This window comes from Hyla sarda, assembly GCF_029499605.1.
Source record: "Hyla sarda isolate aHylSar1 chromosome 2 unlocalized genomic scaffold, aHylSar1.hap1 SUPER_2_unloc_13, whole genome shotgun sequence".
NCBI classification, from domain to species: Eukaryota; Metazoa; Chordata; class Amphibia; order Anura; family Hylidae; genus Hyla; species Hyla sarda.
This window is the reverse complement of record NW_026607600.1, coordinates 11,369-155,547: the sequence shown is the minus strand read 5'-3', so window position 1 is coordinate 155,547 and position 144,179 is coordinate 11,369. Positions and strand designations below refer to the sequence as shown.

At 44.2% G+C, this 144,179-nt stretch overlaps 2 protein-coding genes across 3 annotated transcripts; both read left to right on the top strand.

Annotated features, from left to right (window-relative positions):
- The first annotated feature begins 46,235 nt into the window (after nt 1–46,235).
- Nucleotides 46,236–47,177, top strand: LOC130298337 (uncharacterized). Its single transcript, XM_056551266.1, has 2 exons — nt 46,236–46,319; nt 46,406–47,177. Exons 1-2 carry the CDS (start codon nt 46,273–46,275, stop codon nt 46,986–46,988), a joined length of 630 nt encoding a protein of 209 aa, XP_056407241.1. The 5' UTR covers nt 46,236–46,272; the 3' UTR covers nt 46,989–47,177.
- A 20,301-nt stretch (nt 47,178–67,478) lies between these two features.
- LOC130298336 (collagen alpha-2(I) chain-like) lies at nt 67,479–131,977 on the top strand. Of its 2 annotated transcripts, none has more exons than XR_008849761.1 (2): nt 67,479–68,045; nt 106,371–106,884. XR_008849761.1 is itself a non-coding variant. In XM_056551265.1 (2 exons), the coding sequence occupies exons 1-2, from the start codon at nt 126,596–126,598 to the stop codon at nt 131,747–131,749; spliced, it is 1,671 nt and encodes a 556-aa protein (XP_056407240.1). In that variant the 5' UTR covers nt 126,586–126,595; the 3' UTR covers nt 131,750–131,977. The 2 variants fall into 2 exon arrangements, 1 of the variants encoding a protein (XP_056407240.1); XM_056551265.1 differs by lacking the exons at nt 67,479–68,045; nt 106,371–106,884 and adding exons at nt 126,586–127,670; nt 131,154–131,977.
- Nucleotides 131,978–144,179: the final 12,202 nt, after the last annotated feature.

Below are 144,179 nucleotides of genomic sequence, written 5' to 3'. Positions count from 1 at the left end.
CCCCACCACACAAAGCGCAAACCTGCACAGTGCAGGCTGCGCTAAAATGGGTAGGACTACCACACCTGTGGCAGACTTTAGGCTGCCCCTGGTAGAAGACTTGGATTCTGTCACGTCCGAGGAAGGCTGCCGATGGGATGTGGGCAACTGTGCTCCCTGAACGCTTAAGTTTGACGGAAAATGTCCAGGCCCCAGACCAGATCCCGTGCTCATCAAGATTTTTCTTGGGCATGTCTGTCACATCCCCATAACGACCGAGCCAGGTCATGATGTCGTAGCAAGAGAGCGACTCGTTGCAGGGTCAAAACGGTCACTCTATTGGTTTGGTTCTGCCGGGATATCGCTTTTACAGCGAAATCCCGCCAGCCGGGCTCATTCTTCACCATCTCGTAATTCGACCAGAAAAGTTCAAGACCCTCTGGCCGAACAAAGCTGATGTCGAACTCAGAAGAACCATAGGGGTGAATCAGGGCAAAGATGTCACTCGCCCTGAACTCCATCTGAAGGAGGAGCTCAACCACCCTTGCCCGGGGCGGGCACGCATCTTTACCCCTCCAAATCAGATGGGCCACATTCCTACGGTTACTATCCTGCCCGGGTGTCGGGAGGGACCACATCACCTCCCCATTCTGTTCTCGGAAGGCACCCAGACCATGCCTCTCTATCCAAAAAGACAGGTCAACCGAACCCCTCCCTTCTACCTCAATTGACCTATCACCCTTATGCAGAGCCTCCAGGAGGCGCCGCTGCAAGTGACCCCCAGAACCAGATGGAGACGGGGACCCTCTTGATTCCCCGGCAGCGACGCTGGCATAGCTTCTAGCAGTCACCACCAGGGGGGCAGCCGAACCAGCAGTACTCTTTACTGATCCAGTGACATCCCTTTGCCCGCCTCCAGCACTCTTCTCTTGCACACCGCTAGCATCCCTCTCTTGTACACCTCTAGCACCCCTCTCTCACACACCGCTAGCATCCCTCTCTTGCACACCGCTAGCACCCCTCTCTCGCACACCGCTAGCACCCCTCTCTTGCACACCGCTAGCACCCCTCTCTCGCACACCGCTAGCACCCCTCTCTCGCACACCACTAGCACCCCTCTCTTGCACACCGCTAGCACCCCTCTCTTGCACACCGCTAGCACCCCCCTCTTGCACACCGCTAGCACCCCCCTCTTGCACACCGCTAGCACCCCTCTCTTGTACTCCTCTAATGCCCCACTCTTGCACACTGCTAACATTTTCATGCAACATACCATCACCAAAATTTTCACTCTCTTTTGCACTCTTCCCTTTCACACTATTATCCTGGCTAAACTTTCCTGAGCTGGCCGAGTTATTTGCGTATGCCACGGGGGTTTGTGCTGCTGGTCCCGCCCCCGATGACCGCTTTTTCGGTTCTGGCGATGTTACTTCCAGTTCCAGTGATGACACTTCCTTCAACGCCGATGATGTTCCCAGTGAGAACTGCTTCACACTGGGTGGGAGCTGTCCCTCCGGACGCACCCCCACCCCTCCTACAGCAGCCGACGTGCAGGGATTCCCCACAGCGTCAGTGCAACCTTCAGGAGCCACCTCACCCAACCGCCCGGGCTTTTCTACCAATCCAGACGCATGGACACTCCCCCCCCCTCACAGAGGAGTGCCCTGCTACGCCCAGATCGCTCAGGGGACCGCCCCCCGAGCAGACAGCAACATCACCAAGCTCCGGCACTAGGACACGCCCCCTGCCCACCTGGGGTGGTCCTGCAGCATCGGAGTCGCCCACCTTAAGCCTGTCCTGCCCTTCCCTACCGGCAGGACAGGCGGGCTCCTTGGCGTCTGCAGCCATCTTAGAAACCTTATACACCACGTACCCCCCATGCTGGCCCCGCTTTACAGCAAAAGCGGGGTCGGGCAGACTGGGGGGCCCACTAGCCTGAACCACCTTTTCAGATGGCCCAGACTGCTGGAGAGAAGAATAAACAAGTCTGGTGACCTCTCCTTTTTTCCTTTTATTTCTCCTCTTCCTCTTGCCCTTCACCTCAGTATCTGGGCCCAAGTCATTTCCAAATGAGAAGTTCTCAAAATGGGTAGGTGACTCTTGGAGCACAATCGCCTTCAGCAATCCACCACCAATTAACCCATTGCTGCTGCCGCTGTCGTCACTGCTGTCATCTGACGTTACAGGCAGGGCTACCTGAGCAGGATTTATGTATGAACTCTGGGTTGTGTCCTCCTCCATTTCACTCTCCTCTGCACCACCATCTTGCTTCTCTTTAGCACCTTCCTCAGCACTGTCCTCTCTTTCTCCACCACCATCTTCCTCCACACTGTCCTCCTCAGCACTGTTCTCTCTTTCTCCTCCACCATCCACCTCCACACCATCCTCCTCTGCACTGCTTTCGCTGTGACTGACCTCCTCCTCTCTTTCTGGGTTCTGCTGGCCTCTGAACCGACTTTCATTGCAGAGTTTTTCTCTGAAGATACCAGCCCCTTCCATGATCTCCATCCTCACCCTTTCTACCTCCTCAACATCTTTTTTCAGGGTGCGCACTTTAGCCGAATACACTGGCCTTAGATTTTTTGAGGTGTAATCAGCCTGGTAACGGGCAAATTTGAAGTCCTCTCTTAGCCCACAAAGCATTTTGCCAAGACGCTCATACTCCGCCATTTTTGCTTGGAGTCGGGACCCAAAAGTGGCCAAAGACTCCCTGGGACCCAATACCCCCCATTGCTGGGGTTCAGAGGTACCTTGCCTCCCCATGTTTCTCCTCAACTCCTCACCTTCATGCAGGCCTTTACCTGCAGCCTTGCTTGTAGCCTTCCTTGCAGCCTTGCGGCTTCCAGATATGGACGGTGGAGTTGGTTCTGCATTTCTGCGGATCCTGGAGGATCTCCGTACCCCATCCTGGGAGTTGGCCGTTGCAATGTCACCTCCACCTCCCGCCGGCCTGGTACGGGAGGTGGGGACGTTGGGGTTCATGCAGGGAAGCCCTTCCCCGAAGGCTGCCACAAACTTGGGGGGGGGGGAGGGCTGGTGAAAATCCTGCTGCTCTCTGGTTCTCCTGGAGCTGACGATCACACAACCACACCCTGAACAGGAAGTAGTGCAACAGCTGGAGACACCCTATTTGGGAAGCACTGCTGTAGGGTAATTTGGAGGTCGATACAAATCCCTAATTTAGGCCTCAAATGCACATGGTGCTCTTTCACTTTGGAGCCCTCTCATATTTCAAGGCAACAGTTTTGGGTTACAAATTTTTTTTCTCTTCTTTTACCCCTTAAGAAAAGGTAAATTTTGGGTCTACACCAGCATGTTAGTGTAAACAGAGTGTACCATATACATTTGAGGCCTAAATTGGTGATTTGCACAGGGGTGGCTGGTAGTTACAGCAGTTCTGACATAAACATAAAAAACACCCATATGTGACCCCCATTTAGATAACTACACCCCTCACGTAAAGTAACAAGGGGTATAGTGAGCCTTAACATCCCACAGGTGTTTGACAAATTTTTGTTAAAGTTGGAGGTGAAAATAAAATTTTATTTTTTTCCCTAAAATGCTATTGTTACCCCAATTTTATCATTTTCACAAGGGGTAATAGGAGAAAAAGCCCCGCAAAATTTGTAACCCCATCTCTTGTGAGTCAGAAAATACCCCACATGTGGATGTAAAGTGCTCTGTGGGTGAACTACAGGGCTCAGAAGAAAAGGAGCACCATTGGGCTTTTGGAGAGAGAATCTGGCTGAAATTGGAAGCCATGTGTGTTTAGGCCACCATGGTGCCAGAACAGTGAACCCCCCCCCCCCCCCCCCCCACACACACACATGTGACCCCATTTTGGAAACTACACCCCTAATAAGAAGTGCAGTGAGCATTTACATCTCACAGGTGTCTGATAGATTTTTTTGAGCAGTGGTCTGCCAAAAGAAAAATGAAAATTTCATTTGCACAGCCCACTGTTCCAAAGATCTGTCAAATGCCAGTGGGGTTTAACCCCTTAAGGAACCAGCCCATTTTCACCTTAAGGACCCAGCCATTTTTGCACATCTGACCACTGTAACTTTAAGCATTAATAACTCTGGGATGCTTTTACTTTTCATTCTGATTCTGAGATTGTTTTTTCGTGACATATTCTACTTCATGTTAGTGGTAAATTTTTGTTGAGGCTTGCATCATTTCTTGGTGAAAAATTCCCAAATTTGATGAAAAAATGGAACATTTTGCATTTTTGTAACTTTGAAGCTCTCTGCTTGTAACAAAAACAGACATTCCAAATAAATTATATATTGATTCACAGATACAATATGTCTACTTTATATTTTCATCATAAAGTTGACAGGTTTTAACTTTTAGAATATATCAGAGGGCTTCAAAGTTCAGCAACACTTTTCCAAATTTTTCACAACATTTTTTAAATTGGAATTTTTCAGGGATCAGTTCAGTTTTGAAGTGGATTTGAAGGGCCTTCATATTAGAAATACCCCACAAATGACCCCATTATAAAAAACTGCACCCCTCAGAGTATCCAAAATGACATTTGGGTAAGTGTGTTAACCCTTTAGGTGTTTCATAGGAATAGCAGCAAAGTGAAGGAGGAAATTCAAAATCTCCATTTTTTACACTCGCATGTTCTTGTAGACCCAGTTTTTGAATTTTTACAAGGGGTAATAGGAGAAAAAGCCCCCCAAAATTTGTAACCCAATTTCTCTTGAGTAAGGAAATACCTCATATGTGTATGTAAAGTGTTCGGCTGGTGCAGTAGAGGGCTCAGAAGGGAAGGAGCAACAATGGGATTTTGGAGAGTGAATTTTTGCTGAAATGGTTTTTGGGGGGCATGTCACATTTTGGAAGCCCCTATGGTGCCAGAAGAGCAGAAAACCCCCACATGGCATACCATTTTGGAAACTACACCCCTCAAGGCAAGTACCAAGGGGTCCAGTGAGCCTTAACACCCCACAGGTCTTTTACGACTTTTCGTTAAATTCGGATGTGTAAATGAAAAAAAAAAAAAATAATTCACTTCCAGGCAGTGGAAGAGAGGTGGTTGTGGTTGTGATAAATATAAAGCAAATACACTATGTTGAGCTAGCGACTGTTTGTCTGTATACAAGAGTGTGAAGCATACAAGTGAGTGAGTATAAAAGTGAGGGGAGTTAAAATTAAGGGACTTTAAATTCAGGAAGTTTAAATTGAAATATTTGATTTTTTTTTCTTTTCTGTTAATTTTTGCAATCCCCAAATCTAGTATGACCTCCATGTTGGAAAAGGCAGTCCAGTGTGCATCTTGCGCAATGTATGCAATCCTTGAACAACAGTTTGAGGGTGCATATTGTTGTGTGAGATGTGTGCGAGTTGCTCATTTAGAAGCCCAGATCCTGGATCTAGAGGAGCAACTGGCAACACTGAGATGCATTGACAACCCGCAGAGTAGTCTCCTGCTCACTGAGCAGGTACTCTCTGGGGTCGAGGTGGGGATGGATAGTGGGACGGAGGTGCAGGACAGTCAGGCAGTTAGCTGGGTTACAGTTAGAAAACGGAGTAGAGGGAAAAGTGTCAGGGAGGCTAGTCCGCAACTGGCACACCCAAACAAGTTTGCCCAGTTGGCAGATGAGGGGGATGTCATTTCAGAGCTAGCGGTACTGCAGCAGGACTTTGCCTCTGACCGCCAGGGGGGTGTCTGCTCCAGTAAGGAGGGAGGGAGGAGAGCAGGGCAGGTCAGACAGGTACTGGTAGTGGGGGACTCAATTATTAGGGGGACAGATAGGGCGATCTGTCACAAAGACCGGGATAGCCGAACAGTGTGTTGTCTTCCTGGCGCTCGAGTTCGGCACATCGCGGATCGGGTTGACAGGTTGCTGGGTGGGGCTGGAGAAGACCCAGCAGTCATGGTACATATTGGCACCAATGACAAAGTAAGAGGTAGATGGAGTGTCCTTAAAAAGGATTTCAGGGACTTAGGCTGCAAGCTTAAGGCAAGGACCTCCAAGGTAGTATTTTCTGAAATATTACCTGTACCACGAGCCACACCAGAGAGGCAGCGGGAGATTAGGGAGGTAAACAAGTGGCTCAGAAGCTGGTGTAGGAAGAAGGGGTTTGGGTTCATGGAGAACTGGGCAGACTTTGATTTTAAAGGAAACAGATTTCTGACTATAGCTAAAGACCATTATCTGTCCCAAATGGTGCAGTTCCTGACCAGAGGGGGCGCCCTACTAGACTTAATATTTACCAACGTACTGAAACTGACAGAGTAATTAATGTGCAAGTAGATGGACACCGAGGAAATAGTGATCATAATGTAATACATTATAACTTGTTCTTCAATAAGGGAATCTCTCGAGGGGCCACAAAAACAATGAACTTTCGAAAGCAAAGTTCGATCAACTCAGAGAAGCCCATAACAATATAAAATGGGATAATGTCCTCAAAAATAACAATACTGACACTAAATGGGAGACTTTTAAAAATATCTTAAATTTTCACTGTAAGATGTATATACTTTATAGGAATAAAAGGGTCAGAAATAAAAGAAAACCAATATGGATGAATAAAAATGTTAAGGGGGCAATAAATGACTAAAATAAAGCATTTCAGTTACTAAAACAGGACAGCAGTGAAGAAGCATTAAAAAGCTATAGAGAAAAATGTGAAATATGTAAAAAACAGATAAAAGCCGCAAAAATAGAGACAGAAAGACTCATTGCCAAAGAGAGTATAACTAACTCCAAAATGTTCTTTAATTATATAAATAGCAAAAAGGTCAAAAATGAAAGTGTTGGCCTTTTAAAAAAATGATGAGGAAGAAATTATAAACGGGGATCAGGAAAAAGCAAATATACTAAACAAATTCTTCTCCACTGTATTCACTGAGGAAAATGAAATGCCAGGTGAAATACAGTGTGATAAGGTAAACTCCCCAGTACAGGTCATCTGTCTAACCCAGGAAGAAGTACAGTGCCACCTACAAAAAATCAAAATAGACAAATCACCAGGTCCAGATGGCATTCACCCCCATGTTCTAAAGGAATTAAGTAATGTAATAGACAGACCCCTATTTTTAATATTCAGGGACTCTATAGTGACAGGGACTCTTCCCCAGGACTGGCGCATGGCAAATGTGGTGCCAATATTTAAGAACGGGTCAAAAAGTGACCCCGGGAATTATAGACCTGTTAGTTTAACCTCGGTTATATGTAAATTGTTTGAGGGTTTCCTAAGAGATGCTATTTTGGAATATCTTGATAAAAATAAATGTATGACCCTGTATCAACATGGCTTTATGAGGGATTGATCCTGTCAAACTAACCTGATCAGCTTTTATGAGGAGGTGAGCACAAGACTGGACCAGGGGCAATCGCTGGATGTCGTATATCTGGATTTTTCCAAAGCATTTGATACGGTTCCACATAAAAGGTTGGTGCATAAAATGAGAAGGTTTGGGCTGGGGGAGAATGTGCGCAAGTGAATAAGTAACTGGCTCAATGATAGGAAACAGAGGGTGTTTATTAATGGTACTTATTCTGATTGGGTGACTGTTACTAGTGGGGTACCACAGGGGTCCGTCTTGGGTCCTGTCCTATTTAATATATTCATGAATGACCTTGCAGAGGGGTTGAATAGTAAAGTAGCAATCTTTGCAGATGACACCAAACTCTGTAAAGTGGTAAACACTATAGAGGACAGTGCACTGTTACAAATGGATCTGGATAGGTTGGAGGTTTGGGCTGGGAAGTGGCAGATGAGGTTCAACACTGATAAATGTAAGGTAATGCAAAAATCCGAGCTGGGATTATGTATTAAATGGAAGAACACTTAGGACGACTGACATGGAAAAGGACTTAGGAGCCTTAGGTAACAGTAAACTTAGCTGTAGTGACCAGTGTCGGGCAGCTGCTGCCAAGGCTAATAAAATCATGGGGTACATCAATAGGGGCATAGATGCCGACGACAAGGAAATAATGCTACCGCTGTACAAATCACTAGTCAGTCCTCACATAGAGTACTGTGTACAGTACTGAGCACCAGTGTACAAGAAAGATATAGTGGAGCTGGAGAGGGTTCAAATCCCACTAAGGACAACAATAAATAAAGACTTATTATTATTATTATACTAACGTCAGCAGAGAGCACTGTGCTCGTGATGTCATCAGAGAGCATTCCAAAAAGAAAATAATTTCCTCTGTAGTATTCAGCAGCTAATAAGTACAGGAAAGATTACGATTTTTTAATAGAAGTAATTTACAAATCTGTTTAACTTTCCGGAGCCAGTTGATTTAAAAGAAAAAAAAGGTTTTCACCGGAGTACCCCTTTAACCCCTTCATGACCCAGCCCATTTTCACCTTCAGGTCCTGGGCATTTTTTGAAAATCTGACCACTGTCACTTTAAACATTAATAACTCTGGAATGCTTTTACTTATCATTCTGATTCCGAGAACTGCTGTAACAATCAGCCACCCCTGTGCAAATCGCCTCAAATGTACATGGTGCACTCTCCCTTCTGAGCCTTGTTGTGCGCCCCCAGAGCACTTTGCGCCCACATATGGGGTATCTCCATACTCGGGAGAAATTGCATTACAAATTTAGAGGATCTTTTTTCCCCTTTTACCTTAAAATTATTTTTTTACACTAACATGCTGGTGTAGACCCCAACTTCACCTTTTCATAAGGGGTTAAAGAAGAAAAAGCCCCCCAAAATTTGTAAGGCAATTTCTCCCGAGTACGGCAATACCCCATATGTGTCCCAAAACTGTTGCCCTGAAATACGACAGGGCTCCAAAGTGAGAGAGCGCCATGCGCATTTGAGGCCTGAATTAGGGATTTGCATAGGGGTGGACATAGGGGTATTCTATGCCAATGATTCCCAAACAGGGTGCCTCCAGCTGTTGCAAAACTCCCAGCATGCCTGGACAGTCAATGGCTGTCCGGCAATACTGGGAGTTATTATTTTGCAACAGCTGGAGGCTCCGTTTTGGAAACAGTAGCGTACCAGACGTTTTTCATTTTTTGGGGGGAGGGGGGCTGTGTAGGGATAATGTGTATATGTAGTGTTTTTTACTTTTTATTTTAGGTTAGTGTTAGTGTAGTGTAGTGTAGTGTTTTTAGGGTACAGTCACATGGGCAGAGGTTCACAGCAAGTTTGCCGCTGGGAGTTTGAGCTGCAGCGCAAATTTTGTGCCATCTCAAACTTGCAGCACTCACTGTAAACCTCCGCCCATGTGAGTGTACCCTGTACATTCACATTGGGGGGAGGGGGCAAACATCCAGCTGTTGCAAACTCCGAGCATGCCCTTTGGCTGTCCGTGCATGCTGGGAGTTGTAGTTTTGCAACAGCTGGAGGCACACTGGTTTGGAAACACTAAGTTAAGTAATAAACTTTCAAGTGTTTTGCAACCAAACTTAGCGTTTCCAAACCAGTGTGCCTCCAGCTGTTGCAAAACTACAACTCCCAGCATGCATGGTCTGTCAGTGCATGCTGGGAGTTATAGTTTTGCAACAATTGAAACAGCTGGAGGCACTGAGGTAGGAAACGGACAATGTTTCCCAACTAGTGTGCCTCCAGTTGTTGCAAAACTACAACTCCCAGCATGCCCAGACTGCCCAAGCATGCTGGAAGTTGTAGTTCGGCAATATCTGAAGGATCAGATGTTGCCGAACTACAACTTCCAGCATGCTTGGGCAGTCTGGGCATGCTGGGAGTTGTAGTTTTGCAATATCTGGAGGTCCACAGTTTGGAGACCACTGTATAATGGTCTCCAATCTATGCTCTTCCAGATGTTAGAGAACTACAACTCCCAGCATGCCTGGACAGACTGAGCATGCTGGGAGTTGTAGTTTTGCAACATCTGGAACAGCACAGATTGGAGACCATTATACAGTGGTCTCCAAACTGTGGACCTCCAGATGTTACAAAACTACAACTCCCAGCATGCCCAGAAAGCCAAAGGCTGTCTGGGCATGCTGGGAGTTGCCGTTTTGAAACTCCCAGAGGCAGCAGTGAGATCGCTTTACGGCGATCTCACTGCTGCCAATGAAGATGCCGCACTGCTGCCGGAAACTCACCTCCGGGACGCAGCGCCGCCGGGACCGCCTGGAGGACGTCGCTCGCAACGGGACCACTCGGGACACCGCATGGTCGGGTAAGTGATGCCGGGGGATGGGTAAGGGACACTTAGCAGAGCGGTGTGTGTCCCGATCCCCGTGATCGGGACTTACACACCGCGCTGCTAAATATTCTGATAGCGAAACGCTGCTATTAGCTAGTCAGATTTGACCAGCTGATAGCAGCGATCGCTGGGGGGGGGGTGGGGGATGAAACCCCCCGTGGTCGCATGGTAAGATGGCTGGCTATCAGTGATAGCCACCATCTTACCGGGCGCTGCGGGATGCCGCGAGTAGCGGCAAAAATGTTCATGACGTACCTGTATGTCATGGGTCGGGAACACCTTGCCACCCATGACGTACAGGTATGTCATAGGTCGGGAAGGGGTTAATGGTATAGAGAACTGTGTCTAGTGCATTAACTCTGATTTTTTGCCCATTGAAACCAGTAGGCCCATTGTGGTCTATGGGGAAAGCTGCTGAGTTGCCCATAGCAACCAATCAGATCGCTTCTTTCATTTTTGAAAAAGTCTCTGAAAAATGAAGGAAGTAATCTGATTGGTTGCTATGGGCAACTCAGAAACTTTTCCAGGAAAATATGCTGAGTTGCCCATAGCAACCAATCAGATCGCTTCTTTCATTTTTGAAAAAGTCTCTGAAAAATGAAGGAAGTAATCTGATTGGTTGCTATGGGCAACTCAGAAACTTTTCCAGGAAAATATGCTGAGTTGCCCATAGCAACCAATCAGATCGCTTCTTTCATTTTGCAAAGGCATTGTGAAAAATGAAAGAAGCAATCTGATTGGTTGCTATGGGCAACTGCACAACTCTTCCTCTACACTGGTCTTGATGAATCTCCCCCATAGAGGGAGATTTATCAAAACCTGCCCAGAGGAAAAGTTTCTGAGTTGCCCATAGCAACCAATCAGATCGCTTCTTTCATTTTTGAAAAAGCCTCTGAAAAATGAAGGATATTTTTGAGATTTTGGAAGCTGGGATACTCACTACACCCATGCATATCTAGATAATTAAGTATGGGAGGAACTTAAAAAATGTTTAAAATCACATGGAGATTTGACTTTACTTCATTATGGTCGAATAAAGCACTTAAAGAATTCCTTAAAATTAAAGATTCACTCTTTTGGATGAAAAGGGGCTTATTTATGTAAATCAATTATACGCTTTAGGTCAAATAAAGTCGTTTGAAGAGATAGCCCATAAGTGTGTGGGGGGAAGACAATCAGAAACATTGTTTTTTACAAATAAGTAACACAGATCATAAACCAATAAAAGGAGAGATTGGAGATTTCAGGGATTCTATATATAAGAAAAGTTTAATTAGACTATTTCCTTATGCAAAGTTGCTGTCTGGGCATGCTGGGAGTTGTGGTTCTGCAGCGGTTGGGGGTTCACAGCTTGAAGACCACTGCTATAGAGGATGCAAATGTATCTGAGCCCTGGAACTCAAATAATGTGAAATATGAGATGATCAAAATGGAGCCCCTGCACTAATTACTTGGGTTCTGAGGTCTGTAAGGTCCATAGTAAAAACATCAGGTTCTGTCTATAGCAGATACTAAATCATGGCAGCTCAAAGAAACAAGCAGTCATTCTGACATGTCACATGTGATGTCATAGACAGCTGGAGGCCTGACATCCCACTGACAGCCGCCCGAGCCTTCAGTCTGTTCCAGTGCGATTAGTGAGAATAGTGAGATTAGCGTCTTCTTTTTCTACTTGTCTGAAATGGAGCTAAAAGGACTGGGGTTCGTCCCCCTCCTGTTGGCGTTTTGGTGTGCGGCCTGGCTTGCCACCAGCTACATCATGACGGTCGTCCTCGGCCATGCAGCCTCGCCACTGATGAGCATCAGGTAAGATAAACAAGCAAATGATTCTTATTTCATGGGTTGGGAGTGAGGAAATATCCATAATAACATTGGTTTCTTTTCCTTCACAGTGACGTGGGAAATGTCTTTCCCGAAAGCATATTATTCAGAATTGGATTCATAGGGACGTCCATTGGCACTTTGGTACTAACCTTTCTTATTTATAAGTATATGGTTATGCATACTGAAGAGTTCAGGGGTCATCAGGTCCTGATCCAGAGGATCCTGCTGGCCATTGTGTGGGCCTCCTGTTTTTCCACAGCTGTTATGCATGTATTGTCCCCCGAAGAATATCCCAGGATACACTTTGTCAGCACGATAATTTCCATTACATGTGAAGCCTTATACTACCTTGGGCAGTCCATCCAGATGTATAAATTACCAGGAGCAAAAAAAGTCATCCACCATAGTAGATGCACCTGCTGTGGCCTGACTTTTGTCTGTGTAGTTTTCTATTTTGGATATGAAACATTAAAGGAATTATTCCATAATGATGAAGACTGGGACGAGATCCGTGAAATCCCCATCATAATCATCGAGTGGGTGATGCTTCTACTGATCCTGATAAACATCGTGACCTATTATTCCACCATGCAGAGGTTATTGTTGACCGTCTCCAGAAACAGCTGCACACTCTCTCTTAGAGTAAAAATTGATGACTTCGGGGTGTAGACCACCACGGGGGCCATCAAGTGGACTTCTGGGAGAGATACTGCACAGGACACGGAAAACATCTAAAGAAGAATAACTGGGGGACTACATATGGTGCCAGTAATCATGACACAATAATATGAGCTGGTGATATTACCTATACAAAAAAAAATAAAAAAAAATGTAAAAAAAATATTGGTGTGTGAAGTGTAATACCTAGTTAGAAAAACAGAATCAAATTCATCATTATAACCCCCCTCTGCATTACCCTGTTTATTATTTTTCAAGCAAGCACTTTGTTCTAATTCGTCCACTCTCTGGCGTGCTCCTTGTATAAGGGGTTTGGGATACCCTTTTTGTTTAAAACCATCCTCCAGGTTCTCTAGTTGTTGTAGGTATTTTTGGGTGGAAGAACAATTCCTTCGGATTCTTTTCATTTGACCGAATGGAATGTTCTTCTTCCATTATTTAAGATGGCAACTGTTAAAGTCGAGGTATCTGTTTGCATCCACCTCCTTAAAATAGTTGGCAGTATGCGAACAGCCATCCTCAATATAGATATTTAAATCCAGGAACTCACATTTTTTGGGGGGACTGATGCAGCGCTGCCTTTGGATATCTCTGGCTCTGCCATAGCGCTTTTTTTGAGGGGGCGTGCCGGCTGCCCCTTCATCTGGTGGTCAACACTAGTGTTGCTCGCAAATATTCGCAATGCGCGAATTCGCGAATATTCACCAATATAGCACTATATATTCGAAATTATGAATATTGTTTTTTCCCCCACAGTACACATCACAGTGATCATCCCTCTCTGCTTCCAGCTTGCGTGGTGTAAAGAAGGCTCTAATACTGCTGTGTGAGACTGGCGTACAAATTTTCGCATATGGGAAAATTTGCATATGCAAATTTTCGTTTATGCAAATTTTTCACATATGGTAACTTTCGCCCATGCAAATTTTTGTTTATGCGAAAATATATCGCAAATTCGAATATGGCCTATGCCGCTCAACACTAATAATGACCCAACATAAAAATGTACTATATACTTGTCCCCACAAATGAATTTATACTATAAACTGACCCCCATATATATGAATGTATACTATATACTGACCCCCATATATATGAATGTATACTATATACTGACCCCCATATATATGAATGTATACTATATACTGACCCCCATATATATGAATGTATACTATATACTGACCCCCATATATATGAATGTATACTATATACTGACCCCCATATATATGAATGTATACTATATACTGGCCCCCATATATATGAATGTATACTATATACTGACCACATATATATGAATGTATACTATATACTGACCCCCATATATATGAATGTATACTATATACTGCCCCCCATATATGAATGTATACTATATACTGACCCCATATATATATTAATGTATACTATATACTGACCACACATGAATGTATACTATATACTGACCCCCATATATATGAATGTATACTATATACTGACCCCCATATATATTAACGTATACTATATACTGACCACACATGAATGTATACTATATACTGACCCCCATATATATGAATGTATACTATATACTGACCCCCATATATATGAATGTATACTACATACTGACCCCTATATATATGAATGTATACTATATACTGACCCCCATATATATTAACGTATACTATATACTGACCACACATGAATGTATACTATATACTGACCCCCATATATATGAATGTATACTATATACTGACCCCCATATATATGAATGTATACTATATACTGACCCCCATATATATGAATGTATACTATATACTGACCCCATATATATGAATGTATACTATATACTGACCCCCATATATATGAATGTATACTACATACTGACCCCTATATATATGAATGTATACTATATACTGACCCCCATATATATGAATGTATACTATATACTGACCCCCATATATATGAATGTATACTATATACTGACCCCCATATATATGAATGTATACTATATACTGACCACACTTGTGGCACTTGTAGTCCGCTGCAGGCATCCTCCATTGTATGCATTTTTATGCTGGGGATCGCCCCTAGCAACGGACTACAAGGGCAGGATCTGCTCCCCCAGTAAAAATGCACAACCGCATTTGGGGTTGAGCACCTCCAGCCATTTGAGACCACGTTTTTTGTTGTTTGTTTAAATTTTATATTTGGAGGTGTGTAAACTCCAACATTAATGCTCCTTGAATATCTACAAGGCAGCATTAAGGTAGCACCTGTGAGGCCAGGCACCCATATTAGCCAACTCAGGTGGGGCTTGCAGCTTGCCTCCCTCCTCCCATTGCATGTGTGCTCAGTCACACTGGAGGGTATCTGGGAGGAAGTTGTGAGTCAACCGAATGCTGCCGTAATTGCCCACTGGCCCCTGTTTTGCTTATCAAGCACAGGTAGGATTAGCGTTAGGTCTCGCACCAATTTGAGAAACCTTGGCGTTGGTGTGCGGGCTCTGGTGTGTCCTTCATATAAGGATACACTGGCGAATGTCTCAATTTTAACATCAGTGTTGAGGGATAGCCAATGTATTGTTTACATCTACCACAGTAGTGCACCCATATTCCTGTATTGTATCCCATATATCTATGAATGTATGTATATACCAGTGTTTCCCAACCTTTTTCGGGTCGGGGCACACCTTGGGAAAAAAATTTCCACGGGGCACCGCTACCGAGGTTGACGAGCAAGGAAAAAAAAAAGGATAAAACGGTAAAAAACGCAATGCACTATATCTATTTATCAGTGAGTATGTAGTTTAAAGTGCTGCTTTATACAGCAACTCACCAATGACGTCTTCTCTAATTTGCATCGTTGCCTTCTCTTCTCCATCTGGTCTGGGCCATCATCACGATTTCTTCCACCCACAATTCTTCACCGTTAAACCTGCAAAACAAACCTATTAGGCGCCAAACTTTTTTTTCTTTCTTTTTTTTACATGGGTGACAGAGGGGTGTAGAAGAGTGGACATGGGTGACAGATGGGTGGACATGGGTGACAGAGGGGTGTAGAGCGGTGGACATGGGTGACAGAGGGGTGTAGAGGGGTGGACATGGGTGACAGAGGGGTTTAGAGGGGTGTAGAGGAGTGTACAGAGGGGTGTAGAGAGGGGTGTAGAGAAGCGTACATGGGTGACAGTGGTGTAGAGGAGCGTACATGGGTGACAGGGGTGTAGAGGAGCATACATGGGTGACAGGGGTGTAGAGGAGCATACATGGGTGACAGGGGTGTAGAGGAGCATACATGGGTGACAGAGGGGTGTAGAGGAGCATACATGGGTGACAGGGGTGTAGAGGAGCATACATGGGTGACAGGTGTGTAGAGGAGCATACATGGGTGACAGGGGTGTAGAGGAGCATACATGGGTGACAGGGGTGTAGAGGAGCATACATGGGTGACAGGGGTGTAGAGGAGCATACATGGGTGACAGGAGTGTAGAGGAGCATACATGGGTGAAAGGAGTGTAGAGGAGCATACATGGGTGACAGGGGTGTAGAGGAGCATACATGGGTGACAGGGGTGTAGAGGAGCATACATGGGTGACAGGGGTGTAGAGGAGAGTACAGAGGGGTTTAGAGGAGTGTACATGAGTGACAGATGGGTGTACATGGGTGACAGAGGGGTGTAGAGGAGTGTACATGGGTGACAGATGGGTGTACATGGGTGACAGAGGGGTGTAGAGGAGTGTACATGGGTGACAGATGGGTGTACATGGGTGACAGAGGGGTGTAGAGGAGTGTACATGGGTGACAGAGGGGTATAGAGGAGTGTACATGAGTGACAGAGGGGTATAGAGGAGTGTACATTGGTGACAGATGGGTGCACATGGGTGACAGAGGGGTGTAGAGGAGTGTACATGGGTGACAGATGGGTGTACATGGGTGACAGATGGGTGTAGAGGAGTGTACATGGGTGACAGATGGGTGTACATGGGTGACAGAAGGGTGTAGAGGAGTGTACATGGGTGAAAGAGGGGTGTAGAGGAGTGTACATGGGTGACAGATGGGTGTACATGGGTGACAGAGGGGTGTAGAGGAGTGTACATGAGTGACAGAGGGGTATAGAGGAGTGTACATGGGTGACAGAGGGGTGCAGAAGAGTGTACATGGGTGACAGGGGTGTAGAGGAGTGTACATGGGTGACAGGGGTGTAGAGGAGCATACATGGGTGAAAGGGGTGTAGAGGAATGTACAAAGGGGTGTATAGGAGCGTACATGGGTGACAGGGGTGTAGAGGAGTGTACATGGGTGACAGAGGGGTAGAGAGGAGTGTATATGAGTGACAGAGGGGTGTTGAGGAGTGTACATGGGTGATAGATGGGTGTAGAGGAGTGTACATGGGTGACAGAGGGGTGTAGAGGAGTGTACATGGGTGATAGTTGGGTGTAGAGGAGTGTACATGGGTGACAGAGGGGTAGAGAGGAGTGCATATGGGTGACAGAGGGGTGTAGAGGAGTGAACATGGGTGATAGATGGGTGTAGAGGAGTGTACATGGGTGACAGAGGGGTAGAGAGGAGTGTACATGGGTGACAGAGGGGTGTAGAGGAGTGTACATGGGTGACAGAGGGGTGTAGAGGAGTGTACATGGGTGACAGAGGGGTGTAGAGGAGTGTACATGGGTGACAGAGGGGTGTAGAGGAGTGTGCACCCAAAAGCACACGCGTGTGTGTTTATATACCTATATATATATATATATATATATATATATATATATATATAAATGTCGAAAAAAATGCAGCACTACTTTACCACAGTAGGTGGGTGCCAGCTCCTCAGGCTCGATCACAGCCAATTGATAACTTCAAAAATGGTGCGGCACTCCAAATATCCAAAAAATAACTATTTATTCCACATGTCAAACAGTGCGACGTTTCAGCCCCTCTTGCTTGCATGCACACATACATAAACAGACCTACACTCATATAAATATCAATACAAACAAAATGAAAAACTTTATTAAAACTTTTTTGGGGATTGGAAGCTTTTTTTTTAGATTGGAGGCTCCATTATACATACACTGTACAGCAATCATACCTCCATTATACATACACTGTACAGCAATCATACATCCATTATACATACACTGTACAGCAATCATACCTCCATTATACATACACTGTACAGCAATCATACCTCCATTATACATACACTGTACAGCAATCATACCTCCATTATACATACACTGTACAGCAATCATACATTCAGTATACATACACTGTACAGCAATCATACCTCCATTATACATACACTGTACAGCAATCATACATCCATTATACATACACTGTACAGCAATCATACATCCATTATACATACACTGTACAGCAATCATACATTCAGTATACATACACTGTACAGCAATCATACCTCCATTATACATACACTGTACAGCAATCATACATTCAGTATACATACAATGTACAGCAATCATACATCCATTATACATACACTGTACAGCAATTATACATCCATTATACATACACTGTACAGCAAGCATACATTCAGTATACATACACTGTACAGCAATCATACATCCATTATACATACACTGTACAGCAAGCATATCTCCATTATACATACACTGTACAGCAATCATACATTCATTATACATACACTGTACAGCAATCATACCTCCATTATACATACACTGTACAGCAATCATACATTCATTATACATACACTGTACAGCAATCATACATCCATTATACATACACTGTACAGCAATCATACCTCCATTATACATACACTGTACAGCAATCATACATTCATTATACATACACTGTACAGCAATCATACCTCCATTATACATACACTGTACAGCAATCATACCTCCTTTATTCATACACTGTACAGCAATCATACATTCATTATACATACACTGTACAGCAATCATACCTCCATTATACATACACTGTACAGCAATCATACATCCATTATACATACACTGTACAGCAATCATACATCCATTATACATACACTGTACAGCAATCATACCTCCATTATACATACACTGTACAGCAATCATACATTCATTATACATACACTGTACAGCAATCATACATCCATTATACATACACTGTACAGCAAGCATACCTCCATTATACATACACTGTACAGCAATCATACATTCAGTATACATACACTGTACAGCAATCATACATTCATTATACATACACTGTACAGCAATCATACATCCATTATACATACACTGTACAGCAATCATACATTCATTATACATACACTGTACAGCAATCATACATCCATTATACATACACTGTACAGCAAGCATACCTCCATTATACATACACTGTACAGCAATCATACATTCATTACACATACACTGTACAGCAATCATACATTCATTATACATACACTGTACAGCAATCATACCTCCATTATACATACACTGTACAGCAATCATACCTCCTTTATTCATACACTGTACAGCAATCATACATTCATTATACATACACTGTACAGCAATCATACCTCCATTATACATACACTGTACAGCAATCATACATCCATTATACATACACTGTACAGCAATCATACATCCATTATACATACACTGTACAGCAATCATACCTCCATTATACATACACTGTACAGCAATCATACATTCATTATACATACACTGTACAGCAATCATACATCCATTATACATACACTGTACAGCAAGCATACCTCCATTATACATACACTGTACAGCAATCATACATTCAGTATACATACACTGTACAGCAATCATACATTCATTATACATACACTGTACAGCAATCATACATCCATTATACATACACTGTACAGCAATCATACATTCATTATACATACACTGTACAGCAATCATACATCCATTATACATACACTGTACAGCAAGCATACCTCCATTATACATACACTGTACAGCAATCATACATTCATTACACATACACTGTACAGCAATCATACATCCATTATACATACACTGTACAGCAAGCATACATTCATTATACATACACTGTGACTGTACAGCAATCATATATCCATTATACATACACTTGACTGGATGGGATTTTAGATACATCCCTTCCTCTCTAACCCACTCTTAACCACGTAACAACCCCTTCTCCCTTTAGAAAAGACACTGACACCTGCTGTGGGAAAATTGGGCCGTGTGGCCCATTTATTTAACAAACCAATAAATAACATTTGAATATTTACATATAAACATAACCAAACTGGAGGGCACTCCCCTCCCCCAACCGGATTTGTGCAACACGCTTCTTACCCCTGGCCGCAAGCCCCTGGCCGCGAGCCCCTGGCCCAGGGGCACCCCGGTAACCTTCCGCACAATCCCTTGAACTCCTGAGGCCCAGAACCATCTCAAACATTTATCTTTCAAACTACTAACTCCCCCGGGACCCTTTCACATGCCTCCCCCTTATCAGAATCCCACCCACCAAGCGTTTAAAAAAAGGGCGGGCGGGATCTTCTTCTCGCTTCTACACACCGACTGGTGAGTACCCTCCCCCCCTGGGGCACCCCCCTATATACACTCCTCCCCCTCCCCTCCAGATGACCTCTCTTTCACCCCACTCTCGAGCCACCTGCTACTGTCCCTTAAAGGAGCAGCAGCCATTTAACCCTTTAACCCCCATTCTCTTGAAATATACCTCTAACCCCATTAACCCTTACTAACATCTGTGAGGGCCACTAAAACCCCCGTCAAGACGCCACTACGCCAGGGGTTCCCCCGCTCCGTTTGCTCCCATGACTGGATGGGATTTTAGATACATCCCTTCCTCTCTAACCCACTCTTAACCACGTAACAACCCCTTCTCCCAATAGAAAAGACACTGACACCTGCTGTGGGAAAATTGGGCCATGTGGCCCATTTATTTAACAAACCAATAAATAACATTTGAATATTTACATATAAACATAACCAAACTGGAGGGCACTCCCCTCCCCCAACCGGATTTGTGCAACACGCTTCTTACCCCTGGCCGCGAGCCCCTGGACCAGAGGCACCCCGGTAACCTTCCGCACAATCCCTCGAACTCCTGAGGCCCAGAACCACCACCAGGAGGCCCAATTGAACCATCTCAAACATTTATCTTTCAAACTACTAACTCCCCCGGGACCCTTTCACATGCCACAGATGAAAGACAGTGACACCTCACTGACCTTCATCCCGCCACACACGCAACGCCAGCTCAATACCCCCTTGCAAGGCCAACGCCCACAAGTCCATTCCAATGTCATTTAAATGAATACCATCAGGATCCAAGAATTCCCAAGGCTCCCCCTCCAGATCAGTGTGCCTCACCACTATCCCCCCATTCCTACGAACAAAACGACCCACCTCTTTGTTGAGCTTGACCCGAGCCTTATTCAAGCGATCCACCGACCTGGCGTGCCGCCACACCCGCCGAGCCACCATGTCAGACCAAACGAACAACAAACCTGGAAAGGTAGATTTTAGCCTCAGAATGTCAAGCTTAATGTCTCTAATTAACTCCCGTGACGATCGAAGGCCCAAATCATTGCCCCCAGCATGCACCACCAAGATGTCCGGGTGGCGGTCCAAAGAAGCGTTGAACTGTACCTCAGGGAGCACCCCGCACCACAGCATGCCACCAATTCCAATCCACCGCAACACCGCCAGGTCCCTCGAAAAACCCAGCTGCCTCCCGTCCCGTCTCACCGCAGCCCGGATCGCCCCCCTCCGAACATAGGAGTGACCAAAAATCCACACCAAGCACGGATCACGACCTGAAAAACACAAACAAGAAAACATAGCAAGCAAAATAACCCACGTAACATAATCATAACAGATGGGGACGAACATACAGACGAAAACGAGCAGACTCCCATCGCCCAATCCGCCGAATCACTTCCTCACCCATCCCCCACCGGGCCGCCTCAGTGGCGGCCCCTATTCTAAATGAATGAGAACTGTAATCCCCAGGATCTAGCCCCCGTGCCTTCAAACATCTACGGAAAACAGACACAAATTGAAAGCGCGAGAGAGATGACCCATCCCTATGCACTAAAAAAGATCCCATACCATCCGGCCTCACTGACAGAAACGCCCGCACGCATCGCACCGGGCACACCAAGGACCCTGGCAAATCACCTAGAACCACCCAACAACCCCGACCTCTCAGATCAGTTTTGGACCTGCGTAAAAAACAACTCACCCCCTCCGCCTGCAAAATCACATCCCCATACAACAAACCCCCAACCACCGATCTACTCTGAGCCACCAGTTCCGAAATTCGAAAGGCCCCAAAAAAGGCCAACACAAACGCCACCCGAAACAACAGCACCTCGTAAGCATCCGTGCATTCACACTCCACCCGTTCCACCAGGAAACCCAACAAATCAAAAGAAACCGGGCGACGCCTATCCGGCTGCGTACCCCCCCTACGGTATCCCATAAGGGCGCGACGCACTAAAAAATGCTTAGTGGCATCCCCCAGGCCCCGCACCAAAAACCAAAACGCCAGAGCTGACATACGGCGTGACACACCCGAAACAGACACCCCCGACTCAAACTGCATCCCCACAAAATACAGCACCACAGTCACCCAGTCCTCAGTACCAGCACACACACCCACCCTCTCCAGTAACACCTCCCATTCACCCCAAACCTTCGAATACGCAGACCAAGTGCGAGCACTCAGTGACCTCTGAATCAACTGCGCCGCCGCTCCCAAACCACGCTCCACAGCCAATCGGGGCAAGGGATCCCGCACCGCTCCGCCTCCGGTGCCAGCACGCGAAACCTGTCCCACTGTGAACGAGAAAGAGAATCAGCGACAGAGTTGACAACACCTGGAACATGTACAGCAACAAACTGCGCATTCAACAACAATCCCCGCAGAACCAAATGACGAAGCAAGCGCAAAACCGGCGGAGAACTAGAAGTCTGATTATTAATCGCATGGACCACCCCCATATTGTCACAACGAAAACGGACCCTCCTATCCCTCAGCCGATCCCCCCAAATTTCCGTTGCCACCACAATAGGAAACAGCTCCAACACAACTAGATTAGCCACCAAACCCGCCGCACGCCAAGAATCCGGCCACCCCGCCGCACTCCACTCCCCCTGAAAAAATGCCCCATAACCTACCGAACCCGCTGCATCGGTAAACAATTCCAACTCAGCATCATCAACCACCTCCGCCATCCACATGGACCTGCCGTTGTAAACCGACAAAAAGGAATCCCACACTTCCAAGTCTGTACGCACCTCCCCAGACAACCTAACATAGTGATGCGGAACCGTCACCCCCGCCGTGGCCAAGGACAAACGTCTACAAAAAACCCTACCCATAGGTAAAATCCTACAGGCAAAATTCAATTTCCCCAACAACGACTGGACCTCCTTCAAAGGTGCCCTCTTACAACGCCGACACTGCTGCACACACTGCCTCAAATCCGCCAACTTATCCTCCGGCAAGCGACACTCCATACGATCCGAATCAATCACTATACCCAAAAACTTCACCACCGTGGACGGTCCCTCCGTCTTATCAGGAGCTAACGGGACCCCAAAACGCTGCGCTACCGCCTCCATAGTATGCAACAACACCGAACAAATCCGAGAGCCCCTGGGCCCCAAAAAAAGAAAGTCGTCAAGGTAATGCAGCACAGAGGACCAGCCGGCCTCCTGGCACACCACCCATTCCAAAAAACAACTAAAAGCCTCAAAATACGCACATGAAATCGAACAGCCCATTGGTAAACAACAATCAACATAATACTGACCCTCCCAACAAATTCCTAATAAATGAAAACTACCCGGATGGACCGGCAACAAACGGAACGCCGATTCCACATCCGTCTTGGCCAATAATGCCCCTTGTCCAAACTTCCGAACCCACCGCACCGCTGCATCAAAAGAGGTATATGTCACCGCACACACACCCTCCTCAATCCCATCATTAACCGAAGCCCCAGCCGGGTAAGACAAATGATGTATCAATCTGAACTTGCCCGGCTCCTTTTTAGGAACCAGGCCTAGCGGTGAAACCACCAAATCTGCCAATTGCGGGTCCGGAAAAGGACCCGCCATCCTGCCCAACGCCACCTCACTTTGCAGCTTAGCCGTGACCACCTGAGGATGACCATAAGCCGAAACCAAATTGCGCCCCCCAACCCCCTGCGCAACTGCCGAACTGGGAATCACAAAACCCAAACTAAAACCCTCCTCCAACAAAACCGCCGCCGACCTATTTGGGTACTGTCTTAAAAACGGCCGCATCACGTTCACCCTCACTGGAGTCGCCCCGGGACGCTGAAGCCTCAGCTCCCTTTCCTTTCCCACGCTTAAAACATCGGGAGAAACTGTGAGCCCCCCCCACACCCCGAACATTCATGCTTAAATTTACAATCTGAGAGGAAGCGGCAATGCCCTTCATTATACTGCCAACAGCAGCCCCGACGCGAACCGGCCGACTGTCCGGCCGCTGAGAAACCGCCGGCCGCCCCCTGAAAGGGCTGAGACCCCCCACGAGGAGCGGCCATAAGTCGCATCCATAAACTTATGTCCTTATGATCCCACCTCAAGGAAGCCCGGACCGCCTTGCGCTGACGAAAATGCTCGTCATAACGCAGCCACGCCACTCCCCCATACACCCGGTATGCCTCACCAATAGAATCAAAATAACAAAAAAGCGCCGAACAATGTTCTGGTGCCTTCTCCCCAATAACACTCGCCAGGATAGAAAAGGCCTGCATCCAATTAGTAAACGTGCGAGGTATCAGCCGATACCGCCGTTTCTCCTCCTCCTCCTTCTTACTCTCCTCCGGCTTCTTCCTATCTAAATTAAATTTTTCCAACGGAAGCAAGGAGAAGATCTCGACATATTCGTCCTTCCAGATCTTCTCCTTCACTTCCGGTTTCAAGTGAGCCCCCAGGGGCCCCTCAAAACAGACATACACTTCCCCTTTCGCGGAGTCCGCCATACGGACATCCTCCGCCGCTGCCTTAGCGACCGCTGCAGCTCCCGCAGCACCTCCACCCACGGCCGATGCCACCACCGACCCGCCCCCCGCCGGCGCCTCAACCTGTACTCCCGCCGCCGGAGCAACCCACACAGGAACTGGGGACGCCCCCACAGCCGTACCCCCAGGACGCCCAGACAAAACACTCATTAACTGTGAAAGCAAAACCCGCAACCCCCCATCCCCCGTCACATTCAAAGGAACAGGCCCCAACCCCAAATCCCCAGAGGACTCACCAGGCTGACCCGAAGCCGATGCCCCAGCAGCCGCAGGCCTGGGCGTCCGCTCCCTGGAACCGCCGGCCGCACTCCTGTCATCCAGCGCTGTTGAAGGTCCCGCCAAATCCGCTCCAGGCTCCCGCTGACGAATGACCGCCTCACTGGCCGCCCTCCTTTCCGGATTCGCCAGCTCCTCTTCAGCATCTGCAGCACAATCAGAAAGGGAAGAATCAGAAGGAGAATATTCCCCAACTGCAGTTCCAGACCTGCCATGCCGACTCCTACCACCAGGTGGCGCCCTCTCACTGTAGCACTCTGGATCCTGCCGACCTCCAGCCAGCCCATCTTCCCTCACAGGCAGAGAGACGCTGACAGAAGATCTCCGAGCTCTGGCCTCCCCTGCACTCCCGGAGCTCTGCTGCTGTGCTGTACGCTGCTGGGCTGCACTCAGAGAAGGTGAGCCAGCCGTGTCCCTGCTGCCTCCGGGCCTCCTCTCCTCTGCAGACCTGGCCCCAGAACGCTGCCTAGAGCCCGACCCTGCACTGGACAGGGCCGGCCCTGCCTCCCCTCCTCCACTCTGCCGGGCCTCACGTCGGGCAGATGAAGAGACCGCAGCCGCCATCACAGGGGGACCGGCAGCTCCGGCCGTCCCCCGTTCACTCCTGGTGCCCTTCCTCAACGATCTCCGGCCTGACACCCCCACCTCAGGGACGGCCGCACCACCACCCGGGCCGCACAGTGGGGAAGGAGCGGAGGGACCAGCAGCTGCCCCCCCTCCTGCATCCTCTGCCCTACGCCCTGACACTGTCCCCCGGGAAGCGGCACTGGAAGTGCCCCCACACACTGTACCTGCCATCTCCAGGGAAGACCGCACAGGGCTCAGGCACCGCCGCCTGCTACGGGGAGTGGGCTCAGGACTCAGACGCTCTGGAGCCCTGGATCTACGGGACCCGCGCCGCAAGCCAGGGAGGGGGCCAGCCTGCACCCCACTCCCGATCCCCAGGACCCCCCGCAACTGTTCCTGCACCCAAGCATTCCCATGAGACGCTGCAGCAGCCCGGAGGTGGGTGAAAAGATCATCCAGGGACGACATGGCACCTTCTTCTCGCTTCTACACGCCGACTGGTGAGTACCCTCCCCCCCTGGGGCACCCCCCTATATACACTCCTCCCCCTCCCCTCCAGATGACCTCTCTTTCACCCCACTCTCGAGCCACGTGCTACTGTCCCTTAAAGGAGCAGCAGCCATTTAACCCTTTAACCCCCATTCTCTTGAAATATACCTCTAACCCCATTAACCCTTACTAACATCTGGGAGGGCCACTAAAACCCCCGTCAAGACGCCACTACGCCAGGGGTTCCCCCGCTCCGTTTGCTCCCAGTACAGCAATCATACCTCCATTATACATACACTGTACAGCAATCATATATTCATTATACATACACTGTACAGCAATCATACCTCCATTATACATACACTGTACAGCAATCATACCTCCATTATACATACACTGTACAGAAATCATACATTCATTATACATACACTGTACAGCAATCATACCTACATAATACATACACTGTACAGCAATCATACATCCATTATACATACACTGTACAGCAATCATACATCCATTATACATACACTGTACAGCAATCATACATTCATTATACATACACTGAACAGCAATCATACATCCATTATAAATACACTGTACAGCAAGCATACCTCCATTATACATACACTGTACAGCAATCATACATTCAGTATACATACACTGTACAGCAATCATACATCCATTATACATACACTGTACAGCAAGCATACCTCCATTATACATACACTGTACAGCAATCATACCTCCATTATACATACACTGTACAGAAATCATACATCCATTATACATACACTGTACAGCAAGCATACCTCCATTATACATACACTGTACAGCAAGCATACCTCCATTATACATACACTGTACAGCAATCATACATCCATTATACATACACTGTACAGCAAGCATACCTCCATTATACATACACTGTACAGCAATCATACATCCATTATACATACACTGTACAGCAATCATATATTCATTATACATACACTGTACAGCAATCATACCTCCATTATACATACACTGTACAGCAATCATACATCCATTATACATACACTGTACAGCAATCATACATCCATTATACATACACTGTACAGCAATCATACATCCATTATACATACACTGTACAGCAAGCATACCTCCATTATACATACAATGTAAAGCAATCATACATTCATTATACATACACTGTACAGCAATCATACATCCATTATACATACACTGTACAGCAATCATACATCCATTATACATACACTGTACAGCAATCATACATCCATTATACATACACTGTACAGCAAGCATACCTCCATTATACATACACTGTACAGCAATCATACATTCATTATACATGCACTGTACAGCAATCATACATCCATTATACATACACTGTACAGCAATCATACATTCATTATACATATACTGTACAGCAATCATACATCCATTATACATACACTGTACAGCAATCATACCTCCATTATACATACACTGTACAGCAATCATACATTCATTAGACATACACTGTACAGCAATCATACCTCCATTATACATACACTGTACAGCAATCATACCTCCTTTATTCATACACTGTACAGCAATCATACATTCATTATACATACACTGTACAGCAATCATACCTCCATTATACATACACTGTACAGCAATCATACATCCATTGTACATACACTGTACAGCAATCATACATCCATTATACATACACTGTACAGCAAGCATACCTCCATTATACATACACTGTACAGCAATCATACATCCATTATACATACACTGTACAGCAAGCATACCTCCATTATACATACACTGTACAGCAATCATACATTCATTATACATACACTGTACAGCAATCATACATCCATTATACATACACTGTACAGCAATCATACATCCATTATACATACACTGTACAGCAATCATACATCCATTATACATACACTGTACAGCAAGCATACCTCCATTATACATACACTGTACAGCAATCATACCTCCATTATACATACACTGTACAGAAATCATACATCCATTATACATACACTGTACAGCAAGCATACCTCCATTATACATACACTGTACAGCAAGCATACCTCCATTATACATACACTGTACAGCAATCATACATCCATTATACATACACTGTACAGCAAGCATACCTCCATTATACATACACTGTACAGCAATCATACATCCATTATACATACACTGTACAGCAATCATATATTCATTATACATACACTGTACAGCAATCATACCTCCATTATACATACACTGTACAGCAATCATACATTCATTATACATACACTGTACAGCAATCATACATCCATTATACATACACTGTACAGCAATCATACATCCATTATACATACACTGTACAGCAATCATACATCCATTATACATACACTGTACAGCAAGCATACCTCCATTATACATACACTGTAAAGCAATCATACATTCATTATACATACACTGTACAGCAATCATACATCCATTATACATACACTGTACAGCAATCATACATCCATTATACATACACTGTACAGCAATCATACATCCATTATACATACACTGTACAGCAAGCATACCTCCATTATACATACACTGTACAGCAATCATACATTCATTATACATGCACTGTACAGCAATCATACATCCATTATACATACACTGTACAGCAATCATACATTCATTATACATATACTGTACAGCAATCATACATCCATTATACATACACTGTACAGCAATCATACCTCCATTATACATACACTGTACAGCAATCATACATTCATTATACATACACTGTACAGCAATCATACCTCCATTATACATACACTGTACAGCAATCATACCTCCTTTATTCATACACTGTACAGCAATCATACATTCATTATACATACACTGTACAGCAATCATACCTCCATTATACATACACTGTACAGCAATCATACATCCATTGTACATACACTGTACAGCAATCATACATCCATTATACATACACTGTACAGCAAGCATACCTCCATTATACATACACTGTACAGCAATCATACATCCATTATACATACACTGTACAGCAAGCATACATCCATTATACATACACTGTACAGCAATCATACATTCATTATACATACACTGTACAGCAATCATACATCCATTATACATACACTGTACAGCAATCATACATCCATTATACATACACTGTACAGCAATCATACATCCATTATACATACACTGTACAGCAAGCATACCTCCATTATACATACACTGTACAGCAATCATACATTCATTATACATACACTGTACAGCAATAATACATCCATTATACATACACTGTACAGCAATCATACATTCATTATACATACACTGTACAGCAATCATACATCCATTATACATACACTGTACAGCAATCATACATCCATTATACATACACTGTACAGCAATCATACATCCATTATACATACACTGTACAGCAATCATACATCCATTATACATACACTGTACAACAATCATACCTCCATTATACATACACTGTACAGCAAGCATACCTCCATTATACATACACTGTACAGCAATCATACATCCATTATACATACACTGTACAGCAATGATACATCCATTATACATACACTGTACAGCAATCATACATCCATTATACATACACTGTACAGCAATCATACATCCATTATACATACACTGTACAGCAAGCATACATTCATTATACATACACAGTGACTGTACAGCAATCATACATCCATTATACATACACTGTACAGCAATCATACATTCATTATACATACACTGTACAGCAATCATACATCCATTATACATACACTGTGTCTGTACAGCAATCATACATCCATTATACATACACTGTACAGCAATCATACATTCATTATACATACACTGTACAGCAATCATACATCCATTATACATACACTGTACAGCAATCATACATCCATTATACATACACTGTGACTGTACAGCAATCATACATCCATTATACATACACTGTACAGCAATCATACATCCATTATACATACACTGACTGTACAGCAATCATACATCCATTATACATACACTGTGACTGTATAGCAATCAAACATCCATTATACATACACTGTACAGCAAGCGTACCTCCATTATACATACACTGTGACTGTACAGCAATCATACATCCATTATACATACACTGTACAGCAAGCATACCTCCATTATACATACCCTGTGACTGTACAGCAATCATACATCCATTATACATACACTGTACAGCAATCATACATCCATTATACATACACTGTACAGCAAGCATACCTCCATTATACATACACTGTACAGCAATCATACCTCCATTATACATACACTGTACAGCAATCATACCTCCATTATACATACACTGTACAGCAATCATACCTCCATTATACATACACTGTACAGCAAGCATACCTCCATTATACATACACTGTACAGCAAGCATACCTCCATTATACATACACTGTGACTGTACAGCAATCATACATCCATTATACATACACTGTACAGCAAGCATACCTCCATTATACATAAACTGTACAGCAATCATACATCCATTATACATACACTGTGACTGTACAGCAATCATACATCCATTATACATACACTGTGACTGAACAGCAAGCATACCTCCATTATACATACACTGACTGTACAGCAATCATACATCCATTATACATACACTATACAGCAAGCATACCTCCATTATACATACACTGTACAGCAAGCATACCTCCATTATACATACACTGTACAGCAAGCATACCTCCATTATACATACACTGTACAGCAATCATACCTCCATTATACATACACTGTGACTGTACAGCAAGCATACCTCCAATCCATTAATAATGGATTGGATGTATGATTGTTGTACAGTCACAGACACAGTGTATGTATAATGGATGTATGATTGCTGTACAGTGTATGTATAATGGACAGGGCTATCTTTAATTTTGATTGGACCCTGGGCAAGCAATTTTTTTTGGGGGCCCCCCGCTCCCCCACCCCCATCCCACACACACTCGGGATCAGTACAGGATCAGTAATGTAATGTATGTACACAGTGACCTCACCAGCAGAATAGTGAGTACAGCTCTGGTGCATAATACAGGATATAACTCAGGATCAATACAGGATAAGTAATGTAATGTATGTACACAGTGACCTCACCAGCAGAATAGTGAGTACAGCTCTGGAGAGAAGGTGTGTTCTGCTGAGCTCCAGAGTTTCCCAGAGAAGCAGTGATTTTCTTCCACCCCTCCCCAGGTGTGTGGCAGACACCTGGGTAGGTTTTCCTGCTATGGAGCCCCGGGAAGCTGGGGCTTCATCTTGCACCCCCCCCCGTTCTCGGCTGGCGGGGTGTGCAAAGGAAAATGCAACAGCCAGTAGTCAGGATGGGGTGAGGAGATCCACCAGGGTCCACAGCCATGTGGGGCCCCCTCCCCCGACCTCAGCTGGGAGCTGCAAAGCTTCCAGCAGAAGCTCATCCAGGCAGCGGAGTGGAAAGTCTGCATCTGTTTCCTCAGAACCCCAGCAATGGGGGGTAAAGGGGCCCAGAGAATCCCTGGCCAGCTTTGGGTCCAAAATCCAGGCCAAGATGGCTCAGTATGAACAGCTCGGCAAACAACTAAGAGGCCACAGAGAGGAGCTGAAGTTTGCAAGACTGTTGAGACCCAATTAGCTCCGAGCAGGCTATAACTACCCCTCCCCCTTACTACAATAATTAATTAAATAATAACTGACACAACAACAATTCAACTTTTCCGTGGGTGGGGATCGGCCACAGCTTTATTTATAAAATTACTTATATAAATAACAATTTAACTGTAACAAAGACACCGATTGGCTTCTTGCCAACCCGAGAGGTGCTGCCACACTGTCCTGTGTGGAGGTCTACCCCGGGTTGACCCCGCTTTCACCGTCTTCTTACCGCCAAGCTGTGACTTACAATAAACAGAGATACAAAAAGGGAGGGAGGGAGGGCAAAACTCCGGGTCCTGGGCAGATTGAGGGGGGAAGGGAGGCACCACAGCTATAAATACCCAGGGGAGGGCCCCTGAAAGCCCGGGAAACTATTAGACCCCTGATTGGTGCACTCCTTCCCCCCCACCCATGGGACATACCACTATAGTTAGCAACAGGTTTTTACAGGCGGGGGAGGGGGCTAAAAAACATTGCCTGTATATTTCTTAACCCCTTAACTGCTCACCAGTCAGGGGGCAAGCTAGTTATGCACAGCTTGCCCCTCCAGACTGTTGAGACCCAATTAGCTCCGAGCAGGCTATAACTACCCCTCCCCCTTACTACAATAATTAATTAAATAATAACTGACACAACAACAATTCAACTTTTCCGTGGGTGGGGATCGGCCAAAGCTTTATTTATAAAATTACTTATATAAATAACAATTTAACTGTAACAAAGACACCGATTGGCTTCTTGCCAACCCGAGAGGTGCTGCCACACTGTCCTGTGTGGAGGTCTACCCCGGGTTGACCCCGCTTTCACCGTCTTCTTACCGCCACGGAGGAGACCAGTTAGCCCTACACTGGGCTCCGACCCCCACCCAAGAGATACTGGATAGCCAACACCTGGGGCCAACTCAGCCCCCCGAACACACCCAACACATTTCCTCTCCAGGAAAGTCGCCCAACACATTTCCTCTCCAGGAAATTCGCCCAACACATAACCTCTCCAGGAAATCCGAGGTACCTGCCGCCAGGTCCTATGTTTTTGCATTTTATTTTATTTTTTTTATTTTTTTTGTATTCACTAACTCTTGTGTGAACTCATTTCTCAGACTCGCCCATACACCGAAGAGTGCCGCAGCACTCGCACCACCTTGCGGAAAGCCGCTCGCAAAACAAAAACACATGTGGAAAACATCAAACTGGGCGAAAATAGCAACGCAACATGCAGATCGCCCGCGCCCCACGCGCTGCGCTACCCTCTCCGGAAACTGAGCCCTCTCCGCCGACACCGACACAAAAAGAGAGCGAATCCCAAACTCACAACACGCCCTCCTACAAAGAGAAGCCAAAACCCAAAACAGACAATCGAGGGCGGGGAGCATAAAAGAAAAAGGGGGGGGGGAGGCCCCCACCGCAGTCCAGTCAACAATAGGACGACAACCGGAAAAAACAGTCATTCGTGGACCCTCATGCAGCACAAGCTGTGTGTCCCAGATCGCCTAAGCAATCTCGGACCGACGGACCTGAAAACGCACAAAATAGGCACCCAAAAAACACATCAGACACCCAAGTGTCATGGAAGGAGACGAGGAGAAAGAAAGTGCCCCATCCACCTAGCCCCGAAAAAAGCCAGAGCAAAACCTTGGATCAGAAAAAACGACGCAAAAGCGACAACCAAAAATCCGACCCACAGCCGCCACCAAGCGACCCAAAAACTGATAGGAAAAAACGGTCGCCGACAGCAAGGCCACCCGCTCACGGGCCCAGCCCCTAGGTATACACCAACATCCCACCAACCGCAAAGCAGAAAAGAAAAATCACCCCCCGCCATGCGGCAACCTCACCCCACTGCATCGCAGCACAGTGGGAAAGCACCCTTTTTTTTTTTTGCACTGAGTAGTAGGTGATTCACACGAACAGGTGAAGATACCCAGCGTCACATACTAAAAATGTTAATTGGATACATGCAGAATACAGCCCAAATCTCGAACCTCCTTGGATAGGAGACACAGCAGTTAAATTATTTTATCACAGCCTATCAAAACGAAATAGGAAGTCAAACAGCAGAACCTTGTAGGTACAAAAAACAAAACCCCTATCCACAGACACATTTGGAACCTTCGGGACCCTCCTTGACTGTAGACATCCCGGCCTCCACACCAACCCCAACTACTCGCAAGCGCCTCACCGTGAGTGCGACCAAGTCGCAGGAGCCACTAAAGCGGACCAAGAAATACACCAATCTCCACGATGACCCACAGGCCGAAAATTTAACCACAACTGTATCACTCAGTCCTACCCCGGGACCCGAACCCGAGGTGGTCTCCCATTCCACAGCCACATGAGCAAACCTTCCGACTCCACCCGAGGGAGCAACCTCCGGAACCACTGCCAGAGAACGGGACAAAGCGTCAACACCCAATACCGACCCCAGGGAGTACAGCCGCAAAATAAACCTTATCTCCAAACAGCGAAGCACTAGGTGCAACAAGCCGAGCGCAGGAAGAAAGCCGAAAGAAAGAAATAATAACAGTGACAACGCCCCAAATGTCAGACCGACAAAACGCCCCCGATCACTCAAATCACACCCAAAAAAGAAAAGCATCACCAAATTATAGCGCAATCAAGCACAGGGGCCACGCCAACCCACACAGTACCGTTACAATCCTAGAACATGAACTGCCGAAGCAAGCACCCAAAGTCCCACAACCAACACCAAAGGAAAAAGCGCAAACAAAAAACCCAAGCATGGCAGAAACCCACTGACTACCAAGACACCCAGTAGTAAACCACCCTGCAGCACCACTGAAAAACCAAAACACCACACCAACAACCAACCAAACCAGCCACACCCGGGAACAGAGCGAGCTCCCCATGAGCTGCAACGGGGGACTGAAAGCAGGCCTGTCCACTGCATCACGCCTGAAAAAACCCCAACCAACCGGAACGTCAGCCCTTAGTGCACCAGGGGCACATATGCGGGGGCACAGATACCACACACCCTCGGCGGCCAGAGACAACCTGCAGGAAAAAACTCATGTCATTTCAGAGCTAGCGGTACTGCAGCAGGACTTTGCCTCTGACCGCCAGGGGGGTGTCTGCTCCAGTAAGGAGGGAGGGAGGGGAGCAGGGCAGGTCAGACAGGTACTGGTAGTGGGGGACTCAATTATTAGGGGGACAGATAGGGCGATCTGTCACAAAGACCGGGATAGCCGAACAGTGTGTTGTCTTCCTGGCGCTCGAGTTCGGCACATCGCGGATCGGGTTGACAGGTTGCTGGGTGGGGCTGGAGAAGACCCAGCAGTCATGGTACATATTGGCACCAATGACAAAGTAAGAGGTAGATGGAGTGTCCTTAAAAAGGATTTCAGGGACTTAGGCTGCAAGCTTAAGGCAAGGACCTCCAAGGTAGTATTTTCTGAAATATTACCTGTACCACGAGCCACACCAGAGAGGCAGCGGGAGATTAGGGAGGTAAACAAGTGGCTCAGAAGCTGGTGTAGGAAGGAGGGGTTTGGGTTCATGGAGAACTGGGCAGACTTCGACTTTAAAGGAAACAGATTTCTGACTATAGCTAAAGACCATTATCTGTCCCAAATGGTGCAGGGCCTGACCAGAGGGGGCGCCCTACTAGACTTAATATTTACCAACGTACTGAAACTGGCAGAGTAATTAATGTGCAAGTAGATGGACACCGAGGAAATAGTGATCATAATGTAATACATTATAACTTGTTCTTCAATAAGGGAATCTCTCGAGGGGCCACAAAAACAATGAACTTTCGAAAAGCAAAGTTCGATCAACTCAGAGAAGCCCATAACAATATAAAATGGGATATTGTCCTCAAAAAGAACAATACTGACACTAAATGGGAGACTTTTAAAAATATCTTAACTTTTCACTGTAAGATGTATATACTTTATAGGAATAAAAGGGTCAGAAATAAAAGAAAACCAATATGGATGAATAAAAATGTTAAGGGGGCAATAAATGACTAAAATAAAGCATTTCAGTTACTAAAACAGGACAGCAGTGAAGAAGCATTAAAAAGCTATAGAGAAAAATGTGAAATATGTAAAAAACAGATAAAAGCCGCAAAAATAGAGACAGAAAGACTCATTGCCAAAGAGAGTATAACTAACCCCAAAATGTTCTTTAATTATATAAATAGCAAAAAGGTCAAAAATGAAAGTGTTGGCCCTTTAAAAAATGATGAGGAAGAAATTATAAACGGGGATCAGGAAAAAGCAAATATACTAAAATTCTTCTCCACTGTATTCACTAAGGAAAATGAAATGCCAGGTGAAATACAGTGTGATAAGGTAAACTCCCCAGTACAGGTCACCTGTATAACCCAGGAAGAAGTACAGTGCCACCTACAAAAAATCAAAATAGACAAATCACCAGGTCCAGATGGCATTCACCCCCATGTTCTAAAGGAATTAAGTAATGTAATAGACAGACGCGGAGGTGTTGAGGGGCATGTGTGGAACTCCGCTACTCCTTGCTGGGATTTGAATAGACTGGCCCAGACCCTTTCTTGTGGATGGAGAGTGGAGCTGAGTAAAACGATCAGACTTTACATGTGATGAATATCTAACAGTGCAGAAGCCGGTGAAACCATTGATTAATACCCCGGCAATATTCTGAACAGCAGCAGCCTCTTGCACTGGCCCCATGTGGAATGGACAATATTGGATGCCTGACTCTCTGCCTGGTCACTCCTCCTAGCGATTTGGAGAAACCGGGACTCATGGACTAAATTGAACAACTTGGTCTTAGCAGAATTCCTCTCTCATGAAATTGAACCCCTCCATGGACCCAATAAGATCAGTGACTCTGGGGGGTGATTGCACTGTCTACCAGGGGGAGCGTGAATACGCTAATGATTCCGTAGTTGCATATTAGTATGCTATATTTGGTGGTGGATATTTCTGGATCAGGGTGTGATACCCTAGGTTTTAAGCGCTCCCCAGAGCCATATGGGACTGTGAATTCTTACTTTTGTATGCTGTAAATAACGGGATTTAAATTCTCGAGTGGGAGGGGCCTATGGTGTATAAAGTTGCTAAGTTGGTCCGTGATATCCCCGTAGTGATACATACACCCCACAAATATAAAGTGAAGAGAAATAGTGGGTGAAATGGCCCCTAAGGTGAACCCCAGAAGATCAGGGGGTAGCTCGCCACAAAAAGATAAGGGGGCTATGGGTAAATTGGATAAAATATGGAAGTCTCCAGCTGTGGGTATAAAAACTAGAACCCAGAAGGATCTCTCCCCTAGTAAAACAGGCTCTAGGTACTCGGTCTTGGAGGTGGAAGAAACTGAGGAAGGGCAGTCTGTGCCCCCTATGGGAACACAGATGTTGGAGGAGATCTTGGGAGGGGTGAAAAAACTAATTGTGCAATTGAGGAGATAAATAAACAATTAGGTGTGGTATCTACCGAGGTATCTCTGATAAGACACGATATGACTAAAATGAGAGATAGGATTTCCAGACTGGAGGAAGAAGCCCCTAAAACAGAAAATAGGATTAAGGTTTTGGAGGAGGAGGTTAATGACTTGAAAAAGGAGAGGACATCTGTTAAAGATAAGCTCACAGACCTTGAGGATAGATCCAGACGTTGTAATATAAGGATGGTGGGGTTTCCTGAGGGGGTGGAGGGGGGGGAACTCTGCCATACAGTTTCTTAGTAGGTGGTTGAAGGAGGGGATAGGGGAAGGGCATCTTACCCCAATGTTTGGGATTGAACGAGCTCATCGGTGCCAAGGCGTATTCCCCCTCCGGGGGGTCCCCCTAGGACAATCCTAATTAAGTTATATACCTCCCAGGACAGGGATACTATCCTTAGGAGGGCAAGAGAGATGAGGGACCTACAGTATAATGGACAGAATATTTTTCTATATCCGGATTTCTCTTGGGAGACCCAGAGGAAAAGGGCATCCTTTCGGGAGATAAAAAGGCGGCTAAAGAACGCAGGGGTGCCCTTCTCTCTGCTGTTTCCAACGAGACTCCGGGTTGAGCATAAGGGAAAGGTAACAATATTTGGAACCCCACAAGAAGTCTCAGATTGGATGGATAAATAAGGCATCTAATATAAGGCACTACTGTGGCATTAGGGGTTGGAAGTATTAGTTGAGTAATAATGTTACGTCTCGGGGGGGAGGGGTTGGGGGGTTCTCTGGGGTGTCACTAGGATACGAGTGCATAGTAGAAGTACGGTGCATTATGGGGAGAGGGGGGGGTGCGGGGGGGGGGGGGATAAGGGAAAGGAGGGAGGGATGGCACGAGATGATCAAAAGAGGTTTTTTTTTTTTTTTCTCTCTCTTCTTCTTCTCTCTTTTCTTTTTTCTCTTAGGCAAATATATCTATGCTTAAATTATTAGCCTGGAACATACGAGGTATGTCGGATAGAATTAAAAAGTGTGCAGTCTTCGATTATATTCGGAGGTGCCTTCCTGCGATCATATGTTTAGTTGAGACCCATAGGTCAAGAGATGAGCAGATACTTCCAAGGAAGTGGGCCAAAGAAGAATACCACTCCAGACTCTCTTCCTACTCCATGGGAGTATCAGTATATGTTCACAGGAGGGTACCATTCGAGACTAAGAATGCAAAGGTAGATAAGTATGGTCGATATGTATTTCTTTATGGAATATGGGAAGATAGGGCAGTCATCTTGGCTTTTGTTTATATTCCTCCATCTTTTAGAGTGGATGTTCTGAGGGACCTCGTGAGCTATAGCGAAAGTAAGACACATTCGGCATTATGGATAGTTGGAGATTTGAACAATGTAATAGACCCTAGTATGGACAGATACAAATTAGGTAGGAATGTAGGGGGGAACGAAACAGCATTGGCGAGATACTGTGGAGAGATGAATTGGGTTGATGGGTGGCGGAAACTAAACCCAGGAGTAAGACAGTACTCATGTTTTAGTACCTCATATAACACCGCTTCCCGAATTGACTTATGCCTGTGTGATAAGAATGCAATGACCTGGACCAGCAGGGTGCAGTATAAAGCTAAAACCCTATCGGACCATTGCCCAGTGGTGGTGGAAATTGGAGGTAAGGTAATGGGTGGGAAAAGGTTGGGCTTTCGGCTCAACCCCCACTGGATTGAATTAGTGGGCGACCAGGACTGGTTTAGACAGGAAATAGAGGCATTCTGGGAGATTAATCATAAGTCCGCAAACCCTCAGGTGGTATGGGATACTATGAAGGCATACTTGAGGGGCCTATATATAGGGCGAATCAATAAAAAAAAAAAAAGGAATTCTCACAGGAAGAATCAGTACTGAATAGTAAAGTGGCAACATTAGAAGCAGGGATAGAAGAGGATAGTGGTGGGAACAGCTGTTAGAACTGAAGGCAGCTCAAGAGAAATATAAAGAATATCTACTTAAAAAGGCACAAAATAAACTATTCTTCAGTGGGCAATTTAATTTCTTTGAGAAAGGGAAACCAAATAAGACACTGTCAAGATTACTTAAAAATCAAGGCGACGAATGTGGTATTATGGCTCTGAGGAGGGAGGATGGCAGCATAACCACAGATAGAGAAGAAATAGCCCAAATGGTTGGCTCTTTTTTCTCCATTCTCTATATGGGCAGCGATATTAATAGGGCGGAGGTAGCGGAATTTTTGAGGGGAATTAATATTCCGAGTTTGACAGAGGATGTCAGGGACTCCCTGGATGACCCAATCTCCCTCCAGGAATTGGAGGAGGCATTGGCATCAATCCAAGGGAATACATCCCCTGGGTCTGACGGCATTCCTTTCTAGATATATAGAATATACTCAACCCTGCTGCTTCCAAAACTGCTGGGTATCATTAAAGAATCCTGGAGGGGGGGGGGGGGGGTTCTCCCTAAATCTATGTGTGAGGCTAATATTAGACTCATTAGGAAAAAAGATAAGGATCCCTTGGATTTGGGCTCATATCTCCTTGCTTAATACAGATATAAAGATAATAGCGAAAGCACTGGCAAGGAGATTGGATAAAGTAGTGGAGGTAGTGGTGGGCGGTGACCAGGGAGGGTTTAGGTCAGGAAGAACGGTTCATGACAATATCCACCAGGTGTATGAAGCAATCCAGAGTGGATCCCGTGGCCCCCGCTCCATTCTGTCATTGGATGCTACTAAAGCTTTTGACAGGGTGGAGTGGGAATACCTCTGGGAAGTTTTGAAGAGGGTTAGGGTGGGCCCGAGGTTTTTGAGTTATATTCAGCTACTATACACTAACCCCGAGGCGAGTGTGGTGGTAGATGGAACCCCCTCCTACCCATTCAAACTAAGTAGAGGAACAAGGCAGGGCTGCCCCCTCTCACCCTTTTTATTTTTAATTTATATTGAACCCTTAGCTGCTTGGATAAGAGATAATGATGTTTATGAGGGATTTGGAGTAAATGGAGAGAAGAGTAAGATCTTGTTATTTGTAGATGATATCCTCCTTTTTGTAACTAACCCACAAGAAAAAATACATCGTATCATTAAGATGTTCGAGGCATTTGCCCCTCTATCTGGGTTGGACATAAATTGGAGTAAATCTACTATGCTCCCCCTGGATGAAGATATGGGGGAGACGGTGGGAAGACTATCCGTGTTCAAAAAAAATGAATGTTCCCATTATCTGGGAGTAAAAATAGCAGCCACGAATGATAGGTTTGTGATTAACAATATACTGCCCCTTTTGAATAGTTTAGCGAAGAGAGTAGAAGTATGGATTAAAATGCCCTTCTCTATGTCAGAAAGGATGGCGATAATAAAAATGGTGGTCCTCCCACAGATCCTTTTTTTTCTTGCTGCCTCGCCAGTGTGGATCGGCAAATGCTGGTTCCGGAAGATAGAAGTGATACTGGGTAGATTGTTATGGGGAACAAAAAGGGTTCGTCTGAAGTACAGATATTTTATGGCCCCTGGAGATAGGGGGGGATTGGATATGCCCAATTTCTTTGTTTATTACATGGCCGCGCAGTTGGTACGAATCGTGAATTGGAGAAATTTTAGATATCTGGAGAAGATTGTAGTAGAAAAGGAGAAAGTGAACATATATGAGGTGTTGGAATTAGATGATTATGAGGAGAGTGGGTCAAATAACACGATGTTATTGTATAAATATAGGAAAGTATGGGAAAGATTAAAGGGAGAATTACATGTAGGAAATAGTTTTGGGTTCACACCCCTATGGGGTAACAATAAATTTAAAGAATTGGTGAAGTGTGAGTCAATTTTTTGGGATAGTAAGGGTATAAAACGACTGGAACAATTATTTGATAAAGGACAACTCTTTTCATTTGAGCACATAAAAAGGGGGTATGATATTAGTGATAACGATTGGCTGTACTATTGGCAAGTTAGTCATGCATTCCATAACACGATAGATAAGGAGATATATGTAGCACAGAAACACAATTTCATAGAAGCACTAACTCAAATAGAGCACTTTAAAAAAAAAAAAGGAATATCAATTTTGTATAAGAAATTAAATAAGATTATTGGAGTAAGGGGGATCGACAGAATTAAAGACAAATGGTCCGGAATAGTGGGTACTGTGTCTGAGGAAGATTGGGACATTATGGCCCAAAATATAAGCAAGGTTTCTCGTAATATGGAACATAAAATTACACAATTTAAGATATTACACAAGACCCACTATTCCGCGCTTCATTTACATAGGATAGGGGTGAGAATCACTTCACAGTGTGTTAAATGTGGTTTGGAAGAGGCGGACTATTTACAAAAGTAATGTAATAGACAGACCCCAATTTTTAATATTCAGGGACTCTATAGTGACAGGGACTGTTCCCCAGGACTGGCGCATGGCAAATGTGGTGCCAATATTTAAGAAGGGGTCAAAAGGTGACCCCGGGAATTATAGACCTGTTAGTTTAACCTCGGTAAATTGTTTGAGGGTTTCCTAAGAGATGCTATTTTGGAATATCTTGATAAAAATAAATGTATGACCCTGTATCAGCATGGATTTATGAGGGATTGATCCTGTCAAACTAACCTGATCAGCTTTTATGAGGAGGTGAGCACAAGACTGGACATGGGGCAATCGCTGGATGTCGTATATCTGGATTTTTCCAAAGCATTTGATACGGTTCCACATAAAAGGTTGGTGCATAAAATGAGAAGGTTTGGGCTGGGGGAGAATGTGCGCAAGTGGGTAAGTAACTGGCTCAATGATAGGAAACAGAGGGTGTTTATTAATGGTACTTATTCTGATTGGGTGACTGTTACTAGTGGGGTACCACAGGGGTCTGTCTTGGGTCCTGTCCTATTTAATATATTCATGAATGACCTTGCAGAGGGGTTGAATAGTAAAGTAGCAATCTTTGCAGATGACACCAAACTCTGTAAAGTGGTAAACACTATAGAGGACAGTGCACTGTTACAAATGGATCTGGATAGGTTGGAGGTTTGGGCTGGGAAGTGGCAGATGAGGTTCAACACTGATAACTGTAAGGTAATGCAAAAATCCGAGCTGGGATTATGTATTAAATGGAAGAACACTTAGGACGACTGACATGGAAAAGGACTTAGGAGCCTTAGGTAACAGTAAACTTAGCTGTAGTGACCAGTGTCGGGCAGCTGCTGCCAAGGCTAATAAAATCATGGGGTACATCAATAGGGGCATAGATGCCGACGACAAGGAAATAATTCTACCGCTGTACAAATCACTAGTCAGTCCTCACATAGAGTACTGTGTACAGTACTGAGCACCAGTGTACAAGAAAGATATAGTGGAGCTGGAGAGGGTTCAAATCCCACTAAGGACAACAATAAATAAAGACTTATTATTATTATTATTATAATAACGTCAGCAGAGAGCACTGTGCTCGTGATGTCATCAGAGAGCATTCCAAAAAGAAAATAATTTCCTCTGTAGTATTCAGCAGCTAATAAGTACAGGAAAGATTACGATTTTTTAATAGAAGTAATTTACAAATCTGTTTAACTTTCCGGAGCCAGTTGATTTAAAAGAAAAAAAAGGTTTTCACCGGAGTACCCCTTTAACCCCTTCATGACCCAGCCCATTTTCACCTTCAGGTCCTGGGCATTTTTTGAAAATCTGACCACTGTCACTTTAAACATTAATAACTCTGGAATGCTTTTACTTATCATTCTGATTCCGAGAACTGCTGTAACAATCACCCACCCCTGTGCAAATCGCCTCAAATGTACATGGTGCACTCTCCCTTCTGAGCCTTGTTGTGCGCCCCCAGAGCACTTTGCGCCCACATATGGGGTATCTCCATACTCGGGAGAAATTGCATTACAAATTTAGAGGATCTTTTTTCCCCTTTTACCTCTTGTGAAAATGAAAAGTATAGGGCAACACCAGCATGTCAGAGTAAAAAAATTATTTTTTTACACTAACATGCTGGTGTAGACCCCAACTTCACCTTTTCATAAGGGGTTAAAGAAAAAGCCCCCCAAAATTTGTAAGGCAATTTCTCCCGAGTACGGCAATACCCCATATGTGTCCCAAAACTGTTGCCCTGAAATACGACAGGGCTCCAAAGTGAGAGAGCGCCATGCGCATTTGAGGCCTGAATTAGGGATTTGCATAGGGGTGGACATAGGGGTATTCTATGCCAATGATTCCCAAACAGGGTGCCTCCAGCTGTTGCAAAACTCCCAGCATGCCTGGACAGTCAATGGCTGTCCGGCAATACTGGGAGTTATTATTTTGCAACAGCTGGAGGCTCCGTTTTGGAAACAGTAGCGTACCAGACGTTTTTCATTTTTTTGGGGGAGGGGGGCTGTGTAGGGATAATGTGTATATGTAGTGTTTTTTACTTTTTATTTTAGGTTAGTGTTAGTGTAGTGTAGTGTTTTTAGGGTACAGTCACATGGGCAGAGGTTCACAGCAAGTTTGCCGCTGGGAGTTTGAGCTGCAGCGCAAATTTTGCGCCATCTCAAACTTGCAGCACTCACTGTAAACCTCCGCCCATGTGAGTGTACCCTGTACATTCACATTGGGGGGAGGGGGCAAACATCCAGCTGTTGCAAACTCCGAGTATGCCCTTTGGCTGTCCGTGCATGCTGGGAGTTGTAGTTTTGCAACAGCTGGAGGCACACTGGTTTGGAAACACTAAGTAATAAACTTTCAAGTGTTTTGCAACCAAACTTAGCGTTTCCAAACCAGTGTGCCTCCAGCTGTTGCAAAACTACAACTCCCAGCATGCATGGTCTGTCAGTGCATGCTGGGAGTTATAGTTTTGCAACAATTGAAACAGCTGGAGGCACTGAGGTAGGAAACGGACAATGTTTCCCAACTAGTGTGCCTCCAGTTGTTGCAAAACTACAACTCCCAGCATGCCCAGACTGCCCAAGCATGCTGGAAGTTGTAGTTCGGCAATATCTGAAGGATCAGATGTTGCCGAACTACAACTTCCAGCATGCTTGGGCAGTCTGGGCATGCTGGGAGTTGTAGTTTTGCAATATCTGGAGGTCCACAGTTTGGAGACCACTGTATAATGGTCTCCAATCTATGCTCTTCCAGATGTTAGAGAACTACAACTCCCAGCATGCCTGGACAGACTGAGCATGCTGGGAGTTGTAGTTTTGCAACATCTGGAACAGCACAGATTGGAGACCATTATACAGTGGTCTCCAAACTGTGGACCTCCAGATGTTACAAAACTACAACTCCCAGCATGCCCAGAAAGCCAAAGGCTGTCTGGGCATGCTGGGAGTTGCCGTTTTGAAACTCCCAGAGGCAGCAGTGAGATCGCTTTACGGCGATCTCACTGCTGCCAATGAAGATGCCGCACTGCTGCCGGAAACTCACCTCCGGGACGCAGCGCCGCCGGGACCGCCTGGAGGACGTCGCTCGCAACGGGACCACTCGGGACACCGCATGGTCGGGTAAGTGATGCCGGGGGATGGTTAAGGGACACTTAGCAGAGCGGTGTGTGTCCCGATCCCCGTGATCGGGACTTACACACCGCGCTGCTAAATATTCTGATAGCGAAACGCTGCTATTAGCTAGTCAGAGTTGACCAGCTGATAGCAGCGATCGCTGGGGGGGGGGGTGGGGGATGAAACCCCCCGTGGTCGCATGGTAAGATGGCTGGCTATCAGTGATAGCCACCATCTTACCGGGCGCTGTGGGATGCCGCGAGTAGCGGCAAAAATGTTCATGACGTACCTGTATGTCATGGGTCGGGAACACCTTGCTACCCATGACGTACAGGTATGTCATAGGTCGGGAAGGGGTTAATGGTATAGAGAACTGTGTCTAGTGCATTAACTCTGATTTTTTGCCCATTGAAACCAGTAGGCCCATTGTGGTCTATGGGGAAAGCTGCTGAGTTGCCCATAGCAACCAATCAGATCGCTTCTTTCATTTTTGAAAAAGTCTCTGAAAAATGAAGGAAGTAATCTGATTGGTTGCTATGGGCAACTCAGAAACTTTTCCAGGAAAATATGCTGAGTTGCCCATAGCAACCAATCAGATCGCTTCTTTCATTTTGCAAAGGCATTGTGAAAAATGAAAGAAGCAATCTGATTGGTTGCTATGGGCAACTGCACAACTCTTCCTCTACACTGGTCTTAATGAATCTCCCCCATAGAGGGAGATTTATCAAAACCTGCCCAGAGGAAAAGTTTCTGAGTTGCCCATAGCAACCAATCAGATCACTTCTTTCATTTTTGAAAAAGCCTCTGAAAAATGAAGGATATTTTTGAGATTTTGGAAGCTGGGATACTCACTACACCCATGCATATCTAGATAATTAAGTATGGGGGGAACTTAAATTTATTTTTTAAATCACATGGAGTTTTGACTTTACTTCATTATGGTCGAATAAAGCACTTAAAGAATTCCTTAAAATTAAAGATTCACTCTTTTGGATGAAAAGGGGCTTATTTATGTAAATCAATTATACGCTTTAGGTCAAATAAAGTCGTTTGAAGAGATAGCCCATAAGTGTGTGGGGGGAAGACAATCAGAAACATTGTTTTTTACAAATAAGTAACACAGATCATAAAGCAATAAAAGGAGAGATTGGAGATTTCAGGGATTCTATATATAAGAAAAGTTTAATTAGACTATTTCCTTATGCAAAGTTGCTGTCTGGGCATGCTGGGAGTTGTGGTTCTGCAGCGGTTGGGGGTTCACAGCTTGAAGACCACTGCTATAGAGGGTGCAAATGTATCTGAGCCCTGGAACTCAAATAATGTGAAATATGAGATGATCAAAATGGAGCCCCTGCACTAATTACTTGGGTTCTGAGGTCTGTAAGGTCCATAGTAAAAACATCAGGTTCTGTCTATAGCAGATACTAAATCATGGCAGCTCAAAGAAACAAGCAGTCATTCTGACATGTCACATGTGATGTCATAGACAGCTGGAGGCCTGACATCCCACTGACAGCCGCCCGAGCCTTCAGTCAGTTCCAGTGCGATTAGTGAGAATAGTGAGATTAGCGTCTTCTTTTTCTACTTGTCTGAAATGGAGCTAAAAGGACTGGAGTTCGTCCCCCTCCTGTTGGCGTTTTGGTGTGCAGCCTGGCTTGCCACCAGCTACATCATGACGGTCGTCCTCGGCCATGCAGCCTCGCCACTGATGAGCATCAGGTAAGATAAACAAGCAAATGATTCTTATTTCATGGGTTGGGAGTGAGGAAATATCCATAATAACATTGGTTTCTTTTCCTTCACAGTGACGTGGGAAATGTCTTTCCCGAAAGCATATTATTCAGAATTGGATTCATAGGGACGTCCATTGGCACTTTGGTACTAACCTTTCTTATTTATAAGTATATGGTTATGCATACTGAAGAGTTCAGGGGTCATCAGGTCCTGATCCAGAGGATCCTGCTGGCCATTGTGTGGGCCTCCTGTTTTTCCACAGCTGTTATGCATGTATTGTCCCCCGAAGAATATCCCAGGATACACTTTGTCAGCACGATAATTTCCATTACATGTGAAGCCTTATACTACCTTGGGCAGTCCATCCAGATGTATAAATTTCCTGGAGCAAAAAAAGTCATCCACCATAGTAGATGCACCTGCTGTGGCCTGACTTTTGTCTGTGTAGTTTTCTATTTTGGATATGAAACATTAAAGGAATTATTCCATAATGATGAAGACTGGGACGAGATCCGTGAAATCCCCATCATAATCATCGAGTGGGTGATGCTTCTACTGATCCTGATAAACATCGTGACCTATTATTCCACCATGCAGAGGTTATTGTTGACCGTCTCCAGAAACAGCTGCACACTCTCTCAGAGTAAAAATTGATGACTTCGGGGTGTAGACCACCACGGGGGCCATCAAGTGGACTTCTGGGAGAGATACTGCACAGGACATGGAAAACATCTAAAGAAGAATAACTGGGGGACTACATATGGTGCCAGTAATCATGACACAATAATATGAGCTGGTGATATTACCTATACAAAAAAAAATAAAAAAAAAATTATAAAAAAATATTGGTGTGTGAAGTGTAATACCTAGTTAGAAAAACAGAATCAAATTCATCATTATAACCCCCCTCTGCATTACCCTGTTTATTATTTTTCAAGCAAGCACTTTGTTCTAATTCGTCCACTCTCTGGCGTACTCCTTGTATAAGGGGTTTGGGATACCCTTTTTGTTTAAAACCATCCTCCAGGTTCTCTAGTTGTTGTAGGTATTTTTGTGTGGAAGAACAATTCCTTCGGATTCTTTTCATTTGACCGAATGGAATGTTCTTCTTCCATTATTTAAGATGGCAACTGTTAAAGTCGAGGTATCTGTTTGCATCCACCTCCTTAAAATAGTTGGCAGTATGCGAACAGCCATCCTGAATATAGATATTTAAATCCAGGAACTCACATTTTTTGGGGGACTGATGCAGCGCTGCCTTTGGCAATTTCTGGCTCTGCTATAGCGCTTTTTTTGAGGGGGCGTGTCGGCTGCCCCTTCATCTGGCGGTCAACCTGCGCTATCTGGCCAGCGAGCCAGGGCCCCGTACAGGAGATCACGGGGCCCCCCAGCGGTCGGACCCCCGCAATCTGAAACTTATCCCCTATCCTTGGGACAGGGCCAGACTGGGGATGAAATCCAGCCCTGGAAATTACTGTATACCAGCCCCACAGCATTGTGTCATTGTGCCGGCAAACAGCCACCGAGCACAGGCGTATCACTTTGCGTGGCTATACATATATATATATATATATCACAGAAGGAATACACCAGTACTTTGCCAAATGTTTCAATAAAGTGGTGTCAGCGACCAAGACCTGATCATAGTCCACCACAAATTCAAAAAGTAAAATGGCACAACACTCCCTTATAATCAGGGCTGGTTTTAGGCTTAGCGTGGCCTTAGGCAAAATCAAAAGTGGGGCCCCAAAAGTCATAGTAGTGCACTAACTAGATTTGAACAATTTTGGTCACTTCAAATACTATAAAAAAAATATCTAAAAAGCTATTGAAAAGTCCCATCAAAACAAAAATGGTACCGATAAAAACTACAAATCACAGCGCAAAAAATGACCCTCACATCCCCATATACAGAAAAATAAGAGTTATAGGGATCAAAATAGTACAATTTTATATTTTTGTATAGTTCCCCCCACATTAGGTAAAGAGTATAGCTCACCCACATTAGGTGTGCAGTATAGTTCCCCCACATTAGGTGCAGTATAGTTCCCCCACATTAGGTGCAGTATAGTTCTCCCCACATTAGGTGCAGTATAGTTCCCCCACTTCAGGTGCAGTATAGTTCTCCCCACATTAGGTACAGTATAGTTCCCACACATTAGGTGCAGTATAGTCCCCCACATTAGGTGCAGTATAGTCCCCCACATTAGGTGCAGTATAGTTCTCCCCACATTAGGTGCAGTATAGTCCCCCACATTAGGTGCAGTATAGTCCCCCACATAAGGTGCAGTATAGTTCCCCCACTTCAGGTGCTGTATAGTTCCCCCACTTTAGGTGCAGTATAGTTCTCCCCACATTAGGTACAGTATAGTTCCCCCACATTAGGTGCAGTATAGTCCGCCACATTAGGTGCAGTATAGTTCTCCCCACATTAGGTGCAGTATAGTTCTCCCCACATTAGGTGCAGTATAGCTCTCCACATTAGGTGCAGTACAGTTCCCTCCACATTAGGTGCAGTATAGCTCCCCACATTAGTTTGGCAGTATAGTTCCCCCACATTAGGTGCAGTATAGTTCTCCACATTAGGTGCAGTATAGTTCCCCACATTAAGTGCAGTATAGTTCCCCACATTAGGGGCAGTATAGTTCCCCACATTAGGTGCAGTATAGCTCTTCACATTAGGTGCAGTATAGTTCTCCCCACATTAGGTGCAGTATAGTTCCCCCACTTCACGTGCAGTATAGTTCTCCCCACATTAGATACAGTATAGTTCCCCCACATTAGGTGCAGTATAGTTCTCCCCACATTAGGTGCAGTATAGTTCTCCCCACATTAGGTGCAGTATAGTTCTCCCCACATTAGGTGCAGTATAGTTCTCCCCACATTAGGTGCAGTATAGTTCTCCCCACATTAGGTGCAGTATAGTTCTCCCCACATTAGGTGCAGTATAGTTCTCCCCACATTAGGTGCAGTATAGTTCTCCCCACATTAGGTGCAGTATAGTTCTCCCCACACTAGGTGCAGTATAGCTCTCCCCACACTAGGTGCAGTATAGCTCTCCACATTAGGTGCAGTATAGCTCTCCACATTAGGTGCAGTACAGTTCCCTGCACATTAGGTGCAGTATAGCTCTCCACATTAGGCTGGCATTATAGTTCCCCCACATTAGGTGCAGTATATAATCCCCCCCCCCCCCCTCATTAGGTGCAGTATAGTTCCCGCACATTAGATGCAGTATAGTTCACCACATTAGGTACAGTATAGCTCTCCACATTAGGTGCAGTACAGTTCCCTCCACATTAGGTGCAGTATAGCTCCCCACATTAGGTTGGCAGTATAGTTCCCCCACATTAGGTGCAGTATATAGTCCCCCCTCATTAGGTGCAGTATAGTTCCCCCACATTAGGTGCAGTGTAGTTCCCCCACATTAGGTGCAGTATAGTTCCCCACATTAGGTGCAGTATAGTTCCCCCACATTAGGTGCAGTATAGCTCTTCACATTAGGTGCAGTATAGTTCTCCCCACATTAGGTGCAGTATAGTCCCCCACATTGGGTGCAGTACAGTCCCCCACATTAGGTGCAGTATAGTTCCCCCACATTAGGTTGGCTGTATAGTTCCCCCACTTCAGGTGCAGTATAGTTCTCCCCATATTAGGTACAGTATAGTTCCCCCACATTAGGTGCAGTATAGTTCTCCCCACATTAGGTGCAGTATAGTCCCCCACATTAGGTGCAGTATAGTTCTCCCCACATTAGGTGCAGTATAGTTCTCCCCACATTAGGTGCAGTATAGTTCTCCCCACATTAGGTGCAGTATAGTTCTCCCCACATTAGGTGCAGTATAGTTCTCCACATTAGGTGCAGTATAGTTCTCCACATTAGTTGCAGTATAGCTCTCCACATTAGGTGCAGTACAGTTCCCTCCACATTAGGTGCAGTATAGATCCCCACATTAGCTTGGCAGTATAGTTCCCCCACATTAGGTGCAATATATAGTCCTCCCCCCCCCCTCATTAGGTACAGTATAGCTCCCCACATTAGGTTGACAGTATAGTTCCCCCACATTAGGTGCAGTATATAGTCCCCCCCCCCCTCATTAGGTGCAGTATAGTGCCCCCACATTAGGTGCAGTATAGTTCCCCACATTAGGTACAGTATAGCTCTCCACATTAGGTGCAGTACAGTTCCCTCCACATTAGGTGCAGTATAGCTCCCCACATTAGGTTGGCAGTATAGTTCCCCCACATTAGGTGCAGTATATAATCCCCCCCTCATTAGGTGCAGTATAGTTCCCCCACATTAGGTGCAGTATAGTTCCTCACATTAGGTGCAGTATAGTTCCCCCACATTAGGTGCAGTATAGTTCTCCCCACATTAGGTGCAGTATAGTTCTCCCCACATTAGGTGCAGTATAGTTCCCCCACATTAGGTGCAGTGTAGTCCCACACATTGGTGCAGTATAGTTCTCCCCACATTAGGTGCAGTATAGTTCTCCCCACATTAGGTGCAGTATAGTTCCCCCACATTAGGTGCAGTATAGTTCCCTCCACATTAGGTGCAGTATAGTTCTCCCCACATTAGGTGCAGTATAGTCCCCCACATTAGGTGCAGTATAGTTCCCCACATTAGGTGCAGTATAGATCCCCCACATTAGGTGCAGTATAGTTCTCCCCACATTGGTGCAGTATAGTTCCCCACATTAGGTGCAGTATAGTTCCCTCCACATTAGGTGCAGTATAGTTCCCCCACATTAGGTGCAGTATAGTTCCCTCCACATTAGGTGCAGTATAGTTCCCCCACATTAGGTGCAGTATAGTTCCCCCACATTAGGTGCAGTATAGTTCCCCACATTAGGTGCAGTATAGTTCCCCCACATTAGGTGCAGTATAGTTCTCCCCACATTAGGTGCAGTATAGTTCTCCCCACATTAGGTGCAGTATAGTTCCCCACATTAGGTGCAGTATAGTTCCCCACATTAGGTGCAGTATAGTTCCTCCCACTTTAGGTGCAGTATAGTTCCCTCCACATTAGGTGCAGTATAGTTCTCCCCACATTAGGTGCAGTATAGTTCCCCACATTAGGTGCAGTATAGTTCCCCACATTAGGTGCAGTATAGTTCCCCCGCATTAGGTGCAGTATAGTTCCCCACAGTAGGTGCAGTATAGTTCCCCACATTAGGTGCAGTATAGTCCCACACATTGGTGCAGTATAGTCCCCAGGCCCGTCGCTACCGGACCGGCAAACCAAGCAATTGCTTGGGGCCCCGAGCTGGCTGGGGGGCCCCGAGCAGAGCCGGTGCTTGCCCGTCCTGTAGCGACGGGACACTTCGGGGGGCCCGCACATTTCACCAAAATTACATTTTTGAGGGGCGCGGGCCCCTTAAGAAGCAAAGCAGGGCCGGCACCGGACAGGTCAGGGGATGATTGGAGTAGAGACGTCACGTGCCCCGCGCAGGCACGCACGTCTACGCCAATCACCTGACCTGTCCCTGCTTGCGTCCCCGCGGGAACCTCCAGCATCCTCCGTGCAGTGACAGGAGCAGCAGCAGACTCCCGCCTCTGCAACGATCCCCGGCAGGGTAAGTAAACTGGCGCGGGGGGCCCGGGGGATTGTATGGTTGTCAGGGGACTGCAATGGTGATGAGAGGTGTTTGTGTGTGTGTGTGTGGGGGGGGGGGGGTGTCATGGGGGTCATGGGAGATGCAGGAGGGGTGTTATGGGGATCATGAGAGATGCAGGGGGGGTGTTATGGGGTCATGAGAGATGCAGGAGGGGTGTTATGGGGGTCATGAGAGATGCAGGAGGGGTGTTATGGGGGTCATGAGAGATGCAGTGGAGTGTTATGGGGGTCATGAGAGATGCAGGGGGTGTTATGGGGGTCATGAGAGATGCAGGGGGTGTTATGGGGGTCATGAGAGATGCAGGGGGTGTTATGGGGGTCATGAGAGATGCAGGAGGGGTGTTATGGGGGTCATGAGAGATGCAGGAGGGGTGTTATGGGGATCATGAGAGATGCAGGGGGGGTGTTATGGGGTCATGAGAGATGCAGGAGGGGTGTTATGGGGGTCATGAGAGATGCAGGAGGGGTGTTATGGGGGTCATGAGAGATGCAGGAGGGTGTTATGGGGGTCATGAGAGATGCAGGGGGGTGTTATGGGGGTCATGAGAGATGCAGGGGGGGTGTTATGGGGGTCATGAGAGATGCAGGAGGGGTGTTATGGGGGTCATGAGAGATGCAGGGGGTGTTATGGGGATCATGAGAGATGCAGGGGGTGTTATGGGGTCATGAGAGATGCAGGAGGGGTGTTATGGGGGTCATGAGAGATGCAGGAGGGTGTTATGGGGGTCATGAGAGATGCAGGGGGGTGTTATGGGGGTCATGAGAGATGCAGGGGGGTGTTATGGGGGTCATGAGAGATGCAGGGGGGTGTTATGGGGATCATGAGAGATGCAGGGGGGTGTTATGGGGATCATGAGAGATGCAGGGGGGGTGTTATGGGGGTCATGAGAGATGCAGGAGGGGTGTTATGGGGGTCATGAGAGATGCAGGGGGGTGTTATGGGGATCATGAGAGATGCAGGAGAGGTGTTATGGGGGTCATGAGAGATGCAGGAGAGGTGTTATGGGGGTCATGAGAGATGCAGTGGGGTGTTATGGGGGTCATGAGAGATGCAGGGGGGTGTTATGGGGGTCATGAGAGATGCAGTGGGGTGTTATGGGGGTCATGAGAGATGCAGGCGGGGTGTTATGGGGATCGTGAGAGATGCAAGGGGGTGTTATGGGGATCATGAGAGATGCAGGGGGTGTTATGGGGGTCATGAGAGATGCAGGGGGTGTTATGGGGGTCATGAGAGATGCAGGAGAGGTGTTATGGGGGTCATGAGAGATGCAGTGGGGTGTTATGGGGGTCATGAGAGATGCAGGGGGGTGTTATGGGGATCATGAGAGATGCAGTGGAGTGTTATGGGGGTCATGAGAGATGCAGGGGGTGTTATGGGGGTCATGAGAGATGCAGGGGGTGTTATGGGGGTCATGAGAGATGCAGGGGGTGTTATGGGGGTCATGAGAGATGCAGGAGGGGTGTTATGGGGGTCATGAGAGATGCAGGAGGGGTGTTATGGGGGTCATGAGAGATGCAGGAGGGGTGTTATGGGGGTCATGAGAGATGCAGGAGGGGTGTTATGGGGGTCATGAGAGATGCAGGAGGGTGTTATGGGGGTCATGAGAGATGCAGGGGGGTGTTATGGGGGTCATGAGAGATGCAGGGGGTCATGAGAGATGCAGGGGGTGTTATGGGGGTCATGAGAGATGCAGGGGGTGTTATGGGGATCATGAGAGATGCAGTGGGGGTGTTATGGGGGTCATGAGAGATGCAGGGGGTGTTATGGGGGTCATGAGAGATGCAGGGGGGTGTTATGGGGGTCATGAGAGATGCAGGGGGGTGTTATGGGGATAATGAGAGATGCAGGGGGGTGTTATGGGGATCATGAGAGATGCAGTGGGGTGTTATGGGGGTCATGAGAGATGCAGGGGGTGTTATGGGGGTCATGAGAGATGCAGGGGGTGTTATGGGGGTCATGAGAGATGCAGGGGGTGTTATGGGGGTCATGAGAGATGCAGTGGGGTGTTATGGGGGTCATGAGAGATGAAGGGGGGTGTTATGGGGGGTCATGAGAGATGCAGGAGGGGTGTTATGGGGGTCATGAGAGATGCAGGGGGGTGTTATGGGGGTCATGAGAGGTGCCCCCCCCCCCCTGCACCTCTCCTCATCCCCCCCCCCCCCCCCCCGGTTATAATAGTGATGAGGAGAGGTGGGGGGGGGGGGGGAGTTATAGTAATAATGAGGAGAGGTATATGTATATATGATGTGTATGCATGTGTGGCAGTATTGTATTCAGTGGATGCAGTGTGGAGCAGCATTATATTCAGGGTACAGTGTGTGGCAGCATTATATTCAGGGGTACAGTGTGTGGCAGTATTATATTCAGGGGTACAGTGTGTGGAAGCATTATATTCAGGGTACAGTGTGTGGCAGTATTATTTTCAAGGTACAGTGTGTGGCAGTATTATTTTCAGGGTACAGTGTGTGGCAGTATTATTTTCAGGGTACAGTGTGTGGCAGTATTATTTTCAGGGTACAGTGTGTGGAAGCATTATATTCAGTGGATACAGTGTGGAGCAGCATTATATTCAGGGTACAGTGTGTGGCAGCATTATATTCAGGGTACAGTGTGTGGCAGAATTATAGTCAGGGTACAGTGTGTGGCAGCATTATAGTCAGGGTACAGTGTGTGGCAGCATTATAGTCAGGGTACAGTGTGTGGCAGCATTATATTCAGGGTACAGTGTGTGGCAGTATTATATTCAAGGTACAGTGTGAGGCAGCATTATCTTCAGGGTACAGTGTGGGGCAGTGTTATAGTCAGGGTACAGTGTGTGGCAGAATTATAGTCAGGGTACAGTGTGTGGCAGCATAATATTCAGGGTACAGTGTGTGGCAGTATAATATTCAGGGTACAGTGTGAGGCAGCATTATATTCAGGGTACAGTGTGTGGCAGCATTATATTCAGGGTACAGTGTGTGGCAGTATTATATTCAGGGGGTACAATGTGTGGCAGGATTATATTCAGGGTACAGTGTGGGGCAGTATTATATTCAGGGGTACAGTGTGTGGAAGCATTATATTCAGGGTACAGTGTGGCAGTATTATATTCAGGGAACAGTGTGTGGCAGAATTATAGTCAGGGTACAGTGTGTGGCAGCATTATAGTCAGGGTACAGTGTGTGGCAGCATTATATTCAGGGTACAGTGTGTGGCAGTATTATATTCAAGGTACAGTGTGGCAGCATTATATTCAGGGTACAGTGTGTGGCAGTATTATATTCAAGGTACAGTGTGAGGCAGCATTATATTCAGGGTACAGTGTGTGGCAGTATTATATTCAAGGTACAGTGTGAGGCAGCATTATCTTCAGGGTACAGTGTGGGGCAGTATATTATTTAGAGTACACTTTCTGGCAAGGTTATAATGATTACTGTCTTCATGCAGAGGATGAGGATCTGCTGACAGTGAGGAGCCAATGATGCCTGGATGTCAGACTCTGCAGAGAAGATGGAGCTGGAGGAAGACCTGGTCTCTGGACCAGATGAAGAAGAAAAGATAACAGAGAAGATATCACTCAAGTCAGAAGAAGTCACTCAGGTCACTATCATTGTGTATTCTCCTGACTGTCCCATCAGAGCTGTAGTCACTTGTAAGTTCTGCAGTGATGATGGGTAAAACTGTGTCCAATCTGTGGCTCTTCAGCTGTTACAAAACTACAACTCCCATTGCCAGAGGCTCTCCAGAATGATGGGAGTTTTAGCTTTCCAACAGCTGGAGAACCATTTTAACCGAGGTGATCGGTGGGGGTCTCAGCAGTCAAACCCCCACCAAAAAAATGGCCCGGGGGGGGGTCTGGACAGCGGGTATGGGTAGGGAACACTGCTGCACCTAATGTGGGGGAAACACTGCCTACCTAATGTGGGGGGAAGACTGCCTACCTAATGTGGGGGATCTCTGCTGCACCTAATGTAGGGGGAACACTGCTGCACCTAATGTGCGTCGTATTGACGTTCGCTCACGTTGCGCTCCCAGAATTCAAGGGTCGGCGTTACTATGGAGGGGGGGCCTCCATGTCCATTTTGCTTGGGGCCCCCAAATTACTTCAAACGGCCCTGATAGTCCCCCACATTAGGTGCAGTATAGTTCCCCACATTAGGTGCAGTATAGTCCCACACATTGGTGCAGTATAGTCCCCCACATTAGGAGCAGTATAGCTCTCCACATTAGGTGCAGTATAGCTCTCCACATTAGGTGCAGTATAGCTCTCCACATTAGGTGCAGTATAGTTCTCCACATTAGGTGCAGTATAGTTCTCCACATTAGGTGCAGTATAGTTCCCCCACATTAGGTTGGCAGTATAGTTCCCCCACATTAGGTTGGCAGTATAGTTCCCCCACATTAGGTTGGCAGTAGTTCCCCCACATTAGGTTGTCAGTATAGTTCCCCACATTAGGTGCAGTATAATTCCCCACATTAGGTGCAGTATACAGTAGTTCCCCCACATGAGGTGCAGTATAATTCCCCACATTAGGTGCAGTATACAGTAGTTCCCCCACATTAGGTGCAGTATACAGTAGTTCCCCCACATTAGTTGCAGTATACAGTAGTTCCCCCGCATTAGGTGCAGTATAATTCCCCCCCATTAGGTGCAGTATAATTCCCCCCATTAGGTGCAGTATACAGTAGTTCCCCACATTAGGTGCAGTATACAGTAGTTCTCCCACATTAGGTGCAGTATACAGTAGTTCCCCCACATTAGGTGCAGTGTAGTTCCCCCACATTAGGTGCAGTATAGTTCCCCATATTAGGTGCAGTATAGTTCCCCCACATTAGGTGCAGTATAGCTCCCCCACATTAGGTGCAGTATAGTTCCCCCACATTAGGTGCAGTATAGTTCCCCCACATTAGGTGCAGTGTAGTTCCCCCACATTAGGTGCAGTGTAGTTCCCTCACATTAGGTGCAGTATAGTTCCCCCACATTAGGTGCAGTATAGCTCTCCACATTAGGTGCAGTATAGTTCTCCACATTAGGTGCAGTATAGTTCTCCACATTAGGTGCAGTATAGTTCTCCACATTAGGTTGGCAGTATAGTTCCCCCACATTAGGTTGGCAGTATAGTTCCCCCACATTAGGTTGGCAGTATAGTTCCCCACATTAGGTGCAAAATAGTTCCCCACATTAGGTGCAGTATAGTCCCTCCACATTAGGTGCAGTATACAGTAGTTCCCCACATTAGGTGCAGTATACAGTAGTTCCCCACATTAGGTGCAGTATACAGTAGTCCCCCCACATTAGGTGCAGTATACAGTAATCCCCCCACATTAGGTGCAGTATACAGTAATCCCCCCACATTAGGTGCAGTATACAGTAGTCCCCCCACATTAGGTGCAGTATACAGTAGTCCCCCCACATTAGGTGCAGTATTCAGTAGTTCCCCACATTAGGTGCAGTATACAGTAGTTCCCCACATTAGGTGCAGTATACAGTAGTCCCCCCACATTAGGTGCAGTATACAGTAATCCCCCCCACATTAGGTGCAGTATACAGTAATCCCCCCACATTAGGTGCAGTATACAGTAATCCCCCCACATTAGGTGCAGTATACAGTAGTCCCCCCACATTAGGTGCAGTATACAGTAGTCCCCCCACATTAGGAGCAGTATACAGTAGTTCCCCACATTAGGTGCAGTATACAGAAGTTCCCCCACATTAGGTGCAGTATACAGTAGTTCCCCCACATTAGGTGCAGTATAATTCCCCACATTAGGTGCAGTATACAGTAGTTCCCCCACATTAGGTGCAGTATACAGTAGTTCCCCCACATTAGGTGCAGTATACAGTAATTCCCCCGCATTAGGTGCAGTATAATTCCCCACCATTAGGTGCAGTATACAGTAGTTCACCACATTAGGTGCAGTATACAGTAGTTCCCCCACATTAGGTGCAGTATACAGTAGTTCCCCCACATTAGGTGCAGTATAGTTCCCCACATTAGGTACAGTATAGTTCCCCCACATTAGGTGCAGTATAGTTCCCCCACATTAGGTGCAGTGTAGTTCCCCCACATTAGGTGCAGTGTAGTTCCCCCACATTAGGTGCAGTGTAGTTCCCCCACATTAGGTGCAGTGTAGTTCCCCCACATTAGGTGCAGTGTAGTTCCCCCACATTAGGTGCAGTATAGTTCCCCCACATTAGGTGCAGTATAGTTCCCCCACATTAGGTGCAGTATAGTTCCCCCACATTAGGTGCAGTATAGTTCCCCCACATTAGGTGCAATATAGTTCCCCCACATTAGGTGCAGTATAGTTCCCCCACATTAGGTGCAGTATAGTTCCCCCACATTAGGTGCAGTATAGTTCCCCCACATTAGGTGCAGTATAGTTCCCTCACATTAGGTGCAGTATAATTCCCCACATTAGGTGCAGTATAGTTCCCCCACATTAGGTTGGCAGTATAGTTCCCCCACATTAGGTTGGCAGTATAGTTCCCCACATTAGGTGCAGTATAGTTCCCCACATTAGGTGCAGTATAGTCTCCCACATTAGGTGCAGTATACAGTAGTCCCTCCACATTAGGTGCAGTATACAGTAGTCCCTCCACATTAGCTGCAGTATACAGTAGTTCCCCACATTAGGTGCAGTATACAGTAGTTTCCCACATTAGGTGCAGTATACAATAGTCCCCCCACATTAGGTGCAGTATACAGTAATCCCCCCACATTAGGTGCAGTATACAGTAGTCCCCCCACATTAGGTGCAGTATACAGTAGTCCCCCCACATTAGGTGCAGTATACAGTAGTCCCCCCACATTAGGTGCAGTATACAGTAGTCCCCCCCACATTAGGTGCAGTATACAGTAGTCCCCCCACATTAGGTGCAGTATACAGTAGTTCCCCACATTAGGTGAAGTACAGTAGTTTCCCCACATTAGGTGCAGTATACAGTAGTTGCCCCACATTAGGTGCAGTATACAGTAGTCCTCCCACATTAGGTGCAGTATACAGTAGTTCCCCACATTAGGTGCAGTATACAGTAGTTCCCCACATTAGGTGAAGTACAGTAGTTTCCCCACATTAGGTGCAGTATACAGTAGTTCCCCCACATTAGGTGCAGTATAGTTCCCCCACATTAGGTGCAGTATACAGTAGTTCCCTCACATTAGGTGCAGTATAATTCCCCACATTAGGTGCAGTATAGTTCCCCCACATTAGGTGCAGTATAATTCCCCACATTAGGTTCAGTATAGTTCCCCCACATTAGGTGCACTATAATTCCACCACATTTGGTGCAGTATAGATCCCCACATTAAGTGACTGCACTTAATGTGGGGGAACTATACTGCACCAAATGTGGTGGAATTATAGTACAACTAATGTTCCCCTACAGACATACAGCCTTCAGCCATATACAATGTATGGCTGGAGGCTGTATGCCTGTTTACTGCCCCACTTGAGTATTCCGACCACCGCTCCTGGATCACGATCTACTGCTATGGCCTATGGGCCATCCCGGTCACGATCTACTGCTATGGCCTATGGGCCATCCCGGGAGCAGCGGTCGGAACACTGAAGATGACCGCAGGTCACTTACCATACCCGCACGTCCTCCTCACAGCTGCGCTCTGCTGTACTGTTGCTATGGGCGCACGCACGTGACTTCAGTGCCGTCACTGCGTGCGCTTCCTCCCAACGGCCCCAGCGTTTTTAAAGTTAACGCGGGGCCGCTATGAAGTAAACGGGGCATCCTTGTGGCCTGAAAAGATTTTTCGGGACACAGGGATGTCCCGAATGTGACGGGGCCCCCCTGCGGGCACGGGGCCCGGAGCTGATCACTGTTTTAAAGTGGCCCCCCTGCTAATCTTTAACAAGAAGCCAACGCTGCGGCCACTTTATAACAGTTGCCCCCCCCCCCCTACTGAGCAGACGGCAGGACCCCTGGGGGATGGGGGCCCTAGGCAATTGCCTGGTTTGCCCCGCCATAACACCGGCCCTGCTTATAATGAAAAATGGCAGCAATGTTTTAAAAAGGCTATATGTGAAAATCCGGTATATTGATAGCAATATTAACAATAATGCCAGTATACAAGGAGGAAAATTATCACCATACATATTACCATGATACTGTTACTGACCAAATCCTGTATGTTGAGAGTAATATTACCAATAATACCAGTATACAAGGAGGAATATTATCCCCATACATATTACCATCATACTGTTACTAGCCAAATCCTGTATACTGAAACCAATATTACCAGTATACAAGGAGGAATATTATGCCCATACATATTACCGTCATACTGTTACTGACCAAATCCTGTGAACTGACATTGAAATTATCAATATCAGTATACAAGGGACAAGTAATATCGCCACATCATGACCAGTATCACCGCAGAATGACTAATATCCCCACACTGCTAATGAAAAAAATCCACTAGGCAAAGACCAAGGTTAACTCCATACAGTGATCATATACAGATAGATACCAACACTACAAAGGTGCCCCCCTTCCCTCTCCCCTTCTTAGCTAAGTAAATGTTCAGCCTTAATATATTAGGTAGGTAGGCAGGCTTCTTCCCACTTCTACCTCCATTCCACATTAGGCTGTATTCACCCCACGATTGTTACATACGGGAACGGATCCGATAGGGATATGTGAAAACCAGGCACTCCCGTATCTCAGCCGGACCCGGCCCCCATCTCATCTCATTTGAATGAGCCGACCGGAGTGAAATAGTGACTCCGGTCGGCTTATTTTTGCCCCATATCCGGTTTTGTGACCAGACTTAAAACCGTGGTATACTACAGTTTTAAGTACGGTCACAAATCTGGATACGGGGCAAAACTGATCCGACTGGAGACATTATCTGACTCCGGTCGGCTCCTTCAAACGAGATGTGGTCCGGGTCCGGCTGAGATACGGGAGCGCCTGGTTTTCACATCTCCCAGCCAGATCCGGTTTGTAACAATTGTGGTGTGAATGCAGCCTTAGCTAGATATATCTCTCTCCACCCAGGGCAGAACTGGGGCTAAAAACCAACCCTGAAAAAATGATCATACCAGCCCCACAGCATTGTGTCATTGTGGCAGCCGCCGGCAGCAGGGAAGGGACAGGGAAGCCTGACATTTGATTTGCCAGGCCTCCATAAGAAAGCTATGTTGTGGCAGAAATGTGGTATTAACGCTTGGGGAAGACAGTATAAAAAAACCCTCTCTTCCTTGCTCTTGCGCTACCGCCAGAATCACGAAATTCAGTTCCCAGTGTCCAGCGCTTCTGGGTTAGGTGACGTTACACAGCTGCTCATTCAGTTATGGGCCGAAGCAATGTCCAGCCTCAGCCTCTGATTGGATGGCTAGTTATATGACGTCACCTGACCCGGAAGTGCCAGATACCAGGAACACAATTCCAGTAGTAGTGCAGAAGCCAGGAATGTAACTGTATAGGGACTAGGGCTACAAACTGTGGACTGCTAGTTGTTCCAAAAATGGTCTGGGCATGCTGGGAGTTGTAGTTTTGCTGGGAGTTTTAGTTAAGCAACAGCTGGAGGTCCACAGTTTGGAGACCATTGGCATAGGGAGAGATGCGTCACCCGCCCCGCTGGGACCAGCCCCAGGGACTCATTTCCGGGGTTTCAGCAGGATTTTCAATCTAAGATGACTCTGAATGACCGAGTGTCTCAGTGTTTTTCCTGGTGTCCTGGGATCGTGATGTCTGCACCAGTTTTATGCTGCCCGATGTTTAGGCAGAATAACTGATAAAACATTCCCCTTAACTGTAGTTATATATAAAACAATATTTATTATTTTTCATTAACTAACAACTTAAATTGCAATAAAAGAAAACCAAAGTGCCCTCTCTTACAAAGTAGTAACAGCAGGTCTTCTCAGTGGCGTCTCTAGGGGGGGGGGCAGAGGGGGCCACGGCCCCCCCTACATCATGATTGGCCCCCCTTGTGCCCCCCCTAGCAGCAGTAGGTCACTAGCAGCTCTCATGGCTATCAGGGGGGTACAGCTAGTTCACCAGTAAGGGGCCCGAGCCCCCGCCTCCCCGGAGCCATCTTTTTTATATAAACCTTCAGCCTGCAGCCCTGTCACCACGCAGGGGCCGCGCTATGCAGACTGGGAAGAGCAGACAGGAAGCTCCTCCCCCTCTCCCCTGTATACTGGACCTTGTGGAGCAGGCCCGCTGTGTGTATACAGGCCCGGACACCACCAGTATGAAGACTTACCTGCCCACTGCTCATGCTGCCCTTTTAAAGTAAGTAACTTGCTTGGGGGAGAGGGAGAAAGTTGTAGTTCGGGAGACAGTGGGAGGTAGTTCAGTGTTTCCCAACCAGGGGGCCTCCAGCTGTTGCAAAACTACAACTCCCAGCATTCCTTTGGCTTTATGAGCATACTGGGAGTTGTAGTTTTGCAACAGCTGGAGGCCCTCAGGTTGGGAAACACTGATCTATTTATCTATCTATCAATCTCCTATCTATCTATCTATCTCCTATCTATCTATCTCCTATCTATCTATCTATCTATCTATCTATCTATCTATCTCCTATCTATCTATCTATCTATCTATCTCATATCTATCTATCTATTTCCTATCTATCTATCTCATATCTATCTCCTATCTATCAATCATCTATCTATCTATCTATCTATCTATCTCATATCCATCCATCCATGCATCTATCTGTCTATCTATATTTCTCATGTCTATCTATCTATCTATCTATCTCATATCTATCTATCTATCTATCTATCTTTCTCATATCTATCTATCTAACTCAGATAGATGAGAGATAGATAGATCAGAAATAGATAGATCAAAGATAGATAGATATGAGAGATAGATAGGTAGATAGATGATATATAGATAGATAGATATGAGATAGATAGATATGAGAGATAGATAGGTAGATAGATGATATATAGATAGATAGATATGAGATAGATATGAGATAGATAGATGATATATAGATAAAGAGATGATATATAGAAAGATACATAAATAAATGGATAGATAGATGATAGATAGACAGATCGATAGATAGATGATAGATACATAGATATGATATAGATAGATGATAGATATGATATAGACAGATAGATAGATGATAGATTAGATAGATAGATAGATAGGAGATAGATGGATATGATATAGATAGATCAGTTTCCCAACCAGGGGGCCTCCAGCTGTTGCAAAACTACAACTCCCAGCATTCTTTTGGCTTTATGAGCATACTGGGAGTTGTAGTTTTGCAACAGCTGGAGGCCCTCAGGTTGGGAAACACTGATCTATTTATCTATCTATCTCCTATCTATCAATCTCCTATCTATCATCTATCTATCTATCTCATATCCATCCATCCATCCATCCATGCATCTATCTGTCTATCTATCTATCTCATATCCATCCATCCATGCATCTATCTGTCTATCTATCTATCTATCTATCTCATATCTATCTATCTATCTCATATCTATCTATCTATCTCATATCTATCTATCTATTTTTCTCATATCTATCTATCTAACTCAGATAGATGAGAGATAGATAGATGAGAAATAGATAGATCAAAGATAGATAGATATGAGAGATAGATAGGTAGATAGAAGATATATAGATAGATAGATAGATATGAGATAGATATGAGATAGGTAGATAGAAGATATATAGATAGATAGATAGATAGATAGATAGATAGATATGAGATAGAGAGATGATATATAGAAAGATACATAAATAGATGGATAGATAGATGATAGATAGATAGATATGATATAGATAGATAGATGATAGATATGATATAGACAGATAGATAGATGATAGATACATAGATATGATATAGATAGATGATAGATATGATATAGACAGATAGATGATAGATAGATAGATAGATAGGAGATAGATGGATATGATATAGATAGATCAGTTTCCCAACCAGGGGGCCTCCAGCTGTTGCAAAACTACAACTCCCAGCATTCCTTTGGCTTTATGAGCATACTGGGAGTTGTAGTTTTGCAACAGCTGGAGGCCCCCCTAGTTGGGAAACACGGATCTATCTATCAATCATCTATCTATTTATCTATATATCCATCTATCTCATATCTATCTATCTCATATCTATCTATCTTTCTCATATCTATCTTTCTCATATCTATCTATCTCATATCTATCTATCTCATATCTATCTATCTATCTATCTCATATCTATCTATCTATCTATCTATCTGTCTATCTCCTATCTATCTCATATCTATCTATCTATCTCCTATCTATCTCATATCTATCTATCTATCTCCTATCTATCTCATATCCATCCATCCATCCATGCATCTATCTGTCTATCTATCTATCTTTCTCATATCTATCTATCTATCTATCTATCTCATATCTATCTATCTATTTTTCTCATATCTATCTATCTAACTCAGATAGATGAGAGATAGATAGATGAGAAATAGATAGATCAAAGATAGATAGATATGAGAGATAGATAGGTAGATAGAAGATAGATAGATAGATAGATAGATATGAGATAGATATGAGATAGGTAGATAGAAGATATATAGATAGATAGATGCTTGAAAAAGGTGGTGGATATCACTGAAACGTTGCATTTATACATGGTTTAATAAACACTGCTGTGTTTTTTACTTGATCCCGTGAGTGCTGCTGGACTTATTGCTGGAATAGATAGATAGATAGATATGAGATAGATAGATGATATATAGATAGATAGATGATATATAGAAAGATACATAAATAGATGGATAGATAGATGATAGATAGATAGATAGATACATAGATATGATATAGATAGATAGATGATAGATATGATATAGATAGATAGATGATAGATATGATATAGACAGATAGATGATAGATATGATATAGACAGATAGATGATAGATTAGATAGGAGATAGATGGATATGATATAGATAGATCAGTTTCCCAACCAGGGGGCCTCCAGCTGTTGCAAAACTACAACTCCCAGCATTCCTTTGGCTTTATGAGCATACTGGGAGTTATAGTTTTGCAACAGCTGGAGGCCCCCCTAGTTGGGAAACACTGATCTATCTATCAATCATCTATCTATTATCTATCTATATATCCATCTATCTCATATCTATCTATATCATATCTATCTATCTCATATCTATCTATCTATCTATCTATCTCCTATCTATCTCATATCTATCTATCTATCTATCTATCTTTCTCATATCTATCTATCTCATATCTATCTATCTATCTATTTATGTATCTATCTCATATCTATTTATCTCTCATATCTATCTCATATCTATCTATCTCATATCTATCTTTCTATTTATCTATCTATCTCATATCTATCTCAGATAGATGAGAGATAGATGAAAGATAGATAGATATGAGAGATAGATAGATAGATGATATATAGATAAATAGATACATAAATATATGGATATATAGATAGATATGAGATAGATAGATAGATATGATATAGATAGATTGATATGATATAGATAGGATATAGAAAGATATATAGATAGATATGAGATAGATAGATGATAGATAGATATGATATAGATAGATAGATGGATATGATATAGATAGATTGAAATGATATAGATAGGATATAGAAAGATAGATAGATAGATAAAGAACAATATGATTCAGCACGCCACAAGTTTGCAGAAAATGGTGGTTTATTCCATCATGTGCATAGACTATGCTGCATCATATTGTTCTTTGTCTGGATTAAGGAACCAGTGGACCCAGGTTCCAAGTATGCGGGCACCCCGAATTCTCTCTAATCTCTGGATTTTGGTTGTGCCGTTTTTATTTGTTTTAGATAGATAGATAGAAAGAGATAGTATCTATCTATCATCTATTTATTTATCTTTCTATCTATCTCATATCTATCTATATATCCATCTATTTATGTATCTATCTATCTATATATCATCTATCTATCTATCTCTCATATCTATCTATCTTTCATCTATCTATCTATCTATCTATCCATCCATCTATCTATCTTTCATCTATCTATCTATCTATCTATCTCTCATCTATCTGAGATAGATAGATAGATAGATAAATAGAAAGATAGATAGATACATAAATAGATAGATGGATATAGATAGATGGATGGATAGATAGATGATTGATAGATAGATAGATCAGTGTTTCCCAACCAGGGGGCCTCCAGCTGTTGCAAAACTACAACTCCCAGTATGCTCATAAAGCCAAAGACATGCTGGGAGTTGTCATTTTGGAATAGCTAGAGGCCCCCTGATTGGGATACACTTATCTATCTATCTATCTATCTATCTCATATCTATCTATATCATATCTATCTATTAATCTATATTATCTAAGTGTTTTATTCCCCCATGTATGTGTGACGTTTCGATAGCATCCCGCCATCTTTATCATACGTACACAGGGGTGTGGAAATATAAAAAAAAAACTACTTGTCCAAGGGACTAAAGCGGAACACAATCTACTTGTCCCTCAAGAAAATCCACTTGTCCTGGTAGATAAAATAATTTTCACCAAAATAGTCTGATCCCCCCACTAGACCACCAGGGATGGATATAAGATCCTTTAGACACTGCTGACAGCGGTGATCTAATGGGTTAATAGGTGATGGCAGTATGTCAGGATATTAGCGGGGGGAGAGCTGTAGATCCTCTTACACCCCAGACAAGACCAGAAAAGTCTACATGTTACTTTTTGATCCTTATAAAAAATGTCTAATATGAAGTGACCAAAAATGAGCAATTCTGGACTATTTTTTTACATTTACACCGTTCCCCGTACGGTTTAATTAACATTATATTTTAATAGTCTGGACATTTCCACATGCAGCGATACCACTTATGTTTATTTTTGTACATTATTTTTATTTAAAGAAAATTGGAAACTTTTATTAGGAAAGGGGCTTATTCACATATATTCGCACTTTTTAAAATATTTTAATCACTTTTTTTTCAGTTTTTATGTTACTGGGGGGGGGGAGGGGGGTTCTGCTTCTCCAGTTTATATGGTGCATTTTGTGTCAGAAAATGCTGGAAGTTGCATTTAGTTACTAGATAACTACAACTCCCAGCATGCCCTGATGTAGCCTATGGTTCTGTGGGTGTTGCAGCAGGTTGCACTGTATAGTAGGACAGTTAAGGTTATTGTGTAACATGCTGGGAGTTGTAGTTTTGGTTTGTGTCAGCTGCAGAGCCATAGTCTGTGTCAAGGAATACTGGGAATTACAGTTAGTAACTACAACACCCAGCATGCCCTGATGCAGCCTATAGCTCTGCAGCTGACCCGAACAAAAACTACAACTCCCAGCATGTTACACTTTATAGTTCTACAGTTTAGGTTATGGTCCAACATGCTGGGAGTTGTAGTTTTGGTTCGGGCGTGTTTGCGTGCATCCGTGGGGCTCTGTATCACTGGGTACACTGGTATATTGGGTATACTGGTATATTGGGAACACTATCACTGGGTACACTGGTATATTGGGTACACTATATCACTGAGTACACTGGTATATTGGGTATACTGGTATATTGGGAACACTATCACTGGGTACACTGGTATATTGGGTACACTGGTACAGGGATGTGGAAATCCTATAGCCCGACGCCCGGGACAAGTAGTTTTGGGCACCGGGCAGGTGAATTGTTTATAGATTTAGCCCTGTATCGGGCAGGGACAGACAGACTTCCCCCTTATTTTTCTTTAATGTCGGTGTGAGGTGCAGGAGCCGATGGAAGTCTCCACCTCACACCAGCGCTCAGAGTATATGGAGGGGGCAGTGGCGGCCTCCAGCTGACTGCAGAGCCCCCTTATCTCCCCTCCCGGAGGATGGACGGAGCTCAGAAGACACAGCAGGGTGAGAGAGAGGATGTAGACAGCTCCGTGCACAGCTCCATCCCCCGCACTCAGCTCTATCCCTCCCCTCCCCCTGCTCTGTCTAGACAGGACCTAATCCACCACGGGGCGGTTGCTTGTTTGCACGGGGTAAACACAGAGCGGGGGAGGGGAGGGGGAGGACGGAAATGTCACCTCACACCGGCCGGGACTACAGCTCTGATGTCCACTCATGGCGGCTCAGGTGAGGAGACCAAGAATGCAGGCGGCGGCAGGAAGGGTGCTTGTATATGTATGGTGTGAGTGTATGTGTGATGTGTATGTGATGTATGATGGGGGAGGATGGTGTATATCAGTGTTTACCAACCAGGGGGCCTCCAGCTGTTGCAAAACTACAACTCCCAGCATGCCCTGGGCATGCTGGGAGTTGTAGTTTTGCAACAGCTGGAGGCACCCTGGTTGGGAAACACTGGTGGATATGTATGGTGTGAGTGTATGTGTGTATGATGTCTATGTGTGATGTGTATGTAATGTATGATGTGTGTATAATGTCTATGTGTGATGTGTATGTAATATATGATGTGTGTATGATGTCTATGTGTGATGTGTATGTAATGTATGATGTGTGTATGATGTCTATGTGTGATGTGTATGTAATGTATACTGTGTGTATAATGTCTATGTGTGATGTGTATGTAATGTATGATGTGTGTATAATGTCTATGTGTGATGTGTATGTAATGTATACTGTGTGTATGATGTCTATGTGTGATGTGTATGTAATGTATAATGTGTGTATGATGTCTATGTGTGATGTGTATGTAATGTATACTGTGTGTATGATGTCTATGTGTGATGTGTATGTAATGTATAATGTGTGTATAATGTCTATGTATGATGTGTATGTAATGTATGATGTGTGTATAATGTCTATGTGTGATGTGTATGTAATGTATACTGTGTGTATGATGTCTATGTGTGATGTGTATGTAATGTATGATGTGTGTATGATGTCTATGTGTGATGTGTATGTAATGTATGATGTGTGTGTATAATGTCTATGTGTGATGTGTATGTAATGTATACTGTGTGTATGATGTCTATGTGTGATGTGTATGTAATGTATGATGTGTGTATGATGTCTATGTGTGATGTGTATGTAATGTATGATGTGTGTATAATGTCTATGTGTGATGTGTATGTAATGTATACTGTGTGTATGATGTCTATGTGTGATGTGTATGTAATGTATAATGTGTGTATGATGTCTATGTGTGATGTGTATGTAATGTATACTGTGTGTATGATGTCTATGTGTGATGTGTATGTAATGTATACTGTGTGTATGATGTCTGTGTGATGTGTATGTAATGTATAATGTGTGTATAATGTCTATGTGTGATGTGTATGTAATGTATACTGTGTGTATGATGTCTATGTGTGATGTGTATGTAATGTATGATGTGTGTATGATGTCTATGTGTGATGTGTATGTAATGTATGATGTGTGTATAATGTCTAAGTGTGATGTGTATGTAATGTATAATGTGTGTATGATGTCTGTGTGATGTGTATGTAATGTATAATGTGTGTATAATGTCTATGTGTGATGTGTATGTAATGTATGATGTGTGTATAATGTCTAAGTGTGATGTGTATGTATGTGATGTATGATGTGGGGGGGCAGTGGCTGGTGTATGTATGATGTGTGTATATGTATGGAGTATATGTATGGTGTGAGTGTATGTGTGTATGTAATGTATGATGCGGGGGGGGTGTATGTATGATATGGGGGCAGTGGCAGGTGTATGTATGATGTGTGTATATGTATGGTGTGAGTGTATGTGATGTATGATGTGGGGGGGCAGTGGCAGGTGTATGTATGATGTGTGTATATGTATGGAGTATATGTATGGTGTGAGTGTGTGTGTATGTAATGTATGATGCGGAGGGGGTGTATGATATGGGGGCAGCGGCAGGTGTATGTATGATGTGTGTATATGTATGGTGTATATGTATGGTGTGAGTGTATGTGATGTATGATGTGGGGGGGCAGTGGCAGGTGCATGTATGATGTGTGTATATGTATGGAGTATATGTATGGTGTGAGTGTATGTGTGTATGTAATGTATGATGCGGAGGGGGTGTATGTATGATATGGGGGCAGCGGCAGGTGTATGTATGATGTGTGTATATGTATGGTGTATATGTATGGTGTGAGTGTATGTGTGTATGTAATGTATGATGTGGGGGGGGTGTATGTATGATATGGGGGCAGTGGCTGGTGTATGTATGATGTGTATGTATGAATGTTTTGTATAGGAGCGGACTGTCACGTCGGGCATTAGGGCAGTTGTACCATCTCATTTTATTTATTTTTAGTGGCCCCCCGCACTAAATTGCACCCCCAGAATCCCCCCTTCATACTCACCCGCCAACCAAGAGCCCCACGGATGCAGACAAACACGCCCGAACCAGAACTACAACTCCCAGCATGTTGGACCATAACCTAAACTGTAGAACTATAAAGTGTAACATGCTGGGAGTTGTAGTTTTTGTTCGGGTCAGCTGCAGAGCTATAGGCTGCATCAGGGCATGCTGGGTGTTGTAGTTACTAACTGTAATTCCCAGTATTCCTTGACACAGACTATGGCTCTGCAGCTGACACAAACCAAAACTACAACTCCCAGCATGTTGGACCATAACCTAAACTGTAGAACTATAAAGTGTAACATGCTGGGAGTTGTAGTTTTTGTTCGGGTCAGCTGCAGAGCTATAGGCTACATCAGGGCATGCTGGGAGTTGTAGTTATCTAATAACTAAATGCAACTTCCAGCATTTTCTGACACAAAATGCACCATATAAAGTGGAGAAGCAGAACCCCCCCCCCCCCCCAGTAACATAAAAACTGAAAAAAAGTGATTAAAATATTTTAAAAAGTGCGAATATATGTGAATAAGCCCCTTTCCTAATAAAAGTTTCCAATTTTCTTTAAATAAAAATAATGTACAAAAATAAACATAAGTGGTATCGCTGCATGTGGAAATGTCCAGACTATTAAAATATAATGTTAATTAAACCGTACGGTGAACGGTGTAAATGTAAAAAAATAGTCCAGAATTGTTCATTTTTGGTCACTTCATATTAGACATTTTTTATAAGGATCAAAAAGTAACATGTAGACTTTTCTGGTCTTGTCTGGGGTGTAAGAGGATCTACAGCTCTCCCCCCGCTAATATCCTGACATACTGCCATCACCTATTAACCCATTAGATCACCGCTGTCAGCAGTGTCTAAAGGATCTTATATCCATCCCTGGTGGTCTAGTGGGGGGGATCAGACTATTTTGGTGAAAATTATTTTATCTACCAGGACAAGTGGATTTTCTTGAGGGACAAGTAGATTGTGTTCCGCTTTAGTCCCTTGGACAAGTAGTTTTTTTTTATATTTCCACACCTCTGTTGGTATATTGGGTACACTGGTATATTGGGTACACTGTATCACTGGGTACACTGGTATATTGGGTACACTGGTATATTGGGTACACTGTATCACTGGGTACACTGGTATATTGGGTACACTGGTATATTGGGAACACTATCACTGGGTACACTGGTATATTGGGTACACTGGTATATTGGGTACACTGTATCACTGGGTACACTGGTATATTGGGTACACTGGTATATTGGGTACACTGGTATATTGGGTACACTGGTATATTGGGTACACTGGTATATTGGGTACACTGTATCACTGGGTACACTGGTATATTGGGAACACTATCACTGGGTACACTGGTATATTGGGAACACTATCACTGGGTACACTGGTATATTGGGTACACTGGTATATTGGGTACACTGGTATATTGGGTACATTGGTATATTGGGTACACTGGTATATTGGGTACACTGGTATATTGGGAACACTATCACTGGGTACACTGGTATATTGGGTACACTGGTATATTGGGTACACTGTATCACTGGGTACACTGGTATATTGGGTACACTGGTATATTGGGTACACTGGTATATTGGGTACACTGGTATATTGGGTACACTGGTATATTGGGTACACTGTATCACTGGGTACACTGGTATATTGGGAACACTATCACTGGGTACACTGGTATATTGGGAACACTATCACTGGGTACACTGGTATATTGGGTACACTGGTATATTGGGTACACTGGTATATTGGGTACATTGGTATATTGGGTACACTGGTATATTGGGTACACTGGTATATTGGGAACACTATCACTGGGTACACTGGTATATTGGGTACACTGGTATATTGGGAACACTATCACTGGGTACACTGGTATATTGGGTACACTGGTATATTGGGAACACTATCACTGGGTACACTGGTATATTGGGTACACTGGTATATTGGGAACACTATCACTGGGTACACTGGTATATTGGGTACACTGGTATATTGGGTATACTGGTACATTGGGAACACTGGTATATTGGGTACACTGGTATATTGGGAACACTATCACTGGGTACACTGGTATATTGGGTACAATGGTATATTGGGTACACTGGGTACACTGGTATACTGGGTACAATGGTATATTGGAAACACAGATATAATATAGATATTAGATACATAGATAGATCAGTGTTTCCCTCCAGCTGTTGCTAAACTATAACTTTCAGCATGCCTGGAAAGCCAAACGCATGCTGGGAGTTATAGTTTTGCAACAGCTGGAGGCACCATGGTCAGCAAACACTGAGATAGATAGCTAGATAGATAGATATGAGAAATTGATAGATATGAGATAGATAGATAGATATGAGATAGATATGAGATAGATAGATATGATATAGATAGATAGATAGATAGGAGATAGATAGATAAAGTGTTGCAAAACTACAACTCCCAGCATGTCTGGGCAGCCAAAGGCATGCTGGGAGTTATAGTTTTGCAACAGCTGGAGGCACCATGGTCAGCAAACACTGAGATATAAGATAGAAATTAGATAGATAGATAGAGAGATAGATAAGAGATAGATATGAGATAGATAGATAGATATGAGATAGATATGATAGATAGATATGAGATAGATAGATAGATATGAGATAGATAGATAGATATGAGATAGATAGATAGATATGAGATAGATAGATAGATATGAGATAGATAGATAGATATTAGATAGATAGATAGATATTAGATAGGAGATAGATAGATAGATAGATATGATAGATAGATAGATAGATAGATAGATATGAGATAGATAGATATGATAGATAGATAGATAGATAGATAGGAGATAGATATGAGATAGATAGATATGAGATAGATAGATAGATAGATATGAGATAGATAGATAGATATGAGATAGATAGATATGATAGATAGATAGATAGATAGATAGGAGATAGATAGATAAAGTGTTGCAAAACTACAACTCCCAGCATGTCTGGACAGCCAAAGGCATGCTGGGAGTTGTATTTTTAAAACTGCTGGAGGCACCCTGGTCTGGAAACATTAAGAAATTGCCCATTTAACTCCCACTGACCCCCCAAACAGCAATTTGCCCCTCAACCGTTTCCTCCCAGAAAATTACCTGTTGTATAGGGGGCCGCAGCGGTGGGCAGGGGAAGTCTTCCTGTTCCCCTTCAGCGCGGGCGGGTGATGTAGTCAGCAATGGAGCAGGAAGCAAAGAACCTGCCTGCTCCAATAGGGCTGCAGCCTGCACACAGAGGAGTGTGGGGGGAGGGGGAGGAGCGTCCCTCTGCTCTCTTCCCAGAGATGCATTGCGGCCACGGCCCCTGCAGTCACCTTAAAGGGCCATCATACTGTAACTGACCAAATCCTGTATACTGAGACAAATAATACCAATAACATCAGCATACAGGGAGGAAATATTGTCATCATACATATTATGGTCATACTGTTACTGACACCAATATTACTGATAATACCAGTACAAAAAAATAAAAATGGTCAGCACCTCCAGACAAAAGGTGCTTACTGTTAGTTGTGTGCGTTACTAGCAAGAAACAAATAATACTGCCACACCATGACCACGACTACCATTGTGACTGACTAATGACCGACTAACACCAATTGTATACATTTTACAAATACCAATACTCCCACATACACTGGCCTTATAGTGGTAGATACCAGCTGTACACATCACAGTGTGTATTATCCCTGTACTGTGACATGACTGTGTATTATCCCTGTACTGTGACATCACTGTGTGTATTATCCCTGTACTGTGACATCACTGTGTGTATTATCCCTGTACTGTGACATCACTGTGTGTATTATCCCTGTACTGTGACATCACTGTGTGTATTATCCCTGTACTGTGACATCACTGTGTGTATTATCCCTGTACTGTGACATCACTGTGTGTATTATCCCTGTACTGTGACATCACTGTGTCTTATCCCTGTACTGTGACATCACTGTGTATATTATCCCTGTACTGTGACATCACTGTGTATATTATCCCTGTACTGTGACATCACTGTGTATATTATCCCTGTACTGTGACATCACTGTGTATATTATCCCTGTACTGTGACATCACTGTGTATTATCCCTGTACTGTGACATCACTGTGTATTATCCCTGTACTGTGACATCACTGTGTATTATCCCTGTACTGTGACATCACTGTGTATTATCCCTGTACTGTGACATCACTGTGTATTATTCTTGCACTGTGACATCACTGTGTATTATCCCTGTACTGTGACATCACTGTGTATATTATCCCTGTACTGTGACATCACTGTGTATATTATCCCTGTACTATGACATCACTGTGTATATTATCTCTGAACTATAACATCACTGTGTGTTATCTCTATACTGCAACATCACTGTTGATACTTACACTGCACTGTGACATCACTGTATATATTAAGCCTGTATACCCTAATGCCACTGTACATATTTTCCTTGCACTGCGAGTGACAATACAGGGTAAATATGCACAGTGACATCACAGTTCAGAGTTAATATATACAGTGACATCACAGTTCAGAGTTAATATATACAGTGACATCACAGTTCAGAGTTAATATATACAGTGACATCACAGTTCAGAGTTAATATAAACAGTAATGTCTCTGTACAGGGACAATAAACAGTTTTGCCAATACAGGGTTAATAAACGCAGTGTTGTCACAGTAGAGGGTAACTATGAAGTGATGTCATTGTACCGGAAAAATATACAAAGTGAAGTCAGCATTCAAGAATAATAAACTGTGATGTCACTACAGGGTTGTTATACACAGTGACATCAAATTACAGGATGAAACACAGTGATGTCACAGTTTATTATGAAGCGCAGTGATGTCACAGTTTATTATGAAGCACAGTGATGTCACAGTTTATTATGAAGCAGTGATGTCACAGTTTATTATGAAGCACAGTGATGTTACAGTTTATTATGAAGCACAGTGATGTCACAGTTTATTATGAAGCAGTGATGTCAGTTTATTATAACGCACAGTGATGTCACAGTTTATTATGAAGCAGTGATGTCACAGTTTATTATGTAGCACAGTGATGTCACAGTTTATTATGAAGCACAGTGATGTCAGTTTATTATGAAGCACAGTGATGTCACAGTTTATTATGTAGCACAGTGATGTCACAGTTTATTATGTAGCACAGTGATGTCACAGTTTATTATGAAGCACAGTGATGTCACAGTTTATTATGAAGCACAGTGATGTCACAGTTTATTATGAAGCACAGTGATGTCACAGTATATTATGAAGCACAGTGATGTCACAGTATATTATGAAGCACAGTGATGTCACAGTTTGTTATGAAGCACAGTGATGTCACAGTTTATTATGAAGCACAGTGATGTCAGTTTATTATGAAGCACAGTGATGTCAGTTTATTATGAAGCACAGTGATGTCAGTTTATTATGAAGCACAGTGATGTCAGTTTATTATGAAGCACAGTGATGTCACAGTTTATTATGAAGCAGTGATGTCACAGTTTATTATGTAGCACAGTGATGTCACAGTTTATTATGTAGCACAGTGACGTCACAGTTTATTATGAAGCGCAGTGACGTCACAGTTTATTATGAAGCGCAGTGACGTCACCGTTTATTATGAAGCGCAGTGATGTCACAGTTTATTATGAAGCACAGTGATGTCACAGTTTATTATGAAGCACAGTGATGTCACAGTTTATTATGAAGCAGTGATGTCACAGTTTATTATGAAGCACAGTGATGTCACAGTTTATTATGAAGCACAGTGATGTCACAGTTTATTATGAAGCGCAGTGATGTCACAGTTTATTATGAAGCACAGTGATGTCACAGTTTATTATGAAGCACAGTGATGTCACAGTTTATTATGAAGCACAGTGATGTCACAGTTTATTATGAAGCACAGTGATGTCACAGTTTATTATGAAGCACAGTGATGTCACACAGACTACAGAATGTACAACTGTACGTATGATAAAGATGGCGGGATGCTATCGAAACGTCACACATACATGGGGGAATAAAACACTTAGATTAATAGATAGATATGAGATAGATAGATAGATAAGTGTATCCCAATCAGGGGGCCTCTAGCTATTCCAAAATGACAACTCCCAGCATTCCTTTGGCTTTATGAGCATACTGGGAGTTGTAGTTTTGCAACAGCTGGAGGCCCCCTGGTTGGGAAACACTGATCTATCTATCTATCAATCATCTATCTATCTATCCATCCATCTATCTATATCCATCTATCTATTTATGTATCTATCTATCTTTCTATTTATCTATCTATCTCATATCTATCTCAGATAGATGAGAGATAGATAGATAGATGAAAGATAGATAGATATGAGAGATAGATAGATGATATATAGATAGATACATAAATAGATGGATATATAGATAGATATGAGATAGATAGATAGAAAGATAGATAAATAGATGATAGATAGATACTATCTCTATCTATCTATCTAAAACAAATAAAAACGGCACAACCAAAATCCAGAGATTAGAGAGAATTCGGGGTGCCCGCATACTTGGAACCTGGGTCCACTGGTTCCTTAATCCAGACAAAGAACAATATGATGCAGCATAGTCTATGCACATGATGGAATAAACCACCATTTTCTGCAAACTTGTGGCGTGCTGAATCATATTGTTCTTTATCTATCTATCTATCTTTCTATATCCTATCTATATCATTTCAATCTATCTATATAATATCCATCTATCTATCTATATCATATCTATCTATCATCTATCTATCTCATATCTATCTATATATCTTTCTATATCCTATCTATATCATATCAATCTATCTATATCATATCTATCTATCTATCTCATATCTATCTATATATCCATATATTTATGTATCTATTTATCTATATATCATCTATCTATCTATCTATCTATCTATCTCTCATATCTATCTATCTTTCATCTATCTCTCATCTATCTGAGATAGATATGAGATAGATAGATAGATAAATAGAAAGATATATATATATATATATATATATATATATATATAAATAGATAGATATGAGATAGATAGATATGAGATAGATAGATATGAGCATAGGCGTGCGCAGCCTATTGCATTAGGGTGTGCACCCTAAAGCACAAACTCACGCAGCGCACGCGTGTGTGTGATATATATATATACACACCCACTCTTGCTTGCATGCACACATACATAACCATACCTACACTCATAAATATCAATACAAACAAAATGAAAAACTTTATTAAAACTTTTTTGGGATTGGAGGCTCCATTATACATACACTGTACAGCAATCATACCTCCATTATACATACACTGTGACTGTACAGCAATCATACATCCATTATACATACACTGTACAGAAATCATACCTCCATTATACATACACTGTACAGAAATCATACATCCATTATACATACACTGTACAGCAAGCATACCTCCATTATACCTACACTGTACAGCAATCATACCTCCATTATACCTACACTGTACAGCAATCATACATTCATTATACATACACTGTACAGCAATCATACATCCATTATACATACACTGTACAGCAATCATACCTCCATTATACATACACTGACTGTACAGCAATCATACATCCATTATACATACACTATACAGCAATCATACCTCCATTATACATACACTGTACAGAAATCATACCTCCATTATACATACACTGTGACTGTACAGCAATCATACATCCATTATACATACACTGTACAGCAAGCATACCTCCATTATACATACACTGTACAGCAATCATACCTCCATTATACATACACTGTACAGCAAGCATACCTCCTTTATACATACACTGTACAGCAAGCATACCTCCATTAAACATACCCTGTGACTGTACAGCAATCATACATCCATTATACATACACTGTACAGCAATCATACATCCATTATACATACACTGTACAGCAATCATGCATTCATTATACATACACTGTACAGAAATCATACATCCATTATACATACACTGTGACTGTACAGCAATCATACATCCAATCCATTAATAATGGATTGGATGTATGATTGCTGTACAGTCACAGGCAGTGTATGTATAATGGATGTATGATTTCTGTACAGTGTATGTATAATGAATGCATGATTGCTGTACAGTGTATGTATAATGGATGTATGATTGCTGTACAGTCACAGTGTATGTATAATGGAGGTATGATTTCTGTACAGTGTATGTATAATGAATGTATGATTTCTGTACAGTGTATGTATAATGGAGGTATGATTGCTGTACAGTGTATGTATAATGGAGGTATGATTTCTGTACAGTGTATGTATAATGGAGGTATGATTGCTGTACAGTGTATGTATAATGGATGTATGATTGCTGTACAGTGTTTGTATAATGGATGTATGATTGCTGTACAGTGTATGTATAATGGAGGTATGATTGCTGTACAGTGTATGTATAATGGAGGTATGATTTCTGTACAGTGTATGTATAATGGAGGTATGATTGCTGTACAGTGTATGTATAATGGAGGTATGATTGCTGTACAGTGTATGTATAATGGAGGTATGATTGCTGTACAGTGTATGTATAATGGATGTATGATTGCTGTACAGTGTATGTATAATGAATGTATGATTGCTGTACAGTGTATGTATAATGGAGGTATGATTGCTGTACAGTGTATGTATAATGAATGTATGATTGCTGTACAGTGTATGTATAAAGGAGGTATGATTGCTGTACAGTGTATGTATAAAGGAGGTATGATTGCTGTACAGTGTATGTATAATGGAGGTATGATTGCTGTACAGTGTATGTATAATGGATGTATGATTGCTGTACAGTGTAAGTATAATGGAGGTATGATTGCTGTACAGTGTAAGTATAATGGAGGTATGATTGCTGTACAGTGTATGTATAATGGATGTATGATTGCTGTACAGTGTATGTATAATGAATGTATGATTGCTGTACAGTGTATGTATAATGGAGGTATGATTGCTGTACAGTGTATGTATAATGAATGTATGATTGCTGTACAGTGTATGTATAATGGAGGTATGATTGCTGTACAGTGTATGTATAAAGGAGGTATGATTGCTGTACAGTGTATGTATAATGGAGGTATGATTGCTGTACAGTGTATGTATAATGAATGTATGATTGCTGTACAGTGTATGTATAATGGAGGTATGATTGCTGTACAGTGTATGTATAATGAATGTATGATTGCTGTACAGTGTATGTATAATGGTGGTAGGATTGCTGTACAGTGTATGTATAATGGATGTATGATTGCTGTACAGTGTATGTATAATGGATGTATGACTGATGTACAGTGTATATATAATGGATGTATGATTGCTGTACAGTGTATGTATAATGGATGTATGATTGCTGTACAGTGTATATATAATGGATGTATGATTGCTGTACAGTGTATGTATAATGGATGTATGATTGCTGTACAGTGTATGTATAATGGATGTATGATTGCTGTACAGTGTATGTATAATGGAGGTATGATTGCTGTACAGTGTATGTATAATGGATGTATGATTGCTGTACAGTGTATGTATAATGGATGTATGACTGATGTACAGTGTATATATAATGGATGTATGATTGCTGTACAGTGTATATATAATGGATGTATGATTGCTGTACAGTGTATGTATAATGGATGTATGATTGCTGTACAGTGTATGTATAATGGATGTATGACTGCTGTACAGTGTATGTATAATGGAGGTATGATTGCTGTACAGTGTATGTATAATGGAGGTATGATTGCTGTACAGTGTATGTATAATGGAGGTATGATTGCTGTACAGTGTATGTATACTGAATGTATGATTGCTGTACAGTGTATGTATAATGGAGGTATGATTGCTGTACAGTGTAAGTATAATGGATGTATGATTGCTGTACAGTGTATATATAATGGAGGTATGATTGCTGTACAGTGTAAGTATAATGGATGTATGATTGCTGTACAGTGTATATATAATGGAGGTATGATTGCTGTACAGTGTATGTATAATGGAGGTATGATTGCTGTACAGTGTATGTATAATGAATGTATGATTGCTGTACAGTGTATGTATAATGGAGGTATGCTTGCTGTACAGTGTATGTATAATGGAGGTATGCTTGCTGTACAGTGTATGTATAATGAATGTATGATTGCTGTACAGTGTATGTATAATGGAGGTATGCTTGCTGTACAGTGTATGTATAATGGCGGTATGATTGCTGTACAGTGTATGTATAATGGATGTATGATTGCTGTACAGTGTATGTATAATGGAGGTATGATTGCTGTACAGTGTATGTATAATGGAGGTATGCTTGCTGTACAGTGTATGTATAATGGAGGTATGATTGCTGTACAGTGTATGTATAATGGAGGTATGCTTGCTGTACAGTGTATGTATAATGGAGGTATGCTTGCTGTACAGTGTATGTATAATGAATGTATGATTGCTGTACAGTCAGTGTATGTATAATGGATGTATGATTGCTGTACAGTGTATGTATAATGGAGGTATGCTTGCTGAACAGTGTATGTATAATGGATGTATGATTGCTGTACAGTGTATGTATAATGGAGGTATGCTTGCTGTACAGTGTATGTATAATGGAGGTATGATTGCTGTACAGTGTATGTATAATGGAGGTATGATTGCTGTACAGTATATGTATTCTGAATGTATGATTGCTGTACAGTGTATGTATAATGGAGGTATGATTGCTGTACAGTGTATGTATAATGGATGTATGATTGCTGTACAGTGTATGTATAATGGACAGGGCCGTCTTTAATTTTGATTGGACCCTGGGCAAGCAATTTTTTTTGGTCCCCCCGGACCCCCACCCCCATCCCACACACACTCGGGATCAGTACAGGATAAGTAATGTAATGTATGTACACAGTGACCTCACCAGCAGAATAGTGAGTACAGCTCTGGAGTATAATACAGGATATAACTCAGGATCAGTACAGGATAAGTAATGTAATGTATGTACACAGTGACCCCACCAGCAGAATAGTGAGTACAGCTCTGGAGTATAATACAGGATATAACTCAGGATCAGTACAGGATACGTACGGGGGAGGGGATTATCAGATTATGCATGTGAGGGGAGGATAATAATTATTATAATCCTCCCCTCACATATATGTAATATCTCCCCCTCACATGTATAATCTGATAATCCCCTCCTCACATGGATAATCCCCTCACATATAATCTGATTATGATATTATATATGTGAGGGGATAACCAGTGTGAGGAGGGGGTTATCAGATTATACATGTGAGGGGGAGATGTTACATATATGTGAGGGGAGGATTATAATAATCATTATTATCCTCCCCTCACATGTATAATTTCCTCCCTTCTCACATTATATAATAAATCCCCCCCACTCCCACACTATATAATAAATCCCCCCTCACATTATATAATAAATCCCCGCCCACATTATATAATAAATCCCCCCACACTATATAATAAATCCCCCCTCACATTATATAATAAATCCCCCCCACTCCCACACTATATAATAAATCCCCCCTCACATTATATAATAAATCCCCCCTCACATTATATAATAAATCCCCCCACACTATATAATAAATCCCCCCCCACATTATATAATAAATCCCCCCCACTCCCACACTATATAATAAATCCCCCCTCACATTATATAATAAATCCCCCCTCACATTATATAATAAATCCCCCCACACTATATAATAAATCCCCCCTCACATTACATAATAAATCCCCCCACACTATATAATATATCCCCCCTCACATTATATAATAAATCCCCCCACACTATATAATAAATCCCCCCCACACTATATAATAAATCCCCCCTCACATTATATAATAAATCCCCTCTCACATTATATAATAAATCCCCCCCACACTATATAATAAATCCCCCCTCACATTATATAATAAATCCCCCCCACACTATATAATAAATCCCCCCTCACATTATATAATAAATCCCCCCACACTATATAATAAATCCCCCCTCACATTATATAATAAATCCCCCCACACTATATAATATATCCCCCCTCACATTATATAATAAATCACCCCCACACTATATAATAAATCCCTCCTCATATTATATAATAAATCCCCCCCACACTATATAATAAATCCCCCTCACATTATATAATAAATCCCCCCCACACTATATAATAAATCCCCCTCACATTATATAATAAATCCCCCCCACCCCCAAACTATATAATAAATCCCCCCTCACATTATATAATAAATCCCCCCCACATTATATAATAAATCCCCCCCACCCCCACACTATATAATAAATCCCCCCTCACATTATATAATAAATCCCCCCCCACACTATATAATAAATCCCCCCTCACATTATATAATAAATCCCCCCTCACATTATATAATAAATCCCCCCCACACTATATAATAAATCCCCCCTCACATTATATAATAAATCCCCCCCACACTATATAATAAATCCCCCCTCACATTATATAATAAATCCCCCCCACCCCCACACTATATAATAAATCCCCCCCACCCCCACACTTTATATTAAATCCCCCCTCACATTATATAATAAATCACCTCCCCACACTATATAATAAATCCCCCCTGACATTATAAAATAAATCCCCCCCACACTATATAATAAATCCCCCCTCACATTATATAATAAATCCCCCCCACCCCCACACTATATAATAAATCCCCCCCACATTATATAATCCCCCCCACCCCCACACTATATAATAAATCCCCCCTCACATTATATAATAAATCCCCTCCCTACACTATATAATAAATCCCCCCTGACATTATATAATAAATCCCCCCCCACACTATATAATAAATCCCCCCCCACACTATATAATAAATCCCCCCTCACATTATATAATAAATCCCCCCCACACTATATAATAAATCCCCCCTCACATTATATAATAAATCCCCCCCTCACATTATATAATAAATCCCCCCTCACACTATATAATAAATCCCCCCTGACATTATATAATAAATCCCCCCTCACTTTATATAATAAATCCCCCCTCACACTATATAATAAATACCCCCACACATTATATAATAAATCCCCCCTCACATTATATAATAAATCCCCCCTCACATTATATAATAAATCCCCCCTCACATTATATAATAAATCCCCCCTCACACTATATAATAAATACCCCCACACATTATATAATAAATCCCCCCTCACATTATATAATAAATCCCTCCTCACATTATATAATAAATCCCCCCCACCCCACACTATATAATAAATCCCCCCTCACATTATATAATAAATCCCCCCTGACATTATATAATAAATCCCCCCTCACATTATATAATAAATCCCCCCTCACATTATATAATAAATCCCTCCTCACATTATATAATAAATCCCCCCCACCCCACACTATATAATAAATCCCCCCTCACATTATATAATAAATCCCCCCTCACATTATATAATAAATCCCCCCTCACACTATATAATAAATACCCCCACACATTATATAATAAATCCCTCCTCACATTATATAATAAATCCCCCCCACCCCACACTATATAATAAATCCCCCCTCACATTATATAATAAATCCCCCCTGACATTATATAATAAATCCCCCCTCACATTATATAATAAATCCCCCCTCACATTATATAATAAATCCCTCCTCACATTATATAATAAATCCCCCCCACCCCACACTATATAATAAATCCCCCTCACATTATATAATAAATCCCCCCTCACATTATATAATAAATCCCCCCCACACTATATAATAAATCCCCCCACACTATATAATAAATCCCCCCTCACACTATATAATAAATCCCCCCTCACATTATATAATAAATCCCCCCTCACATTATATAATAAATCCCCCCTCACACTATATAATAAATCCCCCCTCACATTATATAATAAATCCCCCCCACACTATATAATAAATCCCCCCCACATTATATAATAAATCCCCCCTCACATTATATAATAAATCCCCCCTCACATTATATAATAAATCCCCCCCACCCCACACTATATAATAAATCCCCCCTCACATTATATAATAAATCCCCCCTCACATTATATAATAAATCCCCCCTCACATTATATAATAAATCCCCCCTCACATTATATAATAAATCCCCCCTCACATTATATAATAAATCCCCCCTCACATTATATAATAAATCCCCCCTCACATTATATAATAAATCCCCCCTCACATTATATAATAAATCCCCCCTCACATTATATAATAAATCCCCCCTCACATTATATAATAAATCCCCCCTCACATTATATAATAAATCCCCCCTCACATTATATAATAAATCCCCCCTCACATTATATAATAAATCCCCCCTCACACTATATAATAAATCCCCCCTCACATTATATAATAAATCCCCCCCACCCCACACTATATAATAAATCCCCCCCACCCCACACTATATAATAAATCCCCCCTCACATTATATAATAAATCCCCCCACACTATATAATAAATCCCCCCTCACATTATATAATAAATCCCCCCTCACATTATATAATAAATCCCCTCTCACATTATATAATAAATCCCCCCTCACACTATATAATAAATCCCCCCTCACATTATATAATAAATCCCCCCCTCACATTATATAATAAATCCCCCCTCACATTATATAATAAATCCCCCCTCACACTATATAATAAATCCCCCCTCACACTATATAATAAATCCCCCCTCACACTATATAATAAATCCCCCCTCACACTATATAATAAATCCCCCCTCACACTATATAATAAATCCCCCCTCACACTATATAATAAATCCCCCCCACCCCACACTATATAATAAATCCCCCCTCACATTATATAATAAATCCCCCCTCACACTATATAATAAATCCCCCCTCACACTATATAATAAATCCCCCCTCACACTATATAATAAATCCCCCCCACCCCACACTATATAATAAATCCCCCCTCACACTATATAATAAATCCCCCCCACCCCACACTATATAATAAATCCCCCCTCACACTATATAATAAATCCCCCCACCCCACATTATATAATAAATCCCCCCTCACACTATATAATAAATCCCCCCTCACATTATATAATAAATCCCCCCTCACACTATATAATATATCCCCCCTCACACTATATAATAAATCCCCCCTCACACTATATAATAAATCCCCCCTCACACTATATAATAAATCCCCCCTCACATTATATAATAAATCCCCCCCACCCCACACTATATAATAAATCCCCCCACATTATATAATAAATCCCCCCCACCCCACACTATATAATAAATCCCCCCACATTATATAATAAATCCCCCCTCACATTATATAATAAATCCCCCCTCACATTATATAATAAATCCCCCCTCACATTATATAATAAATCCCCCCTCACATTATATAATAAATCCACCCCACACTATATAATAAATCCCCCCTCACATTATATAATAAATCCCCCCCTCACATTATATAATAAATCCCCCTCACATTATATAATAAATCCCCCCTCACATTATATAATAAATCCCCCCTCACATTATATAATAAATCCCCCCTCACATTATATAATAAATCCCCCCTCACATTATATAATAAATCCCCCCCACACACACACGCACACTATATAATAAATCCCCCCACACACACACATTATACATACTCACATATCCGGCGGTGGGTCCCCTAATGCGGCCTGGATCCTGGAAGCGGCCGTGTGGGGACTGAGAGGAGCGGGAGACTCTCTCCGCTCCGCTCCTCTCTATGATGCCGCCCGTGACGTCGTACGTCACCTCACGTGACCATCTCCCAGACAGCCATTGCGGTACTGGCTGCCTGGGGATGAGTGACGGCGGCGGCGGCGAACATAAAAAGGTAGCGTGCGGCGCAATACCCGCCCCCGCCCCCCCCCCCCGGGCCCCCTCCCACTAACATTTTGGCCGGGCCCCTGACGCCTGGCCCGCCAGCCTTTACCAGCTTTATCAGGGCCCATGGGGCATAAGGGGCGAGCTGCTTTTGGGCCCCCAGGAATTACAGGGCCCGGGGCAGCTGCTGCTTTTGCTCCACGGCCGCGGTGATTAGGGTGTGTCTGGGCACAACCGGCACACCCTGTGCGCACGCCTATGGATATGAGATAGATATGAGAGATAAATAGATATGAGATAGATACATAAATAGATAGATAGATAGATATGAGATAGATAGATATGAGAGATAAATAGATATGAGATAGATACATAAATAGATAGATATGAGATAGATAGATATGAGATAGATACATAGATAGATAGATATGAGATAGATAGATATGAGATAGATATGAGAGATAAATAGATATGAGATAGATACATAAATAGATAGATATGAGATAGATAGATATGAGATAGATACATAAATAGATAGATATGAGATAGATAGATATGAGATAGATATGAGAGATAAATAAATAGATAGATAGATAGATATGAGATAGATAAATATGAGATAGATATGAGAGATAAATAGATATGAGATAGATAGATACATAAATAGATAGATAGATATGAGATAGATAGATAAATAGAAAGATAGATATATATATATATATAAATAGATAGGTATGAGATAGATAGATATGAGATAGATAGATACATAAATAGATAGATAGATAGATATGAGATAGATAGATATGAGATAGATAGATATGAGATAGATATGAGAGATAAATAGATATGAGATAGATAGATACATAAATAGATAGTAGAAGAAGAACAGCACAGCCAATGGAAGAAAAAATATCGTAGGGGGGTGCACGCAGCTCCTGGATCCTTGGTTAGGGGATCATCTTTCAAACAGAAGAAAAAATCTTGTCCACAGCACCAAAGTTCATGAAAAAATGTGTTTTATTCCATAAAAGGTGTCAGTACAACAGCGCTGTTGTATTGACACCTTTTATGGAATAAAACACACATTTTTTCATGAACTTTGGTGCTGTGGACAAGATTTTTTCTTCTACATAAATAGATAGATAGATAGATATGAGATAGATAGATATGAGAAAGATAGATAGATATGAGAAAGATAGATAGATATGAGATAGATAGGAGATAGATAGATAGATAGATAGATATGAGAAAGATAGATAGATATGAGATAGATAGGAGATAGATAGATAGATAGATAGGAGATAGATAGGAGATAGATAGGAGATAGATAGGAGATAGATAGGAGATAGATAGGAGATAGATAGGAGATAGATAGGAGATAGATAGGAGATAGATAGGAGATAGATAGGAGATAGATAGGAGATAGATAGGAGATAGATAGGAGATAGATAGGAGATAGATAGGAGATAGATAGGAGATAGATAGGAGATAGATAGGAGATAGATAGGAGATAGATAGGAGATAGATAGGAGATAGATAGGAGATAGATAGGAGATAGATAGGAGATAGATAGGAGATAGATAGGAGATAGATAGGAGATAGATAGGAGATAGATAGGAGATAGATAGGAGATAGATAGGAGATAGATAGGAGATAGATAGGAGATAGATAGGAGATAGATAGGAGATAGATAGATAGATAGATAGATAGATAGATATGAGATAGATAGATATGAGATAGATAGATAGATAGATAGATAGATATGAGATAGATAGGAGATAGATAGATATGAGATAGATAGGAGATAGATAGATAGATATGAGATAGATAGGTATGAGATAGATTGATAGATAGGAGATAGATATGAGATAGATAGATATGAGATAGATAGATAGATAGGAGATAGATAGATAGATAGATATGAGATAGATAGGAGATAGATAGATATGAGATAGATAGATATGATATAGATAGATATGAGAAAGATAGATAGATAGATAGATAGATATGAGATACATAGATATGAGATAGATAGATAGGAGATAGATAGATATGAGAAAGATAGATATGAGATAGATAGGAGGTAGATAGATAGATAGATATGAGATACATAGATAGGAGATAGATAGATAGATATGAGATAGATAGATATGAGATAGATAGATATGAGAAAGATAGATATGAGATAGATAGATAGATAGGAGATAGATAGATATGAGATAGATAGGAGATAGATAGATAGATAGGAGATAGATAGATAGATGATAGATAGATATGAGATAGATAGATATGAGATAGATATGAGATAGATAGATAGATATGAGATAGATAGATATGAGATAGATAGATATGAGATAGATGGATATATAGATAGATAATAGATAGATGATTGATAGATAGATCCGTGTTTCCCAACTAGGGGGGCCTCCAGCTGTTGCAAAACTACAACTCCCAGTATGCTCATAAAGCCAAAGGAATGCTGGGAGTTGTAGTTTTGCAACAGCTGGAGGCCCCCTGGTTGGGAAACTGATCTATCTATATCATATCCATCTATCTCCTATCTAATCTATCATCTATCTGTCTATATCATATCTATCATCTATCTATCTATATCATATCTATGTATCTATCATCTATCTATCCATCTATTAATGTATCTTTCTATATATCATCTCTCTATCTATATATCATCTATCTATCTCATATCTATCTATCTATCTATCTATCTATCTATATATCTTCTATCTACCTATCTCATATCTATCTCATATCTATCTATCTATCTATATATCTTCTATCTACCTATCTATCTGTCATATCTATCTATTTCTGATCTATCTATCTCTCATCTATCTGAGTTAGATAGATAGATATGAGAAAAATAGATAGATAGATATGAGATAGATAGATAGATAGATAGATATGAGAAAGATAGATAGATAGACAGATAGATGCATGGATGGATGGATGGATATGAGATAGATAGGAGATAGATAGATAGATATGAGATAGATAGGAGATAGATAGATAGATAGATAGATAGATATGAGATAGATAGGAGATAGATAGATAGATAGATAGATAGATAGGAGATAGATAGATAGATATGAGATAGATAGATATGAGATAGATAGATATGAGATAGATAGATATGAGAAAGATAGATAGATATGAGAAAGATAGATAGATATGAGATAGATAGATATGAGATAGATGGATATATATATAGATAATAGATAGATGATTGATAGATAGATCCGTGTTTCCCAACTAGGGGGGCACCCAGCTGTTGCAAAACTACAACTCCCAGTATGCTCATAAAGCCAAAGGAATGCTGGGAGTTGTAGTTTTGCAACAGCTGGAGGCCCCCTGGTTGGGAAACTGATCTATCTATATCATATCCATCTATCTCCTATCTATCTAATCTATCATCTATCTGTCTATATCATATCTATCATCTATCTATATCATATCTATGTATCTATCATCTATCTATCTGTCTATATCATATCTATCATCTATCTATCTATATCATATCTATCTATCATCTATCTATCCATCTATTTATGTATCTTTCTATATATCATCTCTCTATCTATATATCATCTATCTATCTCATATCTATCTATCTATCTATCTATCTATATATCTTCTATCTACCTATCTCATATCTATCTCATATCTATCTATCTATCTATATATCTTCTATCTACCTATCTATCTCTCATATCTATCTATCTTTGATCTATCTATTTCTCATCTATCTCTCATCTATCTGAGTTAGATAGATAGATATGAGAAAAATAGATAGATAGATATGAGATAGATAGATAGATAGATATGAGATAGATAGATAGATATGAGATAGATAGATAGATAGACAGATAGATGCATGGATGGATGGATATGAGATAGATAGATAGACAGATAGATGCATGGATGGATGGATGGATGGATGGATGGATATGAGATAGATAGATAGATGATAGATAGGAGATTGATAGATAGGAGATAGATAGATAAATAGATCAGTGTTTCCCAACCTGAGGGCCTCCAGCTGTTGCAAAACTACAACTCCCAGTATGCTCATAAAGCCAAAAGAATGCTGGGAGTTGTAGTTTTGCAACAGCTGGAGGCCCCCTGGTTGGGAAACTGATCTATCTATATCATATCCATCTATCTCCTATCTATCTATCTATCTATCTAATCTATCATCTATCTATCTGTCTATATCATATCTATCATCTATCTATATCATATCTATGTATCTATCATCTATCTATCGATCTGTCTATCTATCATCTATCTATCCATTTATTTATGTATCTTTCTATATATCATCTCTCTATCTATATATCATCTATCTATCTCATATCTATCTATCTATATATCATCTATCTACCTATCTATCTCTCATATCTATCTATCTCATATCTATCTATCTATATATCATCTATCTACCTATCTATCTCTCATATCTATCTATCTTTGATCTATCTATTTCTGATCTATCTATCTCTCATCTATCTGAGTTAGATAGATAGATATGAGAAAGATAGATAGATAGATAGATATGAGATAGATAGATAGATATGAGATAGATAGATATGAGATAGATAGATAGATAGATAGACATGAGAAATATAGATAGACAGATAGATGCATGGATGGATGGATATGAGATAGATAGATAGATAGATAGATAGATGATTGATAGATAGGAGATAGATATGAGATAGATAGATAGGAAATAGATAGATAGGAGATAGATAGATAGGAGATTGATAGATAGATAAATAGATCAGTGTTTCCCAACCTGAGGGCCTCCAGCTGTTGCAAAACTACAACTCCCAGTATGCTCATAAAGCCAAAGGAATGCTGGGAGTTGTAGTTTTGCAACAGCTGGAGGCCCCCTGGTTGGGAAACACTGAACTACCTCCCACTGTCTCCCGAACTACAACTTTCTCCCTCTCCCCCAAGCAAGTTACTTACTTTAAAAGGGCAGCATGAGCAGTGGGCAGGTAAGTCTTCATACTGGTGGTGTCCGGGCCTGTATACACACAGCGGGCCTGCTCCACAAGGTCCAGTATACAGGGGAGAGGGGGAGGAGCTTCCTGTCTGCTCTTCCCAGTCTGCATAGCGCGGCCCCTGCGTGGTGACAGGGCTGCAGGCTGAAGGTTTATATAAAAAAGATGGCTCCGGGGGGGCGGGGGCTCGGGCCCCTTACTGGTGAACTAGCTGTACCCCCTGATAGCCATGAGAGCTGCTAGTGACCTACTGCTGCTAGGGGGGGCACAAGGGGGGGCCAATCATGATATAGGGGGGGCCGTGGCCCCCCTGCCCCCCCCCCCCCCCCCCTAGAGACGCCACTGAGAAGACCTGCTGTTACTACTTTGTAAGAGAGGGCACTTTGGTTTTCTTTTATTGCAATTTAAGTTGTTAGTTAATGAAAAATAATAAATATTGTTTTATATATAACTACAGTTAAGGGGAATGTTTTATCAGTTATTCTGCCTAAACATCGGGCAGCATAAAACTGGTGCAGACATCACGATCCCAGGACACCAGGAAAAACACTGAGACACTCGGTCATTCAGAGTCATCTTAGATTGAAAATCCTGCTGAAACCCCGGAAATGAGTCCCTGGGGCTGGTCCCAGCGGGGCGGGTGACGCATCTCTCCCTATGCCAATGGTCTCCAAACTGTGGACCTCCAGCTGTTGCTTAACTAAAACTCCCAGCAAAACTACAACTCCCAGCATGCCCAGACCATTTTTGGAACAACTAGCAGTCCACAGTTTGTAGTCCTAGTCCCTATACAGTTACATTCCTGGCTTCTGCACTACTACTGGAATTGTGTTCCTGGTATCTGGCACTTCCGGGTCAGGTGACGTCATATAACTAGCCATCCAATCAGAGGCTGAGGCTGGACATTGCTTCGGCCCATAACTGAATGAGCAGCTGTGTAACGTCACCTAACCCAGAAGCGCTGGACACTGGGAACTGAATTTCGTGATTCTGGCGGTAGCGCAAGAGCAAGGAAGAGAGGGTTTTTTTATACTGTCTTCCCCAAGCGTTAATACCACATTTCTGCCACAACATAGCTTTCTTATGGAGGCCTGGCAAATCAAATGTCAGGCTTCCCTGTCCCTTCCCTGCTGCCGGCGGCTGCCACAATGACACAATGCTGTGGGGCTGGTATGATCATTTTTTCAGGGTTGGTTTTTAGCCCCAGTTCTGCCCTGGGTGGAGAGAGATATATCTAGCTAAGGCTGCATTCACACCACAATTGTTACAAACCGGATCTGGCTGGGAGATGTGAAAACCAGGCGCTCCCGTATCTCAGCCGGACCCGGACCACATCTCGTTTGAAGGAGCCGACCGGAGTCAGATAATGTCTCCAGTCGGATCAGTTTTGCCCCGTATCCAGATTTGTGACCGTACTTAAAACTGTAGTATACCACGGTTTTAAGTCTGGTCACAAAACCGGATATGGGGCAAAAATAAGCCGACCGGAGTCACTATTTCACTCCGGTCGGCTCATTCAAATGAGATGAGATGGGGGCCGGGTCCGGCTGAGATACGGGAGTGCCTGGTTTTCACATATCCCTATCGGATCCGGTCCCGTATGTAACAATCGTGGGGTGAATACAGCCTAATGTGGAATGGAGGTAGAAGTGGGAAGAAGCCTGCCTACCTACCTAATATATTAAGGCTGAACATTTACTTAGCTAAGAAGGGGAGAGGGAAGGGGGGCACCTTTGTAGTGTTGGTATCTATCTGTATATGATCACTGTATGGAGTTAACCTTGGTCTTTGCCTAGTGGATTTTTTTCATTAGCAGTGTGGGGATATTAGTCATTCTGCGGTGATACTGGTCATGATGTGGCGATATTACTTGTCCCTTGTATACTGATATTGATAATTTCAATGTCAGTTCACAGGATTTGATCAGTAACAGTATGACGGTAATATGTATGGGCATAATATTCCTCCTTGTATACTGGTAATATTGGTTTCAGTATACAGGATTTGGCTAGTAACAGTATGATGGTAATATGTATGGGGATAATATTCCTCCTTGTATACTGGTATTATTGGTAATATTACTCTCAACATACAGGATTTGGTCAGTAACAGTATGACGGTAATATGTATGGTGATAATTTTCCTCCTTGTATACTGGCATTATTGTTAATATTGCTATCAATATACCGGATTTTCACATATAGCCTTTTTAAAACATTGCTGCCATTTTTCATTATAAGCAGGGCCGGTGTTATGGCGGGGCAAACCAGGCAATTGCCTAGGGCCCCCATCCCCCAGGGGTCCTGCCGTCTGCTCAGTAGGGGGGGGGGGCAACTGTTATAAAGTGGCCGCAGCGTTGGCTTCTTGTTAAAGATTAGCAGTCTGGCCGTGGCCACTTTAAAACAGTGATCAGCTCCGGGCCCCGTGCCCGCAGGGGGGCCCCGTCACATTCGGGACATCCCTGTGTCCCGAAAAATCTTTTCAGGCCACAAGGATGCCCCGTTTACTTCATAGCGGCCCCGCGTTAACTTTAAAAACGCTGGGGCCGTTGGGAGGAAGCGCACGCAGTGACGGCACTGAAGTCACGTGCGTGCGCCCATAGCAACAGTACAGCAGAGCGCAGCTGTGAGGAGGACGTGCGGGTATGGTAAGTGACCTGCGGTCATCTTCAGTGTTCCGACCGCTGCTCCCGGGATGGCCCATAGGCCATAGCAGTAGATCGTGACCGGGATGGCCCATAGGCCATAGCAGTAGATCGTGATCCAGGAGCGGTGGTCGGAATACTCAAGTGGGGCAGTAAACAGGCATACAGCCTCCAGCCATACATTGTATATGGCTGAAGGCTGTATGTCTGTAGGGGAACATTAGTTGTACTATAATTCCACCACATTTGGTGCAGTATAGTTCCCCCACATTAAGTGCAGTCACTTAATGTGGGGATCTATACTGCACCAAATGTGGTGGAATTATAGTGCACCTAATGTGGGGGAACTATACTGAACCTAATGTGGGGAATTATACTGCACCTAATGTGGGGGAACTATACTGCACCTAATGTGGGGAATTATACTGCACCTAATGTGAGGGAACTACTGTATACTGCACCTAATGTGGGGGAACTATACTGCACCTAATGTGGGGGAACTACTGTATACTGCACCTAATGTGGGGAAACTACTGTACTTCACCTAATGTGGGGAACTACTGTATACTGCACCTAATGTGGGGAACTACTGTATACTGCACCTAATGTGGGAGGACTACTGTATACTGCACCTAATGTGGGGCAACTACTGTATACTGCACCTAATGTGGGGAAACTACTGTACTTCACCTAATGTGGGGAACTACTGTATACTGCACCTAATGTGGGGGGACTACTGTATACTGCACCTAATGTGGGGGGGACTACTGTATACTGCACCTAATGTGGGGGGACTACTGTATACTGCACCTAATGTGGGGGGACTACTGTATACTGCACCTAATGTGGGGGGACTACTGTATACTGCACCTAATGTGGGGGGATTACTGTATACTGCACCTAATGTGGGGGGACTATTGTATACTGCACCTAATGTGGGAAACTACTGTATACTGCACCTAATGTGGGGAACTACTGTATACTGCAGCTAATGTGGAGGGACTACTGTATACTGCACCTAATGTGGAGGGACTACTGTATACTGCACCTAATGTGGGAGACTATACTGCACCTAATGTGGGGAACTATACTGCACCTAATGTGGGGAACTATACTGCCAACCTAATGTGGGGGAACTATACTGCCAACCTAATGTGGGGGAACTATACTGCCAACCTAATGTGGGGGAACTATACTGCACCTAATGTGGGGAATTATACTGCACCTAATGTGAGGGAACTATACTGCACCTAATGTGGGGGAACTATACTGCACCTAATGTGGGGGAACTATACTGCACCTAATGTGGGGGAACTATACTGCACCTAATGTGGGGGAACTATACTGCACCTAATGTGGGGGAACTATATTGCACCTAATGTGGGGGAACTATACTGCACCTAATGTGGGGGAACTATACTGCACCTAATGTGGGGGAACTATACTGCACCTAATGTGGGGGAACTATACTGCACCTAATGTGGGGGAACTACACTGCACCTAATGTGGGGGAACTACACTGCACCTAATGTGGGGGAACTACACTGCACCTAATGTGGGGGAACTACACTGCACCTAATGTGGGGGAACTACACTGCACCTAATGTGGGGGAACTACACTGCACCTAATGTGGGGGAACTATACTGCACCTAATGTGGGGGAACTATACTGTACCTAATGTGGGGAACTATACTGCACCTAATGTGGGGGAACTACTGTATACTGCACCTAATGTGGGGGAACTACTGTATACTGCACCTAATGTGGTGAACTACTGTATACTGCACCTAATGGTGGGGAATTATACTGCACCTAATGCGGGGGAATTACTGTATACTGCACCTAATGTGGGGGAACTACTGTATACTGCACCTAATGTGGGGGAACTACTGTATACTGCACCTAATGTGGGGAATTATACTGCACCTAATGTGGGGGAACTACTGTATACTGCACCTAATGTGGGGGAACTTCTGTATACTGCACCTAATGTGGGGAACTACTGTATACTGCTCCTAATGTGGGGGGACTACTGTATACTGCACCTAATGTGGGGGGACTACTGTATACTGCACCTAATGTGGGGGGATTACTGTATACTGCACCTAATGTGGGGGGGATTACTGTATACTGCACCTAATGTGGGGGGACTACTGTATACTGCACCTAATGTGGGGAACTACTGTATACTGCACCTAATGTGGGGAACTACTGTATACTGCACCTAATGTGGGGGGACTACTGTATACTGCACCTAATGTGGGGGGACTACTGTATACTGCACCTAATGTGGGGGGATTACTGTATACTGCACCTAATGTGGGGGGATTACTGTATACTGCACCTAATGTGGGGGGACTACTGTATACTGCACCTAATGTGGGGAACTACTGTATACTGCACCTAATGTGGGGAACTACTGTATACTGCACCTAATGTGGAGGGACTATACTGCACCTAATGTGGGGAACTATTTTGCACCTAATGTGGGGAACTATACTGCCAACCTAATGTGGGGGAACTATACTGCCAACCTAATGTGGGGGAACTATACTGCCAACCTAATGTGGAGAACTATACTGCACCTAATGTGGAGAACTATACTGCACCTAATGTGGAGAACTATACTGCACCTAATGTGGAGAGCTATACTGCACCTAATGTGGAGAGCTATACTGCACCTAATGTGGGGGAACTATACTGCACCTAATGTGAGGGAACTACACTGCACCTAATGTGGGGGAACTACACTGCACCTAATGTGGGGGAACTATACTGCACCTAATGTGGGGGAACTATACTGCACCTAATGTGGGGGAACTATACTGCACCTAATGTGGGGGAACTATACTGCACCTAATATGGGGAACTATACTGCACCTAATGTGGGGGAACTACACTGCACCTAATGTGGGGGAACTACTGTATACTGCACCTAATGTGGGAGAACTACTGTATACTGCACCTAATGTGGGGAACTACTGTATACTGCACCTAATGGGGGGAATTATACTGCACCTAATGGGGGGGAATTATACTGCACCTAATGCGGGGGAACTACTGTATACTGCAACTAATGTGGGGGAACTACTGTATACTGCACCTAATGTGGGGGAACTACTGTATACTGCACCTAATGTGGGGAATTATATTGCACCTCATGTGGGGGAACTACTGTATACTGCACCTAATGTGGGGAATTATACTGCACCTAATGTGGGGAACTATACTGACAACCTAATGTGGGGGAACTACTGCCAACCTAATGTGGGGGAACTATACTGCCAACCTAATGTGGGGGAACTATACTGCCAACCTAATGTGGGGGAACTATACTGCACCTAATGTGGAGAACTATACTGCACCTAATGTGGAGAGCTATACTGCACCTAATGTGGAGAGCTATACTGCACCTAATGTGGAGAGCTATACTGCTCCTAATGTGGGGGACTATACTGCACCAATGTGTGGGACTATACTGCACCTAATGTGGGGAACTATACTGCACCTAATGTGGGGGACTATCAGGGCCGTTTGAAGTAATTTGGGGGCCCCAAGCAAAATGGACATGGAGGCCCCCCCTCCATAGTAACGCCGACCCTTGAATTCTGGGAGCGCAACGTGAGCGAACGTCAATACGACGCACATTAGGTGCAGCAGTGTTCCCCCTACATTAGGTGCAGCAGAGATCCCCCACATTAGGTAGGCAGTCTTCCCCCCACATTAGGTAGGCAGTGTTTCCCCCACATTAGGTGCAGCAGTGTTCCCTACCCATACCCGCTGTCCAGACCCCCCCCCGGGCCATTTTTTTGGTGGGGGTTTGACTGCTGAGACCCCCACCGATCACCTCGGTTAAAATGGTTCTCCAGCTGTTGGAAAGCTAAAACTCCCATCATTCTGGAGAGCCTCTGGCAATGGGAGTTGTAGTTTTGTAACAGCTGAAGAGCCACAGATTGGACACAGTTTTACCCATCATCACTGCAGAACTTACAAGTGACTACAGCTCTGATGGGACAGTCAGGAGAATACACAATGATAGTGACCTGAGTGACGTCTTCTGACTTGAGTGATATCTTCTCTGTTATCTTTTCTTCTTCATCTGGTCCAGAGACCAGGTCTTCCTCCAGCTCCATCTTCTCTGCAGAGTCTGACATCCAGGCATCATTGGCTCCTCACTGTCAGCAGATCCTCATCCTCTGCATGAAGACAGTAATCATTATAACCTTGCCAGAAAGTGTACTCTAAATAATATACTGCCCCACACTGTACCCTGAAGATAATGCTGCCTCACACTGTACCTTGAATATAATACTGCCACACACTGTACCCTGAATATAATGCTGCCTCACACTGTACCTTGAATATAATACTGTCACACACTGTACCCTGAATATAATGCTGCCACACACTGTACCCTGACTATAATTCTGCCACACACTGTACCCTGAATATAATACTGCCACACTGTACCCTGAATATAATGCTTCCACACACTGTACCCCTGAATATAATACTGCCCCACACTGTACCCTGAATATAATCCTGCCACACATTGTACCCCCTGAATATAATACTGCCACACACTGTACCCTGAATATAATGCTGCCACACACTGTACCCTGAATATAATGCTGCCTCACACTGTACCCTGAATATTATACTGCCACACACTGTACCCTGAATATTATGCTGCCACACACTGTACCCTGACTATAATTCTGCCACACACTGTACCCTGACTATAACACTGCCCCACACTGTACCCTGAAGATAATGCTGCCTCACACTGTACCTTGAATATAATACTGCCACACACTGTACCCTGAATATAATGCTGCCACACACTGTACCCTGACTATAATGCTGCCACACACTGTACCCTGACTATAATGCTGCCACACACTGTACCCTGACTATAATTCTGCCACACACTGTACCCTGAATATAATGCTGCCACACACTGTACCCTGAATATAATGCTGCTCCACACTGTATCCACTGAATATAATGCTTCCACACACTGTACCCTGAAAATAATACTGCCACACACTGTACCCTGAAAATAATACTGCCACACACTGTACCCTGAAAATAATACTGCCACACACTGTACCTTGAAAATAATACTGCCACACACTGTACCCTGAATATAATGCTTCCACACACTGTACCCCTGAATATAATACTGCCACACACTGTACCCCTGAATATAATGCTGCCACACACTGTACCCTGAATATAATGCTGCTCCACACTGCATCCACTGAATACAATACTGCCACACATGCATACACATCATATATACATATACCTCTCCTCATTATTACTATAACTCCCCCCCCCCCCCCCACCTCTCCTCATCACTATTATAACCGGGGGGGGGGGGGGATGAGGAGAGGTGCAGGGGGGGGGGGGGCACCTCTCATGACCCCCATAACACCCCCCTGCATCTCTCATGACCCCCATAACACCCCTCCTGCATCTCTCATGACCCCCCATAACACCCCCCTTCATCTCTCATGACCCCCATAACACCCCACTGCATCTCTCATGACCCCCATAACACCCCCTGCATCTCTCATGACCCCCCTAACACCCCCTGCATCTCTCATGACCCCCATAACACCCCCTGCATCTCTCATGACCCCCATAACACCCCACTGCATCTCTCATGATCCCCATAACACCCCCCTGCATCTCTCATGACCCCCATAACACCCCCCTGCATCTCTCATGACCCCCATAACACCCCCTGCATCTCTCATGACCCCCATAACACCCCCTGCATCTCTCATGACCCCCATAACACCCCCACTGCATCTCTCATGATCCCCATAACACCCCCTGCATCTCTCATGACCCCCATAACACCCCCTGCATCTCTCATGACCCCCATAACACCCCCCTGCATCTCTCATGACCCCCATAACACCCTCCTGCATCTCTCATGACCCCCATAACACCCCTCCTGCATCTCTCATGACCCCCATAACACCCCTCCTGCATCTCTCATGACCCCCATAACACCCCCCTGCATCTCTCATGACCCCCATAACACCCTCCTGCATCTCTCATGACCCCCATAACACCCCTCCTGCATCTCTCATGACCCCCATAACACCCCTCCTGCATCTCTCATGACCCCCATAACACCCCTCCTGCATCTCTCATGACCCCCATAACACCCCCCTGCATCTCTCATGACCCCCATAACACCCCACTGCATCTCTCATGACCCCCATAACACCTCTCCTGCATCTCTCATGACCCCCATAACACCCCCTGCATCTCTCATGACCCCCATAACACCCCCTGCATCTCTCATGATCCCCATAACACCCCCTTGCATCTCTCACGATCCCCATAACACCCCGCCTGCATCTCTCATGACCCCCATAACACCCCACTGCATCTCTCATGACCCCCATAACACCCCACTGCATCTCTCATGACCCCCATAACACCCCACTGCATCTCTCATGACCCCCATAACACCTCTCCTGCATCTCTCATGACCCCCATAACACCTCTCCTGCATCTCTCATGATCCCCATAACACCCCCCTGCATCTCTCATGACCCCCATAACACCCCCCCTGCATCTCTCATGACCCCCATAACACCCCCCCTGCATCTCTCATGATCCCCATAACACCCCCCTGCATCTCTCATGATCCCCATAACACCCCCCTGCATCTCTCATGATCCCCATAACACCCCCCTGCATCTCTCATGACCCCCATAACACCCCCCTGCATCTCTCATGACCCCCATAACACCCCCCTGCATCTCTCATGACCCCCATAACACCCTCCTGCATCTCTCATGACCCCCATAACACCCCTCCTGCATCTCTCATGACCCCATAACACCCCCTGCATCTCTCATGACCCCCATAACACCCCTCCTGCATCTCTCATGACCCCCATAACACCCCCCCTGCATCTCTCATGACCCCCATAACACCCCCCCTGCATCTCTCATGACCCCCATAACACCCCCCTGCATCTCTCATGACCCCCATAACACCCTCCTGCATCTCTCATGACCCCCATAACACCCCTCCTGCATCTCTCATGACCCCCATAACACCCCTCCTGCATCTCTCATGACCCCATAACACCCCCCCTGCATCTCTCATGATCCCCATAACACCCCTCCTGCATCTCTCATGACCCCCATAACACCCCTCCTGCATCTCTCATGACCCCCATAACACCCCCTGCATCTCTCATGACCCCCATAACACCCCCTGCATCTCTCATGACCCCCATAACACCCCCTGCATCTCTCATGACCCCCATAACACCCCTCCTGCATCTCTCATGACCCCATAACACCCCCCCTGCATCTCTCATGATCCCCATAACACCCCTCCTGCATCTCTCATGACCCCCATAACACCCCTCCTGCATCTCTCATGACCCCCATAACACCCCCTGCATCTCTCATGACCCCCATAACACCCCCTGCATCTCTCATGACCCCCATAACACCCCCTGCATCTCTCATGACCCCCATAACACCCCCCTGCATCTCTCATGACCCCCATAACACCCCTCCTGCATCTCTCATGACCCCCATAACACCCCCTGCATCTCTCATGACCCCCATAACACCCCTCCTGCATCTCTCATGACCCCCATAACACCCCTCCTGCATCTCTCATGACCCCATAACACCCCCCTGCATCTCCCATGACCCCCATGACACCCCCCCCCCCCCCCCACACACACACACACACACACACACACACACACAAACACCTCTCATCACCATTGCAGTCCCCTGACAACCATACAATCCCCCGGGCCCCCCGCACCAGTTTACTTACCCTGCCGGGGATCGTTGCAGAGGCGGGAGTCTGCTGCTGCTCCTGTCACTGCACGGAGGATGCTGGAGGTTCCCGCGGGGACGCAAGCAGGGACAGGTCAGGTGATTGGCGTAGACGTGCGTGCCTGCGCGGGGCACGTGACGTCTCTACTCCAATCATCCCCTGACCTGTCCGGTGCCGGCCCTGCTTTGCTTCTTAAGGGGCCCGCGCCCCTCAAAAATGTAATTTTGGTGAAATGTGCGGGCCCCCCGAAGTGTCCCGTCGCTACAGGACGGGCAAGCACCGGCTCTGCTCGGGGCCCCCCAGCCAGCTCGGGGCCCCAAGCAATTGCTTGGTTTGCCGGTCCGGTAGCGACGGGCCTGGGGACTATACTGCACCAATGTGTGGGACTATACTGCACCTAATGTGGGGAACTATACTGCACCTACTGTGGGGAACTATACTGCACCTAATGCGGGGGAACTATACTGCACCTAATGTGGGGAACTATACTGCACCTAATGTGGGGAGAACTATACTGCACCTAATGTGGAGGGAACTATACTGCACCTAAAGTGGGAGGAACTATACTGCACCTAATGTGGGGAACTATACTGCACCTAATGTGGGGAACTATACTGCACCTAATGTGGGGAGAACTATACTGCACCTAATGTGGGGAGAACTATACTGCACCTAATGTGGGGGAACTATACTGCACCTAATGTGGGGAACTATACTGCACCTAATGTGGGGGAACTATACTGCACCTAATGTGGGGGAACTATACTGCACCTAATGTGGAGGGAACTATACTGCACCTAATGTGGGGGAACTATACTGCACCTAATGTGGAGGGAACTATACTGCACCTAATGTGGGGAACTATACTGCACCAATGTGGGGAGAACTATACTGCACCTAATGTGGGGGATCTATACTGCACCTAATGTGGGGAACTATACTGCACCTAATGTGGGGGACTATACTGCACCTAATGTGGGGAGAACTATACTGCACCTAATGTGGAGGGAACTATACTGCACCTAATGTGGGGGAACTATACTGCACCTAATGTGGGGAGAACTATACTGCACCTAATGTGGGGAGAACTATACTGCACCAATGTGTGGGACTACACTGCACCTAATGTGGGGGAACTATACTGCACCTAATGTGGGGAGAACTATACTGCACCTAATGTGGGGAGAACTATACTGCACCTAATGTGGGGGAACTATACTGCACCTAATGTGAGGAACTATACTGCACCTAATGTGGGGGAACTATACTGCACCTAATGAGGGGGGGATTATATACTGCACCTAATGTGGGGGAACTATACTGCCAACCTAATGTGGGGAGCTATACTGCACCTAATGTGGAGGGAACTGTACTGCACCTAATGTGGAGAGCTATACTGTACCTAATGTGGGGAACTATACTGCACCTAATGTGGGGGCACTATACTGCACCTAATGAGGGGGGGGGACTATATACTGCACCTAATGTGGGGGAACTATACTGTCAACCTAATGTGGGGAGCTATACTGTACCTAATGAGGGGGGGGGGAGGACTATATATTGCACCTAATGTGGGGGAACTATACTGCCAAGCTAATGTGGGGATCTATACTGCACCTAATGTGGAGGGAACTGTACTGCACCTAATGTGGAGAGCTATACTGCAACTAATGTGGAGAACTATACTGCACCTAATGTGGAGAACTATACTGCACCTAATGTGGGGAGAACTATACTGCACCTAATGTGGGGAGAACTATACTGCACCTAATGTGGGGAGAACTATACTGCACCTAATGTGGGGAGAACTATACTGCACCTAATGTGGGGGAACTATACTGTACCTAATATGGGGAGAACTATACTGCACCTGAAGTGGGGGAACTATACAGCCAACCTAATGTGGGGGAACTATACTGCACCTAATGTGGGGGACTGTACTGCACCCAATGTGGGGGACTATACTGCACCTAATGTGGGGAGAACTATACTGCACCTAATGTGAAGAGCTATACTGCACCTAATGTGGGGGAACTATACTGCACCTAATGTGGGGAACTATACTGCACCTAATGTGGGGGAACTACACTGCACCTAATGTGGGGGAACTATACTGCACCTAATGAGGGGGGACTATATACTGCACCTAATGTGGGGGAACTATACTGCCAACCTAATGTGGGGAGCTATACTGCACCTAATGTGGAGGGAACTGTACTGCACCTAATGTGGAGAGCTATACTGTACCTAATGTGGTGAACTATACTGCATCTAATGTGCGGGAACTATACTGCACCTAATGAGGGGGGGGGGGGATTATATACTGCACCTAATGTGGGGGAACTATAATGCCAGCCTAATGTGGAGAGCTATACTGCACCTAATGTGCAGGGAACTGTACTGCACCTAATGTGGAGAGCTATACTGCACCTAATGTGGGGAGAACTATACTGCACCTAATGTGGGGAGAACTATACTGCACCTAATGTGGGGAGAACTATACTGCACCTAATGTGGGGAGAACTATACTGCACCTAATGTGGGGAGAACTATACTGCACCTAATGTGGGGAGAACTATACTGCACCTAATGTGGGGAGAACTATACTGCACCTAATGTGGGGGAACTATACTGTATCTAATGTGGGGAGAACTATACTGCACGTGAAGTGGGGGAACTATACTGCACCTAATGTGGGGAGAACTATACTGCACCTAATGTGAAGAGCTATACTGCACCTAATGTGGGGAACTATACTGCCCCTAATGTGGGGAACTATACTGCACTTAATGTGGGGAACTATACTGCACCTAATGTGGAGAACTATACTGCACCTAATGTGGGGGAACTATACTGCCAAACTAATGTGGGGAGCTATACTGCACCTAATGTGGAGGGAACTGTACTGCACCTAATGTGGAGAGCTATACTGCACCTAATGTGGGGAGAACTATACTGCACCTAATGTGGGGAGAACTATACTGCACCTAATGTGGCGGACTATACTGCACCTAATGTGGGGGAACTATACTGTACCTAATGTGGGGAGAACTATACTGCACCTAAAGTGGGGGAACTATACAGCACCTGAAGTGGGGGAACTATACTGCACCTTATGTGGGGGACTATACTGCACCTAATGTGGGGGACTATACTGCACCTAATGTGGGGAGAACTATACTGCACCTAATGTGGGGGACTATACTGCACCTAATGTGGGGGAACTATACTGTACCTAATGTGGGGAGAACTATACTGCACCTGAAGTGGGGGAACTATACTGCACCTAATGTGGGGAGAACTATACTGCACCTAATGAGGGGGACTATACTGCACCTAATGTGGGGGAACTATACTGCACCTAATGTGGGGGAACTATACTGCACACCTAATGTGGGTGAGCTATACTCTTTACCTAATGTGGGGGGAACTATACAAAAATATAAAATTGTACTATTTTGATCCCTATAACTCTTATTTTTCTGTATATGGGGATGTGAGGGTCATTTTTTGCGCTGTGATTTGTAGTTTTTATCGGTACCATTTTTGTTTTGATGGGACTTTTCAATAGCTTTTTAGATATTTTTTTTATAGTATTTGAAGTGACCAAAATTGTTCAAATCTAGTTAGTGCACTACTATGACTTTTGGGGCCCCACTTTTGATTTTGCCTAAGGCCACGCTAAGCCTAAAACCAGCCCTGATTATAAGGGAGTGTTGTGCCATTTTACTTTTTGAATTTGTGGTGGACTATGATCAGGTCTTGGTCGCTGACACCACTTTATTGAAACATTTGGCAAAGTACTGGTGTATTCCTTCTGTGATATATATATATATGTATAGCCACGCAAAGTGATACGCCTGTGCTCGGTGGCTGTTTGCCGGCACAATGACACAATGCTGTGGGGCTGGTATACAGTAATTTCCAGGGCTGGATTTCATCCCCAGTCCGGCCCTGTCCCAAGGATAGGGGATAAGTTTCAGATTGCGGGGGTCCGACCGCTGGGGGGCCCCGTGATCTCCTGTACGGGGCCCTGGCTCGCTGGCCAGATAGCGCAGGTTGACCGCCAGATGAAGGGGCAGCTGACACGCCCCCTCAAAAAAAGCGCTATAGCAGAGCCAGAAATTGCCAAAGGCAGCGCTGCATCAGTCCCCCAAAAAATGTGAGTTCCTGGATTTAAATATCTATATTCAGGATGGCTGTTCGCATACTGCCAACTATTTTAAGGAGGTGGATGCAAACAGATACCTCGACTTTAACAGTTGCCATCTTAAATAATGGAAGAAGAACATTCCATTCGGTCAAATGAAAAGAATCCGAAGGAATTGTTCTTCCACACAAAAATACCTACAACAACTAGAGAACCTGGAGGATGGTTTTAAACAAAAAGGGTATCCCAAACCCCTTATACAAGGAGCACGCCAGAGAGTGGACGAATTAGAACAAAGTGCTTGCTTGAAAAATAATAAACAGGGTAATGCAGAGGGGGGTTATAATGATGAATTTGATTCTGTTTTTCTAACTATGTATTACACTTCACACACCAATATTTTTTTTACATTTTTTTTTATTTTTTTTTGTATAGGTAATATCACCAGCTCATATTATTGTGTCATGATTACTGGCACCATATGTAGTCCCCCAGTTATTCTTCTTTAGATGTTTTCCGTGTCCTGTGCAGTATCTCTCCCAGAAGTCCACTTGATGGCCCCCGTGGTGGTCTACACCCCGAAGTCATCAATTTTTACTCTAAGAGAGAGTGTGCAGCTGTTTCTGGAGACGGTCAACAATAACCTCTGCATGGTGGAATAATAGGTCACGATGTTTATCAGGATCAGTAGAAGCATCACCCACTCGATGATTATGATGGGGATTTCACGGATCTCGTCCCAGTCTTCATCATTATGGAATAATTCCTTTAATGTTTCATATCCAAAATAGAAAACTACACAGACAAAAGTCAGGCCACAGCAGGTGCATCTACTATGGTGGATGACTTTTTTTGCTCCTGGTAATTTATACATCTGGATGGACTGCCCAAGGTAGTATAAGGCTTCACATGTAATGGAAATTATCGTGCTGACAAAGTGTATCCTGGGATATTCTTCGGGGGACAATACATGCATAACAGCTGTGGAAAAACAGGAGGCCCACACAATGGCCAGCAGGATCCTCTGGATCAGGACCTGATGACCCCTGAACTCTTCAGTATGCATAACCATATACTTATAAATAAGAAAGGTTAGTACCAAAGTGCCAATGGACGTCCCTATGAATCCAATTCTGAATAATATGCTTTCGGGAAAGACATTTCCCACGTCACTGTGAAGGAAAAGAAACCAATGTTATTATGGATATTTCCTCACTCCCAACCCATGAAATAAGAATCATTTGCTTGTTTATCTTACCTGATGCTCATCAGTGGCGAGGCTGCATGGCCGAGGACGACCGTCATGATGTAGCTGGTGGCAAGCCAGGCCGCACACCAAAACGCCAACAGGAGGGGGACGAACCCCAGTCCTTTTAGCTCCATTTCAGACAAGTAGAAAAAGAAGACGCTAATCTCACTATTCTCACTAATCGCACTGGAACAGACTGAAGGCTCGGGCGGCTGTCAGTGGGATGTCAGGCCTCCAGCTGTCTATGACATCACATGTGACATAATAGAATGACTGCTTGTTTCTTTGAGCTGCCATGATTTAGTATCTGCTATAGACAGAACCTGATGTTTTTACTATGGACCTTACAGACCTCAGAACCCAAGTAATTAGTGCAGGGGCTCCATTTTGATCATCTCATATTTCACATTATTTGAGTTCCAGGGCTCAGATACATTTGCACCCTCTATAGCAGTGGTCTTCAAGCTGTGAACCCCCAACCGCTGCAGAACCACAACTCCCAGCATGCCCAGACAGCAACTTTGCATAAGGAAATAGTCTAATTAAACTTTTCTTATATATAGAATCCCTGAAATCTCCAATCTCTCCTTTTATTGGTTTATGATCTGTGTTACTTATTTGTAAAAAACAATGTTTCTGATTGTCTTCCCCCCACACACTTATGGGCTATCTCTTCAAACGACTTTATTTGACCTAAAGCGTATAATTGATTTACATAAATAAGCCCCTTTTCATCCAAAAGAGTGAATCTTTAATTTTAAGGAACTCTTTAAGTGCTTTATTCGACCATAATGAAGTAAAGTCAAAACTCCATGTGATTTAAAAAATAAATTTAAGTTCCCCCCATACTTAATTATCTAGATATGCATGGGTGTAGTGAGTATCCCAGCTTCCAAAATCTCAAAAATATCCTTCATTTTTCAGAGGCTTTTTCAAAAATGAAAGAAGCGATCTGATTGGTTGCTATGGGCAACTCAGAAACTTTTCCTCTGGGCAGGTTTTGATAAATCTCCCTCTATGGGGGAGATTCATCAAGACCAGTGTAGAGGAAGAGTTGTGCAGTTGCCCATAGCAACCAATCAGATTGCTTCTTTCATTTTTCACAATGCCTTTGCAAAATGAAAGAAGCGATCTGATTGGTTGCTATGGGCAACTCAGCATATTTTCCTGGAAAAGTTTCTGAGTTGCCCATAGCAACCAATCAGATTACTTCCTTCATTTTTCAGAGACTTTTTCAAAAATGAAAGAAGCGATCTGATTGGTTGCTATGGGCAACTCAGCAGCTTTCCCCATAGACCACAATGGGCCTACTGGTTTCAATGGGCAAAAAATCAGAGTTAATGCACTAGACACAGTTCTCTATACCATTAACCCCTTCCCGACCTATGACATACCTGTACGTCATGGGTGGCAAGGTGTTCCCGACCCATGACATACAGGTACGTCATGAACATTTTTGCCGCTACTCGCGGCATCCCGCAGCGCCCGGTAAGATGGTGGCTATCACTGATAGCCAGCCATCTTACCATGCGACCACGGGGGGTTTCATCCCCCACCCCCCCCCCCAGCGATCGCTGCTATCAGCTGGTCAACTCTGACTAGCTAATAGCAGCGTTTCGCTATCAGAATATTTAGCAGCGCGGTGTGTAAGTCCCGATCACGGGGATCGGGACACACACCGCTCTGCTAAGTGTCCCTTACCCATCCCCCGGCATCACTTACCCGACCATGCGGTGTCCCGAGTGGTCCCGTTGCGAGCGACGTCCTCCAGGCGGTCCCGGCGGCGCTGCGTCCCGGAGGTGAGTTTCCGGCAGCAGTGCGGCATCTTCATTGGCAGCAGTGAGATCGCCGTAAAGCGATCTCACTGCTGCCTCTGGGAGTTTCAAAACGGCAACTCCCAGCATGCCCAGACAGCCTTTGGCTTTCTGGGCATGCTGGGAGTTGTAGTTTTGTAACATCTGGAGGTCCACAGTTTGGAGACCACTGTATAATGGTCTCCAATCTGTGCTGTTCCAGATGTTGCAAAACTACAACTCCCAGCATGCTCAGTCTGTCCAGGCATGCTGGGAGTTGTAGTTCTCTAACATCTGGAAGAGCATAGATTGGAGACCATTATACAGTGGTCTCCAAACTGTGAACCTCCAGATATTGCAAAACTACAACTCCCAGCATGCCCAGACTGCCCAAGCATGCTGGAAGTTGTAGTTCGGCAACATCTGATCCTTCAGATATTGCCGAACTACAACTTCCAGCATGCTTGGGCAGTCTGGGCATGCTGGGAGTTGTAGTTTTGCAACAACTGGAGGCACACTAGTTGGGAAACATTGTCCGTTTCCTACCTCAGTGCCTCCAGCTGTTTCAATTGTTGCAAAACTATAACTCCCAGCATGCACTGACAGACCATGCATGCTGGGAGTTGTAGTTTTGCAACAGCTGGAGGCACACTGGTTTGGAAACGCAAAGTTTGGTTGCAAAACACTTGAAAGTTTATTACTTAACTTAGTGTTTCCAAACCAGTGTGCCTCCAGCTGTTGCAAAACTACAACTCCCAGCATGCACGGACAGCCAAAGGGCATGCTCGGAGTTTGCAACAGCTGGATGTTTGCCCCCTCCCCCCAATGTGAATGTACAGGGTACACTCACATGGGCGGAGGTTTACAGTGAGTGCTGCAAGTTTGAGATGGCGCAAAATTTGCGCTGCAGCTCAAACTCCCAGCGGCAAACTTGCTGTGAACCTCTGCCCATGTGACTGTACCCTAAAAACACTACACTACACTAACACTAACCTAAAATAAAAAGTAAAAAACACTACATATACACATTATCCCTACACAGCCCCCCTCCCCCAAAAAAATGAAAAACGTCTGGTACGCTACTGTTTCCAAAACGGAGCCTCCAGCTGTTGCAAAATAATAACTCCCAGTATTGCCGGACAGCCATTGACTGTCCAGGCATGCTGGGAGTTTTGCAACAGCTGGAGGCACCCTGTTTGGGAATCATTGGCATAGAATACCCCTATGTCCACCCCTATGCAAATCCCTAATTCAGGCCTCAAATGCGCATGGCGCTCTCTCACTTTGGAGCCCTGTCGTATTTCAGGGCAACAGTTTTGGGACACATATGGGGTATTGCCGTACTCGGGAGAAATTGCCTTACAAATTTTGGGGGGCTTTTTCTTTAACCCCTTATGAAAAGGTGAAGTTGGGGTCTACACCAGCATGTTAGTGTAAAAAAATAATTTTTTTACTCTGACATGCTGGTGTTGCCCTATACTTTTCATTTTCACAAGAGGTAAAAGGGGAAAAAAGATCCTCTAAATTTGTAATGCAATTTCTCCCGAGTATGGAGATACCCCATATGTGGGCGCAAAGTGCTCTGGGGGCGCACAACAAGGCTCAGAAGGGAGAGTGCACCATGTACATTTGAGGCGATTTGCACAGGGGTGGCTGATTGTTACAGCAGTTCTCGGAATCAGAATGATAAGTAAAAGCATTCCAGAGTTATTAATGTTTAAAGTGACAGTGGTCAGATTTTCAAAAAATGCCCAGGACCTGAAGGTGAAAATGGGCTGGGTCATGAAGGGGTTAAAGGGGTACTCCGGTGAAAACCTTTTTTTTCTTTTAAATCAACTGGCTCCGGAAAGTTAAACAGATTTGTAAATTACTTCTATTAAAAAATCGTAATCTTTCCTGTACTTATTAGCTGCTGAATACTACCGAGGAAATTATTTTCTTTTTGGAATGCTCTCTGATGACATCACGAGCACAGTGCTCTCTGCTGACGTTATTATAATAATAATAATAATAAGTCTTTATTTATTGTTGTCCTTAGTGGGATTTGAACCCTCTCCAGCTCCACTATATCTTTCTTGTACACTGGTGCTCAGTACTGTACACAGTACTCTATGTGAGGACTGACTAGTGATTTGTACAGCGGTAGAATTATTTCCTTGTCGTCGGCATCTATGCCCCTATTGATGTACCCCATGATTTTATTAGCCTTGGCAGCAGCTGCCCGACACTGGTCACTACAGCTAAGTTTACTGTTACCTAAGGCTCCTACGTCCTTTTCCATGTCAGTCGTCCTAAGTGTTCTTCCATTTAATACATAATCCCAGCTCGGATTTTTGCATTACCTTACAGTTATCAGTGTTGAACCTCATCTGCCACTTCCCAGCCCAAACCTCCAACCTATCCAGATCCATTTGTAACAGTGCACTGTCCTCTATAGTGTTTACCACTTTACAGAGTTTGGTGTCATCTGCAAAGATTGCTACTTTACTATTCAACCCCTCTGCAAGGTCATTCATGAATATATTAAATAGGACAGGACCCAAGACAGACCCCTGTGGTACCCCACTAGTAACAGTCACCCAATCAGAATAAGTACCATTAATAAACACCCTCTGTTTCCTATCATTGAGCCAGTTACTTACCCACTTGCGCACATTCTCCCCCAGCCCAAACCTTCTCATTTTATGCACCAACCTTTTATGTGGAACCGTATCAAATGCTTTGGAAAAATCCAGATATACGACATCCAGCGATTGCCCCTGGTCCAGTCTTGTGCTCACCTCCTCATAAAAGCTGATCAGGTTAGTTTGACAGGATCAATCCCTCATAAATCCATGCTGATACAGGGTCATACATTTATTTTTATCAAGATATTCCAAAATAGCATCTCTTAGGAAACCCTCAAACAATTTACCGAGGTTAAACTAACAGGTCTATAATTCCCGGGGTCACCTTTTGACCCCTTCTTAAATATTGGCACCACATTTGCCATGCGCCAGTCCTGGGGAACAGTCCCTGTCACTATAGAGTCCCTGAATATAAAAAATTGGGGTCTGTCTATTACATTACTTTTGTAAATAGTCCGCCTCTTCCAAACCACATTTAACACACTGTGAAGTGATTCTCACCCCTATCCTATGTAAATGAAGCGCGGAATAGTGGGTCTTGTGTAATATCTTAAATTGTGTAATTTTATGTTCCATATTACGAGAAACCTTGCTTATATTTTGGGCCATAATGTCCCAATCTTCCTCAGACACAGTACCCACTATTCCGGACCATTTGTCTTTAATTCTGTCGATCCCCCTTACTCCAATAATCTTATATAATTTCTTATACAAAATTGATATTCCTTTTTTTTTTTTAAAGTGCTCTATTTGAGTTAGTGCTTCTATGAAATTGTGTTTCTGTGCTACATATATCTCCTTATCTATCGTGTTATGGACTGCATGACTAACTTGCCAATAGTACAGCCAATCGTTATCACTAATATCATACCCCCTTTTTATGTGCTCAAATGAAAAGAGTTGTCCTTTATCAAATAATTGTTCCAGTCGTTTTATACCCTTACTATCCCAAAAAATTGACTCACACTTCACCAATTCTTTAAATTTATTGTTACCCCATAGGGGTGTGAACCCAAAACTATTTCCTACATGTAATTCTCCCTTTAATCTTTCCCATACTTTCCTATATTTATACAATAACATCGTGTTATTTGACCCACTCTCCTCATAATCATCTAATTCCAACACCTCATATATGTTCACTTTCTCCTTTTCTACTACAATCTTCTCCAGATATCTAAAATTTCTCCAATTCACGATTCGTACCAACTGCGCGGCCATGTAATAAACAAAGAAATTGGGCATATCCAATCCCCCCCTATCTCCAGGGGCCATAAAATATCTGTACTTCAGACGAACCCTTTTTGTTCCCCATAACAATCTACCCAGTATCACTTCTATCTTCCGGAACCAGCATTTGCCGATCCACACTGGCGAGGCAGCAAGAAAAAAAAGGATCTGTGGGAGGACCACCATTTTTATTATCGCCATCCTTTCTGACATAGAGAAGGGCATTTTAATCCATACTTCTACTCTCTTTGCTAAACTATTCAAAAGGGGCAGTATATTGTTAATCACAAACCTATCATTCGTGGCTGCTATTTTTACTCCCAGATAATGGAAACATTCATTTTTTTTGAACACGGATAGTCTTCCCACCGTCTCCCCCATATCTTCATCCAGGGGGAGCATAGTAGATTTACTCCAATTTATGTCCAACCCAGATAGAGGGGCAAATGCCTCGAACATCTTAATGATACGATGTATTTTTTCTTGTGGGTTAGTTACAAAAAGGAGGATATCATCTACAAATAACAAGATCTTACTCTTCTCTCCATTTACTCCAAATCCCTCATAAACATCATTATCTCTTATCCAAGCAGCTAAGGGTTCAATATAAATTAAAAATAAAAAGGGTGAGAGGGGGCAGCCCTGCCTTGTTCCTCTACTTAGTTTGAATGGGTAGGAGGGGGTTCCATCTACCACCACACTCGCCTCGGGGTTAGTGTATAGTAGCTGAATATAACTCAAAAACCTCGGGCCCACCCTAACCCTCTTCAAAACTTCCCAGAGGTATTCCCACTCCACCCTGTCAAAAGCTTTAGTAGCATCCAATGACAGAATGGAGCGGGGGCCACGGGATCCACTCTGGATTGCTTCATACACCTGGTGGATATTGTCATGAACCGTTCTTCCTGACCTAAACCCTCCCTGGTCACCGCCCACCACTACCTCCACTACTTTATCCAATCTCCTTGCCAGTGCTTTCGCTATTATCTTTATATCTGTATTAAGCAAGGAGATATGAGCCCAAATCCAAGGGATCCTTATCTTTTTTCCTAATGAGTCTAATATTAGCCTCACACATAGATTTAGGGAGAACCCCCCCCCCCCTCCAGGATTCATTAATGATACCCAGCAGTTTTGGAAGCAGCAGGGTTGAGTATATTCTATATATCTAGAAAGGAATGCCGTCAGACCCAGGGGATGTATTCCCTTGGATTGATGCCAATGCCTCCTCCAATTCCTGGAGGGAGATTGGGTCATCCAGGGAGTCCCTGACATCCTCTGTCAAACTCGGAATATTAATTCCCCTCAAGAATTCCGCTACCTCCGCCCTATTAATATCGCTGCCCATATAGAGAATGGAGAAAAAAGAGCCAACCATTTGGGCTATTTCTTCTCTATCTGTGGTTATGCTGCCATCCTCCCTCCTCAGAGCCATAATACCACATTCGTCGCCTTGATTTTTAAGTAATCTTGACAGTGTCTTATTTGGTTTCCCTTTCTCAAAGAAATTAAATTGCCCACTGAAGAATAGTTTATTTTGTGCCTTTTTAAGTAGATATTCTTTATATTTCTCTTGAGCTGCCTTCAGTTCTAACAGCTGTTCCCCCCACTATCCTCTTCTATCCCTGCTTCTAATGTTGCCACTTTACTATTCAGTACTGATTCTTCCTGTGAGAATTCCTTTTTTTTTTTATTGATTCGCCCTATATATAGGCCCCTCAAGTATGCCTTCATAGTATCCCATACCACCTGAGGGTTTGCGGACTTATGATTAATCTCCCAGAATGCCTCTATTTCCTGTCTAAACCAGTCCTGGTCGCCCACTAATTCAATCCAGTGGGGGTTGAGCCGAAAGCCCAACCTTTTCCCACCCATTACCTTACCTCCAATTTCCACCACCACTGGGCAATGGTCCGATAGGGTTTTAGCTTTATACTGCACCCTGCTGGTCCAGGTCATTGCATTCTTATCACACAGGCATAAGTCAATTCGGGAAGCGGTGTTATATGAGGTACTAAAACATGAGTACTGTCTTACTCCTGGGTTTAGTTTCCGCCACCCATCAACCCAATTCATCTCTCCACAGTATCTCGCCAATGCTGTTTCGTTCCCCCCTACATTCCTACCTAATTTGTATCTGTCCATACTAGGGTCTATTACATTGTTCAAATCTCCAACTATCCATAATGCCGAATGTGTCTTACTTTCGCTATAGCTCACGAGGTCCCTCAGAACATCCACTCTAAAAGATGGAGGAATATAAACAAAAGCCAAGATGACTGCCCTATCTTCCCATATTCCATAAAGAAATACATATTGACCATACTTATCTACCTTTGCATTCTTAGTCTCGAATGGTACCCTCCTGTGAACATATACTGATACTCCCATGGAGTAGGAAGAGAGTCTGGAGTGGTATTCTTCTTTGGCCCACTTCCTTGGAAGTATCTGCTCATCTCTTGACCTATGGGTCTCAACTAAACATATGATCGCAGGAAGGCACCTCCGAATATAATCGAAGACTGCACACTTTTTAATTCTATCCGACATACCTCGTATGTTCCAGGCTAATAATTTAAGCATAGATATATTTGCCTAAGAGAAAAAAGAAAAGAGAGAAGAAGAAGAGAGAGAAAAAAAAAAAAAACCTCTTTTGATCATCCCGTGCCATCCCTCCCTCCTTTCCCTTATCCTCCCCCCCCCCCGCACCCCCCCCCCTCTCCCCATAATGCACCGTACTTCTACTATGCACTCCTATCCTAGTGACACCCCAGAGAACCCCCCAACCCCTCCCCCCCGAGACGTAAAATTATTACTCAACTAATACTTCCAACCCCTAATGCCACAGTAGTGCCTTATATTAGATGCCTTATTTATCCATCCAATCTGAGACTTCTTGTGGGGTTCCAAATATTGTTACCTTTCCCTTATGCTCAACCCGGAGTCTCGTTGGAAACAGCAGAGAGAAGGGCACCCCTGCGTTCTTTAGCCGCCTTTTTATCTCCCGAAAGGATGCCCTTTTCCTCTGGGTCTCCCAAGAGAAATCCGGATATAGAAAAATATTCTGTCCATTATACTGTAGGTCCCTCATCTCTCTTGCCCTCCTAAGGATAGTATCCCTGTCCTGGGAGGTATATAACTTAATTAGGATTGTCCTAGGGGGACCCCCCGGAGGGGGAATACGCCTTGGCACCGATGAGCTCGTTCAATCCCAAACATTGGGGTAAGATGCCCTTCCCCTATCCCCTCCTTCAACCACCTACTAAGAAACTGTATGGCAGAGTTCCCCCCCCCCCCCTCCACCCCCTCAGGAAACCCCACCATCCTTATATTACAACGTCTGGATCTATCCTCAAGGTCTGTGAGCTTATCTTTAACAGATGTCCTCTCCTTTTTCAAGTCATTAACCTCCTCCTCCAAAACCTTAATCCTATTTTCTGTTTTAGGGGCTTCTTCCTCCAGTCTGGAAATCCTATCTCTCATTTTAGTCATATCGTGTCTTATCAGAGATACCTCGGTAGATACCACACCTAATTGTTTATTTATCTCCTCAATTGCACAATTAGTTTTTTCACCCCTCCCAAGATCTCCTCCAACATCTGTGTTCCCATAGGGGGCACAGACTGCCCTTCCTCAGTTTCCTCCACCTCCAAGACCGAGTACCTAGAGCCTGTTTTACTAGGGGAGAGATCCTTCTGGGTTCTAGTTTTTATACCCACAGCTGGAGACTTCCATATTTTATCCAATTTACCCATAGCCCCCTTATCTTTTTGTGGCGAGCTACCCCCTGATCTTCTGGGGTTCAGCTTAGGGGCCATTTCACCCACTATTTCTCTTCACTTTATATTTGTGGGGTGTATGTGTCACTACGGGGATATCACGGACCAACTTAGCAACTTTATACACCATAGGCCCCTCCCACTCGAGAATTTAAATCCCGTTATTTACAGCATACAAAAGTAAGAATTCACAGTCCCATATGGCTCTGGGGAGCGCTTAAAACCTAGGGTATCACACCCTGATCCAGAAATATCCACCACCAAATATAGCATACTAATATGCAACTACGGAATCATTAGCGTATTCACGCTCCCCCTGGTAGACAGTGCAATCACCCCCCAGAGTCACTGATCTTATTGGGTCCAGGGAGGGGTTCAATTTCATGAGAGAGGAATTCTGCTAAGACCAAGTTGTTCAATTTAGTCCATGAGTCCCGGTTTCTCCAAATCGCTAGGAGGAGTGACCAGGCAGAGAGTCAGGCATCCAATATTGTCCATTCCACATGGGGCCAGTGCAAGAGGCTGCTGCTGTTCAGAATATTGCCGGGGTATTAATCAATGGTTTCACCGGCTTCTGCACTGTTAGATATTCATCACATGTAAAGTCTGATCGTTTTACTCAGCTCCACTCTCCATCCACAAGAAAGGGTCTGGGCCAGTCTATTCAAATCCCAGCAAGGAGTAGCGGAGTTCCACACATGCCCCTCAACACCTCCGCGTCTGTCTATTACATTACTTAATTCCTTTAGAACATGGGGGTGAATGCCATCTGGACCTGGTGATTTGTCTATTTAGATTTTTTGTAGGTGGCACTGTACTTCTTCCTGGGTTAGACAGGTGACCTGTACTGGGGAGTTTACCTTATCACACTGTATTTCACCTGGCATTTCATTTTCCTCAGTGAATACAGTGGAGAAGAATTTTAGTATATTTGCTTTTTCCTGATCCCCGTTTATAATTTCTTCCTCATCATTTTTTAAAGGGCCAACACTTTCATTTTTGACCTTTTTGCTATTTATATAATTAAAGAACATTTTGGGGTTAGTTATACTCTCTTTGGCAATGAGTCTTTCTGTCTCTATTTTTGCGGCTTTTATCTGTTTTTTACATATTTCACATTTTTCTCTATAGCTTTTTAATGCTTCTTCACTGCTGTCCTGTTTTAGTAACTGAAATGCTTTATTTTAGTCATTTATTGCCCCCTTAACATTTTTATTCATCCATATTGGTTTTCTTTTATTTCTGACCCTTTTATTCCTATAAAGTATATACATCTTACAGTGAAAATTTAAGATATTTTTAAAAGTCTCCCATTTAGTGTCAGTATTGTTATTTTTGAGGACATTATCCCATTTTATATTGTTATGGGCTTCTCTGAGTTGATCGAACTTTGCTTTTCGAAAGTTCATTGTTTTTGTGGCCCCTCGAGAGATTCCCTTATTGAAGAACAAGTTATAATGTATTACATTATGATCACTATTTCCTCGGTGTCCATCTACTTGCACATTAATTACTCTGCCAGTTTCAGTACGTTGGTAAATATTAAGTCTAGTAGGGCGCCCCCTCTGGTCAGGCCCTGCACCATTTGGGACAGATAATGGTCTTTAGCTATAGTCAGAAATCTGTTTCCTTTAAAGTCGAAGTCTGCCCAGTTCTCCATGAACCCAAACCCCTCCTTCCTACACCAGCTTCTGAGCCACTTGTTTACCTCCCTAATCTCCCGCTGCCTCTCTGGTGTGGCTCGTGGTACAGGTAATATTTCAGAAAATACTACCTTGGAGGTCCTTGCCTTAAGCTTGCAGCCTAAGTCCCTGAAATCCTTTTTAAGGACACTCCATCTACCTCTTACTTTGTCATTGGTGCCAATATGTACCATGACTGCTGGGTCTTCTCCAGCCCCACCCAGCAACCTGTCAACCCGATCCGCGATGTGCCGAACTCGAGCGCCAGGAAGACAACACACTGTTCGGCTATCCCGGTCTTTGTGACAGATCGCCCTATCTGTCCCCCTAATAATTGAGTCCCCCACTACCAGTACCTGTCTGACCTGCCCTGCTCTCCTCCCTCCCTCCTTACTGGAGCAGACACCCCCCTGGCGGTCAGAGGCAAAGTCCTGCTGCAGTACCGCTAGCTCTGAAATGACATGAGTTTTTTCCTGCAGGTTGTCTCTGGCCGCCGAGGGTGTGTGGTATCTGTGCCCCCGCATATGTGCCCCTGGTGCACTAAGGGCTGACGTTCCGGTTGGTTGGGGTTTTTTCAGGCGTGATGCAGTGGACAGGCCTGCTTTCAGTCCCCCGTTGCAGCTCATGGGGAGCTCGCTCTGTTCCCGGGTGTGGCTGGTTTGGTTGGTTGTTGGTGTGGTGTTTTGGTTTTTCAGTGGTGCTGCAGGGTGGTTTACTACTGGGTGTCTTGGTAGTCAGTGGGTTTCTGCCATGCTTGGGTTTTTTGTTTGCGCTTTTTCCTTTGGTGTTGGTTGTGGGACTTTGGGTGCTTGCTTTGGCAGTTCATGTTCTAGGATTGTAACGGTACTGTGTGGGTTGGCGTGGCCCCTGTGCTTGATTGCGCTATAATTTGGTGATGCTTTTCTTTTTTGGGTGTGATTTGAGTGATCGGGGGCGTTTTGTCGGTCTGACATTTGGGGCGTTGTCACTGTTATTATTTCTTTCTTTCGGCTTTCTTCCTGCGCTCGGCTTGTTGCACCTAGTGCTTCGCTGTTTGGTGATAAGGTTTATTTTGCGGCTGTACTCCCTGGGGTCGGTATTGGGTGTTGACGCTTTGTCCCGTTCTCTGGCAGTGGTTCCGGAGGTTGCTCCCTCGGGTGGAGTCGGAAGGTTTGCTCATGTGGCTGTGGAATGGGAGACCACCTCGGGTTCGGGTCCCGGGGTAGGACTGAGTGATACAGTTGTGGTAAAATTTTCGGCCTGTGGGTCATCGTGGAGATTGGTGTATTTCTTGGTCCGCTTTAGTGGCTCCTGCGACTTGGTCGCACTCACGGTGAGGCGCTTGCGAGTAGTTGGGGTTGGTGTGGAGGCCGGGATGTCTACAGTCAAGGAGGGTCCCGAAGGTTCCAAATGTGTCTGTGGATAGGGGTTTTGTTTTTTGTACCTACAAGGTTCTGCTGTTTGACTTCCTATTTCGTTTTGATAGGCTGTGATAAAATAAGTTAACTGCTGTGTCTCCTATCCAAGGAGGTTCGAGATTTGGGCTGTATTCTGCATGTATCCAATTAACATTTTTAGTATGTGACGCTGGGTATCTTCACCTGTTCGTGTGAATCACCTACTACTCAGTGCAAAAAAAAAAAAGGGTGCTTTCCCACTGTGCTGCGATCCAGTGGGGTGAGGTTGCCGCATGGCGGGGGGTGATTTTTCTTTTCTGCTTTGCGGTTGGTGGGATGTTGGTGTATACCTAGGGGCTGGGCCCGTGAGCGGGTGGCCTTGCTGTCGGCGACCGTTTTTTCCTATCAGTTTTTGGGTCGCTTGGTGGCGGCTGTGGGTCGGATTTTTGGTTGTCGCTTTTGCGTCGTTTTTTCTGATCCGAGGTTTTGCTCTGGCTTTTTTCGGGGCTAGGTGGATGGGGCACTTTCTTTCTCCTCGTCTCCTTCCATGACACTTGGGTGTCTGATGTGTTTTTTGGGTGCCTATTTTGTGCGTTTTCAGGTCCGTCGGTCCGAGATTGCTTAGGCGATCTGGGACACACAGCTTGTGCTGCATGAGGGTCCACGAATGACTGTTTTTTCCGGTTGTCGTCCTATTGTTGACTGGACTGCGGTGGGGGCCTCCCCCCCCCCCTTTTTCTTTTATGCTCCCCGCCCTCGATTGTCTGTTTTGGGTTTTGGCTTCTCTTTGTAGGAGGGGGTGTTGTGAGTTTGGGATTCGCTCTCTTTTTGTGTCGGTGTCGGCGGAGAGGGCTCAGTTTCCGGAGAGGGTAGCGCAGCGCGTGGGGCGCGGGCGATCTGCATGTTGCGTTGCTATTTTCGCCCAGTTTGATGTTTTCCACATGTGTTTTTGTTTTGCGAGCGGCTTTCCGCAAGGTGGTGCGAGTGCTGCAGCACTCTTCGGTGTATGGGCGAGTCTGAGAAATGAGTTCACACAAGAGTTAGTGAATACAAAAAAAATAAAAAAAATAAAATAAAATGCAAAAACATAGGACCTGGCGGCAGGTACCTCGGATTTCCTGGAGAGGTTATGTGTTGGGCGAATTTCCTGGAGAGGAAATGTGTTGGGCGACTTTCCTGGAGAGGAAATGTGTTGGGTGTGTTCGGGGGGCTGAGTTGGCCCCAGGTGTTGGCTATCCAGTATCTCTTGGGTGGGGGTCGGAGCCCAGTGTAGGGCTAACTGGTCTCCTCCGTGGCGGTAAGAAGACGGTGAAAGCGGGGTCAACCCGGGGTAGACCTCCACACAGGACAGTGTGGCAGCACCTCTCGGGTTGGCAAGAAGCCAATCGGTGTCTTTGTTACAGTTAAATTGTTATTTATATAAGTAATTTTATAAATAAAGCTTTGGCCGATCCCCACCCACGGAAAAGTTGAATTGTTGTTGTGTCAGTTATTATTTAATTAATTATTGTAGTAAGGGGGAGGGGTAGTTATAGCCTGCTCGGAGCTAATTGGGTCTCAACAGTCTGGAGGGGCAAGCTGTGCATAACTAGCTTGCCCCCTGACTGGTGAGCAGTTAAGGGGTTAAGAAATATACAGGCAATGTTTTTTAGCCCCCTCCCCCGCCTGTAAAAACCTGTTGCTAACTATAGTGGTATGTCCCATGGGTGGGGGGGGAAGGAGTGCACCAATCAGGGGTCTAATAGTTTCCCGGGCTTTCAGGGGCCCTCCCCAGGGTATTTATAGCTGTGGTGCCTCCCTTCCCCCCTCAATCTGCCCAGGACCCGGAGTTTTGCCCTCCCTCCCTCCCTTTTTGTATCTCTGTTTATTGTAAGTCACAGCTTGGCGGTAAGAAGACGGTGAAAGCGGGGTCAACCCGGGGTAGACCTCCACACAGGATAGTGTGGCAGCACCTCTCGGATTGGCAAGAAGCCAATCGGTGTCTTTGTTACAGTTAAATTGTTATTTATATAAGTAATTTTATAAATAAAGCTGTGGCCGATCCCCACCCACGGAAAAGTTGAATTGTTGTTGTGTCAGTTATTATTTAATTAATTATTGTAGTAAGGGGGAGGGGTAGTTATAGCCTGCTCGGAGCTAATTGGGTCTCAACAGTCTTGCAAACTTCAGCTCCTCTCTGAGGCCTCTTAGTTGTTTTCCGAGCTGTTCATACTGAGCCATCTTGGCCTGGATTTTGGACCCAAAGCTGGCCAGGGATTCTCTGGGCCCCTTTACCCCCCATTGCTGGGGTTCTGAGGAAACAGATGCAGACTTTCCACTCCGCTGCCTGGATGAGCTTCTGCTGGAAGCTTTGCAGCTCCCAGCTGAGGTCGGGGGAGGGGGCCCCACATGGCTGTGGACCCTGGTGGATCTCCTCACCCCATCCTGACTACTGGCTGTTGCATTTTCCTTTGCACACCCCGCCAGCCGAGAACGGGGGGGGGGGTGCAAGATGAAGCCCCAGCTTCCCGGGGCTCCATAGCAGGAAAACCTACCCAGGTGTCTGCCACACACCTGGGGAGGGGTGGAAGAAAATCACTGCTTCTCTGGGAAACTCTGGAGCTCAGCAGAACACACCTTCTCTCCAGAGCTGTACTCACTATTCTGCTGGTGAGGTCACTGTGTACATACATTACATTACTTATCCTGTATTGATCCTGAGTTATATCCTGTATTATGCACCAGAGCTGTACTCACTATTCTGCTGGTGAGGTCACTGTGTACATACATTACATTACTGATCCTGTACTGATCCCGAGTGTGTGTGGGATGGGGGTGGGGGAGCGGGGGGCCCCAAAAAAAAATTGCTTGCCCAGGGTCCAATCAAAATTAAAGATAGCCTGTCCATTATACATACACTGTACAGCAATCATACATCCATTATACATACACTGTGTCTGTGACTGTACAACAATCATACATCCAATCCATTATTAATGGATTGGAGGTATGCTTGCTGTACAGTCACAGTGTATGTATAATGGAGGTATGATTGCTGTACAGTGTATGTATAATGGAGGTATGCTTGCTGTACAGTGTATGTATAATGGAGGTATGCTTGCTGTACAGTGTATGTATAATGGAGGTATGCTTGCTGTACAGTCAGTGTATGTATAATGGAGGTATGCTTGCTGTATAGTGTATGTATAATGGATGTATGATTGCTGTACAGTCAGTGTATGTATAATGGAGGTATGCTTGCTGTTCAGTCACAGTGTATGTATAATGGATGTATGATTGCTGTACAGTCACAGTGTATGTATAATGGATGTATGATTGCTGTACAGTTTATGTATAATGGAGGTATGCTTGCTGTACAGTGTATGTATAATGGATGTATGATTGCTGTACAGTCACAGTGTATGTATAATGGAGGTATGCTTGCTGTACAGTGTATGTATAATGGAGGTATGATTGCTGTACAGTGTATGTATAATGGAGGTATGATTGCTGTACAGTGTATGTATAATGGAGGTATGATTGCTGTACAGTGTATGTATAATGGAGGTATGCTTGCTGTACAGTGTATGTATAATGGATGTATGATTGCTGTACAGTGTATGTATAATGGATGTATGATTGCTGTACAGTCACAGGGTATGTATAATGGAGGTATGCTTGCTGTACAGTGTATGTATAATGGATGTATGATTGCTGTACAGTCACAGTGTATGTATAATGGAGGTATGATTGCTGTACAGTGTATGTATAATGGAGGTATGCTTGCTGTACAGTGTATGTATAATGGATGTTTGATTGCTATACAGTCACAGTGTATGTATAATGGATGTATGATTGCTGTACAGTCAGTGTATGTATAATGGATGTATGATTGCTGTACAGTGTATGTATAATGGATGTATGATTGCTGTACAGTCACAGTGTATGTATAATGGATGTATGATTGCTGTACAGTGTATGTATAATGGATGTATGATTGCTGTACAGTGTATGTATAATGAATGTATGATTGCTGTACAGTGTATGTATAATGGATGTATGATTGCTGTACAGTGTATGTATAATGGATGTATGATTGCTGTACAGACACAGTGTATGTATAATGGATGTATGATTGCTGTACAGTGTATGTATAATGAATGTATGATTGCTGTACAGTGTATGTATAATGGATGTATGATTGCTGTACAGTCACTGTGTATGTATAATGAATGTATGCTTGCTGTACAGTGTATGTATAATGGATGTATGATTGCTGTACAGTGTATGTATAATGGATGTATGATTGCTGTACAGTGTATGTATAATGGATGTATGATTGCTGTACAGTGTATGTATAATGGATGTATGATTGCTGTACAGTGTATGTATAATGGAGGTATGCTTGCTGTACAGTGTATGTATAATGGAGGTATGATTGTTGTACAGTGTATGTATAATGGATGTATGATTGCTGTACAGTGTATGTATAATGGATGTATGATTGCTGTACAGTGTATGTATAATGGATGTATGATTGCTGTACAGTGTATGTATAATGGATGTATGATTGCTGTACAGTGTATGTATAATGAATGTATGATTGCTGTACAGTGTATGTATAATGGATGTATTATTGCTGTACAGTGTATGTATAATGGATGTATGATTGCTGTACAGTGTATGTATAATGGAGGTATGCTTGCTGTACAGTGTATGTATAATGGATGTATGATTGCTGTACAGTGTATGTATAATGGATGTATGATTGCTGTACAGTGTATGTATAATGGATGTATGATTGCTGTACAGTGTATGTATAATGAATGTATGATTGCTGTACAGTGTATGTATAATGGAGGTATGCTTGCTGTACAGTGTATGTATAATGGATGTATGATTGCTGTACAGTGTATGTATAATGGAGGTATGCTTGCTGTACAGTGTATGTATAATGGATGTATGATTGCTGTACAGTGTATGTACAATGGATGTATGATTGCTGTACAGTGTATGTATAATGGAGGTATGATTGCTGTACAGTGTATGTATAATGAATGTATGATTGCTGTACAGTGTATGAATAAAGGAGGTATGATTGCTGTACAGTGTATGTATAATGGAGGTATGATTGCTGTACAGTGTATGTATAATGAATGTATGATTGCTGTACAGTGTATGTATAATGGAGGTATGATTGCTGTACAGTGTATGTATAATGGATGTATGATTGCTGTACAGTGTATGTATAATGAATGTATGATTGCTGTACAGTGTATGTATAATGGATGTATGATTGCTGTACAGTGCATGTATAATGAATGTATGATTGCTGTACAGTGTATGTATAATGGAGGTATGCTTGCTGTACAGTGTATGTATAATGGATGTATGATTGCTGTACAGTGTATGTATAATGGATGTATGATTGCTGTACAGTGTATGTATAATGGATGTATGATTGCTGTACAGTGTATGTATAATGAATGTATGATTGCTTTACAGTGTATGTATAATGGAGGTATGCTTGCTGTACAGTGTATGTATAATGGATGTATGATTGCTGTACAGTGTATGTATAATGGATGTATGATTGCTGTACAGTGTATGTATAATGGATGTATGATTGCTGTACAGTGTATGTATAATGAATGTATGATTGCTGTACAGTGTATGTATAATGGAGGTATGATTGCTGTACAGTGTATGTATAATGAATATATGATTGCTGTACAGTGTATGTATAATGGATGTATGATTGCTGTACAGTGTATGTATAATGGAGGTATGCTTGCTGTACAGTGTATGTATAATGGATGTATGATTGCTGTACAGTGTATGTATAATGGAGGTATGCTTGCTGTACAGTGTATGTATAATGGAGGTATGCTTGCTGTACAGTGTATGTATAATGGATGTATGATTTCTGTACAGTGTATGTATAATGGAGGTATGATTGCTGTACAGTGTATGTATAATGGAGGTATGCTTGCTGTACAGTGTATGTATAATGGATGTATGATTGCTGTACAGTGTATGTATACTGAATGTATGATTGCTGTACAGTGTATGTATAATGGAGGTATGCTTGCTGTACAGTGTATGTATAATGGAGGTATGCTTGCTGTACAGTGTATGTATAATGGATGTATGATTTCTGTACAGTGTATGTATAATGGAGGTATGATTGCTGTACAGTGTATGTATAATGGAGGTATGCTTGCTGTACAGTGTATGTATAATGGATGTATGATTGCTGTACAGTGTATGTATACTGAATGTATGATTGCTGTACAGTGTATGTATAATGGAGGTATGCTTGCTGTACAGTGTATTTATAATGGATGTATGATTGCTGTTCAGTGTATGTATAATGAATGTATGATTGCTGTACAGTGTATGTATAATGGATGTATGATTGCTGTACAGTGTATGTATAATGGATGTATGATTGCTGTACAGTGTATGTATTATGTAGGTATGATTGCTGTACAGTGTATGTATAATGAATGTATGATTTCTGTACAGTGTATGTATAATGGAGGTATGATTGCTGTACAGTGTATGTATAATGGAGGTATGATTGCTGTACAGTGTATGTATAATGAATATATGATTGCTGTACAGTGTATGTATAATGGAGGTATGATTGCTGTACTGGGAGCAAACGGAGCGGGGGAACCCCTGGCGTAGTGGCGTCTTGACGGGGGTTTTAGTGGCCCTCCCAGATGTTAGTAAGGGTTAATGGGGTTAGAGGTATATTTCAAGAGAATGGGGGTTAAAGGGTTAAATGGCTGCTGCTCCTTTAAGGGACAGTAGCAGGTGGCTCGAGAGTGGGGTGAAAGAGAGGTCATCTGGAGGGGAGGGGGAGGAGTGTATATAGGGGGGTGCCCCAGGGGGGGAGGGTACTCACCAGTCGGCGTGTAGAAGCGAGAAGAAGGTGCCATGTCGTCCCTGGATGATCTTTTCACCCACCTCCGGGCTGCTGCAGCGTCTCATGGGAATGCTTGGGTGCAGGAACAGTTGCGGGGGGTCCTGGGGATCGGGAGTGGGGTGCAGGCTGGCCCCCTCCCTGGCTTGCGGCGCGGGTCCCGTAGATCCAGGGCTCCAGAGCGTCTGAGTCCTGAGCCCACTCCCCGTAGCAGGCGGCGGTGCCTGAGCCCTGTGCGGTCTTCCCGGGAGATGGCAGGTACAGTGTGTGGGGGCACTTCCAGTGCCGCTTCCCGGGGGACAGTGTCAGGGCGTAGGGCAGAGGATGCAGGAGGGGGGGCAGCTGCTGGTCCCTCCGCTCCTTCCCCACTGTGCGGCCCGGGTGGTGGTGCGGCCGTCCCTGAGGTGGGGGTGTCAGGCCGGAGATCGTTGAGGAAGGGCACCAGGAGTGAACGGGGGACGGCCGGAGCTGCCGGTCCCCCTGTGATGGCGGCTGCGGTCTCTTCATCTGCCCGACGTGAGGCCCGGCAGAGTGGAGGAGGGGAGGCAGGGCCGGCCCTGTCCAGTGCAGGGTCGGGCTCTAGGCAGCGTTCTGGGGCCAGGTCTGCAGAGGAGAGGAGGCCCGGAGGCAGCAGGGACACGGCTGGCTCACCTTCTCTGAGTGCAGCCCAGCAGCGTACAGCACAGCAGCAGAGCTCCGGGAGTGCAGGGGAGGCCAGAGCTCGGAGATCTTCTGTCAGCGTCTCTCTGCCTGTGAGGGAAGATGGGCTGGCTGGAGGTCGGCAGGATCCAGAGTGCTACAGTGAGAGGGCGCCACCTGGTGGTAGGAGTCGGCATGGCAGGTCTGGAACTGCAGTTGGGGAATATTCTCCTTCTGATTCTTCCCTTTCTGATTGTGCTGCAGATGCTGAAGAGGAGCTGGCGAATCCGGAAAGGAGGGCGGCCGGTGAGGCGGTCATTCGTCGGCGGGAGCCTGGAGCGGATTTGGCGGGACCTTCAACAGCGCTGGATGACAGGAGTGCGGCCGGCGGTTCCAGGGAGCGGACGCCCAGGCCTGCGGCTGCTGGGGCATCGGCTTCGGGTCAGCCTGGTGAGTCCTCTGGGGATTTGGGGTTGGGGCCTGTTCCTTTGAATGTGACGGGGGATGGGGGGTTGCGGGTTTTGCTTTCACAGTTAATGAGTGTTTTGTCTGGGCGTCCTGGGGGTACGGCTGTGGGGGCGTCCCCAGTTCCTGTGTGGGTTGCTCCGGCGGCGGGAGTACAGGTTGAGGCGCCAGCGGGGGGCGGGTCGGTGGTGGCATCGGCCGTGGGTGGAGGTGCTGCGGGAGCTGCAGCGGTCGCTAAGGCAGCGGCGGAGGATGTCCGTATGGCGGACTCCGCGAAAGGGGAAGTGTATGTCTGTTTTGAGGGGCCCCTGGGGGCTCACTTGAAACCGGAAGTGAAGGAGAAGATCTGGAAGGACGAATATGTCGAGATCTTCTCCTTGCTTCCGTTGGAAAAATTTAATTTAGATAGGAAGAAGCCGGAGGAGAGTAAGAAGGAGGAGGAGGAGAAACGGCGGTATCGGCTGATACCTCGCACGTTTACTAATTGGATGCAGGCCTTTTCTATCCTGGCGAGTGTTATTGGGGAGAAGGCACCAGAACATTGTTCGGCGCTTTTTTGTTATTTTGATTCTATTGGTGAGGCATACCGGGTGTATGGGGGAGTGGCGTGGCTGCGTTATGACGAGCATTTTCGTCAGCGCAAGGCGGTCCGGGCTTCCTTGAGGTGGGATCATAAGGACATAAGTTTATGGATGCGACTTATGGCCGCTCCTCGTGGGGGGTCTCAGCCCTTTCAGGGGGCGGCCGGCGGTTTCTCAGCGGCCGGACAGTCGGCCGGTTCGCGTCGGGGCTGCTGTTGGCAGTATAATGAAGGGCATTGCCGCTTCCTCTCAGATTGTAAATTTAAGCATGAATGTTCGGGGTGTGGGGGGGGCTCACAGTTTCTCCCGATGTTTTAAGCGTGGGAAAGGAAAGGGAGCTGAGGCTTCAGCGTCCCGGGGCGACTCCAGTGAGGGTGAACGTGATGCGGCCGTTTTTAAGACAGTACCCAAATAGGTCGGCGGCGGTTTTGTTGGAGGAGGGTTTTAGTTTGGGTTTTGTGATTCCCAGTTCGGCAGTTGCGCAGGGGGTTGGGGGGCGCAATTTGGTTTCGGCTTATGGTCATCCTCAGGTGGTCACGGCTAAGCTGCAAAGTGAGGTGGCGTTGGGCAGGATGGCGGGTCCTTTTCCGGACCCGCAATTGGCGGATTTGGTGGTTTCACCGCTAGGCCTGGTTCCTAAAAAGGAGCCGGGCAAGTTCAGATTGATACATCATTTGTCTTACCCGGCTGGGGCTTCGGTTAATGATGGGATTGAGGAGGGTGTGTGTGCGGTGACATATACCTCTTTTGATGCAGCGGTGCGGTGGGTTCGGAAGTTTGGACAAGGGGCATTATTGGCCAAGACGGATGTGGAATCGGCGTTCCGTTTGTTGCCGGTCCATCCGGGTAGTTTTCATTTATTAGGAATTTGTTGGGAGGGTCAGTATTATGTTGATTGTTGTTTACCAATGGGCTGTTCGATTTCATGTGCGTATTTTGAGGCTTTTAGTTGTTTTTTGGAATGGGTGGTGTGCCAGGAGGCCGGCTGGTCCTCTGTGCTGCATTACCTTGACGACTTTCTTTTTTTGGGGCCCAGGGGCTCTCGGATTTGTTCGGTGTTGTTGCATACTATGGAGGCGGTAGCGCAGCGTTTTGGGGTCCCGTTAGCTCCTGATAAGACGGAGGGACCGTCCACGGTGGTGAAGTTTTTGGGTATAGTGATTGATTCGGATCGTATGGAGTGTCGCTTGCCGGAGGATAAGTTGGCGGATTTGAGGCAGTGTGTGCAGCAGTGTCGGCGTTGTAAGAGGGCACCTTTGAAGGAGGTCCAGTCGTTGTTGGGGAAATTGAATTTTGCCTGTAGGATTTTACCTATGGGTAGGGTTTTTTGTAGACGTTTGTCCTTGGCCACGGCGGGGGTGACGGTTCCGCATCACTATGTTAGGTTGTCTGGGGAGGTGCGTACAGACTTGGAAGTGTGGGATTCCTTTTTGTCGGTTTACAACGGCAGGTCCATGTGGATGGCGGAGGTGGTTGATGATGCTGAGTTGGAATTGTTTACCGATGCAGCGGGTTCGGTAGGTTATGGGGCATTTTTTCAGGGGGAGTGGAGTGCGGCGGGGTGGCCGGATTCTTGGCGTGCGGCGGGTTTGGTGGCTAATCTAGTTGTGTTGGAGCTGTTTCCTATTGTGGTGGCAACGGAAATTTGGGGGGATCGGCTGAGGGATAGGAGGGTCCGTTTTCGTTGTGACAATATGGGGGTGGTCCATGCGATTAATAATCAGACTTCTAGTTCTCCGCCGGTTTTGCGCTTGCTTCGTCATTTGGTTCTGCGGGGATTGTTGTTGAATGCGCAGTTTGTTGCTGTACATGTTCCAGGTGTTGTCAACAGGTGTTGTCGCTGATTCTCTTTCTCGTTCACAGTGGGACAGGTTTCGCGTGCTGGCACCGGAGGCGGAGCGGTGCGGGATCCCTTGCCCCGATTGGCTGTGGAGCGTGGTTTGGGAGCGGCGGCGCAGTTGATTCAGAGGTCACTGAGTGCTCGCACTTGGTCTGCGTATTCGAAGGTTTGGGGTGAATGGGAGGTGTTACTGGAGAGGGTGGGTGTGTGTGCTGGTACTGAGGACTGGGTGACTGTGGTGCTGTATTTTGTGGGGATGCAGTTTGAGTCGGGGGTGTCTGTTTCGGGTGTGTCACGCCGTATGTCAGCTCTGGCGTTTTGGTTTTTGGTGCGGGGCCTGGGGGATGCCACTAAGCATTTTTTAGTGCGTCGCGCCCTTATGGGATACCGTAGGGGGGGTACGCAGCCGGATAGGCGTCGCCCGGTTTCTTTTGATTTGTTGGGTTTCCTGGTGGAACGGGTGGAGTGTGAATGCACGGATGCTTACGAGGTGCTGTTGTTTCGGGTGGCGTTTGTGTTGGCCTTTTTTGGGGCCTTTCGAATTTCGGAACTGGTGGCTCAGAGTAGATCGGTGGTTGGGGGTTTGTTGTATGGGGATGTGATTTTGCAGGCGGAGGGGGTGAGTTGTTTTTTACGCAGGTCCAAAACTGATCTGAGAGGTCGGGGTTGTTGGGTGGTTCTAGGTGATTTGCCAGGGTCCTTGGTGTGCCCGGTGCGATGCGTGCGGGCGTTTCTGTCAGTGAGGCCGGATGGTATGGGATCTTTTTTAGTGCATAGGGATGGGTCATCTCTCTCGCGCTTTCAATTTGTGTCTGTTTTCCGTAGATGTTTGAAGGCACGGGGGCTAGATCCTGGGGATTACAGTTCTCATTCATTTAGAATAGGGGCCGCCACTGAGGCGGCCCGGTGGGGGATGGGTGAGGAAGTGATTCGGCGGATTGGGCGATGGGAGTCTGCTCGTTTTCGTCTGTATGTTCGTCCCCATCTGTTATGATTATGTTACGTGGGTTATTTTGCTTGCTATGTTTTCTTGTTTGTGTTTTTCAGGTCGTGATCCGTGCTTGGTGTGGATTTTTGGTCACTCCTATGTTCGGAGGGGGGCGATCCGGGCTGCGGTGAGACGGGACGGGAGGCAGCTGGGTTTTTCGAGGGACCTGGCGGTGTTGCGGTGGATTGGAATTGGTGGCATGCTGTGGTGCGGGGTGCTCCCTGAGGTACAGTTCAACGCTTCTTTGGACCGCCACCCGGACATCTTGGTGGTGCATGCTGGGGGCAATGATTTGGGCCTTCGATCGTCACGGGAGTTAATTAGAGACATTAAGCTTGACATTCTGAGGCTAAAATCTACCTTTCCAGGTTTGTTGTTCGTTTGGTCTGACATGGTGGCTCGGCGGGTGTGGCGGCACGCCAGGTCGGTGGATCGCTTGAATAAGGCTCGGGTCAAGCTCAACAAAGAGGTGGGTCGTTTTGTTCGTAGGAATGGGGGGATAGTGGTGAGGCACACTGATCTGGAGGGGGAGCCTTGGGAATTCTTGGATCCTGATGGTATTCATTTAAATGACATTGGAATGGATTTGTGGGCGTTGGCCTTGCAAGGGGGTATTGAGCTGGCGTTGCGTGTGTGGCGGGATGAAGGTCAGTGAGGTGTCACTGTCTTTCATCTGTGGCATGTGAAAGGGTCCCGGGGGAGTTAGTAGTTTGAAAGATAAATGTTTGAGATGGTTCAATTGGGCCTCCTGGTGGTGGTTCTGGGCCTCAGGAGTTCGAGGGATTGTGCGGAAGGTTACCGGGGTGCCTCTGGTCCAGGGGCTCGCGGCCAGGGGTAAGAAGCGTGTTGCACAAATCCGGTTGGGGGAGGGGAGTGCCCTCCAGTTTGGTTATGTTTATATGTAAATATTCAAATGTTATTTATTGGTTTGTTAAATAAATGGGCCACATGGCCCAATTTTCCCACAGCAGGTGTCAGTGTCTTTTCTATTGGGAGAAGGGGTTGTTACGTGGTTAAGAGTGGGTTAGAGAGGAAGGGATGTATCTAAAATCCCATCCAGTCATGGGAGCAAACGGAGCGGGGGAACCCCTGGCGTAGTGGCGTCTTGACGGGGGTTTTAGTGGCCCTCACAGATGTTAGTAAGGGTTAATGGGGTTAGAGGTATATTTCAAGAGAATGGGGGTTAAAGGGTTAAATGGCTGCTGCTCCTTTAAGGGACAGTAGCAGGTGGCTCGAGAGTGGGGTGAAAGAGAGGTCATCTGGAGGGGAGGGGGAGGAGTGTATATAGGGGGGTGCCCCAGGGGGGGAGGGTACTCACCAGTCGGCGTGTAGAAGCGAGAAGAAGGTCCCGCCCGCCCGCCCTTTTTTTAAACGCTTGGTGGGTGGGATTCTGATAAGGGGGAGGCATGTGAAAGGGTCCCGGGGGAGTTAGTAGTTTGAAAGATAAATGTTTGAGATGGTTCAATTGGGCCTCCTGGTGGTGGTTCTGGGCCTCAGGAGTTCAAGGGATTGTGCGGAAGGTTACCGGGGTGCCCCTGGGCCAGGGGCTCGCGGCCAGGGGCTTGCGGCCAGGGGTAAGAAGCGTGTTGCACAAATCCGGTTGGGGGAGGGGAGTGCCCTCCAGTTTGGTTATGTTTATATGTAAATATTCAAATGTTATTTATTGGTTTGTTAAATAAATGGGCCACACGGCCCAATTTTCCCACAGCAGGTGTCAGTGTCTCTTCTATTGGGAGAAGGGGTTGTTACGTGGTTAAGAGTGGGTTAGAGAGGAAGGGATGTATCTAAAATCCCATCCAGTCAAGTGTATGTATAATGGATATATGATTGCTGTACAGTCACAGTGTATGTATAATGAATGTATGCTTGCTGTACAGTGTATGTATAATGGATGTATGATTGCTGTACAGTGTATGTGTAATGAATGTATGATTGCTGTACAGTGTATGTATAATGGAGGTATGCTTGCTGTACAGTGTATGTATAATGGATGTATGATTGCTGTACAGTGTATGTATAATGAATGTATGATTGCTGTACAGTGTATGTATAATGGATGTATGATTGCTGTACAGTGTATGTATAATGGATGTATGATTGCTGTACAGTCACAGTGTATGTATAATGAATGTATGCTTGCTGTACAGTGTATGTATAATGGATGTATGATTGCTGTACAGTGTATGTATAATGAATGTATGATTGCTGTACAGTGTATGTATACTGAATGTATGATTGCTGTACAGTGTATGTATAATGGATGTATGATTGCTGTACAGTGTATGTATAATGAATGTATGATTGCTGTACAGTGTATGTATAATGGAGGTATGCTTGCTGTACAGTGTATGTATAATGGATGTATGATTGCTGTACAGTGTATGTATAATGAATGTATGATTGCTGTACAGTGTATGTATAATGGATGTATGATTGCTGTACAGTGTATGTATAATGAATGTATGATTGCTGTACAGTGTATGTATACTGAATGTATGATTGCTGTACAGTGTATGTATAATGGAGGTATGCTTGCTGTACAGTGTATGTATAATGGATGTATGATTGCTGTACAGTGTATGTATAATGAATGTATGATTGCTGTACAGTGTATGTATAATGGAGGTATGATTGCTGTACAGTGTATGTATAATGAATGTATGATTGCTGTACAGTGTATGTATAATGGAGGTATGATTGCTGTACAGTGTATGTATAATGGATGTATGATTGCTGTACAGTGTATGTATAATGGAGGTATGATTGCTGTACAGTGTATGTATAATGGATGTATGATTGCTGTACAGTGTATGTATAATGGATGTATGATTGCTGTACAGTGTATGTATAATGGAGGTATGATTGCTGTACAGTGTATGTATAATGAATGTATGATTGCTGTACAGTGTATGAATAAAGGAGGTATGATTGCTGTACAGTGTATGTATAATGGAGGTATGATTGCTGTACAGTGTATGTATAATGAATGTATGATTGCTGTACAGTGTATGTATAATGGAGGTATGATTGCTGTACAGTGTATGTATAATGGATGTATGATTGCTGTACAGTGTATGTATAATGAATGTATGATTGCTGTACAGTGTATGTATAATGGAGGTATGATTGCTGTACAGTGTATGTATAATGAATGTATGATTGCTGTACAGTGTATGTATAATGGAGATATGCTTGCTGTACAGTGTATGTATAATGGATGTATGATTGCTGTACAGTGTATGTATACTGAATGTATGCTTGCTGTAAAGTGTATGTATAATGGATGTATAATTGCTGTACAGTGTATGTATAATGGATGTATGATTGCTGTACAGTGTATGTATACTGAATGTATGATTGCTGTACAGTGTATGTATAATGGAGGTATGATTGCTGTACAGTGTATGTATACTGAATGTATGATTGCTGTACAGTGTATGTATAATGGATGTATGATTGCTGTACAGTGTATGTATAATAGATGTATGATTGCTGTACAGTGTATGTATAATGGAGGTATGATTGCTGTACAGTGTATGTATACTGAATGTATGATTGCTGTACAGTGTATGTATAATGGAGGTATGATTGCTGTACAGTGTATGTATAATGGAGGTATGATTGCTGTACAGTGTATGTATAATGGAGCCTCCAATCTAAAAAAAAAGCTTCCAATCCCCAAAAAAGTTTTAATAAAGTTTTTCATTTTGTTTGTATTGATATTTATATGAGTGTAGGTCTGTTTATGTATGTGTGCATGCAAGCAAGAGGGGCTGAAACGTCGCACTGTTTGACATGTGGAATAAATAGTTATTTTTTGGATATTTGGAGTGCCGCACCATTTTTGAAGTTATCAATTGGCTGTGATCGAGCCTGAGGAGCTGGCACCCACCTACTGTGGTAAAGTAGTGCTGCATTTTTTTCGACATTTATATATATATATATATATATATATATATATGTATATAAACACACACGCGTGTGCGGTGTGAGTTTGTGCTTTAGGGTGCACACTCCTCTACACCCCTCTGTCACCCATGTACACTCCTCTACACCCCTCTGTCACCCATGTACACTCCTCTACACCCCTCTGTCACCCATGTACACTCCTCTACACCCCTCTGTCACCCATGTACACTCCTCTATACCCCTCTGTCACCCATGTACACTCTTCTACACCCCTCTTTCACTCATGTACACTCCTCTACACCCCTCTGTCACCCATGTACACTCCTCTACACCCCTATGTCACCCATGTACACTCCTCTACACCCCTCTGTCACCCATGTACACTCCTCTCTACCCCTCTGTCACCCATGTACACTCCTCTACACCCATCTATCACCCATGTACACTCCTCTACACCCATCTATCACCCATGTTCACTCCTCTACACCCCTCTGTCACCCATATGCACTCCTCTCTACCCCTCTGTCACCCATGTTCACTCCTCTACACCCAACTATCACCCATGTACACTCCTCTACACCCCTCTGTCACCCATGTACACTCCTCTACACCCATCTATCACCCATGTACACTCCTCAACACCCCTCTGTCACTCATATACACTCCTCTCTACCCCTCTGTCACCCATGTACACTCCTCTACACCCCTGTCACCCATGTACGCTCCTATACACCCCTTTGTACATTCCTCTACACCCCTTTCACCCATGTATGCTCCTCTACACCCCTGTCACCCATGTACACTCCTCTACACCCCTGTCACCCATGTACACTCTTCTGCACCCCTCTGTCACCCATGTACACTCCTCTATACCCCTCTGTCACTCATGTACACTCCTCTACACCCCTCTGTCACCCATGTACACCCATCTGTCACCCATGTACACTCCTCTACACCCCTCTTTCACCCATGTACACTCCTCTACACCCTTCTGTCACCCATGTACACCCATCTGTCACCCATGTACACTCCTCTACACCCATCTGTCACCCATGTACACCCATCTGTCACCCATGTACACTCCTCTATACCCCTCTGTCACTCATGTACACTCCTCTATACCCCTCTGTCACCCATGTACACTCCTCTACACCCCTCTGTCACCCATGTACACCCATCTGTCACCCATGTACACTCCTCTACACCCCTCTGTCACCCATGTACACCCATCTGTCACCCATGTACACTCCTCTACACCCCTCTGTCACCCATGTACACCCATCTGTCACTCATGTACACTCCTCTAAACCCCTCAGTACACTCCTCTACACCCCTGTCACCCATGTATGCTCCTCTACACCCCTGTCACCCATGTATGCTCCTCTACACCCCTGTCACCCATGTATGCTCCTCTACACTCCTTTCACCCATGTATGCTCCTCTACACTCCTGTCACCCATGTATGCTCCTCTACACCCCTGTCACCCATGTATGCTCCTCTACACCCCTGTCACCCATGTATGCTCCTCTACACCCCTGTCACCCATGTATGCTCCTCTACACACCTGTCACCCATGTACGCTCCTCTACACCACTGTCACCCATGTACGCTTCTCTACACCCCTCTCTACACCCCTCTGTACACTCCTCTACACCCCTCTAAACCCCTCTGTCACCCATGTCCACCCCTCTACACCCCTCTGTCACCCATGTCCACCGCTCTACACCCCTCTGTCACCCATGTCCACCCATCTGTCACCCATGTCCACTCTTCTACACCCCTCTGTCACCCATGTAAAAAAAAGAAAGAAAAAAAAGTTTGGCGCCTAATAGGTTTGTTTTGCAGGTTTAACGGTGAAGAATTGTGGGTGGAAGAAATCGTGATGATGGCCCAGACCAGATGGAGAAGAGAAGGCAACGATGCAAATTAGAGAAGACGTCATTGGTGAGTTGCTGTATAAAGCAGCACTTTAAACTACATACTCACTGATAAATAGATATAGTGCATTGCGTTTTTTACCGTTTTATGCTTTTTTTTTTCCTTGCTCGTCAACCTCGGTAGCGGTGCCCCGTGGAAATTTTTTTCCCAAGGTGTGCCCCGACCCGAAAAAGGTTGGGAAACACTGGTATATACATACATTCATATATATGGGATACAATACAGGAATATGGGTGCACTACTGTGGTAGATGTAAACAATACATTGGCTATCCCTCAACACTGATGTTAAAATTGAGACATTCGCCAGTGTATCCTTATATGAAGGACACACCAGAGCCCGCACACCAACGCCAAGGTTTCTCAAATTGGTGCGAGACCTAACGCTAATCCTACCTGTGCTTGATAAGCAAAACAGGGGCCAGTGGGCAATTACGGCAGCATTCGGTTGACTCACAACTTCCTCCCAGATACCCTCCAGCGTGACTGAGCACACATGCAATGGGAGGAGGGAGGCAAGCTGCAAGCCCCACCTGAGTTGGCTAATATGGGTGCCTGGCCTCACAGGTGCTACCTTAATGCTGCCTTGTAGATATTCAAGGAGCATTAATGTTGGAGTTTACACACCTCCAAATATAAAATTTAAACAAACAACAAAAAACGTGGTCTCAAATGGCTGGAGGTGCTCAACCCCAAATGCGGTTGTGCATTTTTACTGGGGGAGCAGATCCTGCCCTTGTAGTCCGTTGCTAGGGGCGATCCCCAGCATAAAAATGCATACAATGGAGGATGCCTGCAGCGGACTACAAGTGCCACAAGTGTGGTCAGTATATAGTATACATTCATATATATGGGGGTCAGTATATAGTATACATTCATATATATGGGAGTCAGTATATAGTATACATTCATATATATGGGGGTCAGTATATAGTATACATTCATATATATAGGGGTCAGTATGTAGTATACATTCATATATATGGAGGTCAGTATATAGTATACATTCATATATATGGGGTCAGTATATAGTATACATTCATATATATGGGGGTCAGTATATAGTATACATTCATATATATGGGGGTCAGTATATAGTATACATTCATATATATGGGGGTCAGTATATAGTATACATTCATGTGTGGTCAGTATATAGTATACGTTAATATATATGGGGGTCAGTATATAGTATACATTCATATATATAGGGGTCAGTATGTAGTATACATTCATATATATGGGGGTCAGTATATAGTATACATTCATCTATATGGGGGTCAGTATATAGTATACATTCATGTGTGGTCAGTATATAGTATACATTCATGTGTGGTCAGTATATAGTATACATTAATATATATGGGGGTCAGTATATAGTATACATTCATATATATGGGGGTCAGTATATAGTATACATTCATGTGTGGTCAGTATATAGTATACATTAATATATATATGGGGTCAGTATATAGTATACATTCATATATGGGGGGCAGTATATAGTATACATTCATATATATGGGGGTCAGTATATAGTATACATTCATATATATGTGGTCAGTATATAGTATACATTCATATATATGGGGGTCAGTATATAGTATACATTCAAATATGGGGTCAGTATATAGTATACATTCATATATATGGGGGTCAGTATATAGTATACATTCATATATATGGGGGTCAGTATATAGTATACATTCATATATATGGGGGTCAGTATATATTATACATTCATATATATGGGGGTCAGTATATAGTATACATTCATATATATGGGGGTCAGTATATAGTATACATTCATATATATGTGGGTCAGTATATAGTATACATTCATATATATGGGGTCAGTATATAGTATACATTCATATATATGGGGGTCAGTATATAGTATACATTCATATATATGGGGGTCAGTATATAGTATACATTCATATATATGGGGGTCAGTTTATAGTATAAATTCATTTGTGGGGACAAGTATATAGTAAATTTTTATGTGGGGTCATTATTAGTGTTGAGCGGCATAGGCCATATTCGAATTCGCGATATATTTTCGCATAAGCAAAAATTAGCATAAACAAAAATTTGCATGGGCGAAAGTTACCATATGTGAAAAATTTGCATAAACGAAAATTTGCATATGCAAATTTTCCCATATGCGAAAATTTGTACGCCAGTCTCACACAGCAGTATTAGAGCCTTCTTTACACCACACAAGCTGGAAGCAGAGAGGGATGATCACTGTGATGTGTACTGTGGGGGGGAAAAACAATATTCGTAATTTCGAATATATAGTGCTATATTGGTGAATATTCGCGAATTCGCGCATTGCGAATATTTGCGAGCAACACTAGTGTTGACCACCAGACGAAGGGGCAGCCGACACGCCCCCTCAAAAAAAGCGCTATGGCAGAGCCAGAGATATCCAAAGGCAGCGCTGCATCAGTCCCCCAAAAAATGTGAGTTCCTGGATTTAAATATCTATATTCAGGATGGCTGTTCGCATACTGCCAACTATTTTAAGGAGGTGGATGCAAACAGATACCTCGACTTTAACAGTTGCCATCTTAAATAATGGAAGAAGAACATTCCATTAGGTCAAATGAAAAGAATCCGAAGGAATTGTTCTTCCACACAAAAATACCTACAACAACTAGAGAACCTGGAGGATGGTTTTAAACAAAAAGGGTATCCCAAACCCCTTATACAAGGAGCACGCCAGAGAGTGGACGAATTAGAACAAAGTGCTTGCTTGAAAAATAATAAACAGGGTAATGCAGAGGGGGGTTATAATGATGAATTTGATTCTGTTTTTCTAACTATGTATTACACTTCACACACCAATATTTTTTTTACATTTTTTTTTATTTTTTTTTGTATAGGTAATATCACCAGCTCATATTATTGTGTCATGATTACTGGCACCATATGTAGTCCCCCAGTTATTCTTCTTTAGATGTTTTCCGTGTCCTGTGCAGTATCTCTCCCAGAAGTCCACTTGATGGCCCCCGTGGTGGTCTACACCCCGAAGTCATCAATTTTTACTCTAAGAGAGAGTGTGCAGCTGTTTCTGGAGACGGTCAACAATAACCTCTGCATGGTGGAATAATAGGTCACGATGTTTATCAGGATCAGTAGAAGCATCACCCAATCGATGATTATGATGGGGATTTCACGGATCTCGTCCCAGTCTTCATCATTATGGAATAATTCCTTTAATGTTTCATATCCAAAATAGAAAACTACACAGACAAAAGTCAGGCCACAGCAGGTGCATCTACTATGGTGGATGACTTTTTTTGCTCCTGGAAATTTATACATCTGGATGGACTGCCCAAGGTAGTATAAGGCTTCACATGTAATGGAAATTATCGTGCTGACAAAGTGTATCCTGGGATATTCTTCGGGGGACAATACATGCATAACAGCTGTGGAAAAACAGGAGGCCCACACAATGGCCAGCAGGATCCTCTGGATCAGGACCTGATGACCCCTGAACTCTTCAGTATGCATAACCATATACTTATAAATAAGAAAGGTTAGTACCAAAGTGCCAATGGACGTCCCTATGAATCCAATTCTGAATAATATGCTTTCGGGAAAGACATTTCCCACGTCACTGTGAAGGAAAAGAAACCAATGTTATTATGGATATTTCCTCACTCCCAACCCATGAAATAAGAATCATGTGCTTGTTTATCTTACCTGATGCTCATCAGTGGCGAGGCTGCATGGCCGAGGACGACCGTCATGATGTAGCTGGTGGCAAGCCAGGCCGCACACCAAAACGCCAACAGGAGGGGGACGAACCCCAGTCCTTTTAGCTCCATTTCAGACAAGTAGAAAAAGAAGACGCTAATCTCACTATTCTCACTAATCGCACTGGAACAGACTGAAGGCTCGGACGGCTGTCAGTGGGATGTCAGGCCTCCAGCTGTCTATGACATCACATGTGACATGTCAGAATGACTGCTTGTTTCTTTGAGCTGCCATGATTTAGTATCTGCTATAGACAGAACCTGATGTTTTTACTATGGACCTTACAGACCTCAGAACCCAAGTAATTAGTGCAGGGGCTCCATTTTGATCATCTCATATTTCACATTATTTGAGTTCCAGGGCTCAGATACATTTGCATCCTCTATAGCAGTGGTCTTCAAGCTGTGAACCCCCAACCGCTGCAGAACCACAACTCCCAGCATGCCCAGACAGCAACTTTGCATAAGGAAATAGTCTAATTAAACTTTTCTTATATATAGAATCCCTGAAATCTCCAATCTCTCCTTTTATTGCTTTATGATCTGTGTTACTTATTTGTAAAAAACAATGTTTCTGATTGTCTTCCCCCCACACACTTATGGGCTATCTCTTCAAACGACTTTATTTGACCTAAAGCGTATAATTGATTTACATAAATAAGCCCCTTTTCATCCAAAAGAGTGAATCTTTAATTTTAAGGAATTCTTTAAGTGCTTTATTCGACCATAATGAAGTAAAGTCAAATCTCCATGTGATTTTAAACATTTTTTAAGTTCCTCCCATACTTAATTATCTAGATATGCATGGGTGTAGTGAGTATCCCAGCTTCCAAAATCTCAAAAATATCCTTCATTTTTCAGAGGCTTTTTCAAAAATGAAAGAAGCGATCTGATTGGTTGCTATGGGCAACTCAGAAACTTTTCCTCTGGGCAGGTTTTGATAAATCTCCCTCTATGGGGGAGATTCATCAAGACCAGTGTAGAGGAAGAGTTGTGCAGTTGCCCATAGCAACCAATCAGATTGCTTCTTTCATTTTTCACAATGCCTTTGCAAAATGAAAGAAGCGATCTGATTGGTTGCTATGGGCAACTCAGCATATTTTCCTGGAAAAGTTTCTGAGTTGCCCATAGCAACCAATCAGATTACTTCCTTCATTTTTCAGAGACTTTTTCAAAAATGAAAGAAGCGATCTGATTGGTTGCTATGGGCAACTCAGCAGCTTTCCCCATAGACCACAATGGGCCTACTGGTTTCAATGGGCAAAAAATCAGAGTTAATGCACTAGACACAGTTCTCTATACCATTAACCCCTTCCCGACCTATGACATACCTGTACGTCATGGGTGGCAAGGTGTTCCCGACCCATGACATACAGGTACGTCATGAACATTTTTGCCGCTACTCGCGGCATCCCGCAGCGCCCGGTAAGATGGTGGCTATCACTGATAGCCAGCCATCTTACCATGCGACCACGGGGGGTTTCATCCCCCACCCCCCCCCCCCCAGCGATCGCTGCTATCAGCTGGTCAACTCTGACTAGCTAATAGCAGCGTTTCGCTATCAGAATATTTAGCAGCGCGGTGTGTAAGTCCCGATCACGGGGATCGGGACACACACCGCTCTGCTAAGTGTCCCTTACCCATCCCCCGGCATCACTTACCCGACCATGCGGTGTCCCGAGTGGTCCCGTTGCGAGCGACGTCCTCCAGGCGGTCCCGGCGGCGCTGCGTCCCGGAGGTGAGTTTCCGGCAGCAGTGCGGCATCTTCATTGGCAGCAGTGAGATCGCCGTAAAGCGATCTCACTGCTGCCTCTGGGAGTTTCAAAACGGCAACTCCCAGCATGCCCAGACAGCCTTTGGCTTTCTGGGCATGCTGGGAGTTGTAGTTTTGTAACATCTGGAGGTCCACAGTTTGGAGACCACTGTATAATGGTCTCCAATCTGTGCTGTTCCAGATGTTGCAAAACTACAACTCCCAGCATGCTCAGTCTGTCCAGGCATGCTGGGAGTTGTAGTTCTCTAACATCTGGAAGAGCATAGATTGGAGACCATTATACAGTGGTCTCCAAACTGTGGACCTCCAGATATTGCAAAACTACAACTCCCAGCATGCCCAGACTGCCCAAGCATGCTGGAAGTTGTAGTTCGGCAACATCTGATCCTTCAGATATTGCCGAACTACAACTTCCAGCATGCTTGGGCAGTCTGGGCATGCTGGGAGTTGTAGTTTTGCAACAACTGGAGGCACACTAGTTGGGAAACATTGTCCGTTTCCTACCTCAGTGCCTCCAGCTGTTTCAATTGTTGCAAAACTATAACTCCCAGCATGCACTGACAGACCATGCATGCTGGGAGTTGTAGTTTTGCAACAGCTGGAGGCACACTGGTTTGGAAACGCTAAGTTTGGTTGCAAAACACTTGAAAGTTTATTACTTAACTTAGTGTTTCCAAACCAGTGTGCCTCCAGCTGTTGCAAAACTACAACTCCCAGCATGCACGGACAGCCAAAGGGCATGCTCGGAGTTTGCAACAGCTGGATGTTTGCCCCCTCCCCCCAATGTGAATGTACAGGGTACACTCACATGGGCGGAGGTTTACAGTGAGTGCTGCAAGTTTGAGATGGCGCAAAATTTGCGCTGCAGCTCAAACTCCCAGCGGCAAACTTGCTGTGAACCTCTGCCCATGTGACTGTACCCTAAAAACACTACACTACACTAACACTAACCTAAAATAAAAAGTAAAAAACACTACATATACACATTATCCCTACACAGCCCCCCTCCCCCAAAAAAATGAAAAACGTCTGGTACGCTACTGTTTCCAAAACGGAGCCTCCAGCTGTAGCAAAATAATAACTCCCAGTATTGCCGGACAGCCATTGACTGTCCAGGCATGCTGGGAGTTTTGCAACAGCTGGAGGCACCCTGTTTGGGAATCATTGGCATAGAATACCCCTATGTCCACCCCTATGCAAATCCCTAATTCAGGCCTCAAATGCGCATGGCGCTCTCTCACTTTGGAGCCCTGTCGTATTTCAGTGCAACAGTTTTGGGACACATATGGGGTATTGCCGTACTCGGGAGAAATTGCCTTACAAATTTTGGGGGGCTTTTTCTTCTTTAACCCCTTATGAAAAGGTGAAGTTGGGGTCTACACCAGCATGTTAGTGTAAAAAAATAATTTTTTTACTCTGACATGCTGGTGTTGCCCTATACTTTTCATTTTCACAAGAGGTAAAAGGGGAAAAAAGATCCCCTAAATTTGTAATGCAATTTCTCCCGAGTATGGAGATACCCCATATGTGGGCGCAAAGTGCTCTGGGGGCGCACAACAAGGCTCAGAAGGGAGAGTGCACCATGTACATTTGAGGCGATTTGCACAGGGGTGGCTGATTGTTACAGCAGTTCTCGGAATCAGAATGATAAGTAAAAGCATTCCAGAGTTATTAATGTTTAAAGTGACAGTGGTCAG

Excerpts from the sequence above, each read along its gene's own strand:
- LOC130298337 (XM_056551266.1), top strand. The coding sequence starts at position 46,273 with ATGACGGTCGTCCTCGGCCATGCAGCCTCGCCACTGATGAGCATCAG. Across the intron at positions 46,320-46,405 it reads TCGCCACTGATGAGCATCAG|TGACGTGGGAAATGTCTTTC; the intron begins GTAAGATAAACA and ends TTTCCTTCACAG.
- LOC130298336 (XM_056551265.1), top strand. The coding sequence starts at position 126,596 with ATGTCGTCCCTGGATGATCTTTTCACCCACCTCCGGGCTGCTGCAGCG. Across the intron at positions 127,671-131,153 it reads ATCGGCTTCGGGTCAGCCTG|GTCGTGATCCGTGCTTGGTG; the intron begins GTGAGTCCTCTG and ends TGTGTTTTTCAG.